At 41.5% G+C, this 134,913-nt stretch overlaps 1 protein-coding gene across 2 annotated transcripts; it reads right to left on the bottom strand.

Annotated features, from left to right (window-relative positions):
- Window positions 1-14,139: 14,139 nt before the first annotated feature.
- On the bottom strand, window positions 14,140-115,542 carry rps6ka2 (ribosomal protein S6 kinase, polypeptide 2). Of its 2 annotated transcripts, XM_060924626.1 has the most exons (22): window positions 115,453-115,542; window positions 115,155-115,305; window positions 94,891-95,007; window positions 89,754-89,835; window positions 82,837-82,917; window positions 81,690-81,769; window positions 70,123-70,229; window positions 66,081-66,118; window positions 65,855-65,997; window positions 61,469-61,539; window positions 58,712-58,800; window positions 51,511-51,575; window positions 50,009-50,111; window positions 49,426-49,556; window positions 36,912-37,037; window positions 36,590-36,679; window positions 33,892-34,050; window positions 31,576-31,737; window positions 18,869-18,945; window positions 17,403-17,520; window positions 14,521-14,658; window positions 14,140-14,265 (listed from the first exon to the last, which is right to left on the bottom strand). In XM_060924626.1, the coding sequence occupies exons 2-22, from the start codon at window positions 115,251-115,253 to the stop codon at window positions 14,140-14,142; spliced, it is 2,202 nt and encodes a 733-aa protein (XP_060780609.1). In that variant the 5' UTR covers window positions 115,254-115,305; window positions 115,453-115,542. The 2 variants fall into 2 exon arrangements, with proteins under 2 accessions (XP_060780609.1, XP_060780611.1); XM_060924628.1 differs by lacking the exons at window positions 36,590-36,679; window positions 94,891-95,007; window positions 115,155-115,305; window positions 115,453-115,542 and having other exon boundaries at window positions 89,754-89,799.
- Between the last annotated feature and the right edge of the window lie 19,371 nt (window positions 115,543-134,913).

Raw genomic sequence — 134,913 nt, 5'->3', positions numbered from 1 at the left:
ATAATTTCAAAACTTTCCCCACCTTTAATGTGACCTATAACCTGTACAATACAACTGAAAAACAAACAAATCTGTTAGGGGGAAAAACATAAAAAAAACCCCAAAAACGTACAGTAAGCTGGTTGCATAAGTGTGCACACCCTTAAACTAATACTTTGTTGAAGCACCTTTTGATTTAATTACAGCATTCAGTCTTTTTGGGTTCACACCTGCTATTAATTAAAATGACTCTGATTAACCCCAAATAAAGTTCAGACATTTACTCAGTTGCATCCTCCAGCAAAAGCCAGCGTTCACAGAGAGCTTACAAAGCATCAAAGGGATCTCATTGTTGAAAGGTATCAGTCAGGAGAAGAGTACAAAAACATTTCCACAGCATTAGATATACCATGGAGCACAGTGAAGACAGTCACCAAGAAGTGGAGAAAATATGGGACAACAGTGACATTACCGAGAACTGGAAGTCCCTCCAAAATTTATGAAAAGACAAGATGAAAACTGGTCAGGGAGGCTGCCGAGAGGCCTACAGCAACACTGAAGGAGCTGCAGGAATTTCTGGCAAGTACTGGTTGTGTACTACATGTGACAACAACATAGTCCAGACATATTATCCATATGTCTGGACTATGAGGTAGGGTCAAAGAAAAACATCCAGGCCTCAGCTAAATTTTGCAAAAAAATACATAAACTCTCCGAAAAGCATGTGGGAAAATGAGTTATGGTCTGATGAAACCAAGGTTGAACTTTTTGGCCACAGTTCCAAAAGGTATGTTTGGTGCAAAAACAACACTGTGCATCACCAGAACACCACCATACCCACGGTGAAGCATGGTGGTGGCAGCATCATGTTTTGGGGTTGTTTTTCTTCAGCTGGAACAGGGGCTTTAGTCAAGGTGGAGGGAATTTATGAACAGTTCTAAATACCAGTTCATTTTGGCCCAAAACCTTCAGGCGTCTGCTAGAAAGCTGAAGATGAAGAGGAATTTCATTTTTCAGCATTACAATGACCCCAAGCATACATTGAAATCAACAAAAGAATGGCTTCACCAGAAGAAAATTAAAGTTTTGGAACGGCTCAGACAGAGCCCAGACCTAAAGCCAATTGAAAATCTGTGGGATGACCTGAAGAGGGTTGTGCACAAGAGATGCCCTCGCAATCTGACAGATTCGGAGCGCTTTTGCAAGGAAGAGTGGGCAAATATTGCCAAATCTAGATGTGGCAGGCTGATAGACTCCGACCCACAAAGACTGAATGCTGTAATTAAATCAAAAGGTGCTTCAACAAAGTATTAGTTTAAGGGTGTGCAAACTTGTGCAACCAGCTTATTAGTTTAAGGGTGTGCAAACTTGTGCAACCAGCTTATTGTACATTTTTTATTGTTTACGTTTTTCCCCCCTAATAGGTTTGTTTGCTTTTCAATTGAATTGTACAGGTTATAGGTCACATTAAAGGTGGGAAAAGTTTTGAAATTATTTATCGAGGTCTCATTTTTTTTTTTACATCAGAAAAACCTATCATTTTAACGGGGTGTGTACACTTTTTATATCCACTGTAGACACGTACCTGAATGCTCCAAAGCAGCACATTGCCAGAAGTTCTGCTTTTATAGAGATAGCCACACTTCTTGATGATTAATTCTGTGCATCTCATTATTAGTAACATCTGGCTGCTAATTACTCTCAATGATTGTGGAAGTAGGAAGGGTGCAGGGCCGTAACCAGGATTTTTCAAATACCGAGGTCAAACATTGCGATACATCTTATTTGCCAAAAAAAATGTCCTAATATGGTGACTTTTCATACATTTTGGAAACGAGTCAAAATCACAAGCCCAACAAGATGAACATGTAGGTGAACATGTTTATTTTAACAATTTCAAAACTGCACGATCACAAAAGTATTTTGTGTGTGTGTGTGTGTGTGTGTGTGTGAGAGAGTGAGTGAGTGAGTGTGGGTGAGTGAGAGAGTGATGGAGTGTGAGTGAGTGAGTGAGAGTGAGTGAGTGAGTGTGGATGAGTGAGAGAGAGAGAGAGAGAGAGAGAGAGAGAGAGAGTGTGTGAGAGTGAGTGAGTGAGAGTTTGAGTGAGTGATGGAGTGTGAGTGAGTGAGAGAGAGAGTGTGAGTGAGTGAGTTAGTGTGAGTGAGTGAGAGTGAGTGAGAGTGACAACGCAATCTAGCCGAGCCTGAATGGACTTCAATTGCTTTTTAAAAAATATGCCCTTTTCAATAGCAAAATACTAGACGGTTATTGGACAAAACCGACTAAAATGCCACATTCAGAGCCTCACTGGAGGTGGGAGTCAATAAGAGGGGCAGGACAAGACTTCCCGAGAGGAGGCTCATGCTGCGTTCATGTGCTATGGGAAGATGATATTTTCCAGTTGGGAAGTGGTATTTACCAGTGTGTTGTGTTCATATGCTTTTGTTGTTGTTGACAAATTAAAGATGGTGGACCAGATTCAGAATCAGGCCTGTTATTTGGCTAAAACAATTATAGATTGCCTTGTTCATCAGCTGCAGCAGGAATACGAGTTATCAAAAGTCAAAAGGTAAATAATGCTGAATATTTCCTGATCATGACAAGTAGAGATTTTCTTAACACATTGAATGCCACGCAGTTTTTGGAAATTTGGCTGTAGCCACAATGAGAGTAGCCAGTATCTAGATCATTGTTGGCGTTCTTTGGACAGCCACAGAATATTTTGTATTAGGCTATAATATACATATTATAATAATATAATATACATAACATGACTCGTTTAAAAGGTGAGAGTCAGCTTTCCGTAGGTGAAAACCACTTCTTTCTTGGTTCATAAGCTAGTCTTGTACTGCTCGCTGCCATGTTGAAAAGGTTAAAATTCATCTCATCTCGGCAACTCGTGTATCAAAATTTTCTACGAGTTGCCCAGTGGAAAATACCACAAGAGGGGGCGTTCATGTGTGCTTTCCATGTCGGCGTTTGGTATTTACCATAATTCCCATAGCACATGAATGCACCATCATCTCCAGCTGGTGATCGGAGGAGGAGCTGTGAACGCGGCTGGGCTGTTCATGATTGACAGAAAGCAGTCAGAGGTGGTACATCATGTTGTAAATAAAATGTGAACATAAGTTTGCTACCTGTTTTCATTTCCGTTCGAAAATACAACCAATGATCAAAACAATAGTGTCTTGTGTTCACGTTAGCCTATAGAGGGCTCCGAGATGATGCTAAAAATAGTAACCATGCGGTCGGCGCGGCCATCTTGGAAGTCACTCGCTCCAGAGCACTTATAGAGTACACATCATAGAGTAAACATTCACCGATTCGTTTCCGCGTTATAGGGCTTAGAAGCTTTGATTTTTTAAGAATTTAAACATCTGAAGTGATGGAGCACTATTGTGAAAGTTTGGATAAGCAGGCACGGGAGCGTTATGCTGAGAAGGTATGTTTCATTGGGAATGTAGATCCATACACTGTTAGTGAGAAGGAATGGAAAGCTGACCCCAGCTTGTTGCCGCATAATTATCAATTATTTTAGTCAGTGAATAAAATATAGGCCTAGTATGTAACTTGTACTAACAGCATGTGTACATAAACATTACTAGGCCTAGATCTTAAATGCCATTTGATGCAACAATGCACTGCAGTAGACATAAGCTACCTAATGTGACAAATATATCCATTAATCATTGCTGAAAGTACATAGAAAAGATAATAGTTTGTATCACATTTATTTTAGTAACTATGAAATTCAAGACAATTTAACCTACCTGTCACAAAGTGATCAGAACAAATCCGGATACAGTCTAGTTGTCCTAAATTTGATCGGTTTTAATGGCAGCCAGCCACTGTCGTCTCCTCCGCTCGCTTTTCTCCTGTGCTGCAATTCCCTGGTTAGTCACGACTTTAGGGAGTCTGTGGAAGCTTTTGCCACCCTTTCCCCCCCGGCTACTACAGCCAACAATGACACACGTATTCGGCATTTTGCTTCGCTGAGCAACAACAATGCACTGACACAGCGACGTTTGACTTCCAATATGGCCGCCGCCGGGTTCGCGCTGATCTCGAAGCACTCTATAGTCTGGTAAGTTAGCAAAATAGCTCAAGTCTCGTCAGCACCCAATAACTTCATGAACAACAGGCCACGACTGTCCAGCCTTTTCTGATCTGAAACGCACCAAATCAAATCGAGAGAGACAGAATAAAAGAGTTTGTGCCGCCTGGAAAACGAAAATCCTATCTAGCTAAGTGGCTTCGACTGTTGTTGCTTGAAATGCTAATTAAAATTGCACTGTTAATGATCATAAGCATTCCGGCACATAACTGTCAGTGACTGGCAAAATTAACTCACCTTCTTCCCTCTTTCTTTTTCTCTCACTTGTTGACTTTCCAAAGCTGAGTTTGGTTTGTTTTAGTGTAGTAGACTTCTTCATCTTGTGTCAATTTTCAGGTTCCACGACTAATTGACAAACTGACTGGCTGCGGAGTCGGACCTTGATGAGAACACTTCTCAGCTCTTGTGTATCCCGTGGTGCTTAGCTGACTATCGCGAGGCTGCCTAATATGAAATGTTTCCAATGTCGGATATTTCAGCTTCGTTTAAAAATGATTATGTGGACTTTATTTTTAGACAAACAAATGAGAACAGGGGGATGCAAGCTGAATTTAGAATTTTCCACCGATCAAAGTCAGAATGATTTTCATCATGTATTAATTTCACATTTCTGAGTGAAAAAAAAAAATACCGTGGGAAAAAAATGCCGAGGACATGACCTCGGTGTCCTCAATGGTAGTTACGGCCCTGGAAGGGTGTGTCATTTATTTATTTATTTATACATAAATAAATAACCTAGTTTCTGAAAGTTGGTTTACCTTTTTGGGAAAAAAAAAGACCATAGATTGAAATGTCCCTCCCCCCCCTTTCCACCTGAGGTTATTTGTTTGTTTGTTTAGAGTAGTTGGCAAGGACCACACAATCATTATTTAGGACCTGATTAAAAAACAACAACCCACCCATTAAATTGAAGGAGGGTGTACTTTCTTTTTCTCCGTGATGGTATATGTAAAATGTCCTGTCCTATATAGATGATGTCCATAGGGTATAGGGAGAAATTGTACCACTGTAGCAGGTCCTGACTGATCACTTATTTCAGCCTGATTAAAATGTTATTAAAATTCATAACAGTTAAAAAGATCACTCATTTCCTTATTCAAAGCAGGCAGATGATGGCTGTTTTAATGACACATTGTAATTTTGAGGAAGAGATCAGTTTCAATGGAAGTCCTGAGGAAACTGAAGGAAACTTCATTGAAACTGAAAGTTCCCTGAGGACTGGAAACACTTTACAACAAAATCAGACAGCACATTTTTTTTCAATATAATTTATTTAGAAATTGCTGGCATGCAAGCCAATATGAATGGAAAATAACATGACTCTGGTTGTTAATTTTTCTCTGCACCTGAGCCACACTCTCACAAATAAAGGTACACAAATGCACTCTTCCTTGTAGCTGGGGTGGTACCATCATTATGCATGTTTAGACCTTATATCCGCATACAGCCCGGATTCCAAAAATGTTGGGACGCTGTGTAAAACGTAAATAAAAACAGTATATAATGATTTGCAAATCCTTATATTCAATTAAATAAAAAGACAAGATATTTCTTGTTCAAACTGAAAAATTTTTTTTTTTTTGTAAATATACACTCATTTTAAATTTTGTCCAAAAAGTTGGGACAGGGGCATGTTTACCACTGTGTTACATCACCTTTTCTTTAAACAACACTCAGGAAGCATTTGGGAACTGAGGACACAATGTTTTGTATGTGAAATTCTTTTCCATACTTGCTTGATATACAACTTCAAGTGTTCAACAGTCCAGGGTATCCCTTGTTGTATTTTGCACTTTATAATGTGCAACACTTCTGCAATGGAGGGCAGGCAGGCCAGTTTAGCACCTGCACTCTCACTATGAAGCCATGCTCTTGTAACCATATACTGTTAAAAAAAAAGACCCTTACAGAAAAAAACACACGAATTTCCCATGTATTTCACATGTGATCACGTTACCACATGTGGTAACATGTGGAATACATGGTATCAGATTTTGTAACGTGTTACCATGTAGAGCACATGTGGAAAACATGTTACCACGTGTAAAACATTCCCACATGTGATTCACATAAAATTGGGCCAAAACCACGTTTCCCATGTGCAAATAACATGTTTCCCATGTGCAAAACACATTTTCCACATATTTCACATGTGAGAAATCACATGTGAAGTTCATGTGGTTTTTCTGTAAGGGGATGGACAAAGCCTCTGTGATGTCACTCACAGGATTTCTGAAGTGCGGATTTGAAGCTCAAATAAGAAGGCTACGGGCGTCACCATCTTGGCAGTGCCTGACTCCACCTAACTCCCTGCTAGTCCATAAGTGGAGAAAGGGGTGGGGATAGTGAAGCCTGGCCACTGGAATACTATAGCTGGAACACACCTACTAACCTCGAAGCTAAGAAGCTAGCTATGCAAGCTAGCCAACAAGTTACTGGCTAAACTAAAAGAAGCTGCTCCATAAGATACAGACCATAACCACAATGGCCAGTTTACAAAAGAAAAAAAATAAAATATGTATAAAAAAAAATCAATCACCAGGTGTGTAACCGTCCGATAAACATATTTGATCGAGGAGTGTCATCTTTTCAATCTTAATAATTGTTAATAAAAGCAACATTAGTGATATTTTCCCCTGATACCTTAGGTAACTAGCATTAGCTTGGTTAATAGCTAGCGATATAACTAGCCTGGAGTGGCTGAAGATGATAGCAGCTGCTGTTAGCTGGTCACTCTACGCATGATGGTCACATATGTAGTATAGTGTATTTGATATGAAACAATTGACCAAACCCGCAATTTAGTTAAGAGATGTGTCACTTGGTGAACGACTGACTGGTGCTACGTGAATCTTCATGCTGAATGGATATTATTTCTATGTCAAACTCCAAAATGTAATTTTTTTAGTTGCTCAAGCTGTCAAATTGTCAGTCTGAGCCTAATTTGCTGAAGGGGAGACCGCGATAGACTTCATCGGCAGCGACTACATCAAAAATATTGAAAGGTAAGTGCAATCTAATAAAGCAAACTAGTCACTTACAGGTGTAATAGTGTGTAAAAGTTTTATTTGCACGGAAAAGCTCTTAGACAAAAATAGGCAAGGCTCCATAAATTATTTACATAAATCCATCAACTGCGGTGAATTTGGCTCAAGTTCTGAGGTAACGCCAACTAGCGGCTAACAGGATGACACAAACCCAGCTGTCACTCAAATCAGCCACGCCCCTAATTTTGCATAAACATATGGCTCAATATAATTTAAACTGTTGAATTTTATATATCTCATCTCATTATCTGTAGCCGCTTTATCCTGTTCTACAGGGTCGCAGGCAAGCTGGAGCCTATCCCAGCTGACTACGGGCGAAAGGCGGGGTACACCCTGGACAAGTCGCCAGGTCATCACAGGGCTGACACATAGACACAGACAACCATTCACACTCACATTCACACCTACGCTCAATTTAGAGTCACCAGTTAACCTAACCTGCATGTCTTTGGACTGTGGGGAAACCGGAGCACCCGGAGGAAACCCACGCGGACACGGGGAGAACATGCAAACTCCGCACAGAAAGGCCCTCGCCGGCCACGGGGCTCGAACCCGGACCTTCTTGCTGTGAGGTGACAGCGCTAACCACTACACCACCGTGCCGCCCAATTTTATATTGTCTTCACTTTTCAAGAGCGTAGGTTGCCACTTGGTGGTAACATAATACAGAATGTGGCTTGGCATTGTCTTGCTGGAATAAAGAGCAAGAAAAATATGGCTGGATGGCAGCATATGTTGCTCCAAAACCTGTATGTACCGTTAAGCATTAATGGTGCCTTCACAGATGGGCACTAACACACCCCCATACCGTCACAAATTCTGGCTTTTGAACTTTGTACTGGTAACAATCTGGAAGGGTCCTTTTCCTCTTTGGCCTGGAGGACACATCTACGATTACCAAAAACAATTTGAAATGTCCGACCACAGCACACTTTTCCACTCTGCATCAGTCCATCTCAGAAAATCGGGCAGCATTTCTGGATGTAGTTGATATATGGCTTATGCTTTGCATGGTAGATGAAGCGATGAACAGTGTTTACCAACAATCATTTTCCAAAGCGTTCCCAAACTCACGTAGTAATATCCATTGTACAGTCGTGTTGGTTTTTAACACAGTGTCGCTTGAGGGATCAAAGGTCACAGGGGTTCAGTCTGTTTTTGGCCTTGCTCCTTACGTGATGTTATTGTACCTTGGAAGTATACACTGAGAAATGTTCTTCTTAAACTGTTGGACTATTTCCCCATGCAGTTTTTCACAAAGTGGTGAACCTCGCCCCATTTTGATTGTGAACGATTGAGCCTTTCTAATTAACCGGTTTACCTCTAGAAATGTTCCAAATAGGTGCTTTTTTTGAGCTTCCACAGCTTTTCCAATCTTTTGCTGCTCCTGTGCCAACTTTTTTGGAACGTGTTGCGGGGATCAAATTCAGAATGAGTGTATATTTACAAAAACAATAAAGTTTTACAGACTGAACATTAAATATCTTGTCTTTGTATTGTATCCAATTGAATATAGATCAAAAAGGATTTACAAATCATTGCATCCTGTTTTTTAATTTTTTGGAAACTGGGTTGTACATAATTGGACCTAAAGGACCACTGATGTACCTTTAAAGTGTTACGATAAGATCTCATCTCATTATCTGTAGCTGCTTTATCCTGTTCTACAGGGTTGCAGGCAAGCTGGAGCCTATCCCAGCTGACTACGGGCGAAAGGCGGGGTACACCCTGGACAAGTCGCCAGGTCATCACAGGGCTGACACATAGACACAGACAACCATTCACACTCACATTCACACCTACGCTCAATTTAGAGTCACCAGTTAACCTAACCTGCATGTCTTTGGACTGTGGGGAAACCGGAGCACCCGGAGGAAACCCACGCGGACACGGGGAGAACATGCAAACTCCGCACAGAAAGGCCCTCGCCGGCCACGGGGCTCGAACCCGGACCTTCTTGCTGTGAGGTGACAGCGCTAACCACTACACCACCGTGCCGCCCAATTTTATATTGTCTTCACTTTTCAAGAGCGTAGGTTGCCACTTGGTGGTAACATAATACAGAATGTGGCTTGGCATTGTCTTGCTGGAATAAAGAGCAAGAAAAATATGGCTGGATGGCAGCATATGTTGCTCCAAAACCTGTATGTACCGTTAAGCATTAATGGTGCCTTCACAGATGGGCACTAACACACCCCCATACCGTCACAAATTCTGGCTTTTGAACTTTGTACTGGTAACAATCTGGAAGGGTCCTTTTCCTCTTTGGCCTGGAGGACACATCTACGATTACCAAAAACAATTTGAAATGTCCGACCACAGCACACTTTTCCACTCTGCATCAGTCCATCTCAGAAAATCGGGCAGCATTTCTGGATGTAGTTGATATATGGCTTATGCTTTGCATGGTAGATGAAGCGATGAACAGTGTTTACCAACAATCATTTTCCAAAGCGTTCCCAAACTCACGTAGTAATATCCATTGTACAGTCGTGTTGGTTTTTAACACAGTGTCGCTTGAGGGATCAAAGGTCACAGGGGTTCAGTCTGTTTTTGGCCTTGCTCCTTACGTGATGTTATTGTACCTTGGAAGTGTACACTGAGAAATGTTCTTCTTAAACTGTTGGACTATTTCCCCATGCAGTTTTTCACAAAGTGGTGAACCTCGCCCCATTTTGATTGTGAACGATTGAGCCTTTCTAATTAACCGGTTTACCTCTAGAAATGTTCCAAATAGGTGCTTTTTTTGAGCTTCCACAGCTTTTCCAATCTTTTGCTGCTCCTGTGCCAACTTTTTTGGAACGTGTTGCGGGGATCAAATTCAGAATGAGTGTATATTTACAAAAACAATAAAGTTTTACAGACTGAACATTAAATATCTTGTCTTTGTATTGTATCCAATTGAATATAGATCAAAAAGGATTTACAAATCATTGCATCCTGTTTTTTAATTTTTTGGAAACTGGGTTGTACATAATTGGACCTAAAGGACCACTGATGTACCTTTAAAGTGTTACGATAAGATCTCATCTCATTATCTGTAGCTGCTTTATCCTGTTCTACAGGGTTGCAGGCAAGCTGGAGCCTATCCCAGCTGACTACGGGCGAAAGGCGGGGTACACCCTGGACAAGTCGCCAGGTCATCACAGGGCTGACACATAGACACAGACAACCATTCACACTCACATTCACACCTACGCTCAATTTAGAGTCACCAGTTAACCTAACCTGCATGTCTTTGGACTGTGGGGAAACCGGAGCACCCGGAGGAAACCCACGCGGACACGGGGAGAACATGCAAACTCCGCACAGAAAGGCCCTCGCCGGCCACGGGGCTCGAACCCGGACCTTCTTGCTGTGAGGTGACAGCGCTAACCACTACACCACCGTGCCGCCCAATTTTATATTGTCTTCACTTTTCAAGAGCGTAGGTTGCCACTTGGTGGTAACATAATACAGAATGTGGCTTGGCATTGTCTTGCTGGAATAAAGAGCAAGAAAAATATGGCTGGATGGCAGCATATGTTGCTCCAAAACCTGTATGTACCGTTAAGCATTAATGGTGCCTTCACAGATGGGCACTAACACACCCCCATACCGTCACAAATTCTGGCTTTTGAACTTTGTACTGGTAACAATCTGGAAGGGTCCTTTTCCTCTTTGGCCTGGAGGACACATCTACGATTACCAAAAACAATTTGAAATGTCCGACCACAGCACACTTTTCCACTCTGCATCAGTCCATCTCAGAAAATCGGGCAGCATTTCTGGATGTAGTTGATATATGGCTTATGCTTTGCATGGTAGATGAAGCGATGAACAGTGTTTACCAACAATCATTTTCCAAAGCGTTCCCAAACTCACGTAGTAATATCCATTGTACAGTCGTGTTGGTTTTTAACACAGTGTCGCTTGAGGGATCAAAGGTCACAGGGGTTCAGTCTGTTTTTGGCCTTGCTCCTTACGTGATGTTATTGTACCTTGGAAGTGTACACTGAGAAATGTTCTTCTTAAACTGTTGGACTATTTCCCCATGCAGTTTTTCACAAAGTGGTGAACCTCGCCCCATTTTGATTGTGAACGATTGAGCCTTTCTAATTAACCGGTTTACCTCTAGAAATGTTCCAAATAGGTGCTTTTTTTGAGCTTCCACAGCTTTTCCAATCTTTTGCTGCTCCTGTGCCAACTTTTTTGGAACGTGTTGCGGGGATCAAATTCAGAATGAGTGTATATTTACAAAAACAATAAAGTTTTACAGACTGAACATTAAATATCTTGTCTTTGTATTGTATCCAATTGAATATAGATCAAAAAGGATTTACAAATCATTGCATCCTGTTTTTTAATTTTTTGGAAACTGGGTTGTACATAATTGGACCTAAAGGACCACTGATGTACCTTTAAAGTGTTACGATAAGATCTCATCTCATTATCTGTAGCTGCTTTATCCTGTTCTACAGGGTTGCAGGCAAGCTGGAGCCTATCCCAGCTGACTACGGGCGAAAGGCGGGGTACACCCTGGACAAGTCGCCAGGTCATCACAGGGCCGACACATAGACACAGACAACCATTCACACTCACATTCACACCTACGGTCAATTTAGAGCCACCAGTTAACCTAACCTGCATGTCTTTGGACTGTGGGGGAAACCGGAGCACCCGGAGGAAACCCACGCGGACACGGGGAGAACATGCAAACTCCACACAGAAAGGCCCTCGCCGGCCACGGGGCTCGAACCCGGACCTTCTTGCTGTGAGGTGACAGCGCTAACCACTACACCACCGTGCCGCCTCACGATAAGATAAAAAAAAAATTATGGTAAGTGTTAAAAGTACAAATGATGCACCCTTGATTATACCACCCCAGCGACAAGAAAGAGTACAGTGTGGTACCTTTACTTCCGAGAGTGCACAGCATTCCTATGTTGTCATAATTTGCCAGGAAAGCGTGCTGTCATTCTGGAAATTCTGAGATTTAACACCATCCTTAGCTCAAAGTAGCTTCGTACATGCAGTTAAGGATGCTGGTAAAACATTATACATTTCAAACACATCCTATCTAAAAGAAAGGAGCATTGCAATGCAGGGGGAAAAAAGCTCTAAGCAAGCTATGGTGAGATAGCATACACACAGGAAATCTCTTTCTTCAAACTTGATTTTAAAAAAAGGAAATTCATGGTGGAGTAAAAAAAAAGAAAAAAAAGGATTACTACTCCCTCTTAACTGGCGATATACTGTATTAAAAAAATCTGTAGGTGTTCAAGAGCTTGATATATACATGTACACGTTTGGAAATGAGTTCAAAATCCTGAATATAATGAATAAAAGAATAATGGCATAATTGTGTCATTGGTTTGAATTAAAGCATCAAGGCTTATTATTGAGGTAAATGGGTAAGGTGTATGCTTTCACCATGTCGACTGTCAAACGATTAAAATATTCTGTACAATGAAATGGATGAAATCGGAAACATGTATGCATCAGTAAACAAGCATTTTCACAGGTAAGAGGAGGCAAAACCACATGCTAAGTCTGAAAATACTGATCACGTTTAATTCCACTTCTCAGAAATCTCAGAATTTTCTGCATATATTTATCTCAGATTTGAGTAAAAATTCTGAACAAATGTTAGTACAAAACTCGGGTTGCTTATTTACAAGCTTCACGGTCAAACAAAACCCTGCCAAATGCGCTTCAAAAACAAGCAAATAAAATCAAACAAACAAGCAGGATAAATAAATACATAAATAAATAAATAAAAATATTATTCTAAACAAACATATGAAGAAAATAATTTTAAATAAATAAATACATTTAAAATTTTTTTTTGTTTGTTTCCAGCAAAAATATTTTTAATACAGATTGTAACTTTAACTGGTATAAAACAAACTTAAAAAAAAAAAAATCAGGAATCACATATTTTTTGAAGCAGTTCACTACAAGCTATTCAGCAATAAGACAACAAAAATAAACCGTGTCTTTTTTTCATTCCTGAAACCACTTGCATTGCATGCATGTTGGACTCGGATAAAGAAAGGTCAATAATGCTGGCATCTTTTATGGTCTTGTCCATTTACTAAGTCTCTTGTACTCAATATTGCTTGTTCTGCTGTGATTAAGTAAATGCACTATGTACGTGCGCTGAATGACGAACACCTGAGCTAGCCAAAGAAGCATTTATTTTATAGGGCTCACCTCTGTGCATGTCAAACGATACATTGAATTGGCTTAAAGGAACAGTTCTGTTTAAAAAAAAAAAAGTACAAATTTTGTTTATTTGAGATTACTGGAGAACTGAGTATGGTTTGAGAGAAGCTTGTGGCATGCAGGTTGCATGATGCCAGACTGGTGGCTATGCGCTTTCCTTGTGCGTATCTAAAGCCGTAAACTTTAAAAGGACACCAAATACACCTTGACTTAGAAATCACATTTGGTCTAAGGGTTAATCGTGTTTGCACATTTTCTCCCTGCTGAACTATTCCATTAAGAGCTTCAATGTTAGTGTTTGAACATGCACGGCAGTCCTGCTGTCCACTAAATGTCAAATTTTGTGGGAACATTCACTCTAATATATTTATAGTAACTACGGAACTGGATAGATAGTGAGCGACAGCAATCTGGTGCAATACGAGAGCAGTCAGGTCTAAACATTTTGACATGGCTCGCGACACATGACAGTGTTCACAGCTTGATCTTGCAGGTCATGTTATTTGTGCTCTGGGTTGGCAATATTATTGAACTCCTTCACTACAATTCCCTGGCTGGGCTGGGAATCTCCAGATCGAATCACAACACCCTCTGCGTTAATATGATCAGCTAAGAGCTACGCACTTTACTAAAGCTGGATACGTGGAGCAAAATGTTACCATCACTCATCTTCAACAGTCACATGGTTTGCTCCCTTTTGTGCACTGATGATTGCCTGGTTCCTTCTCCCAGGCTTGACATATCTTGAATATCTTCAGGGCTAATAGATGGTGCTGTTTGATTATGTGCTACAAGCAAATGGACGTCACTCTCTTCATTCCTCTTCTCTGAGCCAGACAGGAAGCAAGGACAGGCTCGAGCTTTGGTGCCTGTGGCGTTCGGTTAAGAGCTGAATATGTAGCGGCCATTGCTCCCTTTAATAAACAACACATAAGAGCAGAACTCATTTTGTTGGTCTGATTTATTGCAATATTTTCATATGGATGAAACCCCCTCTCTTATATATTATGCAGTGTTTCAGAAAACCAGGTGGTGGCAATATTGCACCTTTGAGTACTGCAAAAAGACACAGTCCATACTCCCAGTGACACACAGATCTAAATAGATATTTACACGATACAGATACATCATCTCCATGTGAATGCTAGAACATAAAACGGGATTGTTACCTTGACCAGGTGTACATCTTGTCGAGTGAGCTGACTTAGAGATAACTGCTCTTGGTTTACTATCCAGGGGTGACGGAGGACGAGAGGGGCGGTGAGCCGCTGATGCGGGTCCACATGCAACATTTTAGTCACGATGTCCTGCAACCAAGGAATAAGATAAGATTACATCATTTTTTTTGGAAAATAAGATTAATATTAGAAAAGACTATTTATTTGACCTGAGAAAACGAGGAAATAAAAGCATTAAAAAAAAATACTAGGAATATGTAAGAGAGTACTTTTAGTGTATATGACCTCCGAGAGAATTCCAAAGCACGTGACCAGCTTGTGTACGTTAATTTATTAATGTGTAGATTCATTTATTAATAATTCTGTTAATAATTTGTGTATGCACACACACACTATATACTGTATATATTTATTCTATCTACATTCACTGGAAATGAGCAATCACGCAATCCTATTGGCTCCTCTACTACTAGGCTATCAGCTCATATACCGTGAGGAGAGAAAAACAAAATGGCGGAGCGTGTTGCTCAGCCAACCGAGGACGAAATAAAAACTGCTCGAAAACAAAAACCCAAAAAAATAAAAAAAGGCAACAAAATATTTGTATGTAGTGGAAGTTCATTATGTCTATCTATTATAGATATTTTAAGTTCGTTTCTTAGACAAGGATTTTTTAAACTTGTTACCTTGTTAACAGTTTCGGCGAGAATCTTCCGCCTTCTTCAGAAACCGTCTGTTTCTGTTTACTGTTTCTGAAGAAGGCGGAAGATTCTTGCCGAAACTGTTAACAAGGTAACAAGTTTAAAAAATCCTTGTCTAAGAAACGAACTTAAAATATCTATAGCAACAAAATATTGAATAAAAGTATCTGATGGTAAGAATATATTTAAAACATTTTTTTTCAAGAATTATTATCACATTTTTCACAAATTGCTTTGGTCATTCCGCCGGATTGTTTACATTCTGAGCAGAAATTATTTTGTCGGACGTTTTGTCTAAAGTTTTTGTTGATCAAATTTGCAAAAAAAATAAAAATGCTCCATTTCTCAAAATCCAGTGAATGTGGATCGAATAAAACAGTTATTCCACTCACTCAATCTTGTCGTACATGGCTTACAGCCAACAAAATAATCGTCGCTATGCGCCTCGTCGGCTATCAGCTCATGTATGACACGATTTCGTGGAATAACATATACGCACACACACACACACACACACACACATATATATATATATATATATATATATATATATATATATATATATATATATATATATTACAGGTAGTCGTCGACTTACGACTGCGTTTGGTTACGACTGACTGGTCGTAAACCAATCTGGTCGTAAGTCGGCCTATGTTAAATGAACGTAAGTATATTGTGATGTGTAATGATATTGTAATCATCTTAAAGTCTTATTTTATCAACATTTTCTTATTTCATTACCTTGGCTCATTATTTGGTTTAAGTCAAACACTGCATACTACACTGTGTACAGTACAATTCGTTTAATATGTGCAAAACCAAAAAAAATGAAATACAGGTGTGAAAAATAGAAAATATTTTAGTTTGAAACACACCAAAATACAAATGTAAAATATAGCAAAATACAAAATTTAGTGACCGCTGGCATCACTGGTGCTTGGCTGTGGGTCGTCTATGTCATCATCAGCTGTTGCAGCGCTCAGGCTGGCGGGAGCATTTGCTCGTTTCATAAACCAGGAGCTGGGGCGGAAACTGTATGACGGAGTGCACGAGGGAGCGCGAGAGAGACTGCGCATGTGCCTGGAGCTGGGGCGGAAAATGTTGTACACGGTGAGAGGTGCTGCCGGGAGCTGGGGCGGAAACTGTCGTACGCTCAGCTAGCTCAGCTGGGAAACACTTGCCAGTCATAATCAGACGGTCGTAAAGTCGATTGGTCATAAGTCGGCGACTACCTGTGTATATATATATATATATATATATATATATATATATATATATACACACACACACATTTTATCTCATCTCATCTCCTCTAGCCACTTTATCCTGTTCTACAGGGTCGCAGGCAAGCTGGAGCCTATCCCAGCTGACTACGGGTGAAAGGCGGGGTACACCCTGGACAAGTCGCCAGGTCATCACAGGGCTGACACATAGACACAGACTACCATTCACACTCACATTCACACCTACGCTCAATTTAGAGTCACCAGTTAACCTAACCTGCATGTCTTTGGACTGTGGGGGAAACCGGAGCACCCGGAGGAAACCCACACGGACACGGGGAGAACATGCAAACTCCACACAGAAAGGCCCTCGCCGGCCACGGGGCTCGAACCCGGACCTTCTTGCTGTGAGGCGACAGCGCTAACCACTACACCACCATGCCGCCCCACACATTTTTTATATATATATATATCTCATCTCATCTCATTATCTCTAGCCGCTTTATCCTTCTACAGGGTCGCAGGCAAGCTGGAGCCTATCCCAGCTGACTACAGGCGAAAGGCGGGGTTCACCCTGGACAAGTCGCCAGGTCATCACAGGGCCGACACATAGACACAGACAACCATTCACACTCACATTCACACCTACGGTCAATTTAGAGTCACCAGTTAACCTAACCTGCATGTCTTTGGACTGTGGGGGAAACCGGAGCACCCGGAGGAAACCCACGCGGACACGGGGAGAACATGCAAACTCCACACAGAAAGGCCCTCGCCGGCCCCGGGGCTCGAACCCAGGACCTTCTTGCTGTGAGGCGACAGCGCTAACCACTACACCACCGTGCCGCCCATATATATATATATATATATATACACACACACACACACACACACACACATATTTGGCAATTAGCAAACAGCAATAACTGTTACCAGCTGTTCTAACCTTAGCTGCATCAGACACCATGTCCCAGTTGCCCCCAGAGAGGGTGTATTTGCCACTGCCGATTCGAGCCAAGATTTCCTCTGGGGTATCATCAGGTCCACTGGCGAAGGGCGTGAGTCTGTTGGAAGAGAGTGTGTGAAAGGAAAAAAAAATTCAAAAGTACATTTGAGCCTTTTGGGCTGAAAAGAAAAAAAAATTAAAAATGGGTGAGGAAGTGCTTTTTTTGTTGGAAGCCCAATTTCTAAGCACTATTTTTAGATGGCCAGGTTAAATGTGTTAAAATGCACCTTTTCAGATGCCCTGATTACACGGAGCTTTTAAAACTCAACAAATAGATAGGAGCGTTAAATTGCTTGAGGACGGCTCGATTCTCCACAGCAGTGGCTGAATTGACCTGGGCTTACGCAGTAATCTTTTCAACCCTGCTCCATAAATGAGTCCTTTCATGAGCAGTGTTTGTATGCGTGATTTGAACTGCGATTTTTATTTGCTTGTACTGCAGGAAGCCGGGTCAGTGCGGAACTTTAGATGAAGTGGTGACAGGTGTCGGACAGACGGTGCTGAATCACTCCCACAAGGACAAGCTGTCAGCTTCACGGAACAGATTTGAACCTAGCTGTGGTATGCTCCTGGAAGGAGCAGAGAGTGAAATTGTGTAGCTGTTCCAGACTTCATCACAATAAAACCTGTCTGCTGAAATCAATATAAACAGTCACGGAATAATGTATGTATATTCGAAAGTCATCATCTCTTAAAAACTGGAACTGTATTTAGTTTTGAATTGGTTGGATTATCTGGTTTATCTGAGACTCCGCTCAAACAGGCAACACAAATCAGATTTTTCACCATGTCTTAACTTTTGGTTTTCTCATTTGGCGCATGACCATGCGCACCAAATGACAAGACCACGTCTTGATGTCGAACAACAGCATGAAAGGAGGCCTGTACACGGGTCTGGAGCAACGCAATGACTGCGCAAGCAGTTTCTTAAACCGTGCTAAAGTCATTCGAAACAATGACCTGACATGGTCCTTATGTAAAATATAATCCCCAGTGAAAATTCCATGGTCGGTAGCTGTCATTACTATAGCAACCAACGTGGAGATGCAAGCACATGCAACTACAGTCTGAAGAAATAACGCTGATCTGAACACTTGTCAAGTCCAACGCAGAGACTAAAAATGGATTTTAGAAATAAAGCAGATTTGACCTGCTTTGGGGAACTGAGCTGAGTCATAGTGTTAAAGGTCCTGTTTTTGCCTTTTAGTGTTTCTACAAAGTAATACACTTAGAACCGTGGCTCAATTTATATAGAGATCCATCAATGAGGAAATAAATTGGGAAACAGGGGACTTAAAAGGTTATGTACATGCTACAAGCTTTCGTGGATTTACCGTATGTGTTCATAAGCACATTCAGGGAGAAATTAGATTGAGACCGTGTGTGTGTGTGTGTCCGTTACCCACCCTGCGAGCATGGTGTACAGTAAGATTCCCAGACTCCAGATGTCACAAGCAGCATCGTATCCCTGCTTCTTCAGAACCTGCCACACAGACCCACGTCCTCAGTCATCTCACAGCAAGGTTTTGGCATAACAGGATTTACTATATTCATTACCAGAATGGTTCTGCTGTCAATCCATTTGACTGAACCAAGCAACAGGAACCTGATCTTGACTAGAGACATTATTAAATATTTTACAGTGGCATTCAGACTGACTGTTTAACTTTCTGCTTTTTGGATTTTAGCATTTATATGCAAGAGTGCTCTGAGAGCACAATATATCCCCAATGGCAACTATACCTATGCTATAAGTGCTTAATACACCCGTATGAAATTGTCAAAGTACAAATTTGGTAATCAAGGGCCATAACTCTTAAAATGCGACTGAATTGAATGAAATTTCAATATGCGTAATATATAGATTTAGGCACTGCCTAAAAGCAGAGCTCCCATCTGTTTCTGGGTTGTAGAATTTTCTTATATCATTGCCAGCTTTTTTTGTTTTATTTCTTTACCGCTAACACTGGCCACTAGGCGGTGCGTATGACTGACAATTACTAACACTGGCCACTAGGCGGAATTTTCTTACATCAGTGAAAATTTAAAATCTCATCTCATTATCTGTAGCCGCTTTATCCTGTTCTACAGGGTCGCAGGCAAGCTGGAGCCTATCCCAGCTGACTATGGGCGAAAGGCGGGGTACACCCTGGACAAGTCGCCAGGTCATCACAGGGCTGACACATAGACACAGACAACCATTCACACTCACATTCACACCTACGGTCAATTTAGAGTCACCAAAATTTAAAATGAAATTGTTAAGTTATAATTTTGTTAATCAAGGGCCGCAACTCTGATAAAATGTGACTGAATTTAACAAAATTACAATATGCATATTACCGACATATATCAATGCCTTGTCAAGTTTCATGAAATTCCTCCACAAATTGTGAGAGGAGTAGATTTCAGAAGGTGAGTACCCTTTCCTGGGAAGGACATCGCCACGACAATCTCCCTTCGGGCCTTTGTGTGTGTGTACACACACACACATACACATCACACATCCATACATACACACACTTTATATATATATATATATATATATATATATATATATATATATATATATATATATATATACACACACACATACACATACACACACACACACACACACACTAAATTTCTTTAAAAAAAACACGAGGGGATGTAACTGAAAAGAAATGCATGTTTCAAAATGAATAGAATCTGTTTTCTTAGCAGATATAGACACAAGTAGGATGCACACTGTTTTTTTTTTAACAAGGAGGAAGAAAGAAAGAAAGAAAGAAAGAAAGAAAGAAAGAAAGAAAGAAAGAAAGAAAGAAAGAAAGAAAGAAAGAAAGAAAGAAAGAAAGAAAGAAAGAAGACCCACCCCATGTAGACCACATCCACATCAGATTCAAATCCGATATCACCATTCTGTTACACCCAATGTCTGTATACACATGAGGATGACTTTATAGTCGTGAGGCCAAAATATCTGAGGCTCTCTATAGAGGTCTTTCACTGACCTCACAGGTTTTTGCTTTTCACACAGCATCTGCCATATTGCTGGGCAAACAAAGAAAAAGCCGTGGCAGTTAATAATGAAAATTGAGACGACTGCAGTCAGTACAATCTCTCTGAAACAATAAAATATATCCCAGCAGATTGCATTACATCCAAAAGCTGAAACATGCAGGTATCACAGATCCATAATTTACCCACAAAATGTATTTATTTATTATTTATTCCGCACACTGCTCTCTCTCTCTGTGTGCGTGTGCGTGTTTACTGCTTCAGATGGGTTCAGTGTAGAGGAGGAATTTCGCTGTGTTTGAATGTACATGTGACAAAAATAAAGGCTTCTTCTTCTTCTTAATTTACCCACAAATGTATTTATTCCACTTGAAAAGAAGTGTTCAGCAAACCAGCTACCAGATTTGGGACACTGCGATACCTGAACTATTTAGTATTAGGGACTTCTAAATACACTGTTAATGCTAAAGGCTTACAAAAGTACAGATGCCGACCAATATTTCGAGACAGGTTTCGTGCTGGAATGTTATGGGAAATTCCCAATAAAGAAAAAGACCTTATTATGACAAAGGTAAGCTCAAACATGGACTTCTAATAGTAATAAACAAGCCAGGGCCTACGTAGATCATATTTTATGGTTTTTAGCCTCGTCTACATTATCAGTACGTAACAAATATGCTGCTAGTCGAGCCAAGCATTAGCTCTAATAACAAATATCTTGTCTAAAGCCCATATCCAGATACACATTTTACCATTGCACAGAGCTTTCACACTAACCTGATATAAAATGTTCTCCACACACATGGGAATGTTTTGTTGGCATCCAGTCTTCCTGTTTAACTGCACTTTGCCATTTTTCTCCTCTTTCTGGGTTCGCCGGGAAGCGGTGAAAAGTTAAACCAGGCTTATCTCCACGTCTGTTATTACATCCAAAAGCACTACAGGTCTCTGGAATTGTTCTAGATGGAACTTCTACAAGTTTATCTGTAGATATTTACTGAATCGGGCTTAGTCACTCGTGTACACTTGTGCCGGTTGTTGTCCAACACAAAGCTAGCCTGGTAACATGGCCATATAAGCAAATCCACAATTATGATGACGTCATGTGAAAGTCCTCCACTGGCTGGCTGTGGTACATTTTTTAACCCCGCCCATTCCCATATTGGTGAATGGAACAGAAGGCATTCCGTTTCATGTTACACGACATTCCCACAAATTATTTTTAGGACTAGTGTTCTGTCACTTTTACTGATACCTCCACCAATATTTTTCCTTGTCATAAATGTGTTTTCTAGGAGTTATTTGGTGATAAATAAAAGGGCATGGTTGATTTCTGTAGCGGACCCATATCCTACTCATGTTCTACTGTAAACTACTGTAACAGACCCTCAGCAGGAGCGCTTTGCAGTTTGTTAAGTGAGTATGCTGCTCATTTTGAGGTCGAAGCTAGCTCATTGTATGACTGATGTTATAACTAGCAAACCAATGTAAGGAAACAATTGATGGCAGAAACCAAAAGTAGTTAACATCTAGCTTACTTTTAGAATAATTTATTGATTTCATGGAAGGACTTTGGTAAGGTTAGTCAGTCACTCCTTTTGAAACCAACTGCACTGGGGAAAAAAAGGTTGTGTTGAATGTAAATGTTGAAGAAGAAGCCTTTATTTATCACATGCACACTCAAGCACAGTGGAATTCCTCCTCTGCATTTAACCCATCTGAAGCAGTGAGCACACACACATACCCAGAGCAGTGAGCAGCTATGCTACAGTACCCAGGGGGCAGTTGGGGGTTAGGTGCCTTGCTCAAGGGCACTTCAGCCATGATAGAGAGGGAGGGGAAAGTGCTGTTCATCCACTCAACTCCCCTCACATTTTTCCAGTCCTAAGAATTGAACTGGCAACCCTTTGGGCCCAAGGTTGTCTCTCTAACCTTCAGGTCATGGCTGCCCCCATTTGACTGCTGTTTATCAGTACATTTTCAGTATGTACCTTACAGTGGTGCTTGAAAGTTTGTGAACCCTTTAGAATTTTCTATATTTGTGCATAAATGTGATCTAAAACATCATCAGATTTTCACACAAGTCCTAAAAGTAGATAAAGAGAACCCAGTTAAATAAATGAGACAAAAATATTATACTTGGTCATTTATTTATTGAGGAAAATGATCCAATATTACATATCTGTGAGTAGCAAAAGTATGTGAACCTCTAGGATTAGCAGTTAATTTGAAGGTGAAATGAGAGTCAGGTGTTTTCAATCAGTGGGATGACAATTAGGTGTAAGTGGGCACCCAGTTCTATTTAAAGAACAGGTATCTATCAAAGTCTAATCTTCACAACACATGTTTATGGAAGTGTATCATGGCATAAACAAAGGAGATTTCTGAGGACCTCAGAAAAAGCGTTGTTGATGCTCATCAGGCTGGAAAAGGTTACAAAACCACCTCTAAAAGAGTTTGGACTCCACCAATCCACAGTCAGACAGATTGTGTACAAATGGAGGAAATTTAAGACCATTGTTACCCTCCCCAGGAGTGGTCGACCAACAAAGATCACTCCAAGAGCAAGGCATGTAATAGTTGGCGAGTTCACAAAGGACCCCAGGGTAACTTCTAAGCAACTGAAGGCCTCTCTCACATTGGCTAATGTTAATGTTCATGAGTCTACCATCAGGAGAACACTGAACAACAATGGTGTGCATGGCAGGGTTGCAAGGAGAAAGCCACTGCTCTCCAAAAAGAACATTGCTGCTCATCTGCAGTTTGCTAAAGATCACGTGGACAAGCCAGAAGGCTATTAGAGAAATGTTTTGTTGACAGACGAGACCAAAATAGAACTTTTTGGCTTAAATGAAAAGCGTTATGTTTGGAGAAAGGAAAACCCTGCATTCCAGCATAAGAACCTTTTCCCATCTGTGAAACATGGTGTGGTAGTATCATGGTTTGGGCCTGTTTTGCTGCATCTGGGCCAGAACAGCTTGCTATCATTGATGGAACAATGAATTCTGAATTATACCAGCGAATTCTAAAGGAAAATGTCAGGACATCTGTCCATGAACTGAATCTCAAGAGAAGGTGGGTCATGCAGCAAGACAACGACCTGAAGCACACAAGTCGTTCTACCAAAGAATGGCTAAAGAAGAATAAAGTGAATGTTTTGGAATGGCCAAGTCAAAGTCCTGACCTTAATCCAATCAAAATGATGTGGAAGGACCTGAAGCGAGCAGTTCACGTGAGGAAACCCACCAACATTCCAGAGCTGAAGCTGTTCTGTATGGAGGAATGGGCTAAAATTCCTCCAAGCTGATGTGCAGGACTGATCAACAGTTACCGGAAATGTTTAGATGCAGTTATTGCTGCACAAGGGGGTCACACCAGATACTGAAAGCAAAGGTTCACGTACTTTTGCCACTCACAGATATGTAATATTGGATCATTTTCCTCAATAAATAAATGACCAAGTATAATATTTTTGCCTCGTTTGTTTAATTGGGTTCTCTTTATCTACTTTTAGGACTTATGTGAAAATATGATGACGTTTTAGGTCATATTTATGCAGAAATATAGAAAATTCTAAAGGGTTCACAAACTTTCAAGCACCACTGTATATTAGCTACTTATATTTACATTACATTACATTAAATAGAATGGTGCACAACGAACAACTTTGTCATAACTAATGCATGGTTTCATGATCATCCCAAGAGGAAATGGACATAGAAGAGCCCATGTGATAGACAACGCATTCAATTAGATAGATTATAATATATAGATTTAGGCACTGCCTAAAAGTGGAGCTCCCATCTGTTTCTGGGTTGTAGAATTTTCTTATATCATAGCCAGTCTCTTTTGTTTTATTTCTTTACTGGCTAGCACTGGCCACTAGGCGGTGTGTATGACTGGTAATTACTAACACTGGCTACTAGGCGGTGTGTATGACTGGTAATTACTAACACTGGCTACTAGGTGGTGTGTCTCATCTCATCTCATTATCTGTAGCCGCTTTATCCTGTTCTACAGGGTCGCAGGCAAGCTGGAGCCTATCCCAGCTGACTATGGGCGAAAGGCGGGGTACACCCTGGACAAGTCGCCAGGTCATCACAGGGCTGACACATAGACACAGACAACCATTCACACTCACATTCACACCTACGCTCAATTTAGTCACCAGTTAACCTAACCTGCATGTCTTTGGACTGTGGGGGAAACCGGAGCACCCGGAGGAAACCCACGCGGACACGGGGAGAACATGCAAACTCCGCACAGAAAGGCCCTCGCCAGCCACGGGGCTCGAACCCGGACCTTCTTGCTGTGAGGCGACAGCGCTAACCACTACATAGGTGGTGTGTATGACTGGTAATTACTAACACTGGCTACTAGGCGGTGTGTATGACTGGTAATTACGAACACTGGCTGCTAGGTGGTGTGTGTGACTGGTAATTACTAGCACTGACCACTAGGCGGTGTGTATGGTGGTACACGTACACGGACAAACCACAAAAAATCGACTCGATGGGTTTACCATTTTTTCTTAGGTATGGTGCTCCGCTGGGAGCTCCGCTATAATGATACAAATCACGCTTTTGGAATTCAATCCTGTTTGCCAAATCCATGCCAGGAGCAGACTGTGGGAGTGATCATATCCCTGTATTATGCAAAATGAACTTGAACCCGAAAGCCATAAGAAAAGCAAAGATAACACCAAGGTATCAATTGGATTTGCTAAAATCAAATGCTGAGCTAAGAGAACAGTTCTTGGTTTCAGTGAAAAATAAATTTGAAATTCTAGCAGCAGTTACCACCTCAGAGGAAAAATGGCAAAATCTGAAACAAAGTATCACAGAGGCTATGAAAGAGGACATCCCATCATCAACAAAGAAAGAACATTAAAAAATGGACGACTCAAGAAATCATAGACCTTATGCATAGGAGACATGCATTGAAGAAAGAACCAAAAAGACATAAAGCCATCAATAAAAACATTAAAAAGAAATGTAATGAGGCAAAGGAAGCATGGATAAATAAACAAATGTGAAGAAACTGAAAACACAAAGAAGAAAGATAGCAAATACATGCACAATCAGATAAAAGAATTATCCAACAAGAACTTGCACACACAAACAGGATGCACAAAATCAAAAGATGGAAACATTCGAATGGAAAGTGAATCCATACTAAAACGATGGTCAGAATATACAGAAGAGCTATTCTACGATGAGAGAAATGGGAAACCAGAAATAAACAACCCTATGGAAGGACCACCGATTCTCAAAGCAGAAGTCGAGATGGCAATCAAGTCCATGAAAAAGGGGCAAGGCAGTAGGACCTGATCAAATCCCAGTTGAGGTATATGATGCCCTTGAACAGTAGGAGATGGAAGAACTGACCAAACTTTTCAACACAATATATAATACAGGAGAAATTCCTCAAGACATGATCTCCTCTATCTTTATAACACTACCAAAGAAACTAGGGACCACAGAATGTGAATGTCACAGAACAATCGGTATTATGAGTCATACCATCAAAATCCTCCTAAGAATAATCATGGCAAGAACAAGGAACAAGTTAAGACCAGAAATTTCAGAAACACAATTTGGATTTGTTACAGATAGAGGTACTATAAATGCAATTTTCACACGGTCAATGATAATGGAAAGAAGTACTGAGGTTCAGAAAGATCTGTACTTGTTTCATTGACTTTTCCAAATCCTTTGATAAGGTATGACATGAAGATCTCTTTAAGGCACCGAGTCATTTGGACATTGATGGAAAAGACCTTAGACTCCTTAGGAACCTACAGTGGTGCTTGAAAGTTTGTGAACCCTTTAGAATTTTCTATATTTTTGCATAAATATGACCTAAAACATCATCAGATTTTCACACAAGTTCCAAAAGTAGATAAAGAGAACCCAGTTAAACAAATGAGACAAAAATATTATACTTGGTCATTTATTTATTGAGGAAAATGATCCAATATTACATATCTGTGAGTTGCAAAAGTATGTGAACCTCGAGGATTAGCAGTTAATTTGAAGGTGAAATTAGAGTCAGGTGTTTTCAATCAATGGGATGACAATCAGGTGTGAGTGGGCACCCTGTTTTATTTAAAGAACAGGGATCTATCAAAGTCTGATCTTCACAACACATGTTTGTGGAAGTGTATCATGGCACGAACAAAGGAGATTTCTGAGGACCTCAGATGAGGACCTCAGAAAAAGCATTGTTGATGCTCATCAGGTTGGAAAAGGTTGCAAAACCATCTCTAAAGAGTTTGGACTCCACCAATCCACAGTCAGACAGATTGTGTACAAATGGAGGAAATTCAAGACCATTGTTACCCTCCCCAGGAGTGGTCGACCAACAAAGATCACTCCAAGAGCAAGGCATTTAATAGTCGGCGAGGTCACAAAGGACCCCAGGGTAACTTCTAAGCAACTGAAGGCCTCTCTCTCTCACACTGGCTAATGTTAATGTTCATGAGTCCACCATCAGGAGAACACTGAACAACAATGGTGTGCATGGCAGTGTTGCAAGGAGAAAGCTACTGCTCTCCAAAAAGAACACTGCTGCTCGTCTGCAGTTTGCTAAAGACCACGTGAACAAGCCAGAAGGCTATTGGAAAAATGTTTTGTGGACGGATAAGACCAAAATAGAACTTTATGGTTTAAATGAGACGTGTTACGTTTGGAGAAAGAAAAACATTCCATTCCAGCATAAGAACCTTATCCCATCTGTGAAACATGGTGGTGGTAGTATCATGGTTTGAGCCTGTTTTGCTGCATCTGGGCCAGGACGGCTTGCCATCATTGATGGAACAATGAATTCTGAATTATACCAGAGAATTCTAAAGGAAAATGTCAGGACATCTGTCCATGAACTGAATCTCAAGAGAAGGTGGGTCATGTAGCAAGACAACGACCCTAAGCACACAAGTCATTCTACCAGTGAATGGTTAAAGAAGAATGAAGTTAATGTTTTGGAATGGCCAAGTCAAAGTCCTGACCTTAATCCAATCGAAATGTTGTGGAAGGACCTGAAGCGAGCAGTTCATGTGAAGAAACCCACTAACATCCCAGAGTTTAAGCTGTTCTGTATGGAGGAATGGGCTAAAATTCCTCCAAGCCGGTGTGAAGGACTGATCAACAGTTACCAGAAATGTTTAGTTGCAGTTATTGCTGCACAAGGGGGTCACACCAGATACTGAAAACAAAGGTTCACATACTTTTGCCACTCACAAATATGTAATATTGGATCATTTTCCTCAATAAATAAATGACCAAGTATAATATTTTCGTCTCATTTGTTTAACTGGGTTCTCTTTATCTACTTTTAGGACTTGTGTGCAAATCTGATGATGTTTTAGGTCATATTTATGCAGAAATATAGAACATTCTAAAGGGTTCACAAACTTTCAAGCACCACTGTACACTGGGAACAAAAGGCAACTGTTAGGATTCAGGCTGAATTCTTTTTTCTTTTGCAGTCCGTCGATAATGACGATGACTGTTTTATGTGGCATCAGGGATAAATCAAAGTCATCCACTTTTGTCTGTTGTTGGCAAATACAGTGCCTTGCAAAAGTATTCATCCCCCTTGGTGTTTGTCCTGTTTTGTTGCATTACAAGCTGGAATTAAAAAAAAAAAAAAAATTATATATATATATATATATATATATATATATATATATATATATATATATATATATATATATATATATGGGGGGGGGTAGCACCATTTGATTTACACAACATGCCTACCACTTTAAAGGTAAAAATTGTTGTTCTATTGTGACACAAACAATAATTAAGAAGGAAAAACAGAAATCTGGAGTGTGCATAGGTATTCCCCCCCCAAAATCAATACTTTATAGAGCCACCTTTTGCTGCAATTACAGCTGCAAGTCTCTCTATTAGTTTAGCACATCTAGCCACTGGAATTTTTACCCATTCCTCAAGGAAAAACTGCTCCAACTCCTTCAAGTTAGATGGGTTGCATTGGTGTACAGCAATCTTCAAGTTATGCCACAGATTCTCAATTGGATTGAGGTCTGGGCTTTGACTAGGCCATTCCAAGACATTTAAATGTTTCCCTGTACACCACGCCAGTGTAGCTTTAGCAGTATGTTTAGGGTCATTGTCCTGCTAGACCGTGAACCTTCATCCCAGTCTCAATCCTCTGGCTGACTCAAACAGGTTTTCCTCCAGAATTGCCCTGTATTTAGTGCCATCCATCTTTCCTTCAGTCCTGACCAGCTTTCCTGTCCCTGCAGATGAAAAACATCCCCACAGCATAATGCTGCCACCACCATGCTTCATTGTAGGGATGGTGTTCTCAGGGTGTTGGGTTTGCGCCACACATGGCATTTCCCATGATGGCCAAAAAGATCAATTTAATCTCATTTGACCAGAGAATCTTCTTCTATGTGTTTGGGGAGTCTGCCACATACTGTTGGACAAACTCCAAACGTGTTTTTTTTAAGCAATGACATTCTTCTGGCCACTCTTCCATAAAGCCCCACTCTGTGGAGTGTATGGCTTAAAGTGGTCCTCTGGACAGATACTCCCATCTCCACTGTGGATCTTTGCAGCTCCCTCAGCGTTATCTTTGGTGTCTTTGGTGCATCTCTGATTAATGCCCTCCTTGCCCGGTCTGTGAGTTTTGGTGGGCGGCCTTCTCTTGTCAGGTTTGTAGTGGTGCCATATTCTTTCCATTTTGCTATAATGGATTTAATGGTGCTCCCTGGAATATTCAAAGTTTGGGATATTTTTTATAACCCAACCCTGATCTATACTTCTCCACAACTTTGTCTTTGACCTGTTTAGAGTGCTCCTTGGTTTTCATGTTGCTTGCTTAGTCGTGTTGCAGAGTCAGGGTCCTTCCAGAACAGGTGGATTTATACAGACATCATGTGACAGATCATGTGACACTTTGATTCCACACAGGTGGAGCTTAAGCAACTAATTATGTGACTTATGAGGTGGATTGGTTGGACCAGCTCTTATTTAGGGGTTTCATATGAAAGAGGGTATGCACACTCCAGATTTCTGTTTTTTCATCTTAATTATTGTTTGTGTCACAATAAAAACAAAACAAATGTGCACCTTTAAAGTGGTAGGCATGTTGTGTAAATCAAATGGTGCTAACCCCCCCAAAATCCATTTTAATTCCAGCTTGTAATGCGACAAAACAGGACAAACACCAAGGGGGATGAATACTTTTGCAAGGCACTGTACATTCCACAAGTGAGGGTCAATGTTCCTACATTTCAAGTTCCTCTTTACAGTATCTTTAAACCTAAGACGAGGCCTTCCCCAGTCACACTTTCTTCCAGACAGCTGAGAGTAGAGTAGCTGCCTAGGTAGGTGATCATGATCCATTCTTTCCACATGGCCTAACCAACTGAGATTCATTAGTTTCCTTTCAGCCACAGTCATGAAACTGCTTGCAAGGGTTTTAAAGTTCTGCTAGCTTTTGCAAGTTACTAGCAGCACTATCTTGACAGAACAATGGTTTAGCCCAGTGGCAAGGACAGGCCAAGACAAACTGGCATCAATGTCTGCTGCAGTGGCTGACCGGGAGATAGGTTTGTTTCACCCCGCTCTTAGGTGATACCCCGGGTCACTTTGCATGATGGCTTTTGGCTCCCAAGGAGCTCATCCACCCTTTGACAGGGCTTGTTTTTAGTAGTCCTGCTGGGTGACATGCCACCCTTGTCACCAGTATACACTGGTGGGGGAGCCAGTTTAGACACCGACCACCCATACATGCAGCAGGTTGTACTGGGTTACAATGTTACCAGTAGCAAGGTCCGCCAAGGCCCTGACCTGACACATTCAGGGTAAATACAGTGAACCAATACCAATCAGAAGAGGAGTAAGGCAAGGTTGTGTATTGTCACCAGATCTATTCAGTCTATACAGTGAAATAATATTGAGGAACATTGAACACATTGATGGTGTTAAAGTTGGAGGACAAAACGTTAATAATCTCAGGTTTGCAGACGGCATAGTTCTTATCACAGATTCGGAAATTACCCTGCAAACACTACTTGACTTGGTGGCGAAGGAAAGTGGATCTAAAGGATTAGAACTAAACATTAAGAAAACAGAATGCATGGTTGTCACCAAGAAAGCAAAGCCTCCACCTTGTACAGTAAGCAATGAAGAAGAAATTATCAAACAAGTGAGCAAATTCAAATACCTGGGATACATGCTAATATCAGATGGGAAATGTATCTCAGAGGTGAAAAGGAGACTTGCAATGGCAAAGGAAACCTTCAAGAAATTAGAGTCTATAATGACAAACATCAAAATAGATACCAAAATACGAGTTTTAAAGGCATATGTCTGGTCAGTACTTCTATATGGATGTGAGTGTTGGACAATTACTAATGACATCAAAAAGAAATTAGAAGCAGAAGAGATGTGCTTCCTCAGAAGAATCATAAATATCCTGGAAGGAGATGAAGATGAACCAAGAAGTCTTAACCCTTGCAGGAGTAAAAAGGAGCTTACTTGAAACAATAAGGAGGAGACAAATGAAATTTTTTGGACATGTCAACAGAAAAGGAGGATTAGAACAACTTAGTGTGATGGGTAAGATCCATGGAAAGAAAAGCAGAGGAAGGCAAAGAATAAAATATGTGCAGAGCCTTAACAACTGGGCTACTAACAATAGCATCGACAATAACACATTCATAAGGACCTCAAATGACAGAAAAATGGAGGATCATGACCACCAGTGTCTGCTCCAGACAAGGCAAATAAAGAAGATGATGATATTTACATTACTTTGATTAAAATGATGGATAATGTCAGCTAGCTCGCAAATATTAGACACGTCCCTGTGTATGCACGTTGATATCAATGCTCTATCGCTAATACAGGCTGACCTGTTGTCCAGATCCATTTTGCACGCTCTGGCTCTGAGGTCTCCAATTTTCGCAAGATGGCAACTCTCATTTCAACCCAAAAATAGGCCTCAAAAACTGCACAATGGACGTGAATGGCATCATGTTGCATACACATTCATATATGCGGTCATTGGTTACACCCCTAGGACACGGATGCATTTATAACAGCAGTAAAAAGACAGGAAGTTTCATTACCTCTGGAGCCACAAAGTTAGCAGTGTAGCAAGGGGTCATGAGGAGGCCATTTTCAGCCCGGAGTTGTTTTGCGAAGCCGAAGTCGCAGATCCTTATCGAGTCCGGGTCACCTGTTTCATCCATGTACAGGATATTGCTCGGCTTTAGGTCTCGATGTACAACCTTGACGAGAATATAAAAGCCGCAAAAATTGCAAATATGTAACACTTTATAAGCAGCAGATCATGTTCATATTAACATACAGTACATGTAGCTGATAGATAGATAGACCGATAAAGGACATTTTTATTAAGACAGCACTTGATATTCTATAGATTACATACATACATACATACATACATACATACATACATACATACATACAATAGTAATAGGAAGAAAAAAAAGCCAACACACAAACCAACACACAGTAAAATGGGAAAGTCCAAGGAGCTCCGTGCAGATCTGAGAAAGAGGATCGCAGATGTACACAACTCCAGAATGTCTCTAAGAACCATTTCTAAACAACTGCAAATTCCAAGATCAGTTCAAACAATTGTATCGAAGTTATTGTAAGGTGTAGTCACTTTGCCAGTTTGCTTCAAGAAAACCCAAATCATCACCCTCAGCTGAAAGTAAATTGGTTTGGATGGTCAGGAACAACATGGGAACCACCATGGCACAGCCCTGCCATGAACTGGAAGCTGATGGATCACTGTCTATAGTTCAGTGAGTTTTACATCATCATGGACTAAGAGGCTGCTTTCCAAGAAATAACCCCCTGCTCTAAAATTGACACCTTCAAGCTTAACTAAAGTTTGAAGCTGACCACACGAAAAAGAAAAAGCCTTCTGGAGGATAGCTGTATGGTCAGATGAGACAAAGATTGAGTTGTTTGGCCACAATGACCACCATGTACAGAGGGACACTGTACCAGCTGGTGGTGGTGGTAGGATCATCATGCTCTGGGGCTGTTTTGCTGCCAGTGGAACTGGATCATTGCACAAAGTGGGTGGGATAATGAAGGAGGAGGATGACCTCAGAATTATTCAGCATAAACTATCAGAAACTTGAACACAACTTGGGACTTGGGAGTTACAACAGGACAATGAACCCAAACACATATCAGAGTTGGTTGTGGAGGATAAAGCAGACTAACATTAAGCTTAAAACAAGTCCTGACTTCAACCCTACTGAAAATATATGGACCGTACTTATAAGTTGAGTCCATGCCAAGAAAAAAACAAAAATTTAATTGAACTCTACCAATTCTACCATGAAGAGTTGTGAAATATCCAACCAGAATTCTGCCAGAAGCTTGTTCATGGTAAAGAAAAATGTTTGGTCAAGGTGAATCTTGCGAAGAGACATTTTACCTAAATATTAGGTGTGCTGTACCGTATGTATATTTTTGACCCTTTGTTGATTTCAGAAAACCCAAAGAAAATTAAAACTTGTGCACCAAATTCTAGTGTTTTTTTAATTAAAGCTGTATGCTGTACAATCATTCTGCCACAGAAAAAGAACAGTTCAAAGAAATTACTGAAAGCCCATATTGCCATGACATTCACGTCACTGTATTTAAACTTCTGACCACAACTGTGTGTGTATATATATATATATATATATATATATATATATATATATATATATATATATATATATACACACACACACACACCAGTATATGGACGGCACGGTGGTGTATTGGTTAGCGCTGTCGCCTCACAGCAAGAAAGTCGGGGTTCGAGCCCCATGGCTGGTGAGGGCCTTTCTGTGCGGAGTTTGCATGTTCTCCCCGTGTCTGCGTGGGTTTCCTCCGGGTGCTCCGGTTTCCCCCACAGTCCAAAGACATGCAGGTTAGGTTAACTGGTGACTCTAAATTGACCGTAGGTGTGAGTGTGAATGGTTGTCTGTGTCTATGTGTCAGCCCTGTGATGACTTGGCGACTTGTCCAGGATGTACCCCGCATTTCGCCCGTAGTCAGCTGGGATAGGCTCCAGCTTGCCTGCGACCCTGTAGAAGGATAAAGCGGCTAGAGATAATGAGATGAGATATATATATATATATATATATATATATATAGAGAGAGAGAGAGAGAGAGAGAGAGAGAGAGAGTGTAATGTATATGTATGCGCACAGGACAACAGCTATGATACAAGATGCATTCATTCCAAACTAATTCAGGACACGCACCTCATTATAACTATCCTTTTCAAATGTTCACAGCCATAATTATTGTACACAAAAACATGGTGTCTTGAGACGCCCCGAGCTGAGTATATGTATATGCATGCATATGTACGCGAAAGTGTGTGAGTGAAATGTAGAACAGACCCCCTGTGAGTGTAGATACTCCACAGTCTTGGTTATGGTGCAGAGCACAGCAGAGGCCTCTCTCTCGGAGAAGCCCTTGTGGTGCAGGATGCGGTCGAGCAGCTCACCTCCACGCATCAGCTCCATAACCAGATATACAAACTTCCCATCATCGTAGACCTGCAAGCAGCAGCACATACACAGCTCTTATTTTAGCCCTTATGGTATACTTCTGTTAAAATTAGCCATTTTTAATGTCATGTCATTACATTAAAACACTACATGTTTCATTTGCTCAAAGATGTGTACAATTTACAGGGTAATATATATATATATATATATATATATATATATATATATATATATATATATATATATGAGTGATTCCACGCTTATGGGTACTGAAATGGGGACATGAACTTATTTTTAAAAATTCACCTAAAACCATTTCTTTTTTTACCATCAGGTCACAAAACATGTAATCTTTAATGAATGATATGTTAAAAGATAACTTTAATTTTCTGAGATGTAATAAAAACATATTTATATGCCAAAGTCAGAACGTAACAGAAGTGTTGTGGACATATATATTCTCAATTTTAACAATGTAGAATTACTTTTTTAAACATAGGAAGGTGATGTTTTAGCAAATATAATTAATAAACATGTGTAGTAGAATAAACATACACATTCTTTCAATAAGATTAACATGGTATATAGCTAGATTGTAATTAATTTGTAACAGACGCGAGATGGACAATCGTAACAGAAGTAATGTAACAGACATCATTTTGGAACTCATAGGCTTGACTTTGGCATATAAATGTTTTTATTACATCTCAGAAAATTAAAGTTATCTTTTAACATATCATTCATTAAAGATTACATGTTTTGTGACCTGATGGTAGAAAAAGAAATGGTTTTAGGTGAATAAGTTCATGTCCCCATTTCAGTACCCATAAGCGTGGAATCACTCATATATATATATATATATATATATATATATATATATATATATATATATATATAAAACCCCATTCCAAAAAAGTTGGGACAAAGTACAAATTGTAAATAAAAACGGAATGCAATAATTTACAAATCTCAAAAACTGATATTGTATTCACAATAGAACATAGACAACATATCAAATGTCAAAAGTGAGACAATTGGAAATTTCATGCCAAATATTGGCTCATTTGAAATTTCATGACGGCAACACATCTCAAAAAAGTTGGGACAGGGGCAATAAGAGGCTGGAAAAGTTAAAGGTACAAAAAAGGAACAGCTGGAGGACCAAATTGCAACTCATTAGGTCAATTGGCAATAGGTCATTAACATGACTGGGTATAAAAAGAGCATCTTGGAGTGGCAGCGGCTCTCAGAAGTAAAGATGGGAAGAGGATCACCAATCCCCCTAATTCTGCGCCGACAAATAGTGGAGCAATATCAGAAAGGAGTTCGACAGTGTAAAATTGCAAAGAGTTTGAACATATCATCATCTACAGTGCATCATATCATCAAAAGATTCAGAGAATCTGGAAGAATCTCTGTGCGTAAGGGTCAAGGCCGGAAAACCATACTGGGTGCCTGTGATCTTCGGGCCCTTAGATGGCACTGCATCACATACAGGCATGCTTCTCTATTGGAAATCACAAAATGGGCTCAGGAATATTTCCAGAGAACATTATCTGTGAACACAATTCACCGTGCCATCCGCCGTTGCCAGCTAAAACTCTATAGTTCAAAGAAGAAGCCGTATCTAAACATGATCCAGAAGCGCAGACATCTTCTCTGGGCCAAGGCTCATTTAAAATGGACTGTGGCAAAGTGGAAAACTGTTCTGTGGTCAGACGAATCAAAATTTGAAGTTCTTTATGGAAATCAGGGACACCGTGTCATTCGGACTAAAGAGGAGAAGGACGACCCGAGTTGTTATCAGCGCTCAGTTCAGAAGCCGGCATCTCTGATGGTATGGGGTTGCATTAGTGCGTGTGGCATGGGCAGCTTACACATCTGGAAAGACACCATCAATGCTGAAAGGTATATCCAGGTTCTAGAGCAACATATGCTCCCATCCAGACGACGTCTCTTTCAGGGAAGACCTTGCATTTTCCAGCATGACAATACCAAACCACATACTGCATCAATTACAGCATCATGGCTGCGTAGAAGAAGGGTCCGGGTACTGAACTGGCCAGCCTGCAGTCCAGATCTTTCACCCATAGAAAACATTTGGCGCATCATAAAACGGAAGATACGACAAAAAAGACCTAAGACAGTTGAGCAACTAGAATCCTACATTAGACAAGAATGGGTTAACATTCCTATCCCTAAACTTGAGCAACTTGTCTCCTCAGTCCCCAGACGTTTACAGACTGTTGTAAAGAGAAAAGGGGATGTCTCACAGTGGGAAACATGGCCTTGTCCCAACTTTTTTGAGATGTGTTGTTGTCATGAAATTTAAAATCACCTAATTTTTCTCTTTAAATGATACATTTTCTCAGTTTAAACATTTGATATGTCATCTATGTTCTATTCTGAATAAAATATGAAATTTTGAAACTTTCACATCATTGCATTCTATTTTTATTTACAATTTGTACTTTGTCCCAACTTTTTTGGAATTGGGGTTGTATATATATATATATATATATATATATATATATATATATATATATATATATATATATATATATTTTAATGTAGAAATTTGACTCACATCTTTCAGAGTGATGATGTTGGGGTGTTGTCCATATCGCAACAGGATCTCGATCTCCTCAGATGGGTCCTTCTTAGCTCTGTCTATGATCTGAAATGAACAGTGTGTATGTGTGAGAGAGTGTACAGCCTGAGAACACAACTTTTTCACTTGCAAGAAGTGCATCAGGAAAAAGGATCTTGTTAAGTACAAAAAAAATCACTAAAGACGACATGTTACCCATTTTATATACAGAACCTTCTACTGCTGCATTAAAATGCTACTCATATTTGTGCATTATTATTAACTAGATCAAGGAAATGAATGCAAAAAATTCCCTTACTTTAACGGCATATTCCACACTGGTGATTCTGTGTACACAGCGTTTGCATATTGAATACGAGCCGACGCCAATGTCTTCTTTTATTTCATAGCCGTCAGTGAAAAGGATGTTGTTGCTATGAAGTTGCTTGAATGCAAAACAAAAATATGGGAAGAACACAATGATACACATGCGACATATCGGTCCAACTAAATAAACCCTTATAAACAGAAACAGTCAAGCATGTTTCCACATTCCAAATCGTTCTTCCATTATAAATATTTATGGTCTATATTAATGTTTGAAACTGGGCAATTTCAACCATTACATTACTTCATAAAAATCATGCTGCTCTTTGGAGGCAAAACCAGAACATGGTCCAGCGTGTCTAAAGAGTCAGTATCTGTTCATGGAAAAGGTTTACTTGACATCATTTGCACAAATGCTCATGCTGTGTAGGTTCAATCTATGCAAGTGGGGCGTGGGCTTAGTGTATATGACGTCAGACGGAAGCACAGGGAACAGTATGTCAGTGTCAGTTACTAGCCTTGTCGCTCATCCTGACACTTGTGTGTTATCTAAAGTCAATCGTGTTCGCTCCACCTTGACTCTTCAGTGAGATCTATTCAGTAAGTCAGACACCATGTGACACAAACAAATCAGCTTACACAACAGGAATCGCAGCCCTCCTTGTTTTCTGTCGGCCCTTTTTGCTGAGACTTGCATAAGCAGCATCTCTGGTACCTCTTATAAAAATGAGCTTTTGAGTTTGAGATATATCTCACTCACACACACATTTTATATATATATATATATATATATATATATATATATATAGAGGGGCGGCACGGTGGTGTAGTGGTTAGCGCTGTCGCCTCACAGCAAGAAGGTCCGGGTTCGAGCCCCGTGGCCGGCAAGGGCCTTTCTGTGTGGAGTTTGCATGTTCTCCCCGTGTCCGCGTGGGTTTCCTCCGGGTGCTCCGGTTTCCCCCACAGTCCAAAGACATGCAGGTTAGGTTAACTGGTGACTCTAAATTGACTGTAGGTGTGAATGTGAGTGTGAATGGTTGTCTGTGTCTATGTGTCAGCCCTGTGATGACCACCCCGCCTTTCACCCGTAGTCAGCTGGGATAGGCTCCAGCTTGCCTGCGACCCTGTAGAAGGATAAAGCGGCTAGAGATAATGAGATGAGATATATATAAATAAATAATATCTCATCTCATTATCTCTAGCCGCTTTATCCTGTTCTACAGGGTCGCAGGCAAGCTGGAGCATATATACTGTATGTATGTGTCTATATATATATATATATATATATATATATATATATATATATATACATACATACACACAGTGGTGCTTGAAAGTTTGTGAACCCTTGAGAATTTTCTATATTTCTGCATAAATATGACTTAAGACATCATCAGATTTTCACACAGGTCCTAAAAGTAGATAAAGAGAACCCAGTTAAACAAATGAGACAAAAATATTATACTTGGTCATTTATTTACTGGGGCGGCACGGTGGTGTAGTGGTTAGCGCTGTCGCCTCACAGCAAGAAGGTCCTGGGTTCGAGCCCCGGGGCCGGCGAGGGCCTTTCTGTGTAGAGTTTGCATGTTCTCCCCGTGTCCGCGTGGGTTTCCTCCGGGTGCTCCGGTTTCCCCCACAGTCCAAAGACATGCAGGTTAGGTTAACTGGTGACTCTAAATTGACCGTAGGTGTGAATGTGAGTGTGAATGGTTGTCTGTGTCTATGTGTCAGCCCTGTGATGACCTGGCGACTTGTCCAGGGTGTACCCCGCCTTTCGCCCATAGTCAGCTGGGATAGGCTCCAGCTTGCCTGCGACCCTGTAGAAGGATAAAGCGGCTAGAGATAATGTGATGTGTGTGTGATGTGATTTATTTACTGAGGAAAATCATCCAATATTACATATCTGTGGGTGGAAAAAGTATGTGAACCTCTAGGATTAGCAATTAAATTGAAGGCAAAATTAGAGTCAGGTGTTTTCAATCCATGGGATGACAATCAGGTGTGAGTGGGCACCCTGTTTTATTTAAAGAACAGGGATCTATCAAAGTCTGATCTTCACAACACATGTTTGTGGAAGTGTATCATGGCACGAACAAAGGAGTTTTCTGAGGACCTCAGAAAAAGCGTTGTTGACGCTCATCAGGCTGGAAAAGGTTACAAAACCATCTCTAAAGAGTTTTGACTCCACCAATCCACAGTCAGACAGATTGTGTATGAATGGAGGAAATTCAAGACCATTGTTACCCGCCCCAGGAGTGGGCAACCAACAAAGATCACTCCAAGAGCAAGGCGTGTAATAGTCGGCAAGGTCACAAAGGACTCCAGGGTAACTTCTAAGCAACTGAAGGCCTCTCTCACATTGGCTAATGTTAATGTTCATGAGTCCACCATCAGGAGAACAATGAACAACAATGGTGTGCATGGCAGGGTTGCAAGGAGAAAGCCACTGCTCTCCAAAAAGAACATTGCTGCTCATCTGCAGTTTGCTAAAGATCATGTGGACAAGCCAGAAGGCTATTGGAACAATTTTTGTGGACAGATGAGACCAAAATAGAACTTTTTTGGTTAAAATGAGAAGCGTTATGTTTGGAGAAAGGAAAACACTGCATTCCAGCATAAGAACCTTATCCCATCTGTGAAACATGGTGGTGGTAGTATCATGGTTTGGGCCTGTTTTGCTGCATCTGGGCCAGAACGGCTTGCCATCATTGATGGAACAATGAATTCTGAATTATACCAGCGAATTCGAAAGGAACATGTCAGGACATCTGTCCATGAACTGAATCTCAAGAGAAGGTGGGTCATGCAGCACGACAATGACCCGAAGCACACAAGTCGTTCTGCCAAAGAATGGTTAAAGAAGAATAAAGTTAATGTTTTGGAATGGCCAAGTCAAAGTCCTGACCTTAATCCAATCAAAATGTTGTGGAAGGACCTGAAGCGAACAGTTCATGTGAGGAAACCCACCAACATCCCACAGTTGAAGCTGTTCTGTACGGAGGAATGGGCTAAAATTCCTCCAGGCCAGTGTGCAGGACTGATCAACAGTTACCGGAAACATTTATGGCCCTTTTCCACTACCCTTTTTCAGCTCACTTCAGCCCGACACGGCTCGCGTTTCGACTACCTTAGAGCAGCATGACTCAGCTTGCTTCAGCCCTACTCAGCACCCAAAATTTGCACGGTTTTGGAGTAGGGCTGAAGCGAGCCAAACCGAGCCGAGTGGGGCTAGGGGCATGAGGAGACACTCCCCTGTGCACTGATTGGTGAGGAGGAGTGTCCTCACATGCCCACACACGCCCCGCGAGCACGCTGGGATCTGTAAACACCGTAAACCCGGAAGAAGGAGAATTATGAATTACGAGAATTTCTGAAGCCTTATGCGCCTCGCCTCATCTATACGCTCTTGCCAGTATCTGTTGGCGTTGTTGGTGACAACAAGCCACAGCACCAAGACCAGCAACACTAACGACTCCATGTCCTCCATGTTTATTGTTTACTATCCGGGTCGTGAGACTACCGCTTAAAAGGTCACTGATGTCACTGTTTGCGCCGCCTAACGACATCACGTGACGTCCACCCACTTTCGCTAACTCCACCCAATGTGTCCACCCATTTCCAGCCAGCACGGTTCAGCGCGGTTGTAGTCGAAATGCAACTCCAACAGCCCCACTCAGCCCAACTCAGCACGGCACGGCTCAGCCCAACTCAGCCGCGTTGGTAGTGGAAAAGCGGCATTCGTTGCAGTTATTGCTGCACAAGGGGGGGTCACACCAGATACTGAAAGCAAAGGTTCACATACTTTTGCCACTCACAGATATGTAATATTGGATCATTTTCCTCAATAAATAAATGACCAAGTATAATATTTTTGTCTCATTTGTTTAACTGGGTTCTCTTTATCTACTTTTAGGACCTGTGTGAAAATCTGATGTTGTTTTAGGTCATATTTATGCAGAAATAGAGAAAATTCTAAAGGGTTCACAAACTTTCAAGCACCACTGTGTGTGTATGTGTGTATATATATATATATATATATATATATATATATATATACACACAGTATATAGTGTGTGTGTGTGTGTGTATATATATATATATATATATATATATATTCATTCATTCATTCATTCATTATCTGTAGCCGCTTTATCCTTCTACAGGGTCGCAGGCAAGCTGGAGCCTATCCCAGCTGACTACGGGCGAAAGGCGGGGTACACCCTGGACAAGTCGCCAGGTCATCACAGGGCTGACACATAGACACAGACAACCATTCGCACTCACATTAACACCTACGGTCAATTTAGAGTCACCAGTTAACCTAACCTGCATGTCTTTGGACTGTGGGGGAAACCGGAGCACCCGGAGGAAACCCACGCGGACACGGGGAGAACATGCAAACTCCACACAGAAAGGCCCTCGCCGGCCCCGGGGCTCGAACCCAGGACCTTCTTGCTGTGAGGCGACAGCGCTAACCACTACACCACCGTGCCGCCCCATATATATATATATATATATATATATATATATATATATATATATATATATATATATATATATATATATATATATATATATATATATAAAAATCTCCTTCTCACCCCCGGCGGGGGGGTGGTATCCATGTCATCCTCAAGCTCGGGTCCTCTACCAGAGGCCTGGGAGTTTGAGGGTTCTGCGCAGTATCTTCGATGTTCCTAGTACTGCGCTCTTCTGGACTGAGGCTTCAGATGTTGTTCCTGGGATTTGCTGGAGCCACTCTCCCAGTTTGGGGTTTACTGCCCCAAGTGCCCCCACTACCACGGGGACCACGCAACCCTTGACCTTCCACATCTGTTCCAGCTGCTCTTTCAACCCTTGATACTTCTCAAGTTTCTCATGTTCCTTCTTCCTGATGTTGGCGTCAGCTGGGATCGCCACATCTATCACCACCACCCTCTTCTGCTCTTTGCCCACCACCACTATGTCCGGTTGGTTAGCCAGGATCTGTTTGTCAGTCTGGAAGCTGAAGTCCCACAGAACCTTGGCCCTGTTGTTCTCAGCCACCTTCTGTGGTATGGCCCATTGGGACTTGGGTACTCCTATTCCATACTGGTTGCAGATGTTCCTGTATACTATCCCAGCCACTTGGTTGTGCCTCTCCATGTACGCTGATCCAGCTAGCATCTTACACCCTGCTACTATGTGCTGGACTGTTTCAGGGGCTTCTTTGCACAGTCTGCATCTTGGGTCTGATCTACTCTGGTAGATCCTGGCCTCTATGGCTCTTGTGCTTATGGCCTGTTCTTGTGCTGCCATGATTAGTGCCTCTGTGCTGTCTGTCAGTCCTGCATTATCCAGCCACTGGTAGGATTTCTTGATATCAGCCACTTCCTCTATCTGACGGTGGTACATGGCATGTAGGGGTTTGTCCCTCCAGGTTGTCTGTTCCTCCTCCTCCTCTGCTCTCTCATCAGGGTTCTGCTGCCTGAGACATTTACTTAGCAGTTCATCCTTTGGGGCCATCTTTCTGATGTATTCTCGGATTTTCGATGTTTCATCCTGGACCGTGGTCTTGACGCTCACTAGCCCTCGGCCTCCCTCTTTCCGCTTAGTGTATAGTCTCTGGGTGCTGGACTTGGGGTGGAACCCTCCATGCATGGTGAGGAGCTTTCTCGTCTTGATATCTGTGGCTTCTATCTCCTCCTTTGGCCAGTTTATGATACCAGCGGGGTATCTGATGACTGGTAGTGCGTACATGTTGATGGCTCGGACCTTGTTCTTACCATTCAGCTGACTTTTCAGGACCTGCCTTACTCTCTGGAGGTATTTGGCTGTGGTTGACTTCCTTGTGGCCTCTTCATGGTTTCCATTAGCCTGTGGGATGCCAAGGTACTTGTAGCTGTCTTGGATATCACCTATGTTGCCCTCTGGTAGGTCAATCCCCTCAGTCCGGATCATCTTGCCTCTCTTTGAGACCATCTGGCCACACTTGTCCAATCCGAATGACATCCCTATGTCATCGCTGTAGATCCGGGTGGTGTGGATCAGCGAGTCTATTTCTCGCTCGTTCCTGGCATACAGCTTGATGCCATCCATGTAGAGCAGGTGGCTGATTGTTGCCCCACTACGGAATCGGTACCCGTAGCCGCTCTTCATGATGATCCGACTGAGGGGGTTCAGGCCTATGCAGAACAGCAGTGGTGATAGCGCATCTCCTTGGTATATGCCGCACTTGATGTTGACTTGGGCAATGGGTTTTGAGTTGGCCTCTAGGGTTGTCTTCCACATTTCCATTGAGTTCTGGATGAAGGTTCCTGTTGATCTTATACAGTTCCAGACATTCCAGTATCCATGTGTGTGGCATTGAGTTGTAGGCTTTCTTGTAGTCAATCCAGGCAGTGCACAGGTTGGTCTGTCTCTTCTTACAGTCTCGGGCGACTGTTCTATCGACCAGCAGCTGGTGCTTGGCTTCTCTGGTGTTACTGCCAATCCCTTTCTGTGCCTCGCTCATGTATTGAGCCACATGCTCATTTTTGCCGCAATGATGCCTGACAGGGCCTTCCATGTTGTGCAGAGACAGGTAATTGGCCGGTAGTTGGATGGGATGGGTCCCTTCTGGGGGTCCTTCATGATTAGGACTGTCCTGCCTTGGGTTAGCCATTCTGGGTGGGTCTCATCCCTCAGCAGCTGGTTCATCTGTGCTGCTAGGCGTTCATGGAGTGCAGTTAGTTTCTTCAGCCAGTACGTATGGATCATATCGGGGCCTGGTGCTGTCCAGCTCTTCATCTTTGACACTCTTTCTTGGACGTCTGCCATTGAGATGGTTACTGGTTCTTGTTCTGGGAGGTTGCTGTGGTCAGCTCTTAGGTCCACTAATCATTGGGCATTGGTGTTGTGTGATGCCTTTCTTTCCCATATGTCTTTCCAGTATTTTTCCACCTCAGCTCTTGGTGGGTCTAACCGGTTGTTGTTCCCCTGCCACTGAGAGTACACCTTGGCTGGTTCAGTGGAGAACAGCTTGTTTATTCTCCTGGCCTCTCCCTCCTTGGTGTATCTCTTCAACCGGGTGGCCAGAGCTGTTAGTCGCTGTTTGGCAGTTTCGAGTGCCTCTGGTATGGAGAGTGAGTTGTACTTCCTGGGTGCCCCTTTATTCACCATGTTCCCTTATTGTAGTTCAGCTAGCTGGCTAACTTCTCTCCGTGCTGCCTTTATCTTGGTCTCTAATCGTTTCTTCTACTGTTTGTTATGTCCCAAGCCCACCTTGTGTCCAAGCATCTCCATGATTACTGTTGCTGTACTGTGTATCAGCTTGTTGGTCTCAGTGATGGTTCTTGTGGAGATTGTCTTCAGAGCAGCATCTACTAGCAGTAGATTCTAGTAGTAGAATCTATCTATATATATATATATATATATAAGGTACTTGGCAACTCAGCTTCGGTATTCGTCGGGGGCTCCAGGTTTCCAGTTGGGTCGCGATCTTCCTTCTCAGGTCAGCAGCTCTTGTGTTGAGGCTGTTAGCTGTTGGGGCCTGGTACCCAATCTCTGGTTGTGGGGATGATGATGACGACATCTCCCTGCTGACCTGTCTTTCTGGCTCCCCCTTGCCAGAAAGGGGGAGCGTTGTTGTATTTCATTAATCTCTAGTTGTGATAGTAGATTTCGATTACGGATGTTGGAACACGGATGTTGGATTACGGATGTTGACCCGGGCGACGTCTGAGCCGGTATGACTCTATCAGTTATGTCTTCACTCATTCCTGAGGTAGGCTGATATATCATGAGGGGTCTTGCCTAAGTGGATGATGTTTTGCCCCGACCGGGATTCGAACCCCGATCTCCCGCGTCGTAGTCAGTGAGCATTACCACTGTACTATCCAGCTGATATATATACTGTATATATATATACACATACACTATATTGCCAAAAGTATTCGCTCACCTGCCTTGACTCACATATGAGCTTAAGTGACATCCCATTCCTAATCCATAGGGTTCAATATGACGTCGGTCCACCCTTTGCAGCTAGAACAGCTTCAGCTCTTCTGGGAAGGCTGTCCACAAGGTTTAGGAGTGTGTTTATTTGAATTTTTGACCATTCTTCCAGAAGCGCATTTGTGAGGTCACACACTGATGTTGGACGAGAAGGCCTGGCTCTCAGTCTCCGCTCTAATTCATCCCAAAGGTGTTCTATCGGGTTGAGGTCAGGACTCTGTGCAGGCCAGTCAAGTTCATCCACACCAGACTCTGTCATCCATGGACCTTGCTTTGTGCACTGGTGCACAGTCATGTTGGAAGAGGAAGGGGCCAGCTCCAAACTGTAAAAACAGTCTGCATGCCGAGGTGCTTGATTTTATACACCTGTGGCCGTGGAAGTGATTGGAACACCTGATTCCGATAATTTAGATGGGTGAGCAAATACTTTTGGCAATATAGTGTGTGTATATATATATATATATATATATATATATATATATATATATATATATATGTATGTATGTATGTGTGTGTGTGTGTATTACACACACACACACACACACACATACATACATACAGTTCTGTGAAAAAGTCTTAGACACATGTAAAGAAATGCTGGAGACCAAAAATGGCTTAAAAATAATGAAATGAAATGTTTCAACATAAATAAATACTATAAACAGCAGTAAGACATAATAAATAAAACAAAAGTCAATATTTGGTGTGAGACGACCCTTTGCTTTAAAAAAATAGTAGTCTCCGGTACAATGAGTGCAGTTTTATAAGGAAATGAGCTGTAGGTTTTACTGAGCATCTTACAGAAGCAGCCACAGTTCTTCTGGACACTCTGACTGTCACACTCGCGTCTTCATTTTGCACCAAAACCCAGCAGCTTTCATTATGTTTTCTTTTTTTAATCTGAAAAGTGGTGCCTTATGTAATATGCTGCTCAGAGACAAACTTTTTTTTCTGTAACATTTAATTTTGTGCTGGAAAATGAACATTTGGACTCTAAAATATTTTTGTACTGACTTGATAATGTAGAAGTCATAAAATAGAAATGAATAACAAAGTTTGTATGAAAAAAAACCCAACAACAACAGGGTGCCTAAGACTTTTGCACAGTACTGTGTGTATTATATATTATGAAACACGGTACAGTTTTTGGGTAAAATATCTTGGTATTGAATGGAATCACAATGCCATCAGGCTTCATGAAAGAGCCTTTTTTTTTTACCATGAACCATAAAACAGCCCCAAAACCTCAATCCACTGTCAGATGTTGCAGTGTGTATCAGGTGCTTCTTCTTGTATGCAGCCCCCAGCCTCGCCCTTTAAAAAAAACACATGCTTAGCATGTAGGGCCACAAAGCTCAAATTTGGTGTTACCTGACCAAAACACAAACTTCCAGCTGTAGATTTAAAGACACTTGGTGAGGGTTGCTTTCAGGAAGAGCTTCTTTCATGCATCCCTTCCAAACATCATCTTATTGTGGAGGGAGGCGTGTCAGGTCATTCATAACCTCATCTCATCTCATTATCTCTAGCCGCTTTATCCTTCTACAGGGTCGCAGGCAAGCTGGAGCCTATCCCAGCTGACTACGGGCGAAAGGCGGGGTACACCCTGGACAAGTCGCCAGGTCATCACAGGGCTGACACATAGACACAGACAACCATTCACACTCACATTCACACCTACGGTCAATTTAGAGTCACCAGTTAACCTAACCTGCATGTCTTTGGACTGTGGGGGAAACCGGAGCACCCGGAGGAAACCCACGCGGACACGGGGAGAACATGCAAACTCCACACAGAAAGGCCCTCGCCGGCCCCGGGGCTCGAACCCAGGACCTTCTTGCTGTGAGGCGACAGCGCTAACCACTACACCACCGTGCCGCCCCATTCATAACCTCAATAATCAAATAATCAAATCAACTGTACAATTCTGAAATTAATATCTGACTACTTCTTTGCCTTCCTCACCATCAATTCCTAGGACATGCATCATCTTATTACAGCCATGCTTATGCATTGTGATATTTAAATTATTATTTTTTTTATTTGTTACCTGACATCTATCTGTATTTCTTTTGTCATGAAAACTCTTTGGTTATGTTTTCACTTGGTGAGGGATGACACAATTTTTTAAAACTGGATTTGATTGGATATTCTTAAAAGTAATTAAAGCTATAATAAAATACATTCAAATCTATAATCAAAATAGCATTTTTATATATTCTTACACAATATAATACATTATTATACATACAGGCCACTTTTTCCATGCATTCTATTCCCTTCTAGTGGGTTTACTGATATGGCATGCAATATTGCTATTGTATCGCTTATCCTCCATGTATTATGCCACTCTCCCCAATGGAGAATGAGCGTGCAATATTGTTATAATATTGCACTATGTCAAGACAACACGATGTCACACTTTGGAACTCATTCGAAGATCCAATGACAAAAAAACTTTTCTGCTGCGCATGTGTACGATCATTTCTTTGTCAGCTGGGAAAGAGAGAAGATGGGGTTAATTCAGTGCTAGGTTTAAACACGAAATAAATAAACTGAAAACTGAAACTAAAGATGCACTGAACACCCGAAAGGCTACCAAAACTTCATTATACATTCTTCACGCATACTTAGAAGAGAAAAACATACCAATGGACACCAAAAAAACTGGAAAAGAGACACGGAGATGTCAAACTTCCGCATTAGCGAGCGACTGACAGTTTGTAAACAAACACGGCCGTGAGGTTTGCTTCATTAAAAGCAGAAGATTTTGAGAGAATTTTGGCTGCCAGGTAGCTCCATTGTGTGGAGCAGTTGTCGATGCTGATTTTAAAAGTAACTAAGTAAATTACTTGGGGGAATGAATACTTAAGTCTGAGTGAAAAATACTGTGGTGAGCGTGCGTGGAAGAAGAGTCTTGGGACAGAAATCGTAGTTTCTCGGTCATTAGCATGTGCTACTGATGAACGCTACAGTGCCTGGAAGGTGAATACAGTGCTGCACTGACAGTGCCAACTTGCAGGTAAGCTTGCGTTGGCCTTCGAGAATGCTGATATGCTGATTTGAAGAGAGTATGTATAATAATAATAATAATAATAATAATAATAATAATATTGGCTGGCTTTTTTTCATGGTATATCAGATATATTCCATTCAGCTAGCATGATATTGAACTTGTCTTCAACTTGTTCAATATCATGCTAGCTGAATGGAATATATTCAATATACCACTCAAAGCCAGCCAATATTATTTAAACAGAAACAAGAAGACAGAGTCTTCTATATCCCCCGCCCTGTATACCAACTATATACCAAGTTTCAAGATATTATTTGTCACATTTTTCAAGTTCTGCTGCAGGAAACCAACCCTACCTCTTTACACTGACCTCGGCAGGCCATTGCATAAACCCACCGGACCTTTGGTCCAGGTGAGCTAAAAATTTTAATTTCTCACATTTCTTAGTCTCAAAAGGCACATATACATTACTAAATCAACACATACACCAACTTTCAAAACCATACCACTCATAGTTTTCAAGTTCTGCTCCGGAAACAAAACCTACCCTTAAGACTAACCTGAGACACTAAGTCTGAAATTATTTTACATGGAAACATCTCATCTCATCTCATTATCTCTAGCCGCTTTATCCTGTTCTACAGGGTCGCAGGCAAGCTGGAGCCTATCCCAGCTGACTACGGGCGAAAGGCGGGGTACACCCTGGACAAGTCGCCAGGTCATCACAGGGCTGACACATAGACACAGACAACCATTCACACTCACATTCACACCTACGGCCAATTTAGAGTCACCAGTTAACCTAACCTGCATGTCTCCATGGAAACATGAAAAATTTAAATTTCTTAAATTTCTTCGTATGAAAAGGCACATCTACATCACCTTGTTAACATGTACACCAAGTTTCAAATCCGTATCATGAACAGTTTTGGAAATGAACATTGCTCTTAGAAACCAAGTCAAAATCTATTTTTTTATGTAAAAATTTGAAAAGTACTTTTTTTTTCAAAAATCCAAAATAGCAAAAGGCACCAGTTCACATGTTGCTTGATATGTATACAAAGTCTCATGAAGATATCTCCAGTAGTTTTAAAGATACGGCCCGGAAACAAAAACGTGACCGGACAGATGGACAGAACCCGTTTCTATATAACAACACAAACTGTCAAATATCCTTTAGCTATGCCAATTGTGTTTTTCAGGAGAAGCACTATAAAAGGTTTTTTTTTTTTGGTCCTTTCTCCTGAGGGGTACCAATAATTCTGGAATGCACTATGGCATTTGATGTAGGTGGGCCTGTATTTTAAAATGCCAGTATTTTATTACACTATAAAGTGCACCACTGATTTCACTGCTTATCGTTTGCAGGTCATAAATTGGGAAAATTCCAAAGGCACCAACAATGAATAAATGGTGCTCATGAAATTCCTTATCCTGCAATCTCTCTGAACATGAAGTGGAGCAACGATGGAAATGAAATGAGTAGCTCTGTTCAGACTGATGTACTTTTGCTTACCTGTACAATAGGATTAATGGAGCTCGGTCTGGTCTCTGCGATACACTGCTCCTGTCCTAGATTGGTGGCCACAAAGCTAAAACCACGGAAAAGCTGATGGGCATTAGCACTGGGAGGAACACCGGGTGAGTCTGAGTACACACACACACACACACACACACACACACACACACACACATTTAGCAAAGAAACTAGGACATGGATTCTGCATGGATGCAAAGTCACAACTGATCAGATGTGTGTGGTATGAAGTGACTTGACAAGGTCGTCACAACCTGCACAGAGCTGCAGGTCATGTTATTAGCGTCAGGTTGGTATGGTTACATGGTTACATCATGCCAAATCCCAACACAATAACAAATATCTGGTTGAAAGCTGTGCTGAAATGTTATAGAAAGCTGAGTACAATGCTCATGCATTTCTCACCTTCAACACAATACCTATCCATGAAAACTGTCATATCAGGTCAGGTAAAAAAAACGTGCTACTACTTTCCCACTTATATTTGCCTAATCGTTCGAGATCACAATATGAAAACCAAATGATGCATGTAATGAGGAAAGATTTGAATAGTTGTTTGCACCTGTTGGTGTGCGGGAAGTGAATTCAGGGTCGAAATGGAAAGTGTCCTCTGGTCTGCCAACCGCTGGTTTGAATGGAGGTTTGAGCTCCTTCCTGTATAATTTCTGTTGTTTAAAAAAAAAAAAGACACGATTAGTGGTTTTAAAATCATGATTGTACCAAAATGCTAACTTGGTCTACAATTGCTAGACAGTTGTCTAATATCTAGGTGTAAGCAGGTGCAACTTTCTTACACAAGTTTGAGCCCAATATGAATAGTCTTGGTAGTTTTTGGAAACTTGAGGGCAGAGAGGACAGAGGAAAGTGACTTCTGTTCATAGTCATGGAAAAAAAAAAAGCCTCAAATGAGGCTGTAGCTCATACTGGCCAAGACGCCCATAAAATCGTAAATATGACCGGTGGCGCTACTATCTTGACAGTTTTTATGCACACCCACCTGGGGAACATTGTACGCGAGTTTGATTGAAATCCAATCAATCAATCAATCTTGTAGGAAGAGTAGCTATTTTTGTAAATCGTGGACGGACGGCAGACGACGTGTGAGTGATCGCACCCCCACTAACAATCCTTGGTTCAATTCCTCAATTCAGCTTCGCTTTCTTTCAGAATGGAACATCTAAAGGCTCATCTATGCTCCCTTTACGTACAAAAACAAATATGTCTGTTTCAAATGAGGTCACCACCACCACTGCCCACGTACCTCCATTCGTCGTTTACATTGGCATGGGTTACATTAAGCAATCCATTCACGGGAGGGCAGCTCAGAGTCAAAGGTTTCTGACAACAACAAATTCCCATTCAATCTCCTCCCAGCTGTTCTGCAACAGCTGTTTGTCCCTATGCTCAGGAGAAGTATCATCTTATCGATGTTTAAAATTTCTGACTAACCTCGCATAACCTCTCCTCAAAAACGTCTGCCATTTTTAAAATTTCTTCTTCGTGTTTCGCTTGAACTATTGCTACACTGCTAACCTTCGTCTGTATCCGTAAGCTTTCAGAAAGGGGGCACAAATATGGACAAAATGAGCTCAGAATGCTTGGGACAGGAGGCTCGGTCAGTATCCGTATTTAATGTTGAGCATAAATGAGCTTTAAGAGGGTTTTGTAAAGCATGTGTCTTACCGTATATGAGAGGACAAGAGTGTGTGTGGTGTGATGCCTTTTTTTCTTTGCTCCCTAATTTGCCCACCTGACAATTCCCACCCCCCAGCCAGCTCTCCCCTATCATACGACAGTTAACAATCATGAAGGTTGAAACACGTGCTATCTACCCTCTTCCTCATACATGAGCTCACAGATAGCTATTGATGGTGTGATTGACAGAGGAGAGAGAGTGTACCATCCCCTTCTATCCAGACAGCATGGCCTACTTTGCTCCCTTGGTTCCAGGTCATGGTTGGCTGTGGCACTATCGAGGCTTTTCTATTATTCTACTCAGAAGCCATGTTATCCCTGTTAATTCAGGAACTTTAAACCAGCAAGTTGTCAAGAGATCCCACTTACATTCCAGTCTATGTTTGCGAAGAAGTGGTGCCTTTTGATTTCTTCCACTCCATCAGGTCCAGCTCCTATGGAGAAGCCAGAGGGGCAAAGATCAAACTACTGAAAATCACCATAATTCCTCATATGGTCTATGAAATTAAGTGCTTCAGAAATCTACTAGACCTTTCCCATTTGCATCTCATATGAATGGCAAACATCTTGGCAGTCCATTTCAATACTCTGGCTTAAAGACGTCGAGTTAACTGATTACATTAATTCATTACCAGGCCACATTAGCATTAATTTTTGTATCCCTACTCTTGAATTGTTGACTCTTCACAGCTCCCTCAGACAAGAAGGGTCCGGATGATGCATGGGTTGCCTGGAAAACCCAGTTTTTCATCATCAAAATGGCTTTCCTGGTGGGCCATCTATTAACATGTAGGAGTTGAGAATTTGCCCGTGTAAATCGCTAATGCAAGGCTTAGGCCTGTCCAGCTGTGCTCAGCATGATACCTCTTCTGCATTTTCTTTCTACTTCATGAATTATGCATTATGTGATTCTTGCAGTCACATTCAATCACGGCTCCCACAAATGGCCTCCGTCTGAGCCTCGACGTGACTCTACTCGAGCTTAAATAAGATCCACTTCTACTACATCTGCAGAAAATCTCTTTAATACAAGGAGCAGGATGTCCTACTGGATGACTTTTAACTACCACTGTTAAATTGAGAACCTGAATATAAAAATCCTAAATATAAAAATACAGTGTCTTGCAAAAGTATTCATCCCCCTTCATGTTTATCCTGGTTTATTGTATTACAAGCTGGAACTAAAATGGATTTTTTGGGGAGTTTAGCACCATTTGATTTACACAACATGCCTACTACTTTAAAGATGAAAATTGTTTTATTGTCACACAAACAATAATTAAGATGAAAAAACAGAAATCTGGAGTGTGCATAGGTATTCGACTAGCGGTGGTTTTTGCTAACATAGTTAGCTGAACGTTATCACTCACTATGTAGGGATAAAGTTAGCTCTCTTGTGTCAAGTTAGAAGTGATGGGCAGCTCATGATTTTTGAGAGTTGTAAGAGAGATTGTCTAACTTATCGTCTGATCTAATTCACATACAGAGCACGACTACTTGTGGAACCAGAGGGTGAAACAGTACAAACTTCAGGATCTAAAAAAGAAAGCCTTTCTGGAGCTCCGTCAGCCCCTTTTCCTCCTCAGCAGCCGTCTCCTGGCCCATGTCCTTTTTTCTTTTTTGCTGAGATGAGAATTAAACGATTATGTTTTTGTGATTTATGTCAGTTATTAGTTATAACATATGTGATTGAGGCTAGTAGCATTTTGAAAGAGATTTAAAAAGTGTTTATTATTAACAGAATAATGTGGTTATTTTGACTTATAAATGTTAAAATAATGGCAAATTATCTTTTGACCAGAGTATCGATTCTGTTTTGCTCCCAAAGTGATACTTACTTGAGTGAAATAAAGGCTGAAGCCAAGACACAAGTGACAGCTGAAAATGTTTCAGTGTCCATCTTTGCGGTGTCGGTCTCCTTGGCAATAGATTTGCTCTTATCTGATTGGTTGTTGCCAATTGTCTATTGCCCTAATGCAGGGGTTCTCAGGCATTTGCGATCTGGGCCCCCCCTGACTGTAGCAAGTGTACTTTGAGCCCCCCCCCCCAAAAAAAAGACAGATAAGCTATTATTATTATTATTATTATTATTAGGCTGTTTTTTATTGTTGTGTATTATTGTATTATGCCACTGTACACAGTCCGAGACTGAAAATGTTCAATTTTGCCCTATATCCTTTTAAAAATTTCTGGATCCAGATGCGGTTCCGGATCACCTCCGAAATTTAAGTTCTTCATTGGGCCAAGACACACATCTAGTAAAATTTTCATGAAAATCTGCCTGTACATTTTTTTCTGCAAAGTTGCTAACAAACAAACATATGAATGAACAAACAAACAAACAAACTCTACTGGAGTACCGGAGGTAGCGTTAACGAATGTTTCAGTGTGACACATGAGCCTGCTTTGTTTGGCAAAGTTCTCGAATTCTCAGCTCAATTTTAGTTAAACACGGCCTCAGGTCATCCTCAATCTGTGTGTGATTGCGGTACTTAGTTTTGAGCGCGTTCAGTTTTGAAAAGCCTGCTTCACACAAGTCTGTTGACGCGAAAGGTAGGAGAATTTTTAAGGCAACGTCACAGAGCTGGGGGTACTCCTGCATCAGTGTTACCCAGAAGGATGCAAGAGAACAAGGGCTAAAAAGGTGCTTCAGCTTGCTGTCACTCTTCAGCTCAATAAGCTGCTCTTACATTTGCAGTGACAAATCGTTTGCAGTGCAAACAAATGGGTCCCGAACCCATGAAAATGACCGGTAGTCCTCTTTGAAATAAGAAACTAACTGCTGCTTAAGCCCAGACAGGTGATCTGCAGCTGATTGAAAAATGGAGGAGAAATCACTGTCTCTTGCCTCAGTGATGAAGTCTGCGAGGCTTGGGAACATGTCACAATTTCCGACAATTATGCGGTCATGCCAGAGGACAAGTTTTTGGATGAAAGCATCCACTCTGTCAGCAAGGACCAACACACTGGAATCTTGGCCTTATAAAGACAGATTCAAACTATTCAGTCTGTCAAATATGTCAACCAAATATGACAAGGAAGTTAGCCACAGGGAATCATGGAGGTGCTTGGCCAGTTCCGAATTGCTTTCGGTCAAAAACAACTTCACCTCTTCTTGCAGCTCATACAAGCGCTGTAACACTCTCCCTCTGGAAAGCCAGCGAACCTCTGTATGCAAGAGCAGCTGTTCATGCCCAGAACCCATTTCCTGACAGAGGACCCCGAATAACCGTGATTTCAATGGACGTGACTTAATGTAATTTTTATCATCTGACCTGCCTGTTGAAGCACAGACTGGAGGAACGTCGGCATTTTTTTAGCTGGATATGAAAGCTGCAATGGCAGGAGCTCGACTCGATTGCACAGTGGTGTGTTTCTGATGTCTGTGATCTCTTATGTCCTTGAGGTGTGTCTATAAAAGTTCCTTGCTGAGATTTCAAATAATAACTCTCCGTTTTCATTGGCTGGACTGAAGACGAAGATGTTTGTTATTTATTGGTGCAACTGTAAACCAGCCCCTTGCATTTGCCACTGAGTGGTCTGTGACCCCCCTGCCCAAGTTTGAGAACCACTGCCCTAATAAGTTGCCCTGTGTCTCACCTGGTTGTCCGTTGCTGGCAACATTATCCAAAAAGTTGCCCCGTGTATTATCAGCTTAAGAGCTAATCTCAAAAGGAGAAAAGCCAGCTTTAATCACATAACATCACTCAATGTTATCATCACAGACCATTCGCAAATTGTGTTTTGTCGAAAGTTAAAAAACAAAGAAAGAAAGAAAAACGCTTCCATTTTGAAAAAAAAAAACCAAACCCTGCAATGGAACCCTGATTAATGAGGATCAACTCAAGCCATGCTGTAAAAACAATTGTCGTCTCTCTGCTTTTGCAAAGCTGTAACTCTGTTCCAATGGTGCGCCATTCTCCGACATTTTTTTGGCTTCGGACAACCTGCCGTCCTTAAAAAATCTCTGCTGCATCTTGTTACTTTCACTGCAAAAACGTGAGCTCACGTTCAGTCTGCATCATTTACTCATCTTGATCATGATCCATTATAAGAGCTCAGGTACAAATCGATGTCAAATATTTTCAAAACTTGTTCAATGACATCAGAAGAAAATCGCCACCAGCTTACAGTCTCTGAATACCTCATGCAGAGATGATGTCGGGGTGGCTTCCACAAACAATCTGATGTAATTGCAGAGCAAATGGACAGCGTCTGGAGGCTTTGCTCACTGTGTCATGCACAGTTAGCTGCTTTGTCAGATCAGAATTGGTGGGACATTTGGACACACATGTAACATCATCATGTCCCAACATTCGGCATGAAAGAAGTCCAATTACATGATGGCAGCCAAGAGTAGACAAACAATCAGGGCAGAGAAAGGAGACAGTAAGTGAATGAGTTAGTAAGGTATTATAGGAAAAACAGATTTAGGAGTGATGCCTTTTTTTTTAAAACTGAACAAGTCAGGAATTTGTTCTCCATTTTGGTGGGAAGCTAGCAAATGCTAATCAATTTATATTCCTTATGGAATTTTGTTAAGTTGTTTATCTAGAGAACTCGAACTGGAGCTGGAGATGTTGGCATTTCGGTTATACTGGGCGAGTGATCCAGGAGGTCTGCTTGCACCAATGCTTCAAATACTTATTGTCCAGCTTATGCCTAATGTTTGTGATGAGCTTGAGAACACAATACACAGACGAGACAATAAAATATACAGGACCCCCCCCCCAGAGATCTGATAATATAAAAACATTCATATCATCCCTTACAAAAAAGAAGTTTATTCAAGTGTGCTTCTAGTATACTTATTTTAAACTAAAAATAAGAGAGTATGCTTTCAGTTTACTTATCAGAGATATACTTAATAAAGTTATACATAAGTATACTTGGCTTATACTGAAAAGTATATAAAGCTTATACTTAAACTTTTGATCAAGGTATACTTAACAAAAGTGTAATAAAGTATTAAAATATTTGTGCCTTATGTTTAAGTGTACTTGCCCTGTAGCTGTGCTTCAGCATTATTGACTCTTAGGTATGTCTGTGGTTCCACAGAAGGTTTTTTTTTTTAATTTCTCCTGAGTGGGATGATAAATTTTTTTTCTTTCTTTTTCTTTACAGCTTGGATGTCAATTTTAGTCGTCATTGCCATGTTTTTATCCTTTTGGCACTGAATACAATGTTGCTTTAAATTTTGATTTTTAAAGAAAATGAATATGTTCTTAATCCTGAGTATCTGTTATTTTGTGAATTCTTACCTTTATAACTTAAGGTACAAAACACTTAAGTTGTCTACTGGTAGTGTGCATGAGGTAAGGGTTAGGGCTAGAAAACTAATAGTATACCTAGAAGGGTAATTGCAGTATACTTCAAAACTAAAAAGTGGACTAGATGTATTTAACCAGTAACTAATAGTATATTTCCAATATGCTATAAAGTATACTTTTATAAACTAATAAGTGGACTAGAAGTATAAAACAAGTAAACTCAAAATATTTTCCAGTATACTATGAAGTACAGTGGTGCTTGAAAGTTTGTGAACCCTTTAGAATTTTCTATATTTCTGCATAAATATGACCTAAAACAACATCAGATTTTCACACAAGTCCTAAAAGTAGATAAAGAGAACCCCGTTAAACAAATGAGACAAAAATATTAGACTTGGTCATTTATTTATTGAGGAAAATGATCCAATATTACATATCTGTGAGTGGCAAAAGTATGTGAACCTCGAGGATTAGCAGTTAATTTGAAGATGAAATTAGAGTCAGGTGTTTTCAATCAATGGGATGACAATCAGGTGTGAGTGGGCACCCTGTTTTATTTAAAGAACAGGGATCTATCAAAGTCTGATCTTCACAACACATGTTTGTGGAAGTGTATCATGGCACGAACAAAGGAGATTTCTGAGGACCTCAGAAAAAGTGTTGTTGATGCTCATCAGGCTGGAAAAGGTTACAAAACCATCTCTAAAGAGTTTGGACTCCACCAATCCACAGTCAGACAGATTGTGTACAAATGGAGGAAATTCAAGACCATCGCTACCCTCCCCAGGAGTGATCGACCAACAAAGATCACTCCAAGAGCAAGGCGTGTAATAGTTGGCGAGGTCACAAAGGACCCCAGGGTAACTTCTAAGCAACTAAAGGCCTCTCTCACATTGGCTAATGTTAATGTTCATGAGCCCACCATCAGGAGAACACTGAACAACAATGGTGTGCATGGCAGGGTTGCAAGGAGAAAGCCACTGCTCTCCAAAAAGAGAAGTGCTGCTTGTCTGCAGTTTGCTAAAGATCACGTGGACAAGCCAGAAGGCTATTGGAAAAATATTTTGTGGAGGGATGATATCAAAATAGACCTTTTTGTTTTAAATGAGAGGTGTTATGTTTGGAGAAAGGAAAACACTGCATTCCAGCACAAGAACTTTATCCCATCTGTGAAACATGGTGGTGGTAGTATCATGGTTAGGGCCGGGTTTGCTGCATCTGGGCCAGGACGGCTTGCCATCATTGATAGAACAATGAATTCTGAATTGTACCAGCGAATTCTAAAGGAAAATATCAGGACATCTGTCCATGAACTGAATCTCAAGAGGAATAGTTAAAGAAGAATAAAGTTAATGTTTTGGAATGGCCAAGTCAAAGTTCTGACCTTAATCCAATCGAAATGTTGTGGAAGGACCTGAAGCGAGCAGTTCATGTGAGGAAACCCACCAACATCCCAGAGTTGAAGCTGTTCTGTACGGAGGAACGGGCTAAAATTCCTCCAAGCCGGTGTGCAGGACTGATCAACAGTTACTGGAAACATTTAGTTGCAGTTATTGCTGCACAAGGGGGTCACACCGGATACTGAAAGCAAAGGTTCACATACTTTTGCCACTCACAGATATGTAATATTGGATCATTTTCCTCAATAAATAAATGACCATGTATAATATTTTTGTCTCATTTGTTTAACTGGGTTCTCTTTATCTACTTTTAGGACTTGTGTGAAAATCTGATGATGTTTTAGGTCATATTTATGCAGAAATATAGAAAATTCTAAAGGGTTCACAAACTTTCAAGCACCACTATATGCTTTTGTAAACTAAAGAGTGGACTACAAGTCCAGAACTAGTAAACTATTAGTATACAAGTTTACTTGTGGTTTACTTGCAGTACAAAATAAAAAATACTCGTTGTATACTCAAAGTTTACTTCTCTTAGACTTAAAGTATACTTTTTATAAACTAAAAGTGGGCCAATTTAGTCCCAAGAAGTATTAGATTAGTTTACTTACAAGTATACTGTAAGTACATTGATATCAGTATACTTGGTACACAAAAGTATACAAAAGGAAAGATACTTTAACTTTACTTAAGTATCTCATCTCATCTCATTATCTCTAGCCGCTTGAAGTATATAGTTTTACGATGTATTTAAGCTCTTCGGTTTAAATACATTGCGAACTAAGAGATAACAAGTTAGCATTTTCAACTTCAGGCCTTTAATTCTGAAAATGCCATAAAGATGTTTAAAACTGATTAAGATTGAGTCAAGGTGTGGTCCAGAATTCAGATATATCTTACCTAATCTGTTGCTTGGATTCCTTTTGAAAAGTGCTCGAAGTAAACTTTGCACCTCTGGGCTTAAGAATTGCGGCATGCCAAGCTTTGCCCTAAAGAATAGATACACATATTAACCACACATCTGCAAAGATATATATTTATTCATATAATCTTGATTAGAACAAAACTAAAGCAACACGAGTACACACACTAGTTGGCTTGTGCAATATAAAGATTTCGTTGTTTTTATGTGGAACTACATGGCCATGACATCCAGTAATGTTTACTCTGTTTATGCAGCGGAGTGATGGGAGTGCAGGTCACTTTGTTTTCGGTCACGGGAAATGGAGAATGTTTGGGTTCATTAATGTGAAATAAACTCCATCAGGTGATAACAGTACAAGACCCGACCATGTCATGCACTCCTTCAAGCTTAAATGATGGAAATGCTCATTTATTCATTGTGGATGAGAAAATCTTTCAGTCTTTTTTTTAATGGTAAATCAATATATGGGGGGAAAAACATATTTCTATCCACATTCACTGGATAGGAGTGATCACACACTCTGACTCCTCTACTACTAGGATATCAGCTTATATACCGTTAGTAGAGAAAAACAAAATGGCAGAGCACGTTGCTGAACCAACAGAGGACGAAATAAAAACTGTACTCGAAAACAAAATCCCTGCCCCCCACCAAAAAAAGCAACAAAATATGGAATGAAAGTATCTCATGGTAAGAACGGCACGGTGATGTAGTGGTTAGCACTATTGCCTCACAGTCAGAAGGCTCTGGGTTCGAGACCAGTGGCTGATGGGGGGGCCTTTCTGTGTGGAGTTTGCATGCGTGGGTTTCCTCTGGGTGCTCCGGTTTCCCCCACAGATCAAACGGTTAACATGGGGCAGCCACGGCCTGAGGTTGGGCTGAAGTGCCCTTGAGCAAGGCACCGAACCCCCAACTGCTCTCCGTGTGCTGTAGCATAGCTGCCCACTGCTCTGGGTATGTGTGTGCACTCATTGTTCACTTGTGTGTGTGCGTGCATGTGTGTGTTCACTGCTTCAGATGGGTTAAATTTCATTGTGTGCTTAAGTGTACATGTGACAAAGGCTGCTTCTTGGCTTCCTCCCCCCCAAGAATTATTCGAGCATTTTTCACAAATTGCTACTGTCATTTCGATGGTTTGTTTACATTCTAAGCGGAAATGATTTTGTCGGACGTTTTGTACAAAAGCTATTGATTTATTAAATTTGCAAAATGAAAAAAAAAAGCTCCGCTTCTCAAAATCCAGTGAACGTGGATAGAATAAAAGAGTTAGAAAGGTCAGAGCAGGCTGTATCTGCTGTGGAGACTCAGGTCTTTTGGAGTGCAAGGGGCACGCCTTCAGACCTTTTTTGACACTGTAGTGGCGTCAGCCATCTTTCATGGCGTGGTTTGCTGGGAGAGCAGCATCTCCACAGCTGACAGGAAGAGACTGGACAAACTGATCAGGAGGGCCAGTTCTGTGCTGGGATGCCCCCTGGAGCCAATGGAGGTAGTGGGTGGGAGGAGGATGATGGCTAAGCTGTCATCTATGATGGAGAACGACTCGCACCCCCTACAGGACTTACTCACTGGACTGCAGAGCTCCTTCAGCGGGAGGTTGCTCTACCCTAAGTGTGTGAAGGAGCGTTACCGCAGATCAGCACTGCTCACAGTAGACTCACATCTGTATGTTTGTCAATAGTTGCAGTGGGGGTTTTTTCTTCCTTGTTTTATATTTTGCAATTATGACCACCTGATATGTGCAATAAGTGTGTTCCATTTACTTCATAATTCCTCAAATTTAGTATTTATCTCAGGTATAATATATATTTTGTTTTACTTGTGTGGCTTGATATGTCCTCTTCGGCTGCTATCCACTGTGCTGCTGCAAACAGGAAATTTCCCCATTGTGAGATAATAAAGGTCTTCTTATCTTATTCCACTCAATCTTGTTGTATATGGCTTATATCCAACAAAATCATTGTCGCTACACTCGGCACTACGCGCCTCCTCGGCCATCAGCCTATATTTTATATATTAGTCAAAATTATGTGAACACGAATGGATTATTCGTATTTTAATTATTCTTTAAATGGTACTGTTGCGGGCGGCACGGTGGTGTAGTGGTTAGCGCTGTCGCCTCACAGCAAGAAGGTCCGGGTTCGAGCCCCGTGGCCGGCGAGGGCCTTTCTGTGTGGAGTTTGCATGTTCTCCCCGTGTCCGTGTGGGTTTCCTCCGGGTGCTCCGGTTTCCCCCACAGTCCAAAGACATGCAGGTTAGGTTAACTGGTGACTCTAAATTGAGTGTGAATGGTTGTCTGTGTCTATGTGTCAGCCCTGTGATGACCTGGCGACTTGTCCAGGGTGTACCCCGCCTTTCGCCCGTAGTCAGCTGGGATAGGCTCCAGCTTGCCTGCGACCCTGTAGGACAGGATAAAGCGGCTAGAGATAATGAGATGAGGTACTGTTGCTCGCTGGTTTTTGTGTGTTGAACACGATGGCGAACAGGTTGAGACCGTCCTGTAAATCATCTTGCACATATGGTATGATGTATGTTTTGTGAATAAATGGTTTCTACCATTTAAGTGTCAACATAATTTTGACTAACCCTGTATATATGCGTGTGTGTGTGTGTGTGTGTGTGTGAACACACACACACACACACACACACACACACACACACACACACACACACACTTCATCCACAAGATAATTAAACAGAAAAATCTGACTTGAGAATCTTGTGTCAAACCTTACTTGAGAATAAGTGCCATGGTCTCCTTGCGGTCTTTGCCTTGAAATGGCAGAGATCCAGTCAGCATTTCAAACTGGAGGACAGCAATAAAAGCGTTAAGTCTTTGGTGTCAGCTAGACATTATGACAACATCATATACTTTCACAGCATCATCAGTTCTCACAGGTGGTGCTTCTGTCTGTATTCGGAGTTATGTAACTGAATTTTCCCTGAGATATTAGGACACAAGCCAGCGCTCAGTCTGCTGGAGCTGTTGCTAAATTTGTACATTTGCTTGTCGATGCCATGTTCAAAAAGCAGGCCAGAGAATAACATAAGCCACTGTTGATGGTGAAACAGTATGTATACACTATGTGCAAAATACTTGCTAAAAATACTCCTTAATGTGTTATCTAGTACTAATATGATCTAGATCATTTTATAATTACTGTATTTCTTTTCAGAACGTTTAACCTTGGGAAACTGAGTTCTTATATGGCGTATCGACTCTCAAGTCGAATCGAGCCATGCTGGCTGCAAAGACTTTTTTTCTTGCATTTGTAAAGAAAAAAAACAGAGGCTATGATGTGTTAGCTTCTTAAAAATCAATATGCTGACTTGTTTAAGTCAGAATGCCTGTAAGGGTAACACTTTTAGTTTTCAGCTACCAGGCGTCATGAAAAACTTTGCTGCTGAAAGTTTGTTATTAATTATTACTTATACAACAGAAGGATGAGCTAGCTTTCAGTCTTGAAAATATTTTTCACATCTTTTTGCCATCTTAAATCATTCGCTGTTCAAAAAAAGATCACACTGGTGGCTGGCTGCAAAGGAGTGCATACAGTGGTGCTTGAAAGTTTGTGAACCCTTTAGAATTTTCGATATTTCTGCATAAATATGACCTAAAACATCATCAGATTTTCATACAAGTCCTAAAAGTAGATAAAGAGAACCCAGTTAAACAAATGAGACAAAAATATTATACTTGGTCATTTATTTACGGAGGAAAATGACCCAATATTGGGCGGCACGGTGGTGTAGTGGTTCGCGCTGTCGCCTCACAGCAAGAAGGTCCGGGTTCGAGCCCCGTGGCCGGCGAGGGCCTTTCTGTGCAGAGTTTGCATGTTCTCCCCGTGTCCGCACGGGTTTCCTCCGGGTGCTCCGGTTTTCCCCACAGTCCAAAGACATGCAGGATAGGTTAACTGGTGACTCTAAATTGACCGTAGGTGTGAATGTGAGTGTGAATGGTTGTCTGTGTCTATGTGTCAGCCCTGTGATGACCTGGCGACTTGTCCAGGGTGTACCCCGCCTTTCGCCCGTAGTCAGCTGGGATAGGCTCCAGCTTGCCTGCGACCCTGTAGAACAGGATAAAGTGGCTAGAGATAATGAGATGAGAATGACCCAATATTACATATCTGTCAGTGGCAAAAGTATGTGAACCTTTGCTTTCAGTATCTGGTGTGACCCCCTTGTGCAGCAATAACTGCAACTAAACATTTCCTGTAATTGTTGATCAGTCCTGCACACCGGCTTGGAGGAATTTTAGCCCGTTCCTCCGTACAGAACAGCTTCAACTCTGTGATGTTGGTGGGTTTCCTCACATGAACTGCTCGCTTCAGGTCCTTCCACAACATTTTGATTGGATTAAGGTCAGGGCTTTGACTTGGCCATTCCAAAACATTAACTTTATTCTTCTTTAACCGTTCTTTGGTAGAACGACTTGTGTGCTTAGGGTCATTGTCTTGCTGCATGACCCACCTTCTCTTGAGATTCAGTTCATGGACAGATGTCCTGACATTTTCCTTTAGAATTCGCTGGTATAATTCAGAATGCATTGTTCCATTAATGAAGGCAAGCCGTCCTGGCCCAGATGCAGCAAAACAGGCCCAAACCATGTGTGGCAGCAGGGGCGTGGCCAAGCGTCGGTCTGTGAATGGAGGGCGGAGTCAGGGAAGGTAAGTGGTGGAATCATTGCACCTGATGGGGATTAACCTGTGTTTGTGTGTCTTCCCCAGTGACCGCGACCTTTAAAAGGAGAGGAGAGCAGAGAAAGGGAGCTCTCCCCAACCCAGAACACTTGTGTGTGCGCATGGCTGGGAAGTGATAAAAGGCTGAAAATCTAACAATAAATAGTTCATTGAGAACTCAGTTCTGGCCTGCCATGCTTCTGTGCTCCACCCACCTGGTCCAATACTACAGTGGTGCTGAAACCTGGGAAAGTGCAGAAGGGAACGGCCACATGGAGTCCTCCCCCTTCCAGGACCTCGTCCATGCCCTCACCACGGCCCAACAGAGCCAGCACCAGGCGCTGATCGCCCTCTGGAAGGAGCAAGAACAACGCTTCGAAGCCCTGGTGCTGGCGCAACAGGAAGATCGCCAGGCATTCCGGCACCTGCTCGCGTTGGCCCCGATCACCACCGCCGCGGACCCTCCCCACCTCACTCTAATGAAGATGGGTCCGCAGGACGACCCCGAAGCCTTCGTCGCTCTTTTCGAGCAGGCAGCCGAGGCATGGGGTTGACCGGTGGAATAGTGCGTGGCGCGCCTCCTCCCCCTGCTAATGGGCAAGGCACAGCTGGCCGCGCTACAGCTCCCTGCCGACAGCGGCTGGTCTACGCGGACCTCCTCAGGGCTGTCCTCCAGCGCGTGGGTCACACCCCGGAGCAGCAGCGGCAGCACTTCCGCGCACCGCGCCTGGAGGAGGTCGGCTGGCCGTTCGCATTTGGCCAGCAACTCCGGGACACCTGCTGGTGGTGGTTGAGGGCTGACAACCGCGATGCCGAGGGAATCATCGATCTGGTGGCGCTGGAGCAATTCATCGCCTGACTTCCGGAAGGAACCGCGGAGTGGGTCCAGTGCCATCGCCCGGCGTTACTGGATCAGGCCATCGAGCTGGCAGAGGACCATATGGCAGCCGGTCTGACGGCAGGACAGCGTGTCTCCCCTTCTCCCCTCTCTCTCTCCCCCTTCTGTTCCTCGCCCCATTCCCCCACCGCGGGGGCCAGCTCCACCCCGAATGCCACGAATGCCAGTTAGTAAATCCCGCGGCCATCCCAAAAGTGCCATTGCGCCCCTCTGCCATTAATCGAGACCCCGTTCGAAAGAATTGGGATGGATCTCATCGGGCCATTAGATCGGTCAACACGAGGATATCACTTTATTTTACTTCTGGTAGACTATGCAACGCGATATCTGGAAGCAGTACCTCTTTGCAATATCTCAGCACGTAGTATTGCAGAAGCGCTCTTCCACGTCATCTCCTGGGTCGGAATCCCCAAAGAGATTCTGACTGATCAAGGCACTATGTTTATGTCACGTACACTGCGCAAACTGTATGGGTTACTGGGAATTAAGCCTATCCGCACCAGCGTTTATCACCCACAAACGGATGGCTTAGTCGAACGGTTTAATTGCATCCTCAATTAACTATTTATTGTTAGCTTTTCAGCCTTTTATCACTTCCCAGCCATGCACACACACAAGTGTTCTGGTTGGGGAGAGCTCCCTTTCTCCGCTCTCCTCTCCTTTTAAAGGGCGCGGTCACTGGGGAAGACACACAAACACAGGTTAATCCCCATCAGGTGCAATGATTCCACCACTTACCTTCCCTGACTCCGCCCTCCATTCACAGACCGATGCTTGGTCACGCCCCAGCTGCCACACCATGATACTACCACCACCACCATATTTCACAGATGGGATAAGGTTCTTATGCTGGAATGCAGTGTTTTCCTTTCTCCAATCATAACGCTTCTCATTTAAACCAAAAAGTTCTATTTTGGTCTCATCCGTCCACAAAACATTTTTCCAGTAGCCTTCTGGCTTGTCCACGTGATCTTTAGCAAACTGCAGACGAGCAGCAATGTTCTTTTAGGAGAGCAGTGGCTTTCTCTTTGCAGCCCTGCCATGCACACCATTGTTGTTCAGTGTTCTCCTGGTGGTGGACTCATGAACATTAGCCAATGTGAGAGAGGCCTTCAGTTGCTTAGAAGCTACACTTCCACAAACATGTGTTGTGAAGATCAGACTTTGATAGATCCCTGTTCTTTAAATAAAACAGGGTGCCCACTCACACCTGATTGTCATCCCACTGATTGAAAACACCTGACTCTAATTTCACCTTCAAATTAACTGCTAATCCGAGAGGTTCACATACTTTTGCCACGCACAGATATGTAATATCGGATAATTTTCCTCAATAAATAAATGACCAAGTATAATATTTTTGTCTCATTTGTTTAACTGGGTTCTCTTTATCTACTTTTAGGATTTGTGTGAAAATCTGATGATGTTTTAGGTCATACTTATGCAGAAATATAGAACATTCTAAAGGGCTCACAAACTTTCAAGCACCACTGTAGATGGTCTCGAATTCAACCTGTTTGTCGTTCAGCCTCAAAGACACTTACCATCAGCACGCCAAACGACCACCAGTCAGCGCTTTGTGTGTGTCCTCTCCTATTAACTACCTCTGGTGCCATGTACTCGATGGTCCCGCAGAACGAGTACGCTCTCTTGTCATGATCTATCGCTTCTTTACTCAAGCCAAAATCTGAAACCCGCAAGATAGAGAGATCTTGCTTTAACATAAGCCCTCTGCTGATGAAGTGATGGAAAAGAAAGACTCTATCTTACCAGTGATCTTTATATGCCCCTCCTCATCAAGAAGTATGCTGTAAAAAAACACATTTACAAACATCAACTCACAGCTTTTAAAGAAGTACTTCTTCTGAGGTGTGTGCAGGTTGACATGATTAAAGATGTGTTTGTCCTGATGAACAGAAGTTCAACGTCCTCCAGGTTTTTTTTTAGCTAAATGCCATTTATCACTTGCACGGAGAACAGCGTGTCCACAGTGCCGTTCTGCAAGGAACCCTGTGCTGCTCCTCATACCCTTGTCCCCTTGAGGAAAAATGAACATGGGGAGGATTATCTCTCGGTTTATCCTCTCTCAAGAGCCGGTTCAGCGTACAAGTCAGTGTGGTGTTCAACACTCAGGGAAAAAAAAATGCGTTGCTGTTTGCACAAGCAGAACGCTGGTGTAGATTTCAGCTATCTACGAGAGGAAAAAGCTTCGAGTGTGCGCCTCTAAATCCAGCCCAAGCACAGCTGCTGTGTTAATCACACCTGAGCACCTGGATGGATTTTTTTTGGATCAAAGCAAGTGGTTACATCACATCGCATCACCTCAGCTGAACTGCAGGATTGCCAGCATTTAATCCAAGGGCATTTAATCCGATCTCATAATGGCTGGTGTTTAAAAAACAAAACAAGACTTACAATGAATCGTACAGCTCCAGAGGTACTGGCACCCCTGTTAAAGGTGGGAAGTTAATCTGTAGTTAATTTGCTTAAATCATATGCTAAAAATGTGAGCTTTATTTGAAAACAAAACAACCTCATCAAATTTCTGGCACCCCTGATTTTACTACTTTGCGCAACCCCTACTTGTCAACAGAACAGCACCAAGTCCTTTCTTTGAACACTTAATCAGATTGGAGAATGCAGCTCCATCGTCAACAATCGCTCCAGATCCTCCTCTCCTGTGGACTGTCCGCTTCAGCTCACCTCACCTCACAGGTTTTGAAAAGGGTTCAAGTCAAGGGGCTGTGAAGGCCATGGCACAAGCTTGATTCTCTGGTCATGAACCATTTTTATGCAGATGTAAATTTTGTACCATTGTCAGGGCTTTCTGAAGAAAATATAATAATAATAATAATAATAATAATAATCAGAGCGGTGCTACTGATGCAGAGCTGCTAGGGGGGTCCGGGAGCATGCTCCCCTGGAAAATTTTGAAATTAGAGACTTCAAAATGGTGCATTCTGGTGGCATCTAGGGATGATTTAGGCACAACTCAGCATCATTAGATTTGCTGTATTTTATCTTGTCAAATATGCAAGGGGCAAATTTAAAGGGCAAAATTAGATTTGAAATGAAAACACTGGAAACAGTTTTCATTTAGCTGCACAACAACAAAAAATGCATAATACTGAATATAGGGAATCGAGGTCAAATCACGCAACTCCGCCCTCTCGCAACCAGCGCCGAGAACGTGGTTTTATGTATGGTTTCTAATAGCAGTCAGTGCATGCAGTGAAACCCTTTATTTTCACTTCTGGGTTGAGTACCAGGATAGTCTAGACCTACAGTATATATCTTCCTATTTCTATAGTTATTACTTCTTTTCAGAGGGGAATAGGAGATATTTAGGTTCAGAAAAGTACTCTGCATTATTCAGTTTATGGTATTGATTTCTTTTGTACACAAGTGACAACGTGGCGCTGATGTCGCACAGCACGGTAGAGTGCCGTGTATCCGCACTTTGGGGAAAGCCCTGATTATCCTACCATGAGTTGTCACTTCTTGGCAGAGGTAGCCAGATTTTCATTTAAAATCTCTTGGTACTTCAAGAAGCCCATGATACGACATATCCTGACAAGGTTCCAAAAGCCTTTGGACAAAACAAAACTCGGTCCATGTCATCACAGATCCACCAGCATGGATTAGGTTCTTTTCAGTATAACTTTCTTTTTTTTTTTTTTGCACACCAAACCCACTTGAGTGTTTATTACCAGAAAACTCTATTTGTGTATCATCTGGACATAGAACCTGACAGGGTTCAAAGATCCAGTCTTGTTTAGTGAACTCCAGGATCCTGTATTTGTGGTTAGATGAACAATGCTTTCCTGTGTTGTTTAAAGGAGAGAACCTTTATTTTTAAACACATTTCTGAGTGGATAGTATCTCCATCCTTGACTCTTGTATGCTGCATAAATGGGAATTTAAAAAAAAACAACATATTTTTGATTGTTAAAATCGACCACAAAGTTGGCATTCGAGCTGCCCTGCTGAGTCAGCCAGCCCTGAGTGAGTGATGTCACTGTGGTAGCCGGTTTTAAGGCTGAGGCCTTTGACAGCTATAGACCAAAGCCAGACTCGGCAGGCAAGAGTGGTTGCAATGGCCTCTTCGTTCGGATTTATTGGAGATTCTTTGGGTAATACATCTGACTGTGATAGTCCTGAAATTGGAGTGTGTGTACATGCTACTGCGATACACGTAGAACCGTATCAGTTCGAACCATCAGAACGTGAATCCGATAGTAACGCATTGGCCACGGAGGCCCCCACCTTACGAAATAAATCCAGAGAACAAAGCCGTCTAGAGAATTGGATGGAATTGAACTGATAGTCACATGAGACTCTCATTAAAACAGGATAGGTGTTATAACTTATGCAACATACATGTACATGCATGCTTTTTCACTGATAAAATGTAAAAGGCTAATGAAATAATCAGATGAACTGAGAATCACATTCTGAAGCAAATTAAATAATCTTATACCAGTAACTTAAACACACAATACAAGTTACATGTATTAATCTAAATGCAGGTAAACAACAAGTGTTGCTATTGTTGTGATGTAACCAAATGAGAGTCGCATCTTACCCGTTTGTGTTCTCGCTTCTTGAAGGCCGATCTTGTGGCCAATTGTTTTGAAACAATCTGACTTTCAGTTCTTTGTTCAGTTCTTCATTCATTCGCTTCTTCCACGTAAGGGCGAGATATTGCTGCTGAGGCAAGCATATCCAGCAGAGAAATCTGACGGCTGGCCCACTCATTCTCCATTTTCTCCATACTGAGTACTCCGCCATTACTGCTCGACTCACACTCCGGGAGAACTGGTGCAACTGAACTTACCTTCCTTTTCTTGTAGCTTTCTTTTCCTTTAATTGTTGGTATTGCACCCTCTTTCAATACGGGCTTATAGCCAACGCGTCTCAACAGATCAGAGGTTTTGTACGAGTCATCAGTAAAATGTGCCCGTGAATTTCTCGCAAAACACGTCCAAATCTTTGCAGTTTGAACATTCTTGGGCCATGAATGCAACATAAATCCACCTTCTGTCGTGTTGCTGCAACCGCCAGCACCACATCTACGTGGCATGGCGATAAATTAGCTCAAAATGCAGAATTGAAGTTGCAGTCAGCTCTGTGTTTTAGTATAGCGGAAATGGCGATGAGACCGATAGACTTCCTGCGGTGACGTCAGAGATATCAAGGTCATTCACTCAGACCGCTACCTATATGAATCATTTTAATCGTAAAAATTACTATATTAGATTTATTGTTAACGCTTAAAACTATTCCTGTGCCATTCTTGAGGTCTCAAGGCATTTATAAACAAAAAGTGAGGCCATGTTTCTGCATATCTCCTTTAAGTACTTTGTTGGCATACAGCTGCCATCTAATTGTAGATTTGGAAACTTGGAGATCCCAAAATGATGCCATCTTCTGCAAATCTCCAACCGAGATGACTGGAGAAATGGGGAAAAATAAAATACACTTGTATCCTCTTCTAGACGGGTTCATTACGGTTCTGGTTCTTTTAAACTTCTTAATGATGGCCCAAGCAGTGGACATGGGCATTTTCTTAGAATAAATTCACGTCAATTAAAGGTTAGATTACCCTCATATTTTCAGTGAAAGTTTCAGCTAATTAACCTCAAAGATTTTTTTAGAATCTTTTTTTAAACCCAACTTTACCAAGGGTAAAAATTATTCTGGAGCTGACGGCAATAAATAATTGGTTGTAGTAGGTGGCTCACATTCTGCCATTGTTGTGGGATATACAGTAGAGTACAGGGTTGTTGTTTTTTTTTTTGGTTACACTTACTTTTCTGGCTTGAGGTCACGGTAGATAATTCCGAGGCTGTGAAGATGGTCCAGAGCTAAAGCCAGCTCAGCCAGATAGAACTTCACATCTTCCTCAGTAAACATGACCTGTAAGAAAAAGCAGAAGCAGGCTGAGATTTTTTCTTTTTTTATCATCCATTTTTAAAATGCTTCATGCAGTATTTAAAAGAGGAGAAAAACTATCAGGAGAAAGTAACTTCTAACCAAGACACAAGCTACTCTCTCTCTATTTATTTATTTTTGTTTTTAACCGTTCATCTTGCTGCATAGCCAAGTTTTAATTCCTGGGAAATTCATTTCAGTTCTGCACAGGATGAGTTGGGAGACAGGGAAGAAAATTGGCTCGCAAAGATTGTAACAAGTTCCAGGCAGGAGTGCGGCAGCTGCTGCTGGCAGATGACCGATTCCAGCGCTGGCGATAATTAATTCGCATCTCCCGTTTCTCAAGCCTCTGCGCGGAGGAGCATGATTAAATCAAGCTTCACGCATGGTGTCACCGAGAGTGGTAAGAGTCTGTCCAATCGCCTGGTGCTGTTATAAAAAGAAATGGAAGTGACGCTAAAAAGGTAAGGCTGGCACTCCTGAGGTGTGCTGGTTCATACTTACCAAGTAGCTGGAGTGTAAAATGGCTTATACCTTGCTGATTTCATGTCGAAAAATCACTCGAGAGGTTTTGGCTCACTACATGCAAATTCATCGAGGGTAGAGGGCAATGTGGTCATATGTGCTTTTATTGTCTTAATAAAGTGCTGCATTGACGGGGCAATCAAAGCAAGTGTTATTAGTTTGCGGAGAGGCTCTCCTATCTGAAGGTGATGATGCTGAAACGAGGTGGGACTGGATGCTTAACAGAGGGAATGATGCTCATTAATCACTGTGTGAAGAAAAGCACTGAAAAACTAAACACGCTCCGAGAGTACCATTAAAGCTAGACTGCCTTTCAGATTTTTCAAGTGTAGGTCATAAAAAGAATTTTCCCCAACACCCAATTATTTTTGTTTAGCGGACTGAAAGTTACTGAATTCAAATCACAGACTTCCAATTTTATTAGTTCTTTTTTTTTTTTAAAGAACAATTAATGACTTTAGGGCCATGTGGCCCTAAATTCTCTGTTATTTTTTTCTGCTTCACCATGACGCAATACAAGATACTACGTCATACATCACGTGGTGGGCTTTCCCTGTTCGCGCAAGGCATTGTGGGATACAAATTTGAAATAGGAGAGGAAAATGGAGGATGTGAATGAAACGTCGAAGACGGACTAGAGTAACGGAAAGCGAGAAGAAAAGACGTTATGTTGCGAAGGAAAGGAAACACAGGACCAAATTAATAAATATCGGCGGTCAGCGAGCACCTCGGTGTGATCAGCTGTTCATTCAATGATAGAATGATGGAACTGTCAGTGCACGGTCAAAGGTAAACCTGTAGATGGCAGTAATGCAACACTGGATGCCAGCAGCTGTAAAACCCAAAAGAAGAAGGAAAAGAAGAAGGTAAACCTGCGCATGCGCACACAGACTTCCTCTGTCTGCTTGACTGCATGAAGCGAGTGATTTCATGCACATTATTTGCTCAGGAATCCCTTCAAATTAAATAACTTCCCAGCCACAGAATGGACTGATATTTTGTGAGATATTACAGAAATAAATATACATCACAATGACCAAATTTCTGACGGAACTAAATTTCACTGATTTTATGAAATCAAAAGGCCGTCGAGCTTTAAGGCAGCGTAAAACAACAACAACAAAAAACTCCAGCAATTCAGAATGAACATCGAGCCTCAACAAGACTCTTGATAAACAAGATTTATGACGCATGTATAATGACAGAATTGGAAACTAAAACCAGGATTAGCAGTTAAACCAGAGCTATAAAAACACAAGAGTTTAGAACACACAGTCTCTACAGATCTTAAATTTAGATTCATATGATAGACATCACTTCTTTATGTGTCTTGATTAAACTTTTTTTTTTTTTTAATTTCTGTAACATACAATGATTTTTTTCCTCTTGGGTCATGTAATATATTTTTAAAAAAATCGTAGACTCTATGCATTTCCATTAAATGTGCATAACTGACATTTACATTTCAATAATTAAGATTACTTTTTTTGTCACCTGGGACTCACTTTAATAGCTATAACTTTTCCTCAGTCAGTGACTGCACTCTCAGAAAATAAAGTACATTATTGTACCTTTAGGGGTACAACGGCTTGTCACGGTGCAGTACCTACTAAGGTATTTATTTGTACCCTTTATATACTGCTTGGGAACATATACAGTGCCTTACAAAAGTATTCATCCCCCTTGGTGTTTGTCCTTTTTTGTTGCATTACAAGATGGAATTAAAATTGATTTTTGGGGGGTTAGCACCATTTGATTTACACAACATCCCTACCTTTTTAAAGGTGCACATTGTTGTTGTTTTTAAATTGTGACACAAACAATAATTAAGATGAAAAAACAGAAATTTGGAGTGTGCATAAGTATTCCCCCCCCCCCCCCCCCAAAAAAAAAGTCAATACTTTATAGAGCCACCTTTTGCTGCAATTACAGCTGCAAGTCTCTTGGGGTATGTCTTTATTAGCTTAGCACATCTAGCCACTGGGATTTTTGCCCATTCCTCAAGGCAAAACTGCTCCAACTCCTTCAAGTTAGATGGGTTGTGCTGGTGTACAGCAATCTTCAAGTTATGCCACAGATTCTCAATTGGATTGAGGTCTGGGCTTTGACTAGGCCATTCCAAGACATTTAAATGCTTCCCTTTAAACCACACCAGTGTAGTTTTAGCAGTATACTTAGGGTCATTGTCCTGCTAGACCGTGAACCTTCGTCCCATTCTCAAACCTCGGGCTGACTCAAACAGGTTTTCCTCCAGAATTGCCCTGTATTTAGTGCCATCCATCTTTCCTTCAGTCCTGACCAACTTTCCTGTCCCTGCAGATGAAAAACATCCCCACAGCATAACGCTGCCACCACCATGCTTTACTGTAGGGATGGTGTTCTCAGGGTGTTGGGTTTGCGCCACACATGGCATTTCCCATGATGGCCAAAAAGATCAATTTAATCTCATTTGACCAGAGAATCTTCTTCCATATGTTTGGGGAGTCTGCCACATACTGTTGGGCAAACTCCAAACGTGATTTTTTTTAAGCAATGACTTTTCTGGCCACTCTTCCATAAAGCCCCACTTTGTGGAGTGTATGGCTTAAAGTGGTCCTATGGACAGATACTCCCATCTCCACTGTGGATCTTTGCAGCTCCCTCAGCATTATCGTTAGTGTCTTTGTTGCATCTCTGATTAATGCCCTCCTTGCCCGGTCTATGAGTTTTGGTGGACGGCCTTCTCTTGTCAGGTTTGTAGTGGTGCCATATTCTTTCCATTTTGCTGTAATGGATTTAATGGTGCTCCCTGGAATATTCAAAGTTTGGGATATTTTTTTAAAACCCAACCCTGATCTATACTTCTCCACAACTTTGTCTCTGACCTGTTTAGAGTGCTCCTTGGTTTTCATGTTGCTTGTTTAGTAGTGTTGCAGAGTCAGGGTCCTTCCAGAACAGGTTGATTTATACAGACATCATGTGACTGATCATATGACACTTTGATTGCACACAGGTGGATCTTAATCAACTTAATGTGACTTATGAAGTGAATTGGTTGGACCAGCTCTTATTTAGGGGTTTCATACGAAAGGGGGTGAATACTTATGCACACTCCAGATTTCTGTTTTTTCATCACAAAAAAAAAACAAATGTGCACCTTTAAAGTGGTAGGCATGTTGTGTAAATCAAATGGTGCTAACCCCCCAAAATCCATTTTAATTCCAGCTTGTAATGCAAATAAAACAGGACAAACACCAAGGGGGATGAATACTTTTGCAAAACACTGTATGTACCTTTTTGGCCTTTAAAAAAAAAAAAAGACCTTGAGGCCCAATAATAATACCTGGAGGGTACATTAGTGTCGATTGTACATTGGGGGACAGAAATAGATTCCTACTGTCCCCCTATTTCTGACAGTGCACATCACATGACAAGCACATTCGTACTGTAATTACAGGACTTTTCAAGGATAATCAGGCTTAATTAGAGAACCCTGTTTAACATTAAATCTTGCTATAACACTCCCCCCACACACAAACTGGTTCTGTACTGTAAATCAATAAACCTGCCACTTTGCTGACCGCCCACCATTAAGAAACATACTTTATTCTTAGTTACCACTTCTACTTTTTGACCTGGGCCTCTGCGCACAGCCATTTCTGGGAAGAAAAAGCACAAAGGACGGGCAGGCTCCAGATAAGAATAGCAATGTGCTGTCTAAGATACGCAACCCTTATTATGTTCTAAAGCTCTTAATGTTATATGGGTTTCAGCATTTCCTATCTTATCACCAAGGCAACAAGTTATTCTTGGCCATCTTAATCTATGTGCAAAGACTGAATTAAAGTATCCTTGATAATCGTACAGTATCACTGTGTTCACTGGTGTTAATTTTCACCATGTTGTTTAAAAAACAAACAAACAAACAAACAAACAAACAAACAAACAAAAACAAACAAACCCATTGTATAATCAGAGATTCACAGGGACAGCTCATTTTTCAATCCCCTGACCGGTGTACACTGAGAAAGCAACATGATAAACATCCCCATTTTATTGCTGTAACTCAGAAATGAGATTTCTTGCGACTTCATGTGAAAACATCACCAGTGGTAAAAGGTCCACTTTACCGATCCTGTGAGCATTTAGACAACAACCGGACAAAAATCAATCAATAATCCATTCCTGCTTTACTTTTCAAGGAGATTTGAAGGAAATATCAGAATGCTGGGTTTATTTTCAGCAGACAGAAGAGATAAGTGATGCAATCAGGGGAATGAAAGAGTCCATTAGGGAGAGTTATAGCAAAGCAACGCACTCGCGATGCTAATTACATCATCATCGGAGAATAGCTGGCAGACATGCCTTTAATTACCCAGCATTGTCTGAATAAATCTCCATTAGGAGGCTATCTTCACGCAGCTATGGTACTGATATGGTGACTAAAAGATCTGATATCAAACTGGCATTTCAAAGTTTATACCACAGTGCTGTAGAAATCTCAAACCTGAAGGTGGGGATTAATTTTCTACGGCAGCATGACTCCGACAGCAGTGCTGGCGGTACGTTTTCCACCACAGGACAGAATAGTTTGTGCTTCCTGGTTTCTCAGTAACATGACAAGTGTGTGTGTGTGTGTGGGGGGGGGGGGTGTTCGTTAGTGAGGAAACAAGTGTTTGTAGTTATAATGATGGTATATTTATATAATCATGGTTATAGCTATGAATAACAAGTATAACAGGAAGTAACTTGTATCTATGTTATGGACGTTCCCTAACATTTATATATACATTTTTAAAAAGGTATGACGTAATTATTGGAGAATTGATGCGGTATAAGAGTGATAAAACACTCCAGCATGGATATTTAAACAATATTGGCTGGGTTTGAGTGGTATGTCAGATATATTCTTCGACTCGTTCAATATCATGCTAGTTGAATGGAATATATCTGATAGACCACAAAAAATGCCAGCCAATATTGTTATTATTATTATTATTATTAATATTATACATACACGGGCGGCACGGTGGTGTAGTGGTTAGCGCTGTCGCCTCACAGCAAGAAGGTCCGGGTTCGAGCCCTGCGGCCGGCGAGGGCCTTTCTGTGCGGAGTTTGCATGTTCTCCCGGTGTCCACGTGGGTTTCCTCCGGGTCCTCCGGTTTCCCCCACAGTCCAAAGACATGCAGGTTAGGTTAACTGGTGACTCTAAATTGACCGTAGGTGTGAATGTGAGTGTGAATGGTTGTCTGTGTCTATGTGTCAGCCCTGTGATGACCTGGCGACTTGTCCAGGGTGTACCCCGCCTTTCGCCCGTAGTCAGCTGGGATAGGCTCCAGCTTGCCTGCGACCCTGTAGAACAGGATAAAGCGGCTAGAGATAATGAGATGAGATTATACATACACACTCTTCATATCAGCATTCTCAAAGGCTAACGCTAACTTACTGACAACTCTGTGCTGTTAGCGTGGCAGTACAGTTACCTTCCAGCTGGTGTTGTGTTAGCGAAAGCCAATGCTAGCGCAGTCAAGCTGAATATTATTTTTTTCCCTGTGTAATTTACTTTCTTACTTTTAAAATCAACATCGACAACTACACACAACGGCGTGACCTGGCAGTCAAAATTCTCTCAAAATCTTCCGCTTTTAACGAAGCAAACCTCGCGGCCATGTTTGTTTACAAACTGTCACAGTCACTCGCTAGTGCGGACATTTTACATTTCTGATATGTCTCTTTTCCAGTTTTTTGGTGTCCATTGGTATGTTTTTCTCTTGTAAATATGCATGAAGAATATATAACGAAGTTTTGGTAGCCTTTCGGGTGTTCGGAGCATCTTTAGTTTCAGCTTATTTATTTAGTGCTTAAACCTAGCACTGGATTAGCCCCGTCTTCTCTCTTTCCCGGCCGACAAAGAAATGATTGTGCGCATGCACAGCACGAAAGTTTTATTGCTGGATCTTCGCATGTGCTCCAAAGTGTGACGTCGTGTTGTTTTGACAACGTGCAATATTATAACAATATTGCACGCTCATTCTCCACTGGGGAGAGCGGCGTAATACATGGAGGATAAGCGATATGATAACAATATTGCATGCCATCAATAAACTCACTAGAAGGAAATAGAATACATGTTTTTATTCCATGGAAAAAGTGTCCCGTATGTATAATAATTTCATATACTGTAGAGGACTTTCATGTGATGTCATTAGAACTGCGGATTTGTTTACACGGCCATGTTGCCTGGCGAGCTCTGTGTTTGCCAGTGACTGGCACAAGTGTATGCGAGCAATTGTAAGCCCAATTCAGTAAAAATCTACAGGTAAACTTGTAGAAGTTATATCTACCGTAAAAGAACAATTCCAGAGACCTGTAGTGCTTTTGGAGGCAATAACAGATGTGGAGATAAGCCTGGTTTAACTTTTCCTGTTGAACCCAGGAAGATGAGGCGAGGTGCAGTTAAACAAGAAGACTGGATGATAACAAAACGTTCCCGTGTGTGTGAACATTTTATATCAGGTTAGTGTGAAAGCTCTGTGCAACGGTAAAATGTAGATGTGGGCTTTGGACGTGATATATTTTATTAGATCTAATGCTTGGCTCGACTAGCAACATGTTTTATGTACTGATAATGTAGACTCCATAAAATATGCTATTTTTCTTGATCAGAAATTTCCCATAACATTCCAGCATGAGACCTGCCTTGAAATATTTGGTCGGCATCTGTACTTTTGTAAGTCCTTAGCATCTCTGGTGTCTTTAGAAATCCCAAATACTACAACCCCGATTCCAAAAAAGTTGGGACAAAGTACAAATTGTAAATAAAAACGGAATGCAATGATGTGGAAGTTTCAAAATTCCATATTTTATTCAGAATAGAACATAGATGACATATCAAATGTTTAAACTGAGAAAATGTATCATTTAAAGGGAAAAATTAGGTGATTTTAAATTTCATGACAACAACACATCTCAAAAAAGTTGGGACAAGGCCATGTTTACCACTGTGAGACATCCCCTTTTCTCTTTACAACAGTCTGTAAACGTCTGGGGACTGAGGAGACAAGTTGCTCAAGTTTAGGGATAGGAATGTTAACCCATTCTTGTCTAATGTAGGATTCTAGTTGCTCAACTGTCTTAGGTCTTTTTTGTCTTATCTTCTGTTTTATGATGCGCCAAATGTTTTCTATGGGTGAAATTTTGATTCGTCTGACCACAGAACAGTTTTCCATTTTGCCACAGTCCATTTTAAATGAGCCTTGGCCCAGAGAAGACGTCTGCGCTTCTGGATCATGTTTAGATACGGCTTCTTCTTTGAACTATAGAGTTTCAGATTCAGAATATTTATTGTCATTGTCACAAAAAAGAACAACGAAATTTTACGAACAACAAAGTTTTAGCTGGCAACGGCGGATGGCACGGTGAATTGTGTTCACAGATAATGTTCTCTGGAAATATTCCTGAGCCCATTTTGTGATTTCCAATACAGAAGCATGCCTGTATGTGATGCAGTGCCGTCTAAGGGCCCGAAGATCACGGGCACCCAGTATGGTTTTCCGGCCTTGACCCTTACACACAGAGATTCTTCCAGATTCTCTGAATCTTTTGATGATATGATGCACTGTAGATGATATGTTCAAACTCTTTGCAATTTTACACTGTCGAACTCCTTTCTGATATTGCTCCACTATTTGTCAGCGCAGAATTGGGGGGATTGGTGATCCTCTTCCCATCTTTACTTCTGAGAGCCGCTGCCACTCCAAGATGCTCTTTTTATACCCAGTCATGTTAATGACCTATTGCCAATTGACCTAATGAGTTGCAATTTGGTCCTCCAGCTGTTCCTTTTTTGTATCTTTAACTTTTCCAGCCTCTTATTGCCCCTGTCCCAACTTTTTTGAGATGTGTTGCTGTCATGAAATTTCAAATGAGCCAATATTTGGCATGAAATTTCAAAATGTCTCACTTTCGACATTTGATATGTTGTCTATGTTCTATTGTGAATACAATATCAGTTTTTGAGATTTGTAAATGATTGCATTCCGTTTTTATTTCCAATTTGTACTTTGTCCCAACTTTTTTGGAATCGGGGTTGTAAATAGTTCAGGATGTTGTAGTGTCCCAAATCCGGTAACTGGTATGCCGAACACTTTTCAAGTGGAATAAATACATTTGTGGGTAAATTAAGAAGAAGAAGCCTTTACTTTTGTCACATGTAAACTCAAACACAGCGAAATTCTTCCTCTGCATTTCACACACACACACACACACACACACACACACACACACACACACACACACACACAGAGAGAAAGAGCGCACACAATGTGCAGAATAAATAATAAACAAATACAGTGGTGCTTGAAAGTTTGTGAACCCTTTAGAATTTTCTATATTTCTGCATAAATATGACCTAAAACATCATCAGATTTTCACACAAGTCCTAAAAGTAGATAAAGAGAACCCAGTTAAACAAATGAGACAAAAATATTATACTTGGTCATTTATTTACTGAGGAAAATGATCCAATATTACATATCTGTGAGTGGCAAAAGTATGTGAACCTTTGCTTTCAGTATCTGGTGTGACCCCCTTGTGCAGCAATAACTGCAACTAAATGTTTCCGGTAACTGTTGATCAGTCCTGCACACCGGCTTGGAGGAATTTTAGCCCATTCCTCCAGCTTCACCTCTGGGATATTGGTGGGTTTCCTCACATGAACTGCTCGCTTCAGGTCCTTCCACAACATTTCCATTGGATTAAGGTCAGGACTTTGACTTGGCCATTCCAAAACATTAACTTTATTCTTCTTTAACCATTCTTTGGTAGAGTGACTTGTGTGCTTAGGGTCGTTGACTTGCTGCATGACCCACCTTCTCTTGAGATTCAGTTCATGGACAGATGTCCTGATATTTTCCTTTAGAATTCACTGGTATAATTCAGAATTCATTGTTCCATCAATGATGGCAAGCCGTCCTGGCCCAGATGCAGCAAAACAGGCCCAAACCATGATACTACCACCACCATGTTTCACAGATGGGATAAGGTTCTTATGATAGAATACAGTGTTTTCCTTTCTCCAAACATAACGCTTCTCATTTAAACCTAAAAGTTCTATTTTGGTCTCATCCGTCCACAAAACATTTTTCCAATAGCCTTCTGGCTTGTCCATGTGATCTTTAGCAAACTGCAGATGAGCAGCAATGTTCTTTTTGGAGAGCAGTGGCTTTCTCCTTGCAACCCTGCCATACACACCATTGTTGTTCAGTGTTCTCCTGATGGTGGACTCATGAACATTAACATTAGCCAATGTGAGCGAGGCCTTCAGTTGCTTAGAAGTTACCCTGGGGTCCTTTGTGACCTCGCCGACTATTACATGCCTTGCTCTTGGAGTGATCTTTGTTGGTCCACCATTCCTGGGGAGGGTAACAGTGGTTTTGAATTTCCTCCATTTGTACACAATCTGTCTGACTGTGGATTGTTGGAGTCCAAACTCTTTACAGATGGTTTTGTAACCTTTTCCAGCCTGATGAGCATCAACAACGCTTTTCCTGAGGTCCTCAGAAATCTCCTTTGTTCGTGCCATGATACACTTCCACAAACGCGTTGTGAAGATCAGACTTTGATAGATCCCTGTTCTTTAAATAAAACAGGGTGCCCACTCACACCTGATTGTCATCCCATTGATTGAAAACACCTGACTCTAATTAACCCCGCCGACAGTAGTCGGAGGGGTTATTATTTTCACCTGCGTCAGTCTGTGTGTGTGTGTATCTGTCTGTCTGTCTGTCTGTCTGTCTGTCTGTGTGTCTGCAAGATATCTCAAGAACCAATGGATCGATTTGGACCAAATTTTGTACATGTGTTGCCAATCACCCAGGAAGGAAACCATTAAATTTTGGAGGTCAAAGGTCAAGGTCATGGCAGAACTTCGAAATTTTCGCCCAATGTATTTTAATAGGGAAAAGGCGGGGTTTGCACTCGTTAGAGTGTCCCTGTCTAGTTTCACCTTCAAATTAACTGCTAATCCTAGAGGTTCACATACTTTTGCTCCTCACAGATATGTAATATTGGATCATTTTCCTCAATAAATAAATGACCAAGTATAATATTTTTGTCTCATTTGTTTAACTGGGTTCTCTTTATCTGCTTTTAGGACTTGTGTGAAAATCTGATGATGTTTTAGGTCATATTTATGCAGAAATAATAGAAAATTCTAAAGGGTTCACAAACTTTCAAGCACCACTGTACATTTGTGGGTAAATCATATGGATTTGTGATGCCTGCATATTTCAGCTTTTGGATGTGATGCGATCTGCTGGTAGAAAATAAATTTTCAATAGTTTCAGAGAGATTGTACAGTACTGATTGCAGTTGTCTCAACTTTCATTATTAACTGTCGCGCCTGTTTCTCTGTTTGCCTGGCTATATGACGGACGCCGCATAAGAAACAAAAATCTGTGAAGTCAGTGAAAGGCCTCAAGACAACACACCTCGTGTTTCATTCCTTACTCACTGAATAGCAAACTCAAATACTTTGGCAAAATTACTGGAATCAAATCATGTCTTTGTAATCAAACAAATAGACATTGTCCATCTCAGACACTGTCCCAAGAGAATCATGAGCATTTGAATGCATACTGAAGCTCCTGTCTGTCAATATCAAATTAACGATCAACCAATAATGCTGTAAATAATAACACAGTGTCTTTTGCTTTCCGAGCATGTATGTGAAAGTGAGCAGATGGAAAGCTTACTAATGTAGCGCCTTTTCCTCCAGCTCAATATTCTCTCTCATCGCGCCACATCTGCCATTTAGAGATTTTACTTGATGAAATCAATATGCAAACATACTTTCACATATTCATTCTGGACTTTTTCTATCCCTGTTCAAAACGGAGCAGATATGAAAGGCCGTGTCGCCTTAGAAAACCAGCAACTAACCTCTTTGGAGAGACGGGTGAAGAGATCGCCTCCTCTTAGGAAGTCCAGGATGAGATAGAGTTTTCCCTCAGTCTGAAAGGCTGCAGGAAACACATCACATCAACAATGCACTCTTCCTTGCCACACAGTTGGCTGCAACGTTATACATTTTTATGGAGCACTGATAAACTATTCTAGACCAAGATTCGTAACTGAAATGTATCATATGTGCACTGTAATGCCAATACAGCAGCTATAATGATGTCATTGTTAACAGGACCTAATTAACAATTATTCCATGAAACTGAGTCGTACATGAGCTGATAAGCCATGTACGAGGAGATTGACAGGAATAATTGTTTTATTCTATCCACATTCACTGGATTTTGAGAAAACGGAGAATTTTTATTTTTTGCAAATGCGATAAATAAAAACTTGATACAAAACGTCTGACAAAACCATTTCCGCTTTGGCTGGCTTCTTAAAAACCTATGGATGGCTGCATGAATTGATTTTAGTGGGTTTTTTTTGTAGAAAGTGACATCTTGCTGTTGTGCCAAGGTATAGAATAGCTTTAGACATTTATTTAATTCTTCCTTGGATGTTTCAGTGATGTAATTTTCAAACTTCTTTGAGCTTTTGAACCAGTCTAAAAAAAAATCAACAAATTTTAATGCTTAAAGATGAAGAATGTAAACAAACCAGCGAAATATGCTCTAATAATAAATAATAAGAATAAGAATTCTTGAAAAAAAACTTTCTTACGATCAAATACTTTCATTCCATATTTTGCTGCTTTTCTTGTATTTTTGGGGTTTTGTGTTCAAGTAGAGTTTTTATTTCATCCTCGGCTGGTTCAGCAACACACTCTGCCATTTTGTTTTTCTCTACTCACGGTATATGAGCTGATATCCTAGTAGTAGAGTAGCCAATCAGAGCGTGCAATTGCTCAGATCCAGTGAATGTGGATAGAATAATAATAAGTAAAATAATTGGTTATTCTGTGGTGCGTACTTAGATTATATAGATCTGTGATGCCTGCATGTTTCAGCTTTTGGATGTAACACAATCTGCTGGTATAATCTACATTTCAAAATCAAAATAATCAGCCTAGTGATGCTATAATCTTGCTTTTTTTTTTTTAAGGAGAGAAGCAATGGCCGCTCACCATAGTGAAGTTTCACTATGAAGGGATGATTCACTTCGGCAAGTATGTCCCTCTCCATTTTGGATCGCACCCGGTCACGCACTTGATGGACAACAGGGTAACAGAAGGCCATATACAAAGAGTCAGACATTAGATTGCAGTGAAAGATTTGGAATTCCCCAAAACCATTTATGCCCAAGTCTCACCCTTTATTCATTGGATAAGTTCTTCTAGAAACTTGCACTCCAGACTTGTGCGCAAGAAATACCTACAAAGCTCATCCTTGGCTTTGAGGTGCCAATCAGAAAGGGATAGAGTCCCTTTTGATCCTATTCCTGTCGTAGTACCATTCAAAATCTCTCTTGCATAATAGACTGGAATTCCAAACACACTTTGAATGTATTCTGTGAATGCTGCCTCTATTTAACATGATCTCATTAAGCTGGCTCGTATTCAGTCCTGGTAGTACATCTACAAACCAAATGATAGAGTTTTTTCCCTCGAACATCTCCAAGACCACTAACAAGGGAGGAGAAGGGAAGCGTGTGCTGCACAGCCGGGTATTTCTGAAGAGCTTGTTGTTGCTAAGGTGTCACTCTCACTGGTGGGGTTATTTTTCACTCACGAGTACACAAAGAACTTGTACAGATGACTTAGTAAAAGCTGAGCTCATGTTAAAAAGAGCATGGGAAGTAACCATGGTTACACCCAGGGAATTATGTGGGTTGTGCGCAGGTTGGGCAAAAGGAAACCTCTGAAACAGACATCATGAACTACCATAATGACAAACTGATTATTGTAATTATGGTGTGACTCAATAAAAGGAACCTGAAAGGAAAAAAAAGGTATTTTGTGGAAATCTCATTTTATACTGAATTTTGTGTTCTTAAAGGAGTAATAAGCAGTTTTGTGAAAAGTGGATGACGTAAAGAGAAGAGAAATCACTGCTTCATTTTTTTGTTTGGGTAATAGCAGTAGTCATGCAGGGCTCTAACCAGATCTATCAGCATAGTAGAATCAGTCATAACAGCTAGGGGTTCGGGGGCCGCCTCAGGTCCCCGAAAGCTCACGGATTCTACATGCTCAGCTCGGAGATGCATTCTAGTGCATTTCCTGGCACTTGCAGGCCTCCCTGAAAGTCACTCTTTGTTGGTAATGAGATTTTTTTTTTTTGCCAAAAGTTGGTGTGATTGTTTTTGATTGAATAATTAATATTCAACTACATTAGTGACATATTTATGGAAGAAGAATAAAACCAACCAGTTGATGTTCACCAAGTGTCAGCTTTATTTTCAGCTTCAGACATTCAATTACAATACACGACTATTCAGATCTAACTCAGGGACTGGCACGTATGGCGTGTAAGCGCCTCCTAACATGGATGGCACTTTACCGCGAACACAGCATAAGGAAAGAGGGAAACTGGACTAGCATGATCAGTGACGATCTCCACACAGAACTACTCGGGCAGCTATGCACTGGGAGCTTATGTGGACGGGGAGTGGATGTCCGAACGTAGAATATTCACATGGCGGCGCGCTGCCGCCGCTGCATAGTGATAACAAGAGAAAATTAAACAAAAGACCACATTTTCAAGATTGACGAGTCTTTTTATTCAACATATTAGGTGAAAATTTAAATTCAGTCCAAATTGCTTGAAACTTGGACCCCTTGAATTCACAATTGAATGCAGGACATCATACTTTCTACAGAATTAAAATATGTTTAACTGTTCTTCAGATATTACAAATCAAAGATTGAAAAAACGGCTTAATTTTTAGAAAACTGCTGTAATATTCTGTATTCGGATCACATGGTTCAAAATGGGCCTCATTAACGCATGAGATCAAATGTTTTTTCTTAATAACTTTTTATTTTTCCAAGATATTTACATGGAAATTGGCAGGCACATAGATGGTTGTATACTGAATACGAAGTTTGAAAAATTTGTAAAAACCAAATATGCAAATTCATATTTCATGAGCATTAATTATGCTAATTAGGTAAAAAACGTTAAATTGGTACACTCGATAAAAAAGTAATAAAAGATTATTTCTAATACCCTCTTTGCACTCTGTAGGCCTTTGTATTTCTCAAAAGTAGGGCCTATTAGTGTTTATATAAAAGAATATAAATCAGGGGTCGGCAACCCTAGGCACGCGTGCCACAACTGGCACGCCGAGGAATTTCCAGTGGCACACTGACGATGATACACAAACCTAATTATTCAACACATTAAAAATGTTCAAACGTCATCTTGAACTGTCATTGGCTTTTGCATGGCGAGCCTGCTCTTTTAGCATGACTACACAACAATATAGCGCCCCCCCTCCCAGTGTTGCCAGATACTGCTGACGTTTTCCAGCCCAAAATATGTTCAAAACCCGTCAAAATGCACTTAAAACCGCCCAATCTGGCAACACTTACCCCTCCCCATATTTCTCACGAGATGGACCCACTTGATGCAGCAGTTGCGCTAAGATGGCAAAGAAGCCGACAGTTCGGGCTTTCCTCTCCTCGTGGACCAAAGAATATGGGTTCATTTCTCAGAGGGATCGTGCTGTGTGCACGTTGTGTTTTGAAAGTGTTGTGTGTCGAACATCCAGTGTTAAACGTCATTTTGAGGCAAAGCACGAAAAGACTTTCAAAGATCAGGCACATAGAGATGAATCAATCTCACGCGCAGTGTGCAGATATGGGAAGCAAGCCCACACTTTAAAAGTCTTTGCCTCAGCTAAAAACAATGCCACTGAAGCTAGCTATATAATTTCTCACTGCATAGCTAAACATGGAAAGCCATTCACAGACGGTGAATACATTAAGGAGGCCTTTCTCTCCGGCTCGGATAGTCTTTTTGAGGGGCTGCCAAATAAAGAGACAATAAAATCAAGAATAAAAGACAAGACATGTATACGTAGCTCTGCAAAAAAAGTTTGCAGAGCTACGTATACAATTACAAAGCACAGCACAGGGTCAAGGAGACATCATTTACGCCTGCTGAGCATCTTTACACGAAAAGTTCAACTGTCTTCGCAATATCACACTGGCTTTATTGTCAGTGTTCGGATCAACATATCTGTGTGAACAGGTATTTTCGCACATGAAGAATGCACTTTGCCCTTCCCGAAGTCATCTGACAACGGGCCATTCGGAAGCGTGCGTCCAACTCAAAGTGACCAATTACCATCCCCACATCTCGGAGCTACAGTGGTGCTTGAAAGTTTGTGAACCCTTTAGAATTTTCGATATTTCTGCATAAATATGACCTAAAACATCATCAGATTTTCACACAAGTCCTAAAAGTAGATAAAGAACCCAGTTAAACAAATGAGACAAAAATATTATACTTGGTCATTTATTTATTGAGGAAAATGATCCAATATTACATATCTGTGAGTGGCAAAAGTATGTGAACCTTTGCTTTCAGTATCTGGTGTGACCTCCTTGTGCAGCAATAACTGCAACTAAACGTTTCCGGTAACTGTTGATCAGTCCTGCACACCGGCTTGGAGGAATTTTAGCCCGTTCCTCCGTACAGAACAGCTTCAATTCTGGGATGTTGGTGGGTTTCCTCACATGAACTGCTCGCTTCAGGTCCTTCCACAACATTTCGATTGGATTAAGGTCGGGACTTTGACTTGGCCATTCCAAAAGATTAATTTTATTTTTCTTTAACCATTCTTTGGTAGAACGACTTGTGTGCTTCAGGTCATTGTCTTGCTGCATGACCCACCTTCTCTTGAGATTCAGTTCATGGACAGATGTCCTGACATTTTCCTTTAGAATTCGCTGGTATCATTCAGAATTCATTGTTGTACTAATGATGGCAAGTCGTCCTGGCCCAGATGCAGCAAAACAGGCCCAAACCATGATACTACCACCACCATGTTTCACGGATGGGATAAGGTTCTTATATGCTGGAATGCAGTGTTTTCCTTTCTCCAAACATAACGCTTCTCATTTAAACCAAAAGTTCTATTTTGGTCTCATCTGTCCACAAAACATTTTTCCAATAGCCTTCTGGCTTGTCCACATGATCTTTAGCAAACTGCAGATAAGCAGCAATGTTCTTTGTGGAGAGCAGTGTCTTTCTTCTTGCAACCCTGCCATGCACACCATTGTTGTTCAGTGTTCTCCTGATGGTGGACTCATGAACACTAACATTAGCCAAAGTGAGAGAGGCCTTCAGTTGCTTAGAAGTTACCCTGGGGTCCTTTGTGACCTCACCGACTATTACACGCCTTGCTCTTGGAGTGATCTTTGTTGGTCGACCACTCCTGGGGAGGGTAACAATGGTCTTGAATTTCCTCCATTTGTACACAGTCTGTCTGACTGTGGATTGGTGGAGTCCAAACTCTTTGGAGATGGTTTTGTAACCTTTTCCAGCCTGATGAGCATCAACAAAGCTTTTTCTGAGGCCCTCAGAAATCTCCTTTGTTCGTGCCATGATACACTTCCACAAACATGTGTTGTGAAGATCAGACTTTGATAGCTCCCTGTTCTTTGAATAAAACAGGGTGCCCACTCACACCTGATTTCAATCAATGGGATGACAAACACCTGACTCTAATTTCACCTTCAAATTAACTGCTAATCCTAGAGGTTCACATACTTTTGCCACTCACAGATATGTAATATTGGATCATTTTCCTCAATAAATAAATGGCCAAGTATAATATTTTTTGTCTCATTTGTTTAACTGGCTTCTCTTTATCTACTTTTAGGACTTGTGTGAAAATCTGATGATGTTTTAGGTCATATTTATGCAGAAATATAGAAAATTCTAAAGGGTTCACAAACTTTCAAGCACCACTGTAAGTAAGGGGAAGCAGGGCAAGGGATCACACTGACTGACAGGCAAAACATTTATTTTGTAACAAGGCTACTTCAAATTTGCAGTTTATTGTTAAGCCACTTTATGTAGGCTACTTGTCAATGTTGTCTGACACTCATTATTAAATTTTTTTTTCTGCAGTTTTATTATTCATCAGTTCCATTTCCATTAGGCTGCTACCATACGTCTTTATTGTGAATAACTTGGGCCTGTTACCTACTGAAAGATTTTGGATGTTATTTTGTGAATTTGTATAAGCTGCTTGCAATGTTGTTATCCAATGGGGGGGGGGGGGGGGGGGGGGTGTTCTTAAACCTTGTGTGTGAGGTTAATGGCATAAAACAAGTGCAATTTGGTTAAAGTGGGTGAGGTTAATGGCATAAAACAAGTGTAATGGTGTTTTACATTTGCTCAATGCATTAAATATCCATATCCGTCTAAAATGTGTGGTGTCTCATTACACATAGTTAACAACACCTATTTGAATGGCACACTAACTAACAAGAACATTTCTAATTGGCACTACATGGCAAAAAGGTTGCCGACCCCTGATATAAATGATTATTTCGATTAATATTCACAGCTTTCAAGGCGAACCTCGAAAAATTGTATGATCCACAGCCGATAAACAATTCCAATTAATTGAATTGAAATTGACACTCATGTTTCTGACATCCAGTTTTTTTTAATCTCATCCCGACCACTAAGATGTCAATATTTTTCATCAAAACAACTACAGTTATATTCTAAAATTGTTATTTATTTACAGGAATCAGTTTGATTTGAAAAAATAAGTAGATAAAGCTATGAAAGCTCACTTCAAAGTCTCCCGTGAATCATAACATCAAAACTAGCAGATGGAAAATTTTGCTGAATACTTCATCAGAAACAGTGAGAGCGAGAGAACATCCCTCTAGGGGTTATCTGACTGATATTCATGATTAATCCGGTTGGAAACCGATCAGAAGCGAGAGAGAGCCTGAGCGCTTTCCCGTGACTCAAAAAGCACTGGCAGTTTCTCGACGTCCCGCGAGCAGAAAGTGGACTCTGTTGTATCAACTTCAACCTGCCGTTACTCCCAAAGTACTGAACAGATCTTAATGAGATCAATTTCTTTCAAAAGCAGAAATTATAAGCTTCTTGATGATCGTATTCATGATAAATATTTAAGAAGTAAGCAATGACAGATTTGGAAACTTAGATGAGCGTCTGCATGCACAATTTTCACAGCACGGCCAGCGAGAGTCTGATCTGCCTAATTCTATTAGTGTAGCAGCAACTTTTACAGGCGTGTCGGCAATATTGCGGGCGTAGCGGTAAGGAAACATGACATATCAACCTGATACACTGAAAAGGCCTAGTTAGAACCCTGGACATCAACAACCATGCCTCCGTCAAAGTCACTGGAATCATATTCCCCCCCCCCATCTGATATTTGATGTGAACCGAAGCTCTTCGTTTGTATCATGTCTTATGTCTTGCGCTGCTGCCACACAACTGACCAATGAGATAACTGCTGGACATGAATGTGCAGATGTACCGGTGTTCCTAATAAAGTGGTCAGTGAGTATACAACTGACAAGCAAATTACCAAGTGTTCCTTTGCATTCATTCAAGGCATTAAACTCATATTATTTACGCTGTGAAACTGGCCTAATGGTTAGAGAAGCCGCTTTAGAACCAAAAGGTTGCTGGTTCAATTCCCTGAACCAGCAGGAATGGCTGAAGTACCCTTGAGCAAGGCACCTAACCCCCAACTGCTCCCCAGGTTGCTCTGGGTGTGTTGTATGTCACTCTGGATAAGAGATAAGAGCGTCTGCTAAATGCCTGTAATAATGGCAGCTCTGCAGGACTGTGTAGGAACTCGGGCAGCCGCTCCCTGGTGCTAAATTAAATAGTCTTTAAAAAGTTGCCCGAGAGCACTTTTTTTTTAGCTCCTTCATGTTTTCATATAATTATGAGTCACATGTAAAACACACTCCACTAAAAGTGCTGAGGACTGCTGATTTATAACAGGGAAGTTTGACAAATCGTACGTACACATGCTTTGGAAGCAAAAGATTTATTTTATTTGTAATATTTGGAAATGAAGCGATGGTACTACCTTTCAGGGTGGCCTTTTTTAACACCTTCATGGCATAGAGTTGTCCGGTGTCGGAGCCTTTAATTTTTCTCACCAGAAATACCTGTGTTTAAAAAAAATAAAATAAATAAATAAAACACCCCACCACACATTACTTTTTTTTTTTAAAGAGAGTTATAAATTCACAAAACATATACCTGTACGATATGATTATAAATCAATATCATGATAAAATTTGTCCTTTCCGAGATGTGACACTATGTATAAAAAATAGCAATTAATTACACACTAACTGGAAGCAGCTGGCGATTTTAAAATCTTTTAAATGATAAAACGCTAAATATTTTCACATAGTTAAATTCTTCCTTTTTGGAGTGTTTTTTTAATAAGCAAACATACATAAAATGTACATTTTTTATTTATTTAAAAATTCTAATTTATTTTGTGGTCAGTAACTGGAGATAGACAAATAATCACACCGCTTTTTCCATTTAATTTGCCACACTGCTGTATTGCTGGCGGTTTGTGAGCAAACCTAAACATGTATCTTGATCACGGAGCTTGTCGCGTATAAAGCGTGCGTAATGGAGCTCCGTATTTAAAGGTAGACTGCCTTTCAGATTTTTCAGGTTTAGATCATTAAAAGAATTTTCCCTGACACCCAATTTTTTTGTTTAGTGGACTGAAAGCTACTGAATTCGAATCACAGACTTCCAATTTTGTTAGTTTTTTAAAAAACAGAACAATTAATGAATTTACAGCCACGTGGCCCTAAATTCTCCGCTATGTTTCCTGCTTCACCATGACGCAATACAAGATACTACGTCATGCATGATGTGGTGGGCTTTCGCCATTTGTGCAAGGCATTGTGGGATACCAATTTGAAACAGGAGAGAAAAATGGAGGACGTGAGTGTGTGAATGAAACGTGATAGACCGACTACAGTAACGGAAAACGAGAAGGAAAAGACGTTATGTTCCGAAGGAAAGGAAACGCAGGACCAAACTAATAAATATCAGCGGTCAGCGAGCAGTTCGGTGTGATCAGCTGTTCATTTAGCGACAGAATGATGGAACTGTCAGTGCACGGTCAAGGTAAACCTGTAGATGGCAGTAATGCAACACTGGATGCCAGCTGCCATAAAACCCAAAAGATGTCGATAGGTAAACCTGCGCATGTGCGCACTGGACTTCCTTTGTCTGTTTGACTGCGTGAAGTGGGCGATTTCATGCACATTATTCGCTCAGGAATCACCTCAAATTAAATAACTTCCTAGCCACAGAATGGCTTTTTTTTTTTAGATATTACAGAAATAAACATATATCACAATGACCAAATTTCAGAGGGAAATAAATTTCACCGGTTTTATGAAATCAAAAGGCCGTCTACTTTTAAGAGAATATAGTAATGCATCAACCTGATTTTTGATAGCTTTGACTGTACGACATCTGGACGTACGTATAAATGACCTACGTGTGCCACCACAGGGAACCCGTTCATAAGTGCAAGGCAATGTATCTCAAACGCTTGACCACCGGACAACGAAATTTTTATCTTTATTTCCATAAGATAGATGAGTTTTTACCCAGCACTTATTTTTTATTTGCGTTTTAAAAAGTAACATGGGATTATTTACTAACACATTTTATGGAAAATATTCATGACCGTTTCATATAAAACTAGTTAAAGCAGTTTTATAAGTTCACTCACTTGTTGGACGGTTGTAACCAGACAACTGTTTGAAATATCAAGAGTGCAGCTCGAACCCTTGGAACTCATACACTGCATTCGGTTGAGGAGGAGGTTTTCTAGTAGGGCCCCCCCAAGGTTTTTATCCTACTGTTTTTTTCCATAGCAGGGAACATATCTTTGCATTGTAAGTTTGTTTTTTTTACCTGAACGATTTCTTACTCTGCACACTCATCGAAATATGATTATTATATACTTTAATAGCAATTATGAGCATCTTTCCTTCGTTATAGTTAATCTAAAACTAGTGCAGATCGATCTAGATTAGGTCTTATGTTCGATAACACTCAACTGCAACTATATAAAGTGAAAGCACTGGTTCACTGCTATCCACCAGGCACCCAGCAGAGTCACACCATAATAAATGTTGTGGTGTTGTTTTTGACGCATGGCATGCAGTGACAAAGAAAGGAATAAATATGTATTCGTAACTGTGATGCTCATCTCTGGCCTTGGTGTGCCGTGGGTGATGCCTGTGTTCCCCGCTATGGACTGCAGTGAACTATGTTGCTCTTTTAACATCGGGGTTGTCCAGCGCTCTGTGCGGACGTGCTTTTGTGTTTGGTGCGGTGTTCTGAGCGATGTTGCCCAGTGGCGTCACGTTGGCTATGCAGGTGGTTTGGGACATATCAGTGCTCTGTGTGGCGGTGCTTCTGTGCTCACTTCGTGGATCCATGCAATGTTGCCCGGCGGCGGCAGGGTGGCTGTGTGGGATTTATTTTCGTGCACCTGATGGGACTGTGGTAGCGATGCCATTGGAATTACATCCTGACCCTCTCTTGGTGGACTCCGCCCCCAATTGTAAAGTGACCTTGGGTGTGAGAAAGGCGCTATATAAATTGAACTGATTATTATCTCATCTCATCTCATTATCTCTAGCTGCTTTATCCTGTTCTACAGGGTCGCAGGCAAGCTAGAGCCTATCCCAGCTGACTACGGGCGAAAGGCGGGGTACACCCTGGACAAGTCGCCAGGTCATCACAGGGCTGACACATAGACACAGACAACCATTCACACTCACATTCACACCCTGATTATTATTATTATTATTATTATTATTATTAATTACCACTCTCGCAAGACAATGCAGCAACTTACTGACACAAAAGTCGATAGTTCAGATGCTATTATTATCTCATCTCATCTCATCATCTCTAGCCGCTTTATCCTGTTCTACAGGGTCGCAGGCAAGCTGGAGCCTATCCCAGCTGACTATGGGCGAAAGGCGGGGCACATTCATACCCTGATTATTATTATTATTATTATTATTATTATTAAGTACGGGCGAAAGTCGGGGTACACCCTGGACAAGTCGCCAGGTCATCACAGGGCTGACACATACAGTGGTGCTTGAAAGTTTGTGAAACCTTTAGAATTTTCTATATTTCTGCATAAATATGACCTAAAACATCATCAGATTTTCACACAAGTCCTAAAAGTAGATAAAGAGAACCCAGTTAAACAAATGAGACAAAAATATTATACTTGGTCATTTATTTATTGAGGAAAATTATCCAATATTACATATCTGTGAGTGGCAAAAGTATGTGAACCTCGAGGATTAGCAGTTAATTTGAAGGTGAAATTAGAGTCAGGTGTTTTCAATCAATGGGATGACAATCAGGTGTGAGTGGGCACCCTGTTTTATTTAAAGAACAGGGATCTATCAAAGTCTGATCTTCACAACACATGTTTGTGGAAGTATATCATGACACGAACAAAGGAGATTTCTGAGGACCTCAGAAAAAGTGTTGTTGATGCTCATCAGGCTGGAAAAGGTTACAAAACCATCTCTAAAGAGTTTGGACTTCACCAATCCACAGTCAGACAGATTGTGTACAAATGGAGGGAATTCAAGACCATTATTACCCTCCCCAGGAGTGGTCGATCAACAAAGATCACTCCAAGAGCAAGGCGTGTAATAGTCGGCAAGGTCACAAAGGACCCCAGGGTAACTTCTAAGCAACTGAAGACCTCTCTCACATTGGCTAATGTTAATGTTCATGAGTCCACCATTAGGAGAACACTGAACAACGATGGTGTGCATGGCAGGGTTGCAAGGAGAAAGCCACTGCTCTCCAAAAAGAACATTGCTGCTCATCTGCAGTTTGCTAAAGATCACGTGGACAAGCCAGAAGGGTACTGGAAAAATGTTTTGTGGATGAATGAGACCAAAATAGAACTTTTTGTTTGAAATGAGAAGCGTTATGTTTGGAGAAAGGAAAACACTGAATTCCAGCATAACAACCTTATCCCATCTGTGAAACATAGTGGGGGTAGTATCATGGTTTGGGCCTGTTTTGCTGCATCTGGGCCAGGACGGCTTGCCATCATTGATGGAACAATGAATTCTGAATTATACCAGCGAATTCTAAAGGAAAATGTCAGGACATCTGTCTTTGAACTGAATCTCAAGAGAAGGTGGGTCATGCAGCAAGACAACGACCCTAAGCACACAAGTCATTCTACCAAAGAATGGTTAAAGAAGAATAAAGTTAATGTTTTGGAATGGTCAAGTCAAAGTCCTGACCTTAATCCAATTGAAATGTTGTGGAAGGACCTGAAGCGAGCAGTTCATGTGAGGAAACCCACCAACATCCCAGAGTTGAAGCTGCTCTGTACGGAGGAATGGGCTAAGATTCCTCCAAGCCGGTGTGCAGGACTGATCAACAGTTACTGGAAATGTTTATTTGCAGTTATTGCTGCACAAGGGGGTCACACCAGATACTGAAAGCAAAGGTTCACATACTTTTGCCACTCACAGATATGAAATATTAGATCATTTTCCTCAATAAATAAATGACCAAGTATAATATTTTTGTCTCATTTGTTTAACTGGGTTCTCTTTATCTACTTTTAGGACTTGTGTGAAAATCTGATGATGTTATAGGTCATATTTATGCAGAAATATAGAAAATGCTAAAGGGTTCACAAACTTTCAAGCACCATTGTAGACACACACAACCATTCACAGTCACATTCACACCCTGATTATTATTAATTATTATTATTATTTAGTACCACTCTCACAAGACAATGCAGCAACTTACTGACACAAAAGTCAATAGTTCAGATGCTATTATTATTATTATTATATTCAGGTTGATTTTGTACCCTTGCAAATATTTTGCTCATACACTCATCAGGAGCTCTGCTTTCATTCAGTGCCTATGTATTTATTTATTCAGTTAATTACACAGTGTGGCGCAGGATTGTAGAGACATTCTTGCCATATAATCTTCCCCTAACTGACACAAAGTTTACGTACAAGGCAAAATATGAACCTCGGAAAAATAACACGGCTTTAATACCACTGATACACACTACAGGACCAGATGTTTTTTTCATGGAAAGGTGAATTTGCATGGCATTGACTAACAGATGTGAAACGGTGTGTTTTTGAACTCACCTTGCCATAAGAGCCCTGTCCCAACACTTTAAGAAGCTCGAACTGTGATGGGTCAGCTTTCTCGAAGCCTTCTTTCACATGGCTGCTTATATCAATCTCTTTGAGGATGCTGTCATCCTGCAATGGAAGCAGATGGTACACAGGGAGACCATGTGATTGGAGGGAAACAAACACTCTTACCATTAACCTGCGTGTGTACGAGTGAGAGGTTTCACTAGCTTTCGTTGCGACTAATGGAGCTGTCATAAACACACTTAGTATGAATCACAGCTGAATCATATTTAAAAATACAACTGATATTATATGTGATAAATATTATGTGCAGTGCAGTGTTCTGCAGTGCGTGGGTGTGTGAGCTGTGACGATGGACATCTCTTCTCGACAAAAAGAAAACAGTAGTTGTAAATATGAAGCAACATTTATCATGGATAAGGTAATAATGGGCATCATTAATATACACCCAGGCTTAGTGATTAATAAAGGGAACTGACTGAGCTGCTGAATCACAAGTTCTTTAAACCTAGTTCTGTAGTCTGCTAAACAATAAGGAGTACGACACAACGGACAGAAATAATCCAAGCCGCAAGCGTTATCCTGCTTATAAAACTGATTCGCCAACAGTTACAAATTTTTTATTGATTAATGAACAGCGTATGATGCCTTTAATGGTTTAGGAGTTACGTTTAATCTTGTGGAACGTCCAGGAGACAAGATAGTTCCTGTTGTAACCTACATTATTCTATCCACAGTCATTGGATATGAGCAATTGCACGCTCCGATTGGCGACTCTACTACTAGGATATCAGCTCATACTGTATACAGCAAGGAGAGAAAAACAAAATGGCGGAGCGTGCTGCTGAACCAACTGAGGACGAAATAAAAATGACTCGAAAACAAAACCCCAAAAATACAAACAAAAAAGCAACAAAATATGGAATGAAAGTATTTCATGGTACGGGTAAGAATGTTTTTTTTTTTTTAATTTTTCAAAAATTATTATTAGAGCATTTTTCACAAATTGCTCCTGTCATATCGCCGGTTTTTTACATTCTTCATTTTTAAGCATTAAAATTTGTTGATTTTTTTAAGACTGGTTCAAAAGCTTAAAGAAGAAGTTTGAAAATTACACAACTGAAATGTCCAAGGAAGAATTAAATAAATATCTAAAGCTATTCTATACCTTGGCACGACAGCAAGACGGCACTTTCTACAGAAAAACAACACTCAAGTCAATTTGTGCAGCCATCGATAGGTTTTTAAGAAGTCCGCCTAAGCAGAAATGATTTTGTCAGATGTTTTGTATAAAGTTTTTATTCATCAAATTTGAAAAAAAAAAAAAAAGATCTGTTTCTCAAAATCTAGTGAATGTGGATAGAATAAAACAGTGATTCCACTCAATCTCATCATACATGGCTTATAGCCAACAAAATCACTGTCGCTACGTGCCTCATCAGCTATCAGCACATGTACGACTCGATTTCATGGAATAATTGTTAATTACAGCAGCTACAATATCAATAGCTACTCCTGTATTCTCTCTCTGGAAGTTAATAAGACAAAAAAAAAAAAAGTCTTATCGTGTGACCTGGAAAGCACAGACTCACCTGTCCTGAAGATGACTCCTTCCATAAATGTTAAATAAACACATCCTTATCAAAAGCTTCAGCATATTAATGATAGTATGTTTGTCTTTGTAAAACATGCTGTTTATCCATTTATTAGCAGCCTTAAAATTAAATAAAAAACATTCATCATAGAAGTTAGTAATCTTACTGCTTTTATTTATGCCACATCAGTATACGGTCTATTCCCATCACGTTCAAATAGGTTCTTCCTTGCCTCCTGTTTTTGTCCGTTTGTCTGGCTGTAAGCAGGATTATGCAAAACCTACCAAACCAATTTCCATGAAACGTGGTGGAAAGGAATAACACAGGCCAAGGAAGAACCCACTCAGTTCTCGAGTGGATCCGAGTCATGGGGCAGACCCACGAATTTACTTTCACCAACATGGCGGCATTTGGCCTTGGTGGAAGTCTGTGCATGACAATGCCATTTATCTTAAACTCCAGTAGATGGCAGTAAAGTTCAATAGTGACAAAACATAGTCAATGTAGAAATATGATGACTCCATATCGCAATCCACATTCACAGGTACCAGCAGTCCTCTGGGATACATATGCAGGCAAGTTGCTCAAACGTAATACAGAAAGCAGTCATTGTGGAGCACCAGAGGACAGTGGTTTCAAAAGATATCTTAGGTGGGGTTTACATTAGACCGTATCAGCGGATCATCAGATTAACGTTTTTAAAACGATTAGTGTGCACACAGCAACACCAATACACGATTTGCGTGCACACAGCAACACCAATACACAGATACGCTCGGCTCCGCAGGCATCCTGCGCTCCAAATCACTCCGCCCTGAACAGCGAGTGCCCCTCTGGAGGGTGCGCACTCCGGCCCTGCGCAGCTCACAGAGCGCGCGAGTGAAGTGCACAAGCAGTGATTCGGGACTGAGCCGCTGTGTGTGTGATCCCAGTGCATATCACTTACCACTTGCAAGTGGAAGGATGGCAAGCCTAAAGACAATCATAACTACACAATGGGCAGTATTTGCATCAGTATTTGCAGTATTTTCATACTTTTATACTCTTTAATGAAAGGTGATACAAGGCGGAAGTCCGCGCCGTTTTTCAGCAGTCGCGTCACATGACCAACGCCAGCGAATCAGGAAGGTGGATGTCACAGTGACGTTGTCCAATGACGACGCCAGCTAGAGCTCAGCACAGCGTATCCGCGTATTCTCAATGTTTACACAGCACCGGACCTGACACGATCTGGATTGAATACGTGGACCCTGGCGGATTCCCGTTTCCCGGCGTTTCCAGGCGTTTTAATGTAAACGGACAGTGCATCCGCGAAGAAAACGAGACAGATACGGTCTAATGTAAACTTGGCCTTAATGTGAGACAAACAAGTGGTTGCGATTGCAAATTTGGATATTGTAGAAGAATCGACTGTTCTTGGGTTTCACGTGACGTCACATCCGCCTCCTTAGTTATTCAAAACTTTAGCTGGTGGTCTACCAAAGCTCAGTTGACAAAGCGTTTGTATGGAGAAGGTGCATTGCTCGCATGAAAAATGCCTTACGCTTGCATTGTTTCAGGTTGTTCGAATCGATCAAACCAGGAAACTGATAAAAGTTTCTTCAGGGTTCCCAGTAAACTCATAAAAAAAGGGTGTACAAATACAGGATTTTACAAAAAGACATTGAGAAAGGTGGCTTTTGAACCTCTCACTGAAATCGAAGGGAGACGAGTCGAAGCATGCTCGAGTTTGCAGTGATTGCTTGGTGAAAGGTTTGTATCTCCCTCTCAGCTACGTCCTTAGTGTTTTCCAAGTACTTTTCTTGCTATGTGTCGTTATCTTACGGTACTTTGTTTAGTTGCGAAGCACTAAAGTCCCCAACTGTTTCTTTGTTTCCTCCTCACAAAGTCCATATGCATGAAGGTCGCGACAAAATTCTTACCCAGCCATACAGTTACAATGCGCCATGATCACTTCTCCGTCTTGTTTAACTAAGATCCAGGTCTTTAAAGGGGTTTCTGATGATCTTTGTGAATGATTTACCTGAAGCCTAGGTCACAACCGGCCGTACGTGCTCCTACGGCCGGTCTACGTGCAAAAAACGCAAGAAACGCACGGAGGGCGTGCGTGAGACGTGCTGATTTTCGAGCTGTAGACTGGCCGCAGAGGTTCTTTGTCATGTCAAACAAACTCTACGGGCACTTACCTTTTTTTCAGGTTGCAAGACAAACTTACGGCCAACGTGCGTCTTTCTCCACGAACAAAAAAAAACGTAGCGATTTGGGAAACGCCAAAAATTGCACGGCCAAAAAATCGTACGTCCGGTTGTGACCTAGGCTTGAGAGATAAGAGCAAACACAAGTGAGAATCAAGCAAACTATTGTTTATTTACACTTCAACTTGCAGCGCTTCATTGTAAAGACGCGAACGAAAAGCTTAAAAAAAAACTTACACGGGCCAAAACAATACAGGATTCATTCAGCAGCGATTTGATACCGATGTCCTTTTCCCAGCCACATACAAAAAAAAGCCGTAAGCCTCCATACTCTTCCACGCTTTCATCTGTTTTGCGGTGTAGAAGGACGTCTGCAACACCAGATAGTTCGAGATGTCAGGAAACTCGACTGAAGGGTAGTTTTCAAGATCGTATGACACATCCTTCTTTCCCAGACTGTAGGGGTCGATTCCATTGCACACAGCAATCTTCTGAATATATCTAAAGCGAGCAGTGGCTTCTAGATTACGAGCATACTCTGATAACTTATCGCTAGTTGTTTGCACTATGGCAGCCGTTTTAGTTTGCTAGACCACCAGCTGTTTTACCAGAAGTGAAATCGCTAAGAAAAGTCATGTGACTGAAACCCAAGAATTATCCTTGGTGGAGGTCTGCACTCTCCAAGTGCCCTTCTAGTTCATTTATGTTCATTCCGCTTTCCTGATGGGGAGTCGTGGTGGCATCAGGCGAAGCTGTCTATATTCCCAGTCACAGATTCCAGCTGTTCCTTGGGGCTCTCCAGATGTTCCTAAGACAAATGTGAGATAAAGGGCATTTTCACACTTGTCCTGCATACCTGAATCACTCATTTGTTGCAGGAACTCCTAATTGCAGGTTTACCAAATATGGTACACAGTAGATTCATCCTTTTATTGACTGATTTTTATTATTTTCCTTTAGTACCAACGTTCAAGAGGTGACGAACAACGCTTTTTGGATGCTTGGCGTGTTATCGTGCAGGAGCAGCTCTCTTTCCCTGCCATCACAAAACTTGGAAAGCGAAGTAACATGACACATACTCAAAGAGCAATGGATAGCTTTCTCATCATGGTTTGGTGGAACCGAGCCCCAGACCATCATTTTCAAGATGAAAAGGGAATAGTTTTCTGGGCTGCTCCTGGGCTTGAAAAGCCACTTTCGCATTTCGTCAAACGGTAAGTGTGACAATGACCAGTGGGTTCTTGGGTTGCCCCGGGGTCTCCATCCAGTAAGACATGTGCTTGACAGAGCTCTCCGGGAGCTGACACAGGCGTGTCCTTTTAAGCGAATTTGAAGGAGCTACAACTCTACCCCAAGGCTCTGCCAGATTGTCAAAACAATTAGATGTAAAACTCCTGCGGCACGTAATATGGATGCAGTCTGACAGCCGGAAATCGTACACTCTGGATGAAAACTTGTGCTTTAACAGTTACGTGTCCTGGGTTGCACCATCTGTTGTTCTCAAAAAGCACAAGTCCACCTCCTCGCCTCCGTATTTTTGTGAGTGTATATGATACAAAATCCGCCCACCTCTCAGATATGTTTCAGGCAGTTTTTCCTTTAACTGGCACTGGCCTACACCACGAGCCACTGTTTGTTCTAGGACCTGATACCTGGTGCCAAGATAACACAACAAGAGCAGAAGGCTGGAATGCTGCAGCATGCTGTCTACACTTCATGTACTACCTTTCAGCAGCACACACTGTAAGATGCGTTTGCAGCAGAATTAATGAGACTAACTGATCACTTAGCTCTTTTTCTCTTTCATTCCATTTATATTTTGATTAAATTGAATTGTATGGAGTTGTTAATGTGATGGATCCATCATCCAAATCACATGTTTTTTTCCTTTTCGTTACAACTTCCTGGATAAAGTGCCTTCAAAATCGTAACCATTCACTATGTGGACAATATAAGCACATCTTGCTTAACTTAACATTGATTTTGCTGATAAAATGCAAATGGTTTAAAAAAAATCTATAACATAACATGCAACTCAGCCACGCTAACCATCTACATCAGCCTTCACTTTCATATTCTGCATTGTTAGCAACATGAATTATGGATTATATCAAGTTGTTTAGACTAAAATAATGTTTTTTAATTGTCTTCACTAGCTGTTTTCACTCTTGTAAACTCCTTTTACTACAAAGCCAATTGTAAACTTTACAGAGCTTCATGGGCTATAACTGTAACACTGAAAATGATGCAATTTAGAAAACTGGACATCTGTAAATGAATCGTAATCTCTTATTTGTAAAATGGCTTGTTTTTCCAATGCAGAAAATATGATTCATCTGTTTGATGACAACGGACTCGTTTGAAAGTTGTTCTTTAGCTGCACCTTTTCTGACGTGTTGTGATGATTACGCCAAACACCAGTAAGTTGAAGCGAGAGTCTCGACCATCCACAAGCACAAAAATTACTGGTAGGCAGCAGGCAAATTGAGAAATGGGCAATTCCATGTAAATGTCAACCTCACCATGCAAAAATAAAGCAACATGTAATACATCAAAACCACTCCCAGAGATATCACCTAGGCCTGTATTTTACAGATGTGAATAAGTTGAACCAATTTGTAACCAACCTAATATGTCACAGTCAGTCTTTCTTTCTTATAATGTAAACCCCAAGCTAAAATCAACTTTGATCATGTACAATTCTATATTATTGCCACAAGCCACAGAAATGTATGCTAAAATCCACAAAACAGCAAAACAATAGCCATCCTAAATATTATTTAAGAACTTTGATAGTTTTAGCTGATATTTAGAGAGTTTTTCAAAGGGTTATGGTGGTTAAATTGCTGATTTTCTAAACATATGCCATGTCTATTTCAGACGCGTCACATCCATAACGGAATTTCGTCACATCCATAACGCTGACTTTTCCTTCCGAAACTCTGCATGAAATACAAAATATTTTAAACAAAGATTTTTTTAATATTCACCTTGGACCCCTCTATCAAATGGATATCTCCATTTCGACATTAGGTTTACGATTTCACAGAGTTTGATAAAAATGTACAGTCACCCAAGAAAAGTGATACTTTTTCTGTCACATCCATAACGCATCTTTTATTGGCATTTTCTGGCATGCCCTAGATGTACTATGGGAATTGTTCTTGTTCTATCACTTCTCCAGTATGGTACAGCCTTAAAATATGCAACACCTGTTTAAATACTGGGAGACAATAAAACATGCACTGGGTCATTTGTTGCCATTTTGAGTTCAAGTGTCACGTCCATAACGCTGGAATTGCTCAAATATATCCACCCAAGATGTTTTATTGTTGGTGCTGGAGCACAGTAAGTGCATGAAATTCACATCGATGTATGCTATTCAAAATATATTTCACATTGCAGTGCTTTTAGGCTTTAGGCCTCAAAGCTTCCTCTAAACCAACTTATACACAATGGTATTTCACATTTTCCACCAAAACCATCATGAATACTCAGATAATGAATAAATCTTCATTTACTTCAATACCAACCTGTAGATGAAATTTACAACCCCAATTCCAAAAAAGTTGGGATGCTGTGTAAACTGTAAAGAAAAACAGAACATGATCATTTGCTAATCATGGAAACCCTATATTTCATTGAAAATAGTCCAAAGACAACAAATCAAATGTTGAAACTGAGAAATTGTATTGTTTTTTGAAAAATATATGCTCATTTTGAATTTGATGTCAGCAACAATTTTCAAAAAAAGTTGGGACAGGGGCATGTTTATCACTGTGTTGCATCACCTCTACTTTTAACGACACTCTGTAGATGTTTGGGAACTGAGGAGACCAGTTGCTGTAGTTTTGAAAAAGAATTGTTGTCCCAGTCTTACCTGATATACAATTTCAGTTGCTCAACAGTCTGGGGTCTCCTTTGTTGCATTTTGCACTTCATAATGCACCAAATGTTTTAAATGGTTGACAGGTCTGGACTGCAGGCAGGCCAGTTTAGCACCTGGACTTTTTTACTACGAAGTCATGCAGTTTTAACCCTCTGGGGTCGAGAGCTTTACTGGCGAAGTTCGGCAGGTTTAGAATGAGTAGGTCATTTATTCAGATAAATATCTTAGTGAGTTTTTTATCATACAAGCATGATAAACATATTGACAGAAACTTTACACTTTCCTATGAGCCCACTGCCAAATAATATAGTTTTTAAATTACCTAAATTAGATGAAACATAAAACTTGTCACCTTACTCCGTCACACCGGAGTCGGAGTGCTCACTTATGCATTCATGAAAGACTATTCACATGGTAACGGCATGATAATCACTTTCACTCTTTTGGTTTCGATTGGTTTCTCTTTCGTCATGGGAATGCCCACCGTAAACAGAATAAAATTTGTCAGACATAGTTTAGGCTAGAGGTCTGCGCGGGTTGGATTTTTCAGTCCCGCTCCCACCCGCGCCCGCATTGTGCAGTCCCGCTCCCGCCCGCAAAGAATTATGATTTTCAGTCCCGCTCCCGCCCGCGCCCACAAAAAAATTATGATTTTCAGTCCCGCCCCCGCCCGCACCTGCCATATTTTGTCCCACTCCCGCCCGCAAATCCCGCATGATGCAGACGTTCGCGTTATTTCTCAGGAAAGTTCTTGTCTTGATACAGCGTGATGGTGCCCCGCCCCCTACTTTGAGTGGATTTGAGCATAAATATCTACAGCTCACGTTTGTTATTATTTACCTTGTTTCTGAATTCAGCATGTAGTGTCTCTAATAATAATAATAATAATTAGTGCTGTCAAGCAATTAAAATATTTAATCGCAAATTGCACATTAGAAACCATTGTAATTCTCTGATCAGCATAAAAAAGTGAATGGGCTTGCTTTGTACTAATGGTGTGGTTTTTTTTATTGCAAAGCAGAGCTAGTAAGAGAAGTGAATTGATTTACTGCTTGAGTTAGTCTACAACTCTAATCAGAGAGACAGGTTACACAGTGACGGTAGGCTTGACTCAATGCTATCCCAGAAATCCTTCCTGTAATATGCAAATTTGGCCGCCTCTGATTGGACAGCCAAATTTGCATATTACAGGAAGGATTTCTGGGATAGCATTGAGTCAAGCCTACCGTCACTGTGTAACCTGTCTCTCTGATTAGAGTTGTAGACTAACGCAAGCAGTAAATCACTTCACTCATGGTTCTCTTGCTAGCTGGGTATGAACTGTGAGTCATTAGAGTGATCAAAGGATTTCCCATTAGGGTGATCAATGGCAAATTTAAGATGCCACTTCTCACTCAATCTGGCAATCTGACTCTCTCTGCAAATTCAGGCATCTTAAAATGTTTTTATTAATGCCAAATAAAATATTCAGCACAAATTATATATGATAGACATAAATTAATAATTTATAAATTTTATTTCAAACACGTTTTTAGTTAGCGGGACTGCAGCTTGTCACTGCTCCCGCCCGCGCCGCATATTTGCACTCCCGCCCGCGCGCGCGCATATGTGCACTTTCGGTCCCGCCCGCAATGAGCTTTCAAAATTTGTCCTGCGCCGCACTGCTTTGCGGCGGGGCCCGCGAGTCCCGCGGGACTGCAGGGCTCTAGTTTAGGCTATTTGGAGATAAAACTTGTTGCGAGATAGCACACGGATTTTACACGCTTCGGATGATTCAGGACAGCGATTCAATTCATGATTCAGGACAGTGATTCAGTTCAATCTTGAGAACTGCGACACTGATGATGAATGGTGCCTTTTCTTCTTCTTTATTTATTTATTTTTTTACTTCAGCTTGATCCAGCCAAAGATCAACTTGAGTAAGTGTAAATATTTCTTCTATTTATGATGAGTAAATTGGTTGATATGCGTGCGCTGTAGTGCATACACAGGAAAAATGACCGAGCAATTTTTTTCCAGAGTTAATTTTTTTTCCTCAAAATAGTTCATTTTGCTCTATTTTGAGTTTAGAGAGTAAAATTTGGAGTTGGAGTGGGAGCAAAATTACAGAGTAATTGTGTAACAGATTAACAGAGTAGGTTGTGGCTCCGAACTGAGTAAAATAGTACAAGAGTTAATTTCAAGACAATTAATAGAGTCAAATACCAAAATAAAGTCAAATACCAGATAAATGAAGCTGTTGTAAAAAGCAGTTTTAGAATGGTGTTGGAATGTGTGAAAGAACATGACCTTACCCATTGTGACTTGACTTGATGGGATTAAGAGTTGGCAGTGGGAGGGGTTTTCAATCTTCTCATTGAATGAATGGAAATTTTTACCCTTCTCATTGAATACCCCTCCCACTGCCAACCCTTTATCCCAAAACAATAGGACATAATTTTTTTTTTGCTAGCCAGTTAATTGTCCAAATCAATGGAGCAGATTTAAGTTTTTGTGCTTGATACATTCCTAAGACTGAACAGAATCACCTCAAGTGATTAAAACTGTTTGTCACAATGGACAATAGGATGTTTTTTTTCCTATACATTCCAACACAGTTCTAAAACTGCTTTTTACAACATCTTCATTTTTCTGTTATTTTTTTAAAAGTACAATCATGACATATGTACGACATAGATATTAATGTAGCTGAACTTGTGCTGAATACAAAAACATAAAGTCAACGACTTTGAAAATACTGTTTAAATTTGTTGAAATTGACAACAAAATCAGGGCATGTCAAAATCATTAGAGTGCCAGAAAATACCCTCAGACCCCAGAGGGTTAATATCTGCAGAAAGTGGTTTGGCATTGTCTTGCTAAAAGAAGGAAGGCATTCCCTGAAAAAGATTTTGTCTGGATGGCAGCATATTGTGCTGAAACGTGTATATATCATTCAGCATTAATGATGCCTTCCCAGATGTACAAGCTACTCATGTCATGTGCACTAATGCACACTCATACCATCACAGATGCTTGCTTTTAAACTGCACACTGATAACAAGCCGGATGGTCCCTCTCCTCTTTAGCCTGGAGGACATGGTGTCCATGATTTCTAAAAAGAATTTCTACTTTTGATTCGTCAGACCTCGGGACAATTTTCCACTTCGCCTCAGTCCATCGTAAAAGAGCTCGGGCCCAGAGAAGGTGGTGGTATTTCTGGATATTGTTTACGTATATCTGGTTTTAACTTGCATTAGTGAATGCAGTAATGAACTGTTTTCACAGACGATGGTTTTCTGAAGTGTTCCTGGGCCCATACAGTGATTTCCACTATAGACACGTGTCTGCTTTTAATGCAGTGTCGCCTGACGGCCTGAAGATCGCAAGCATCCAATGTCAGTTTTCAGCCTTGTCTCTTGCATGCAGAGATTTCTCCAGATTCTCTGAATCTTTTAATGATATTATGTACCATAGATGATGTGATCCCCAAATTCTTTGCAGTTTTACAATGAGAAACATTATTCTTAAATTGTTGCACTGTTTCTCCACGCAGTCTTTCACAGAGCAGTGAACCCCTCCCCATCTTTACTTCTGAGAGACTCCACCTCTCTGGGATGCTCTTTTTATACCCAATCATGTTACTGACCTGTTGCCAATTAATCTAATTAGTTTATTTTACCATGCTACAACTTTTTCAGTCTTTTGTTGCCCATGTCCCAACTTTTTTGAAATGTGTTGCTGACATCAAATTCAAAATGAGCATATATTTTTCAAAAAACAAAAAATCTCAGTCCAACATTTGATACGTTGTCTTTGTACCATTTTAAAAGAAATATAGGGTTTCCATGATTTCCAAATCTTCACATTCTGTTTTTAGTTATATTTTACACAGCGTCCAAACTTTTTTGGAATTGGGGTAAGGTAGTGATGATCCAAAAACTTTTGTCATGTAGTGTATTCATTACAAATTTGAAGATTTCTACCTTTGGACAAAACCAAATAAAAGGATATTAGATGCTTCAGCTGGTGAATGATGCATTTAAACCTGTGACCATAACAACACTAGCATATTTTTAAGTTCAAAATGTTCTTCTTCAGAAAAAGTGAGTGCTTACAAACCACAGATTTGATTAGAAAGTCGGCATGCAGGCAAACGGAGTTGTAGTTAATAACATACTTTTAATGCTCTTAGTCGAACGATTAATAAAAAGCTAAAGGTTTCTTTAAACCCCATTAAAATCTTCCTTTTCTCTACTCCCGGAGTCTTTACACACACAGTATTAAACTGATTACATGATATATATTCTCCCTTTGTACAGAGCAAAGGAAAACAGATGATGCACAAAGCAGCAACTGAAGGACAGACTTGATGCAATATCCCTCACTGCAAAGCACATGATTCAAGTCAGTGCATTTCATTTCAGCTGACCTAATTGTTCAAATCAGACATACTATGTATAGACTTTTCAATTTTTATACATTGCGAATCCACTTGGATTTGAGCATACCGAATAAAAAGCACAACTGTATGAAAGGGATTTACATAGTTGGTCGGTACCAGAGGTGGACAAAGTACCCAGCTTCATTACTTCAGTCAAAGTACAGATCCCACTGGTCAAATGTTACTCTGATACGAGTGAAAGTTGGACAGTCAAATTTTTACTTGAGTTAAAAGTACTGAAGCACTTGCTTTTAAAAATACTTAAGTATTAAAAGTACATTTTCTGTCAACGCATTGTTGTATTATTGCCACAACGCTTACAAAACCTAATGCCTCTGAAGCAACCGATTGGATTTACTGACCAGCTTGTAGAACCTGTAGAAGAAACACCTGATAGAATGTTACAAAATGAAACACAAATGAACTGAAAAAGAGCCATTGTCGTTTTCATTTTTTTTTAAAATTGTAACACTCCTCCCCACCCCCACAAAGCAGCATGGTAGTGTTCTGACCCAGCTCTGGCAGTATGTGCATGTTAATCAGGAGGACAGTGGAATAGCTGTAAATGCAGCTTGCTCAGAAAATGACAATCCAAACTGCTTAAAACCCAGATCCACACCTCAAGCTTAATAACTGCCCAACAGCAACACTGCTTTAAGCAAGACAAAAAAAAAATGCAAGACCATCATCTAACATCTCATCTCATTATCTCTAGCCGCTTTATCCTGTTCTACAGGGTCGCAGGCAAGCTGGAGCCTATCCCAGCTGACTACAGGCGAAAGGCGGGGTACACCCTAGACAAGTCGCTAGGTCATCACAGGGCTTCATCTAACATCAAAATAAAAAATTCCAACAATTTGTTGTGACTGACTAATACAATACTGTCCATCTCACAGGTCTCACGTGCACATGTGTATGTATTCATGCACATATGAATCTGCCTGTGGAATCATGGTGGTTTAATGTTAAGCTAGCTAGTCAGTAGCTAACGTTACTAGAAAAGAAAGATTTCTACATTTTGGTTATTTGGCAAGATTATGCTAAAACATATTTCTGAAAGCTCTTCAGATAAGTTAATGTTCTTCAAGTTAGCGTAACTCTGTTTTTACATGCTAACTAACAGTGTCCAAATTAACTAGCTTTGTGTAAACGTTAGCTGTGGACAAGGCGATGGCAACTTGGCGGGCAAATCTATGGAAAGTCATTTGACTAACCAGACTGCATAGCTATTGCAACATTATTGCTAGCTCTAAAAGCATATAAAATTTCATTGCAAGCCTTCTCTTGGAATAAATATCTCAATATGCTTCTGCAGGGGGCGGCACGGTGGTGTAGTGGTTAGCGCTGTCGCCTCACAGCAAGAAGGTCCGGGTTCGAGCCCCGTGGCTGGCGAGGGCCTTTCTGTGTGGAGTTTGCATGTGTCCGTGTGGGTTTCCTCCGGGTGCTCCGGTTTCGCCCACAGTCCAAAGACATGCAGGTTAGGTTAACTGGTGACTCTAAATTGACCGCAAGTGTAAATGGTTGTCTGTGTCTATGTGTCAGCCCTGTGATGACCTGGCGACTTGTCCAGGGTGTACCCCGCCTTTCGCCCGTAGTCAGCTGGGATAGGCTCCAGCTTGCCTGCGACCCTGTAGAACAGGATAAAGCGGCTAGAGATAATGAGATGAGATGAATGAGATGCTTCTGCAGGTCGGATGGCAAGTTTTTGTAGGCTGTGATGTGCTCCGTTTTAGGCAAACAAAGCAAACATTTAAAATGAAACGACTATTTATTCCTTTCAGAAAACTGAAACATGGGTTCTTGGTATGGCCATGAGTGCGTGCATTCTCCAGAAGAACTGTCTACTTCTATTCTGCCATCAACTGATCGTGTTAAATAATGCTGCGGAGAAATCACTGATCTTGATTTTATACAGTCTATGGATGTGACGTGACCCTAGTGATTACTGATAGACTGTCTCAGTGTCACCTGTGAAAAAAAACCAATCACGTTTTAGAAAAGAAAAGAAAAAAAAATCCACTTTCAAAGCCACTTCATAGTAACGAGTAACGAGGACCTTGATAGAAATGTAGTGGAGTGAAAAGTACCATATTTGTCTTTCAAATGTAGTTAAGTTAAAACCATAAGTTGCCAAAAAAATAATACTCAAGTAAAGTACAGATACTCAAAAAGTGTACTTAAGCACAGTACTCAAGTAAATGTACTTCGTTACTGTCCACCTCTGGTTGGTACCAACACTGTGTGAGACTTTGAAACAAAAAGATATTCAGAATTTATCATCATAGCAGGAAAAAAATCCAAATCCAAATCTGTGGAGTGGTGGTTCAGTGGTTCCCTTGAGCATTTGGTTGATTATTCACAAGGTTGCGAGTAGGAATCCTAGCACTACCACTGCTACTGTCACTCCTGTGTCCTTGAGCAAGGCCCTTAACCTTCTCCTGCTCAACTGTATCCTGTTGCTTTAGATAAAAGCATCGTGCAAATGAGTAAATGTAAAAAGGCACCAAAATATATGCAGGACAGGAAAAAAAACAGGGCTCATGAGGTTCTACAAATGGGACTAAAAAAAAAAAGTTAAGCCTTTAATTAAGGTTAAAAGCGTAGTTAATTGACACCTGCAGGTTTTATTTAAGTCCATCTGCACACAAATGAACAAAGGTTAATTTCATACCGGGTGTTTTTTTGCTCTACTCCGGGTATTTTTGCTACAGAATATAAAATGCCACTTTTAACATCTCATCAGCGATCAATATTAATCACAGGTACACAGATACTTTGACGATTTCACATCTAATACTGCAAGGCAACTCTATCAAGACTGATCATGTCGTCAAACATTTTGCATGTTTGGAAGGAAGAAAAGAATTGGAAGGAATTTTCAACACATGAATTTGCATGAAATTCAATTCAATTCAATTCAATGGAACCTAAGCCCAGTTCCTAAACTTTAAACGAACAAAAATAAAAGTGATTTCTTAATTATTTGTAGAGTAAAATTTAAAGGTGCCAACTGCAAAGCCATCTCATCTCATCTCATTATCTGTAGCCGCTTTATCCTGTCCTACAGGGTCGCAGGCAAGCTGGAGCCTATCCCAGCTGACTACGGCCGAAAGGCAGGGTACACCCTGGACAAGTCGCCAGGTCATCACAGGGCTGACACATAGACACAGACAACCATTCACACTCACATTCACACCTACGGTCAATTTAGAGTCACCAGTTAACCTAACCTGCATGTCTTTGGACTGTGGGGGAAACCGGAGCACCCGGAGGAAACCCATGTGGACACCCATGTGGACACGGGGAGAACATGCAAACTCCACACAGAAAGGCCCTCGCCAGCCACGGGGCTCGAACCCAGACTTTCTTGCTGTGAGGCGACAGCGCTAACCACTACACCACCGTGCCGCCCGCAAAGCCATCTGAAATGTTCAATTTTTCATGCATGGCATTTTCCTGTGTCTCACAAGAACAATATCATGCAGACGAGATGTGATCATTTTGATGTCCTGAGGATCGCTTTTCTCCGTTTTGGGACCGAATATCCTCCCTCTTGAGGTAAACAGTATGGCCCTATGGAAACAGCCGAACGCGAGGAGCTTTAACTAATTAGCATAACTATGGAACGGTGTCACACCAAGATGGCGACATGCCTGCATCGACCTCAGAGAGTTTTGAGTCGCAGGAATGTAATTTGCGGTTGACATTCATGAATAGATCCATGAAACAAAAGACAAATATATCTTTTCTCTGTTACTGCTTTTGTGTTCTTGTTTCTTTCTCTGTACGATCAAAATATTAGGTGTATAACTCCATACTCGGTACCGTGGAGTCGAGCCCATGCATTCTAAGGCTAAGATAGCTAAGCGCTAGCTAGAATGATTTAGTTATCTGTCCAGAAAAATGACACGTCATCTAACCTTGCTCTATCTTGCAGTTGCCCTCACTAGACAGGCTTTCCTTTTCTTTTCCGCTGGCTTTTAGCTGGTGGGAGAGCCGAGCCCGTCATGTTTGCCCATGCCGACTTGTTTTGGTTAAAAGCAGGTCAAACGCCCCATGGTGGTCATGTGATATTGTTGCTTGCTTGCTTTGGCAATCTCCGGAATCGTAAAAATGTGGGACATGTTTTATCTCGGCAAAACACTCACACACAGGATACACGGTATGTGTATGTGTGCAGCAGCGAAACATCTTGAAACTCCAACAGCTACAGAAATAGAACATTTTGCCCAGAATTCAACTTTGCAGTCAGAACCTTTAACTCCAGAAGAAATACTTGGGTCTGAGCTTATGGTAAGGCAAATAAACACAGTTTGTTTTAATGCAACAATAGGATTGCAGTTGTGTAAACCAGATGTTTTCAAAATTATTATTTACATTATTATTAAAGTGATCAAGACTCGAATTTGATAGATAAACCGGATATAGATATTTGTTTGACATGCTTGCAACTTGTTTTGCCTAGTTTCAGTTTAATCCTTGAAAATGATCTTTGCTCGTACATCTGCTCTCTGTTTTAACGCTATTCTGCACAGTAATCTTCCCCATCACCCGTTGAAGCGAACCCTATCACACAGAAAACTCAGTTTTCTGAAATTACATCTTCCAGTCACTACAACACACTCCTGAATATGGATATATGCTAATGTTTGTCTTTCAATAAACTGAGAAAAAGCTGCGTCTGAGTCAGTAATTGTCGCCGTGAGGCAGATTCTCTTAAGACTTATATTTCTAGATCACTCATACTTTGTCAATTCAACTTTATTCAGCAAAGACAAATCAAAACCTATCAACACCAAACCACGATAACCCAAAAACATGTAGGAGTATAAATGATATCAACTTGGGCATTATTGCTGGACAGCACAGTGGTGCAGTGGTTAGCATTGTTGCTCTACAGCAAGAAGGTTCGAACCTGACTGTCAATTAGAACCTTACTGTGGGGTGGGTTTCCTCACACAGTGAAAAGACATGCAGATTAGGTCAAATGGTTAGTACTTTTAAATTGCCCATGGGTGTGAATGAGGGTGTGAATGGCTGTCTATCTCTGGGTTAGCCCTGTGATAGATTGGGGACCTGTCCAGGATGTACCCTGCATCTTACCCAGTGTCAGCTGCACTGTCAGAAATAGGGGTACAGCCAGTGTTTGTCTGTCCCCCAAGGTACAATCTGCAGTCATGTACCTCCTAGGGCTCATTATTGGACCTCAAGGTAACTGTGTACATTTTTAGGGCCAAAAAGGTACATACCTGTTCCCAAGCAGTATATAAATAAGTACCTTAGAGGGTACTGCCCTAGTGACAACCCATTGTACAACTTCTTATTTCATGGGGGGGGGGCCACAATGGATCTGTTCTGCATATTTGATTTGAATGAATGAATGAATGAATTTATTTATTTCGAACATGTATAAAAATGTATGTAACTATTTATACATACAAAAGAAAGAAAATGAAAAAAGTGACAAAAAAAGAATAAATAAAATAATATAAAGAGCTAATACATTACAATACACCGCACATTGTTCGAAAAAGGAGTGGGAAGAAGTACAATACTTTTTTTAATTTCCCACCCCTTTTTAACTACCCCGAAATCCAAACTACATTAATACACTTATAAAAATATATACCACATATACACTTCATGATTACCCATATAAATATATAATTACAAAAATAAATATATACTACATACCATATCCATATACATATATATACATATACACATAACTATCTATATAAATATATAATTACAAAAAAAAAAAAATCTACTACATACTTATCCCTGTAAATATGAAGATATCTATCCCCATAAATAAATATATACCATATACTATATACCATATATTTGGCATAGGTTTTACACCGGCTGCCCTTCCTGAAGATCAACCCTCCCCGATCTATCCAGGCTTGGGATCGGCACTAAGTATGCACTGCCTTGGGTATTTTACTTAACAGGCAGGTGGGAGGAAACCAGAGCACCCACGAAGAGAACATGCACACAGGAAGGCCCCCGTCAGCCATGAGGTTCGAACCCAGAACCTATGAGGCGACGCTGCTAACCACTGTACCACCATGCTGCCCAAAGCTGTTGTATGACTAAATGTACAGTAATTTACTTTATGAAAAATCTTGGCTACACAGAGCTTGAAGGCCCCTGGTGTCATCTCCATCCTGAGAGTCCACAGAGAGACAGAGAGAGAGAGAGAGAGAGAGAGAGAGAAAGAGAGAGAGAAGTAGTACCTCAGAGGTACTCAATACTCATGCTTGCGTGCTTTCTTTTCACCCTGTAGGCTATGAACCTTCTCGACCAGGGTTTTAGTTTATAGTTGATAGTCCTTGACCTTGTGAACCAGCATGGAGGATATTTGACATTACAAGGCACTTCTGGAGAATGGCATCATAGGCTACTAAATAGCATCAATGTAAATATGTTATCCATCCATTATCTGTAGCTGCTTATCCTGTTCTACAGGGTTGCAGGCAAGCTGGAGCCTATCCCAGCTGACTATGGGTGAGAGGTGGGGTACACCCTGGACAAGTCGCCAGGTCATCGCAGGGCTGACACATAGCCCATGTTTACATTAGACCGTATCAGCGGATCATCAGATTAACGTTTTTAAAACGATTAGTGTGCACACAGCAACACCAATACACGATTTGCGTGCACACAGCAACGCCAATACACGGATACGCTCGGCTCCGCAGGCATCCTGCGCTCCAAATCACTCCGCCCTGAACAGTGAGTGCCCTCTGGAGGGTGCGCACTCCGGCCCTGCGCAGCTCACACAGCGCGCGAGTGAAGTGCACAAGCCACGATTCGGGACTGAGCCGCTGTGTGTGTGATCCCAGCGCATATCACTTACTACTTGCAAGTGGAAGGATGGCAAGCCTAAAGACAATCATAACTACACAATGGGCAGTATTTGCATCAGTATTTGCAGTATTTTCATACTTTTATACTCTTTAATGAAAGGTGATACAAGGTGGAAGTCCGCGCCGTTTTTCAGCAGTCGCGTCACATGAGCAACGCCAGCGAATCAGGAAGGTGGATGTCACAGTGACGTTGTCCAATGAGACGCCAGCTAGAGCTCAGCACAGCGTATCCGCGTATTCTGAATGTTTACACAGCACCGGAGCTGACACGATCTGGATTGAATACGTGGACCCTGGCGGATTCCCGTTTCCCGTCGTTTCCAGGCGGTTTAATGTAAACGGACAGTGCATCCGCGAAGAAAACGAGACAGATACGGTCTAATGTAAACGTAGCCATAGACAACCATTCACACTCACACCTACGGTCAATTTAGAGCCACCAATTAGCCTAACCTGCATACCTTTGGACTGTCGGGGAAACTGGAGCACCCAGAGGAAACCCACACAGACACGCGGAGAACATTCAAACTACACACAGAAAGGCCCTTGTCAGCCATGAGGTTCGAACCCGGAACCTTCTTGCTATGACGCGACAGTGCTAACCACTGCACCACCATGCCACCCAAACCTGTCATATGACTAAATGTCCACAGAGTTTGAAAGCCCCTGGTGTCATCTCCATCCTGAGAGTCCACAGAGAGAGAGAAGTAGTACTTCAGAGGTACTCAATACTCATACTCACCCTGTAGGTTACGAACCTTCTCAACCAGGGTTTTCGTTTATAGTCGATAGTCCTTGACCTTGCGAACCAGCATGGAGGATGTTCAGCATTACAAGGCACTTCTGGAGAATGGCGTCATAGAGTACTAAATAGCATCAGTGTTATATCCTAGTCTAATAAGCTCCAGCTTGCCTGCGACCCTGTAGGACAGGACTGGATGGATGGATGGATGGATGGATGGATGGATGGATGGATATCCTAGTCTATTCAGAGTGGCATCTTTTTTTTTTTTTGGTCTATTTATTATTGGATAGTACCTATTTTGTTCTAGAGAAATCCTAGCTTGGGGAAGGGATTGAGTTTGCTGTGTGTCAGTGTGGAGGTGGTGACCAGTTTGGGCTGTTTGCAGTTCAGCGCACAAACACACGCGCGCAATGCGCTTGGGCAAGGCAGCATCCAGCTCTCAACACAACCAGGGCAACTTTCACATAGCAACAGAGATTCGAGCAAAACCTCACAACTTCAAACACGAGGAGAGAGAAGCAGGCACTCACCTCGAGTTTACACAAGCTGGAGCTCTTAGAGCGCGACTTCCTGCGCAGGTAAACCGAGAACCACCTCCGGACGGTGAATTTCCGCATGTTCGCATCCATCGTCCCGATTCAGCCGCTCCAGGGTTCTTTGCGTCAGGTCTCTCCTCCTGCGCTGTAAATCCGGATCACACACCGCAGGGATTTATGGTCGCTTCTCTTCTCCACCCGACCTGCTCTCTCTCTCTCTCTCTCTCTCTAATCCATAACGCAGACTTATAATAATAATAATAATAATAATAATAATAATAATAATAATGACCTGGACGTGTTCTGTCTGTGCCTTGGTTTTACTGCATAACGATGAGACATAACTCTGTGTCTTTTAGCATCCTTCCTCTTCTTCTTCTCTCACTCCTGACCTGTTCAGCAGCTCTACCTTCAGCTCTAGTCCCGTTATGCAGCCAATCCCGGCACACTGCCTCCTCCTCCTCCTCCCGGTCCCGGGGCGCTTCAACTACTGTAGAAAGCGGCACCCGTTTTCATAACAAACCCCGCCTCTATGGTGATTCACACACAGCCGCCAGCGCGTCATTGGACAACCATTTTTGTTTGTATTAACTCCTAACCAATCATAGCGCAGGACGCCAGGTTTGTCGGGGAATGTGGGCTGGATAAACATGACTGTGCGTAGAGCGGTTCAGCACGCGCTGGAAACAGAGCTGCTCAGGAACAGGGACAGAGTAGGAGTAGATGTCTTAAAACAGCGGTCCCCAACCTTTTTTGCGGCACGGACCGGTTTGATCTCAGACAATATTTTCACGGACCAGCCTTTAAAGTGTGGTGGATAAACTGTGGTATTTTCTAAATATAGTAATAAACGTGAATCCACTGTCTACTCGTATGCAACTTTATTAGCAGCATCCTCGTAACATCGCGTCAGCAACATAACATGAGTAATGTCCTCTCTCCAACATTCTTGGTCGCTGAGATAAGCGTCTTGACATGCGTCAAGAGCAGAGCATGTGAGTGGAGCGGACGAATTTTGAAAAGAGCGCGGAGCGGGATTTTTTTTTTTTCAAGGATGGGAAGGATGGAGCGAGGCAATGGCCCGCTCCAGTTTCGCCCCGTTACCGCTCACATCACGAGTCTGAAGCATGCCCAACGTGGCTCAGAATGAACGACAGCGGTGTTTGTTTGCCACCTGCGCTCCGCCTGCTCATGATGCGTTTAGAGGCGGCTCGGAAAAACGCGTTTCCACATGTTAAAAATTAAGTGGTTGTAATGGCTGTAAAAAGTGCGGGGGACAGAGGGCAGAGATACGGGAAGTGCTCCGGGTCCGCTACGCGCATGCGTGCACATATTTTTTGAGCGAGCGTGGAGTGGAGCGGGATGCAATCTTGGTGGAGCGCTGAGCGGTAACGGGCGAAGCGGCATGGTGCGACATTGAGCGGGGAGCGAGCGGAGTGACCACCTCCGTGAGCGAGGACCGAAATTCTCGCCGCTCCACTCCGCTCACATGCTCTGGTCAAGCGTGAGTTATAGACGGATGTAACGGAGAGAATCCGGTCATTTTTCAAAATCAAACATCGTTCAGACTCAGATAATGAATGAAACGGAAATAGTGCAGGTTATTTATTCTTTCTGTGTGGCCCGGTACCAAATGACCCACGGACCGGTACCGGTCCGCGGCCCGGGGGTTGGGGGCCGCTGTCTTAAAACAAACAAACAAACAAAAACAAACAAACACTCTCAGAGGCATACATGTCAACCTATACGGAATGTCCGTATTTTATACGGATTTTATTCAATAAACGTAGTATACGGGCGTGTAAATAAAGTTATACGGATTCTTTAAAAAAAATTTCAAGATTTATTTAGAGCTATAATCAATTCCCACGATGATAAAAGAGCGCAAAACATTTACAAACGTACTGTACACCACAGCCAGCCAGTAAAGAGTCTTATGAAATCGCGCGTTACCTTGTGGTAGCGAGACTTCGTTCCACTTTTGATCATGCGCACACCGCATTGCGAGAATCCCGCCAACCGTGAAGTCATAGGGCCTCTGCATGCTCTTGCGACAAGGCTTTCGCAGATAGCTTTTCGCAGACAGTTGTAATTTATCATTGAGCAGGGAGTAATAGGCGTGCGCGATGTTATTCACTGTCACAACGCAAGGGGGCGCGAAGTCATGAAATCGCTAGGAGTAGTTGGTGGGTGTGGTTAGTGGAGTGTTTATCCTCCGGTTACTTATAATGACTAGAACTGGAGTCGTATAGATGTATGTACTTCCTCACTTCCTCAACCGCTCTTCGTGCTGCTCCATCTTCGCTCGTGTTTTTAAAAATGGCGGTAGTGAAAACAAAACAAACCGGGAAAGTAGGGAAGCGGACGTGCGTGTACAGCGGATGTAGAGTGGACCAATCAGAGCCCTCTTGTCTGCGACGCTGTCTGCGAGGCTGTCTGCGGTGGTCACAATTTTTGGGAGGTGCGCGCAGAGCGTCTGCGAAGGGGGGGCTATGCAGACGTCGTCTGCGAGGACTGGGTTGTCAGCATAAATTGGCCTTATAGACATAGACGCCGCCTTCTGCGTAGAATCGTACGTCATCCTCGCTGCCATATTGGATGTGGCAAAGTGGAGATTCTTCAACCGTCTCTGGTATAGCGTCTAGACAGTAGCCGAGAATAAAGATGCCTCATTCATGTGCTGCGTTTAACTGTACCAACAGGTTTACCGTCCAGACAAGATCACATGGGATTACCTTTCACAGGTGAGACTGGAAAAATACTTTTCATTGTAGCTATTTGGTCATTATAACGTAATTTTACGAACAGATTTTTCTGACTTTGTGGCTAATATGAAGTCTCGCGCATAATAGCCACTCGGTGAAACCTGTCTGCAAACAACGAAGTATTTCCTTCGTAACTACGCTGATAACACTTTGTGTTTTTGTCAAACATTGGAATTTTGTATTCATTCTGAAGGTTTATTGTTATTAATATTGAATAAAAAGTAACTGGGATATATCATTGTTAATTATCATTCAAATTTTAGGTAAATTATTTTAATTTGCATCTTATAAGGATTTTATAAGGGAAATACGGATTTTGGAGGTTGGTTATACAGGTTTGATTGACCAAAGGTTGACATGTATGCAGAGGTTTCAGCAAGAATGATCTTTATTTGGGTGGTGTAATGGTTAGTCAAGTCAAGTTTGTTTGTATAGCGCTTTTAACAATAAACATTGTCCCAAAGCAGGCGGCACAGTGGTGTAGTGGTTAGCACTGTCGCCTCACAGCAAGAAGGTCCAGGTTCGAGTGTGGGTTTCCTCTGGGTGCTCCGGTTTCCCCCACAGTCCAAAGACATGCAGGTTAGGTTAACTGGTGACTCTAAATTGAGCGTAGGTGTGAATGTGAGTGTGAATGGTTGTCTGTGTCTATGTGTCAGCCCTGTGATGACCTGGTGACTTGTCCAGGGTGTACCCCGCCTTTCGCCTGTAGTCAGCTGGGATAGGTTCCAGCTTGCCTGCGACCCTGTAGAACAGGATAAAGCGGCTACAGATAATGAGATGAGATGAGACATTGTCCCAAAGCAGCTATACAGAATTTGAATGACTTAAAACATGAGCCAATTTTATCCCTAATCTATCCCCAATGAGCAAGCCTGTGGCGACGGTGGCAAGGAAAAATTCCCCCAGATGACACAAGGAATGCCCCTTTTCCACCAAATCAGTTCCAGGGCTGGTTCGGGGCCAGTGCTTAGTTTGGAACCGGGTTTTCTGTTTCCACTGACAAAGAACTGGCTCTGGGGCCAGAAAAACCGGTTCCAGGCTAGCACCAGCTCTTTGCTAGGCCAGAGGAAAGAACCGCTTACGTCAGCGGGGGGGCGGAATTGTTAAGACCAACAACAATAGCAAGACCATGAAAGGTCGCCATTTTTAAATAAGCGACGAGATATCATGGATGCAGTAAAGCAGCAGTCATCCATTATTGTTGTTGTTGTTGTTGTTGCTGCTTCTTCTTCTTCTCCGTGTTGTTGTTGCTTCGATGTTCGCGCCAAGGTTTATGCAAATGCAGAGACGTAACTGACATATACAGTGATGTAATGATGTGGCTCCCCTTAGCACCCCGAGCTAAGGAAAAGCGAACTGGTTCTCAGCTGGTTTGCAAGTTGAACGAGTTGTGAACCAGCACCAGCACTGGCCCCGAACCAGCCCTGGAACTGATTTGGTGGAAAAGGGGTAGAAGAAGCCTCGAGAGGAACCAGACCCAAAAGGGAACCCATCCTCACCTGGACAACAACAGACAGCATGACCATAACATTAACAGTTTTAGCATGAAGTCAGTTTCGTTGATGTTATAAACTCTTCATTAATGGAAACTTGAGTGCAAAACTGTTCATGACAACTGTAGTCCTCAGCCATAAAAGCATTACTGTAAGTGTCCAGAGCGTCTTTCAGGTGTGACTTCCAACTGTCCATATGGGGCCGTCCTCCACAGGAGCGATGTGATGAGACTCCAACCAGACATAGAGCATCAGGATGGATCAGGCAGGTCCGAGGAGCAGAAGAGGTCAGTATCTCGATCCCAGGATTGACATGTAACTCGCACCCCTTTTCTACCAAATCAGTTCCAGGGCTGGTTCGGGGCCAGTGCTGGTGCTGGTTCACAACTCGTTCAACTTGCGAGCCAGCTGAGAACCAGTTTGCTTTTCCGTAGCTCAGGGTGCTAAGGGGAGCCACGTCATTATGTCGCTGTATACGTCAGTTATGTCACTGCGTTTGCATAAAACTTGGCGTGAATATCGAAGCAACAGCAACACGGAGAAGAAGAAGCAGCAACAGCAACAATAATGGATGACTTTGCGTTTGTACAGCTGCTGCTTCTCGTCGCTTAAAAATGGTGACCTTTCGCGGTCTTGCTATTGTTGTTGGTCTTAACAACTCCACCCCCCGCTGACATAAGCGATTATTTCCTCTCGTCCCAAATAAGAGCTGGTGCTAGCCTGGAACCATTTTTTCTGGCCCAAGAGCCAGTTCTTTGTCAGTGGAAACAGAAAACCCGGTTCCAAACTAAGCACTGGCCCTGAACCAGCGCTGGAACTGCTTTGGTGGAAAAGGGGCATCAGAGGGACAGAGTTAGCACTGTTGCTTCACAGCAAGAAGGTTCTGGGTTCGAGCCCAGTCATCGACAGGGGCCTTTCTGTGTGGAGTTTGCATGTTATAATGGATGGATGGATGGATGGAACACCTATATTTACATTAATGCTGTTTAGTAGCCTATGACGCCATTCTCCAGAAGTGCCTTGAAATGTCAAATATTCTCCATGCTGGTTCACAAGGTCACGGACTATCAACTATAAACTAAAACCCTGGTCAAGAAGGTTCGTAGCCTACAGGGTAAAAAGAAAGCATGCAAGTATGAGTATTGAGTACCTCTGAGGTACTACTTCTCTCTCTCTCTCTCTCTGTATGGACTCTCAGGATGGAGATGACACCAGGGGCCTTCAAACTCTGTATAGCCAGGAACCCCATTAGTAAAGATTTTTCATTCATTCATTCATTCATTTTGTAAACCAGCTGAATGTGAATTGGAGGCAATCTCACACTTTCAGAAAATAAAGTAAATTACTGTACCTTTAGTCATACAACAGCTTTGGGTGGCATGGTGGTGCAGTGGTTAGCACCATTGCCTCATAGCAAGAAGGTTCCAGGTTCAAACCTCATGGCTGAAGAGGACCTTTCTGTGTGGAGTTTGTATGTTCTCCCCGTGTCTGCATGGGTTTCCTCCAGGTACTCTGGTTTCGTCCAAAAACGTGTGGTTAGGCTAATTGGTGGCTCTAAATTGAATGTGAGTGTGAATGGTTGTTTGCGTCTATGTGTCAGCCCTGCGATAACCTGACAACTTGTCCAGGGTGTACCCTGCCTGTCATCCATAGTCAGCTGGGATAGGCTCCAGCCTGCCTGCAACCCTGTAGAACAGGATAAGCGGCTACAGATAATGGATGGATGGATAAATTGTCCATAGGTGTGGATGGTTGAGAGGAGAAAACCTCTATAATAATCCAGTAGAAGGCAACAGGAAACCACTACTGTAATGTTCCTGACAGACTTTGATAGCTGAAGCCGTCAGATCGGCCATGTCACTGTAGTGATATGCCAAAATGGATGGATCTTGATTTATGGTCCTCTCAGAGGAATGGTGGCCGAATATCTGTTGTGAATCTGTTCAAAATGCATAAATTACTGTTGTTTCATACAAACTGTTGTTCTCTGGCTGTAGAACCAAAAGTTCAGGGGTGGAGCTAGCTCTGTTCCATCCATCCATTATCCGTAACCAGGGTCACAGGCAAGCTGGAGCCTATCCCAGCTGACTGTGGGTGAGAGGTGGGGTACACCCTGGACAAGTCGCCCGATCATTGCAGGGCTGACACATAGAGATAAAAAATCATTCACACTCACGGTCAATTTAGAGCCACCAATTAGCCTAACCTGCATGTCTTTCGACTGTGGGGGAAACCGGAGAACCCGGAGGAAACCCATGCAGACACGGGGGGAACATGCAAACTCCACACAGAAAGGCCCCTGTTGGCCACTGGGCTTGAACCCAGAACCTTCTTGCTGTGAGTTGACAGTGCTAACCACTACACCACCGTGCCATCCTCAGATCAGTTCCAGCTTCTCCTAACTGGGCTGACTCAGAACCAGAAGTCAAGGGGGTGGAGAATAATACATGATTCTTGTGCAATATTAAATGTCACAAAATTTTGACAGACATTTTGGAGATTAAATAGGAACCCAGTATTGTACTATGTTGACGTATTATTCTGAATGCTAAAAGTTAGCAGTGAGTAAGAAATAATGTACATCAGTGATCATCAACTGAAGGACTGTGGTCAGATACAGGCCCAGTACAATATTTTAATGTGGGGGAAAATGTCTGTAGGCAGCATGGTGGTGTAGTGGTTAGCACTGTTGCCTCCCAGCAAGAAGGTTCTGGGTTCGAGCCCAGTGGCTGACGGGGGCCTTTCTGTGTGGAGTTTGCATGTTCTCCCCGTGTCTGCATTGGTTTCCTCCACAGTCCAAAGACATGCAGGTTAGGTTAATTGGTGGCTCTAAATTGACCGTAGGTGTGAATGTAAGTGTGAATGGTTGTTTGTCTCTGTGTGTCAGCCCTGTGATGACCTGGTGACTTGTCCAGGATGTACCCCGCCTCTCGCCCATAGTCAGCTGGGATAGGCTCCAGCTTGCCCACGACCCTGCACAGCATAAGCGGTTACGGATAACGGATGGAAAAATTTCCGTAGTTCAGCAGGTTTTCTGAACATGAATATCATTGCTTCTGGAGCAGATTCTCTGTAGTGGCCAATCACATGTTGTATATCATTGAGCTGAAAGCAGCTCATCAGATCAGAGACTAGCTTCAGGGCTAGAAACATAGGGAAGCATTTCACAGACATAGAGATTTTGCATTTTATTTGAAAATAATGAAAACATAATAGACAGAGAAACGTTTATTCTCTTGCTGAAAAATTCAAAATCTATTTTGTCTCTTGTGCTTGTCTAAAGGGGTAAGGTGAAGCGCCACTATGAAAGAAAACTATCCATCCATCTATTATCCATAGCCATTTATCCTGTATAGGGCTGCGGGCAAGCTGGAGCCTATCCCAGCTGACTACGGGCGAAAGGCGGGGTACACCCTGGACAAGTCGCCAGGTCATCGCAGGGCTGACACAGAGACACAGACAACCATTCACACTCACATTCACACCTACAGTCAATTTAGAGTCACCAGTTAACCTAACCTGCATGTCTTTGGACTGTGAGGGAAACCGGAGCACCCGGAGAAAACCCACGCAGACACGGGGAGAACATGCAAACTCCACACAGAAAGGCCCTTGTCGTCCACTGAACTCGAACCCAGAACCTTCTTGCTGTGAGGTGACAGTGCTAACCACTACACCACTGTGCCACCCTGAAACAAAATTAGATATCCGATTACTAAGAAATATCCTTATTTATCACCATAAACTAATTACTAGTGGTTAAATTAAATTCAAATAGTAATTAAAATGGTTGTCACCATTCAGTCTTGTTAGTTACTTATTTGGACCTCATGGATTGTTATATCACTGGTTCTTTACCAATTTTGGTTAAATTGCCCTGATATACAGTACCAGTCTAAAGTTAGGACACACCTTCTAATTCAATGATTTTTCTTTATTTTTATTAATTAAAAGATGCTTCATGTCTCAAAGTAATGATGGATGTCATTTCTCTTTACTTAGTCGAGTGGTTCTTGACATAATATGGATTACTACAGTTGTGGAATAGGGCTATTTTCTGTAATTTTTATTATTTACTACTTATTGTTTGATCTCAAATGCATCAAGGCGGCAAGAAATTGCATTAATTAACTTTTGAAGAGACACAAAAGCATTCCAGGTGACTACCTCATAAAGCTGGTTAAGATAACGCCAATAGTGTACAAAACATCAATGTAAACGGTGGATACTTTGAAGAATCTAAAATATGGAAACATTTAACACTTTGTGTTTGCCACATAATTCCATATATGTTCCAGATGTTATTTCATAATTTTGATGTCTTCGGTATTGTTCTACAATGTAGAAAATAGTCAAAATACAGAAAAACCTATGAATGTGTCCAAACATTTGATTGATAATGTAGATTTAGACATCATAAATTCAGTTATTCAAATCGACCCACTTATGCAATACCACTAGAGTCTCAGACAGATCATTTAATGAGGTCTGTGGTGCTGGACTACCTTCCTGATGCATGTGATCCATCATTTGGGTGAGCTCAGTTTTCTCACTAACTGCCATGGAAAGGTTTTGTGTATACTCTGTAAGAATTTGCATGGCTTGACCTTGAGTGTCAGCGAGTTGAACTATATATATGGCGCTACTACTCTTAACCAGGTCTACATGTGTTCTGTTACTTGAAAAATCATGATTAAAAAGGTATGCAATAAACACTCATGGTGACACATTGCGGTTTACCTCCTAATAATTTAACACTTGACACTGACTCAATATCAGGGCTTCTAACATGTTAGCATTAATGTTGTGCTGCTTAAGAAGAAACTTTTATTATTAAGGAATTATGTCATGCGATTTCCAAACTGTACTTTGGCACAATTGTATTCGTGCCAACACACGCACCCACTCACAAAAATAAATAAATACAAAAACACTGTCAACTTTGAGTGTTCTTATTTCATCAAGTAGATAATAAAAAATAGAGGAAGCTTCCTTACTGTTAAATGAGATCTCTTACACTGTGTGAAAGAACATGAAGTGTCTTATCAAAGAGCTTCGGAGGAATTAAATGCACCACTCAGTCATCTGACACCATACAAAGTGTGATTGATAAGAAGTGAGTTAAAGAAATGCTGCTGCTGACTCTGATGTTCCCAGCAGGTGCTAGACTTCATGACTTCATTTCATACAGTCTCTGGGCTTAATGGTGTTAAGCAGAAGAAAACTAATGGTGACATGTCGTGGTAGCCTCTACCTTCTAATATGTCAAAGTGAGCTATGATCAGAGATATATTAAATATAGTACATGGATGAATATTATGTGACTGGACTGTAGTTAATAGTTGTAGAAAAGAATCATGGATAGAAATTAATTAGAAGTAATGTTAAGAGTTATGCCGTTGCCCAAAATGAGGCAACTTAATGTTCGTAAGATAGAATTATGTAAGAGTTGAATATCGTCTTTACAATTTTCTTACAACAGTTACGTTTTTTTTTTTTTTTTGCAAGAAAAGAAGCTAACTTTTCCATAATTTCACCTCTAGCCTACTTTTTGCAAGCAGACCAACACTGCACACTCACTGGTTACTTTAATACGAATACCCATCCACCTGCTGTTTTCTGCAGTTCTCTAATCAGCCGATCGTTTGACAACAGCAGAATGCAAAAAATGATGCAGATACAAATCAAGAGCTTCAGTTAATGTTCACTTCAAACATCAGAATGGGAAAAATTGTGATCTCAAAGTTTGACTTTCACTGTGGCATGGGTGTTGGTTTGAGCCAGATTTGAGTATTTCAGAAACTGCTGATCTCCTGGGGTTTTCACACACAACAATCTCTAGAGTTTACACAGAATGGTGTGAAAAACAAAAAACACTGAGTGAGTGACAGTTCCATGGGTGGAAACGCCTTGTTGATAAGAGAGGTCAGAGGAAATGGCCAGATTGGTTCGAGCTGCCAGGAGGGATATTGCAACTCAGCAACTCTTTACAACCGTGGTGAGCAGAAAAGCATCTCAGCATGCAACAGCAGAAGACCACATTGGGTTCCACTCCTGCCAGCCAAGAATAGGAATCTTAGACTCGAGAACAAGTTCCTATTAAAGTGGTCGGTAAGTGTAAAATGTATTGTAATCCAAGACCTGTAACTGTAGCTGATTTCTTGTACCTCAGACTTTTTCTGGTTTTCTACTGTCTCAACAAGGACAGTGGAAAAGTTCCAGAAAACAAATCTAAACACAGTGTGCTTGTTTGCAGCATGCTGAGTTGCCTATTATCAACCCAATTTAGGTCACATTAACCCACCTACCTGACCCAGCAAGCCAAACCCAGCATTTTTAGACTGGATATTTATAGTTCCCAAGAAATGAAAACTGCAATTGGAATATCTCTACAATATTTCCACAATAAAGAATGCAAAGAAACAGCCCCATGATATCCTTCCATTCTGGCCCTTTCCTTTGACTAGCCTGGTTATGCTATGCTAGTATCAATGATACTGCTATTACAAATGGAAAGAGGCAACACTGGGGAATGTTTGAACCTCAGACTGATTCTGTAATCTGAAGAGGGGACATTTATTCACAAAAATCAGAGAACTGAAGAGAATGCTTGGTGATAAACTTGTGTTTAATGCCACTGCCTGCGACAGTACTGCAGATAATGTTAACAAACAGCTAGGCATCTAGTTACATAAAGTGCTCTCTGAGGCCTGAGTAGTATTGTCATATATTCCATTATTTATATACCGTAACCATGTTGTGATGCCAGTTGTCTTAAAATATACCACAGCATCCAGCTAACATTGGCTAAACTAGATAACAAGCTTCTGTGGGTAAAAGTTAATGTTTACCACTTCACTGGCCTCTATCCACTGGTTGGCATCCATCAGTCGTGTCGACTATGGTATTGCACTTTGGGTGGTACAACGTCAGCTGTAGCTGTAGAGGCCGATTCTCAAGGTACAGTCTCGCCCACAGGTTGGGTAGACATGGTTGTTGGTTGTTATTAGATTGCTCCTTCTGGGCTGTTGCTGCTGCTGTATCCTTCTCCTTTGTCTTCTTTCAGCAGACTGGCGCGCCAGGGTTTCTTCATGATCTTAAAGGCCTTGTCTGATGTGGTGCTTCCAAGCAGTTCTGTCGAGGGCGAGGGCCTCCCATGACTGGAGGTTAAACCTGAGGGCTTTGAGATCATGCTTGCAGACGTCTTTGTAATGCAGCTTTGGTCTGCCTGTTGGGCGTTTGCCGCTTATTAGTTCTCCATAGAGGAGGTCCTTTGGGATGTGCCCATCGTCCTTGCGAACCAGATGACCAAGCCATCTCATCCTTTGCTGCTTCAAGAGGCAGTACATGCTGGAGACTTCTACCCTCTCAAGAACTGCTTGGTTGCTGACTTTGTCCCTCCAGGTGATCTTGAGGATCCTTCGAAGGCAGCATGTGTGGAAGGTGTTTAGTTGCAACTCTATCCATTATCCATTTGAGTATTGGGAAAAAAATTAATCCAGGGATGCTATTTTGTAATATCACTGAGCTCAAGTGAAAAAAAAAAATACTTGGGCAAACTAATTTGTCATGTCTGCAGCTGACACATCTAATTCTTTTTTCAACAATTATGTTAACCAACCAAGTGAGCTCTGCTGAAGCAAACCCCATCTTGAGTATTAAAAAAGTAACGTTAGCTGCCTGATGTATCAGAATGCTAGTAGATTGAGAAATATGTTTGCTAGCTAGCTAGCGCATATTAATTCATGCATGTTTCTAGGTACATAGTTAACTATCTAGCAAAGATGACCATTACACTTTAGGGGAAGGGGAGGCGGGGGCAATTTGGCCCCACACTTTTTTTTATTTTAATTATCTGTTATTGAGAATGCAACTTCATTTCTAATTCAACTTTCAGTTTCTATTTTGCTGTACTGGGTACAGATATAATGCATTCCAGTTGGCTCCTGAGTTATCTGCAATAATGCCTGAAATGCTGGTGATAAATTCTATGCATTTTCAGTGTAGTGGCGCCGAATGCTCCACATGGCCTAATGTCCCCCTTTTCCCCCATCCTGAACACTATCTGTAGGCTGCAGCAATGGTTAGATATACGGGATATAACACAAAAGGCAATCAGAACAAAACATCAAATGATCTAGCTAGTAAGTATAGCTCACTCAGGTAGCTAATGTACACCTGTACATGTTTCTGCAGGTTGGATGATGAGCTGTGAAGTGCTGATATCTTCACAGGTCGTGGCTCATTGTTCGTTTGCAGATCATTATCATGCTTTTTTAAGCATTAAAACTGAGGATAACTGATAAATTGGGGTAGGGATACTCATCAGTCTCCACTGTCTCAGACATTACTGCTGCTGACTATGCTTTAGATGCCTGTAATGTAGACCATTGGGTGGCACAGTGGTGTAGTGGTTAGCGCTGCTGCCTCACAGCAAGAAGGTTCTGGGTTTGAGCCTAGTGGCCGACGGGGGTCTTTCTGTGTGGAGTTTGTATGTTCTCTGCATGGGTTTTCTTTGGGTACTCTGGTTTCCTCCAACAATCCAAAGGCATGTAGTTAGGCTAGCTGGCTACTCTCAATTGCCCATTGATCAAGCTTGGAGAGGGATGGGCTCCACAAAGTTTAAATGCCCTAGACGCACCAATGATGGACTGTTGAAATGTCATCAGTGGTGCCCCTACGGCCCTTGCTGGCTATGGGATGAAGAAGAATGTAGACCATTGGCAGGAATCTGCTTTATTCTTTTAATCGGCTTACAGTCTTCCAGGGTTAAATGCATTCTTCTTCTTCTTCTAATTCTCTTATTATTATTTCTACTGCAATTACTATTATCGGCTTACTCCATAATAGTGATAAAAATAATTTGTCAGAAGTAAAAAAAAAAAAAAAAGCCTCAAGTATTATGATTTAATTATACTCTTTCATATTACAGTGAACCAGTGGTGTAGTGATTAGCACTGTCGCCTCACAGCAAGAAAGTCCTGGGTTTGAGCCCAGTGGCCAATGAGGGCCTTTCTTTGTGGAGTTTGCATGTTCTCCCTGTGTCTGTGTGGGTTTCCTCCGGGTGCTCCAGTTTCCCCTACAGTCCAAAGACATGCAGGTTAGGTTAACTGGTGACTCTAGATTGACCGTAGGTGTGAATGTGAGTGTGAATGGTTGTCTATGTGTCAGCCCTGTGATGACCTGGAGACTTGTCCAAGGTGTACCCCGCCTTTCGCCCGTAGTCAGCTGGGATAGGCTCCAGCTTGCCTGCGACCCTGAAGAAACAGGATAAAGTGGCTAGAGATAATGAGATGAGATGAAAAAAAAACCAGCCTCAAGTATTATGATTTAATTATACTCTTTACAGTGAACCAGTGGTGTAGTGGTTAGCACTGTCGCCTCACAGCAAGAAGGTCCTGGGTTTGAGCCCAGTGGCTGATGGGGGCCTTTTTGTGTGGAGTTTGCATGTTCTCCCTGTGTCTGTGTGGGTTTCCTCTGGGTGCTCCGGTTCCCTGGTGCAAATCCTGGCCAGGATCCTACCAGGATCCTAGCAGGATCTTACCAGGATCCTAACCAGGATCTTGTACAGGATCTGAAATATAATCCTAAAGGATCTTGTCCAAGATCCTACAGGATCCTGTACAAGATCCTGTAGGATCCTGCAGGATCTTGAACAAGATCCTGTAGGATCCTAACCAGGATCTTGTACAGGATCCTACAGGATCCTGGTAAGATCCTACAGGATTTTGTGAAGGATCCTACAATATCCTACAGGATCTTGTACAGGATCCTACAATATCCTACAGGATCCTGTACAGGATCCTACAACATCCTACAGGATCTTGAACAGGATCATACAATATCCTACAGGATCCTACAGGATCCTGTACAAGATCCTTTAGGATTATATTTCAGATCCTGTACAAGATCCTGGTTAGGATCCTGGTAAGATCCTGCTAGGATCCTGGTAGGATCCTGGCCAGGATTAGCACCAGGGCTTTTAGATGAATCACATTATTATGAAGGTTATTTTTCAACCAAACATGATGTTGATTGTACTAGGTTTCATAGTTGAATAAAAATGGAACACTGCTCTTTATAACTTTATTCAAGCAAACTCATGAAAACTGTAACTCTGAAATATTATCATGGAATAGTTAAAATTGTCTTCCATATTCACATTATTATGGTTTGTTGAAATAAAGGTCATCATATTTAGCTATATTTAAACCCTAAATCACATATAGTATGTGTGAGCCCTCTTCTGCTCTTGTACAGAATGATGATATTTATTTAAGTTTAAAAAAACCTCGCAAAAAAACTTTAAATGCACTATCTATTCAAGAATTTAGGGCTAGCAAGCCTTGTTTCCATGCTACCCTGAATTTGCTGAATCAGAGTATTGGGAATTCGTTCGGCAAGAACCTACTCAGGATCCTGTTGGTATCCAGTTAGGATCCTGTTCAAGATCTTGTTTAAAATCCTACAAGATCCTACACAGGATCCTGCTGCAATTGAGTTAGGATCTTATTCAGGATTCTGTTCAAGGTCTTGTTTAAGATCCTACAAGATCCTACTCAGGATCCTGTTGGTATCCAGTTAGGATCTTATTCAGGATCCTACTTAGGATCTTGTTAAGATCCTACAAGAACATACCCAGGATCCTGTTGGTATCCAGTTAGGATCCTGTTCAAGATCTTGTTTAAAATCCTACAAGATCCTACACAGGATCCTGCTGCAATTGAGTTAGGATCTTATTCAGGATTCTGTTCAAGGTCTTGTTTAAGATCCTACTCAGGATCCTGTTGGTATCCAGTTAGGATCTTATTCAGGATCCTACTTAGGATCTTGTTAAGATCCTACAAGAACATACCCAGGATCCTGTTGGTATCCAGTTAGGATCCTGTTCAAGATCTTGTTTAAGATCCTACAAGATCCTACACAGGATCCTGCTGCAGTTGAGTTAGGATCTTATTCAGGATCCTGTTCAAGATCTTGTTTAAGATCCTACAAGATCCTACTCAGGATCCTGAAGCATTCGAGTTAGGATCTCATTCGGGATCCTACTCAAGATCTTGTTTAAGATCCTACAAGATCATACTCAGGATCCTGAAGCATTTGAGTTAGGATCTTATTCAGGATCCCACTCAAGATCTTGTTTAAGATCCTACAAGATCCTACTTAGGATCCTGAAGCATTCGAGTTAGGATCTCATTCGGCATCCTACTCAAGATCTTGTTTAAGATCCTACAAGATCATACTCAGGATCCTGAAACATTTGAGTTAGGATCTTATTCAGGATCCCACTCAAAATCTTGTTTAAGATCCTACACGATCCTACTTAGGATCCTGAAGCATATGAGCTAGGATCTTATTCAGGATCCTACTTAGGATCTTTTACAGGATCCTGATACTTTTTCAAGATCTTATACAGGATCATGTTCAAGATCCTATCACTTCCAAGATTTTGGCTCCTTCTAGGATCCTATTTAGGATTCTGCATAGGATCTTATATAGGATCCTATTTCTACTTAGGATCTTAAATAGGAATGTAATCCTGTGCAGGATCCTATTTCTACATAGGATCCTATTCAGGATCTTAAATAGGATCCTGTTCCTATGTAGGATCCTATTCAGGATCCCATTCCTAAATAAGATCCTATAGGATCCTACAGGATCCTGTGTAGGATTTGCACCAGGGTTTCCCCCACAGTCCAAAGACATGCAGGTTAGGCTAATTGGTGGCTCTAAATTGACCGTAGGTGTGAATGTGAGTGTGAATGGTTGTTTGTCTCTGTGTCAGCCCTGTGATGATCTGGTGGCTTATCCAGGGTGTACCCTGCCTCCCGCCCATAGTCAGGTGGGATAGGCTCCAGCTTGCCTGCAACCCTGTACAGGATAAGCGGTTATGGACAATGGATGGGAAAAAAAAGAAACTCAATTATAGTATTATGATTTAATTATACTCTAATATTACAGTGAACCAAGCACTCAGGTACTGTAAGGAAAATACAAGAACATATCTGACCCAACCACTAAGCTACATGTTTAAAATAAACCAGCCTGACATGCAAAATTCACCCTTGTAAATGCAAGGGATCTTGCATGAAACCTAGAAAAAAAATGGTGAATGTACATTCATCAAAGGCAGCTTTTATTAGTCATTTGAGCAACGTAGAGCAAATTCATAATTGCAAGTCCACATCTGTTCAAGTTCAAGTCAACTTTATTATCAGTAATGCCATATGTGCAGGACATACAGAGAATTGAAATTGCGTTTCCCTCTTATCCGCAGTGCAAACAGTAATAAACGTGAAATAAAATATAGGTAAAAGATATAAAATTTAAAAAGGGGGGGGGGGGTATATTTACACACACAAGCTAAAGCTATTCTAAGAAAAGACAGTGGCAATCCAGAAAGTATAAATATGGCAAATGTGGCAGTGTGAATAGAATTAACGGTATAAATTTAAGTGTGACGAATGACAATATAAACAGATTGAACAATGTAAACAGGAACAGCAGTCTGACAGTATAGTAGGGCAATATAGCACGATAAAAACAGAATTATCAGTATAAATATAAATAAATAAATATGGCAGTATGAGCAGAATTTACAGTGTAAGTATAAATATGGCAGTATAAACAGTATAGCAGTGAAGTCTATCAAAGATAAAAGATGTATAAAGTGTAACCAGTGTTGTAAACAGTTTTTATAGTGCAATTAACTTAAAAAAACCAAAACAAAACGTGTAAACAGTATTGTAAACCGTTTTTACATAGTGCAATTGAATTTCGTTACAGTTCGTTAAAGTGGCTGGTGACATTTGGTTTGTGTATTAAGGGAAGGGGGTACTGGCCTGGGAGGGAGTTCAGCATCCTGATGGCTTGGTGGATGAAGCTGTCTCTCAGTCTGCTGGTTCTTGCCCAGAGGCTTCTCATTCTCCTCCCAGAAAGCAGGAGGCTGAAGAAGTGTTGGTTGGGATGGGTGGAGTCGCCCGCAATGCTGAGTGCTCTGCAGGCCAGGCGTGTGTTGTAAATATCCTGAAGGGAGGGTAGGGGGGCACCGATGATCTTCTCAGCTGCTCTCACTATGCACTACAGGGTCTTCCGGCAGGATGTAGTACAGCCGCCGTACCACATAGTGATGCAGCTGGTTAGGATACTCTCGATGGTTCCGCGGTAGAAGGTGTGCATGACAGGGACTGGTGCTCTAGCTCTTTTCAGTCTGCGGAGGAAGTAAAGGTGCTGCTGAGCTTTCCTGGCCAGTGATGCGGTGTTGCTGCTCCAGGAGAGATCCTCGGTGAGGTACACACCCAGGAACTTGGTGCTGCTTACTCTCTCCACAGCGGCACCATTAATGGTCAGTGGAGGATGCTGGGTGGAGGCTCTCCGGAAGTCGACAACCATCTCCTTTGTCTTCTCCACATTAAGAGAGAGATTGTTGTCTCTGCACCATGCAGCCAGTTGGCTCACCTTGTCCCTGTAGTATGACTCATCATTGTTGTTAATGAGTCCCATCACAGTCATGTCATCCGCAAACTTGATGAAGAGGTTGCTGTTGTGTGTTGGTGTGCAGTTGTGGGTCAGCAGGGTGAAGAGAAGGGGGCTGAGCACACATTCTTGGGGGGGCCCCTGTGTTCAGTATGATGGTGCTGGATGTGTTGCTGCCGACCCAGACTGCCTGTGGTCTTCCGGTCAGGAAGTCCAGCAACCAGTTGCAGAGGGGGGTGTTTAGCCCTAGACAGTCCAGTTTCTGTATCAGCTGCTGGGGGATGATTGCGTTAAATGCTGAACTAAAGTCTAAGAACAGCATTCGCATGTAAGAGTCCTTAGTGTCCAGGTGAGTGAGATCTGAATGGAGAGCGGTGGAGATTGCATCATCAGTGCACCGATTGGCCCGATATGCAAATTGGTATGGGCCCATGGAGGGAGGGAGGATGGATTTGATGTGCTGCATGACTAACTGCTCGAAGCACTTCATAATGATGGGGGTCAGTGCCACAGGGCGGTAGTTGTTGAAGCAGAATGGAGAGGCCTTCTTTGGAACAGGGATGATGGTGGTGCTCTTGAAGCAGGTGGGGACAACAGCTTGGCTCAGGGAGGTGTTGAAGATGTCTGTGAGGACATCTGTGAGCTCCTCTGCACAGTCCTTTAGCACACAACCTGGAATGTTGTCAGGTCCTACAGCTTTGTGGGTGTTGATCCTGGAGAGGGATCTCCTCACACTGGCTGGAGACAGGGACAGCACCTGCTCATCCGGAAGGGGTAGTGTCTTCTGTGCAGGCATGCTGTTGTCAGCTTCAAACTGTCCAAAGAAGTTGTTTAGACTGTTCAGCAGAGTGATGTCCTTGTCACAGGTCTGTGGTTGAGGTTTATAGTCCATGATGGTCTGTATCCCCTGCCACAGGCTCCTTGTGTCTCTGCTGTCAGTGAAATGATGGGGTATCCTGCTGCTGTACTGCCTCTTTGCTAGTCTGATGCCACGGGACAAGTTGGCTCTTGCTGATCTCAGACCAGCCTCATCACCTGCTCTGAAAGCAGCGTTCCGGGCTTTCAGTAACTGATAGACTTCCCCCGTCAGCCATGGTTTCTGGTTGGCCCGTACTGTGATGGTCTTAATGTCCGTGACATCATCAATGCCTTTACTAATGTAGGCTGTAACAGTGTCTGAATACTCCTGGATGTTGATCTGGTGGTTGTAAGTGGCTGCCTGCTTAAACATGTCCCAGTCTGTGATGTTAAAGCAGTCCTGAAGTGCTGAGGAAGCACCCTCTGGCCACACCCGTACCTGTTTCTGGACCGGTCTGGTGACTTTGACCTTCGGCCTGTATGCTGGCATTAGCATAACAGTGATGTGGTTTGAAGCACCGAGATGGGGGAGGGGTGAGGCCTTGTATGCTCTTCTCAGCGTTGTGTAAACTAGGTCCAGTGTGTTGTTTCCCCGTGTTGCAAAGTCAGTGTGTTGATGTAACTGAGGAAACATTGTTTTGAGATTTGCGTGGTTGAAATCTCCAGCTACGATGAGAAGTCCCTCTGAATGGGCTGTCTGTTGGTCACTGATGGCACAGTACAGTTCACTCAGTGCCTTGTCCCTATCGTTGTTGTTGCAGCTGGGAGGAATGTAACCTGCAACAAGCAGGATGGCAGAAAACTCCCTCGGTAGATAGAAGAGCCGGCACTTGATCATCATAAACTCCACAAGAGGTGAACAATGTATGCAAACTACCACAGCATCCTGACACCAAGCATCCCTGATGTAAACACAGACCCCACCGCCACGGGTCTTACCTCCTTCAATGAGGGCTCTGTCTGCACGGTAGCATGTTAGCTGGTCGAGCTGGATGGTGGAATCCGGTATGCTGTCGTTGAGCCATGTTTCTGTGAACACAAAAACAGCACTCTCTCACAGCCTGCTGGGTCGCTCTCAAAAGGTGTATATAGTCCAGTTTGTTATCCAAGGAGCGTACATTGGCGAGTATGATGGACGGCATAGCTGGCTTGTGTGGATTA

The sequence above is a fragment of the Neoarius graeffei genome, chromosome 7 (assembly GCF_027579695.1).
Source record: "Neoarius graeffei isolate fNeoGra1 chromosome 7, fNeoGra1.pri, whole genome shotgun sequence".
Lineage (NCBI taxonomy): Eukaryota > Metazoa > Chordata > Actinopteri > Siluriformes > Ariidae > Neoarius > Neoarius graeffei.
This window is presented reverse-complemented; position numbering and strand designations above follow the sequence as displayed.

Bases quoted from the DNA above. Each gene is read 5' to 3' on its own strand.
- rps6ka2 (XM_060924626.1), bottom strand. From the start codon at position 115,253: ATGGATGCGAACATGCGGAAATTCACCGTCCGGAGGTGGTTCTCGGTT. The intron at 81,770-82,836 runs GTGAGCGGCCAT...TGTTTCCTGCAG, and splicing joins CATAGTGAAACTTCACTATG to CCTTTCAGACTGAGGGAAAA. The intron at 37,038-49,425 runs GTAAGCAAAAGT...TTTGCATTCAAG, and splicing joins CCATTAATCCTATTGTACAG to CAACTTCATAGCAACAACAT.